Source organism: Balaenoptera ricei, chromosome 3, assembly GCF_028023285.1.
Source record: "Balaenoptera ricei isolate mBalRic1 chromosome 3, mBalRic1.hap2, whole genome shotgun sequence".
NCBI classification, from domain to species: Eukaryota; Metazoa; Chordata; class Mammalia; order Artiodactyla; family Balaenopteridae; genus Balaenoptera; species Balaenoptera ricei.
Window position 1 is genome coordinate 43,711,066 of NC_082641.1, and position 138,874 is coordinate 43,849,939.

General features: G+C 39.8%; 1 protein-coding gene and 1 long non-coding RNA gene across 2 annotated transcripts; one reads left to right on the forward strand and one right to left on the reverse strand.

The window, feature by feature from the left end:
- Positions 1-26,598: 26,598 nt before the first annotated feature.
- On the reverse strand, positions 26,599-75,930 carry IL6ST (interleukin 6 cytokine family signal transducer). The gene is made up of 16 exons (XM_059916392.1): positions 75,693-75,930; positions 61,179-61,257; positions 55,246-55,551; positions 54,221-54,341; positions 50,152-50,318; positions 49,449-49,603; positions 47,484-47,643; positions 45,440-45,522; positions 44,225-44,435; positions 43,458-43,640; positions 41,568-41,669; positions 41,234-41,380; positions 40,822-40,962; positions 36,196-36,292; positions 32,421-32,502; positions 26,599-31,569 (listed from the first exon to the last, which is right to left on the reverse strand). Exons 2-16 carry the CDS (start codon positions 61,240-61,242, stop codon positions 30,832-30,834), a joined length of 2,757 nt encoding a protein of 918 aa, XP_059772375.1. The 5' UTR covers positions 61,243-61,257; positions 75,693-75,930; the 3' UTR covers positions 26,599-30,831.
- A 242-nt stretch (positions 75,931-76,172) lies between these two features.
- On the forward strand, positions 76,173-92,602 carry LOC132363619 (uncharacterized). Its single transcript, XR_009502622.1, has 4 exons — positions 76,173-76,302; positions 77,731-77,802; positions 78,843-78,941; positions 92,504-92,602. It is a non-coding gene; the product is annotated as an uncharacterized LOC132363619 (long non-coding RNA).
- The last annotated feature ends 46,272 nt before the right edge of the window (positions 92,603-138,874 follow it).

Sequence of the window (138,874 nt, forward strand, 5' to 3'; positions counted from 1 at the left end):
AGTATGTGGCCTTACTGTGTCTTGCGTTCTTGCTGGGTGGGAGGTCTGGAGCGGAGTGACAAGGGTCATTAGCAGGCCTTGTTCCCTCTGCAGCTTTCACTGGACACTGGGGTCAGCAGGGGGAGAGTTTGCTCAGAAGCACAAACAGCCGCAGTCCACGTTTGCAAGAGCCTGGAGGCCGCCCCTGCCCTCCGTGCTGAGCTCCTGCTGGGCCATCCTGCCCAGATGCCTGTCCCCTTGCTGCTGAGAAAGGTGTGGGAGAGGCGGGGGTGGGGTGGGGTGGGAGGTGACCCCTCCAGGAGAGCACACAGCCAGCCGGCCCTGAGCCGCAGGGGGCTGTTCAAGGGAATCGAGGTGCTGATTCCCTTTGTAGGAATGGAATTCTCTGTCCTGCCCAGCTTCACTATATGTGTACGGCGAAATGCCAGGAAGGTGTCTCGAGGCCTGGACTCAGAGACAGAAATCAAGATGTGCAAACCAGATTGATGATGGCAACGAGGAAGGCTGACCACGTGTACCAGGAGAGACGCCTCTCTGTGGGCTGTGCATGTTGTCTTTTCCACGTGTTGTTCGTATGTCGATGCAACACGTAATGCATGTGCAAGAAAGTTCTCTGTCTTAAGGAGCGTATGAAAACATGTTATTGTAATGAGAATAGCCTTTCAAATGCTTTATTGTAAGTGCATTTACATTTTGATCTTTCAAATAATAAAGCTGTAATACCGTTTTTATGTAATGCTATATTTCCATTTTAAAGCTTTACCCACTCAGATGTTTAAAATGAGACTTGAAAAAATGTAAAAAGCTAGCTTTGTTAGACATGAGGGGTCTTGTGGCTGTGGGAAGCACCAGAGCTCCAGGTGACCAGGGATCAGACGCCGGCAGTTACCTCTGTGCGCCTCCCACCAAGGAGCCAGCCGGGCCTCACGCCCGAGCTGTGGTTGTGCTCCTGCTTGATTCCTCGTGGCAGCATTTCAAACTCCTTCCAGCTCCTCGAGCTCCCTCGGGGTCTCCCCTCACTGCTCTCAGCAGGTGACGTGGCCCTCACTCACGGAGGATGCGCTGCCGGCCCGTCTCTCTTCTGGGAGGGTCTCAGAGGCTGAGGTGGCCCTGCTCTCGTCCATCCCTTCCTCGGCCTCTCCTGTACCTTCAACTTCTCCCTCTCCAACAGTTCCTTCCTCTCGGCCTCTAAACTTGCTCTGGTTGCTTCCAACTTAAAAGAGGACAAAGGATGCTCCTCGATCTTCACCTGCCTGTGCTACCTGTGACCCCGCAGCCCGGTCTGTGCTTCAGGGTAGAAAGGGCCACATCTAGTGTAGCAGCTTCTCCAGGTGGCTGAACTCCTTTTCTTTTTCTTTTTTTGGTAGTGAGAAGATCACACTGCTAAAATATTCTAGAGGAATAGAAAGCAAGTGCTTCAGGAGCAGACAATTTTGGAACAGGGTACAAGGGCACCAGACTGGCCTCTTAAGTACCCAAATATGAGGCACATGTGTGCCCACTCTTGTTGGAGAAACGCTGGAGTGGGGCGGTTACCAGATTTTGTTCTGTTCATCACTAAGGTCGCCCACAGCTAATGTTTACCGGCACTTGCTGTACCAGGCATGTGCTAAGGGCTTTCTGTGCATTATCCAGCAATTCTCACAGCGCTGTGAGGTACTATTACCCAACTTGCAGAAGGGTGGGGACCACAGACAGGGTAATACCATTATCCAATTTACAGACGAGGAAACTGAGCTCAGAGAGGCTTAAGTGACTTAGCCAAGGTTCTGCAACCAGGGAGTGGTGGGTTGGAGCCCAGGCTCCCAACTCCTCTTGTGCTACTCTGCCTCTGGTCAATAACAAGTTGGTTCCTGGGGTCAGAGAGAGTTAAAGGGGAGTGGAGACTCCAAGGTGTGGAGGGCCCTTGAGAATCTCTTCTTGGCTGGGCCTGGAGACCCTTCCTCTCTCTCATTGCCTGCCAGGACCCCTGAGATTGGTTTCAGATCCAGGAGTGGGTAGGGTTGGGGGCAGGCACCATGTCCATGTTCTCAGCACAGGGAATGAGAGGAAGGGAGAAGACCCAGGGAGCCTGAGCTTCAGGATGGGCTTGGGAGGCTGCAGAAGCCAGACGAGGTGCCACGACAGAGTGATAGACTCTGGGAGCACCCTGGGACCTCGGGCAGGGCAAAGGGAGGTCTGGTGGAAGAGGGGACTTCCCATGACAGTTGGAACAGAGCTCTGCACGTGACTTTCCCCTCCCACTAATCCCTTCTTTCCACTCCTCCCTAATCACTCTTCTGTTCTTTGTTTCTCAGACTCCTCTTGGCTGACTTGCCCCTTGAAACTCGGAGCTCCCTGGGGTTGAGTCCCTGGTGGACAGATCGCTTCACAAGCTCTCCGTCATCTACACCCAGGCTTCAGCTGCATCTGTGTCATCCCCAAATCTCCATCTGCATCGAGCCCAGGATCCACACTTCCAACTGCTCACTGGACATCTCCACTTGGAATGAACACGTCCAAGACGAAGAATGTGTATCCACAACCTATTTACTTCTCTTTCAGACCTTGTTTCTCCATTCTCATACTTGGACACTTGGAGTCATTGAAGCTCCTTCCTCGTCACCAGCATCCAGTGGGTCACCAAATCCTTATACTCCTCTCTGCAAAACTTCTCTCCCCATCAGCCCTCTCTACTCCATTCCCTCTAATCCCGTGCCAACCCTGGCTTGGTCAGCTTTGATCTGGACCTTTGAGCAGACGCCTCACTGGTCTTCCTTCCTGCAGCCCTACTTTCTACCCACAAACCCATCCTCCACATTACCTCCAGAATGATTTTATACACAGATCTGGTTCCATCTCTTGCCTGCTTCCTGATTCCTGATGGAATGATCCACAGGTAACATCCAAACTCCTTAGCATAGTAATGGGCGAGGTTTCTTTTAAATTATTTGCTCATGTGCTACACTTTTAAAGAGTGCTACACTTTTAAAGAGTGCTACACTTTTAAAGAGTTAACAGGTATTGGTTGTCTATGGCTGCTGTAACAAATTACCACAAACTTAGTGCCTTGAATGACATGAATTATTATTTTCCAGTTCTGTAGGTTAGAAGTTCAATGTCATCTCACAGGGCTAAAATCAAGGCATCAGCTGGGCTGCGTTCCTTCTGGAGGCTCTAGGGGAGAATCTGTTTCCGTGCCTTTTCTAGAGGCAGCCTTTATTCCTTGGCTTGTGACCCTCTCTTCCATCTACACAGCCAGCACTGTTGCATCTCTCTGATGGTTCTTCTGGAGGCCTATCTCCCTTTGCTCGCTGGGGCTGAGCTCTGCCTGAGGCCTGAAGCACATCATTAAGGCTCCAACCAAAGCCTCACTCCGCATCTGTTAACTTTGTCTACTTTTTAGCGTTCCTGACCTGTGGAGCAGCCTTGTCTGAGACCAGAGCCCAGTGGGAGCTGGATGTGGACCACTCCCAGACAGAGATCCATACCATCTCATTGCCAGCAAAGCTGCCTAGGGTGCCTGGCCCTAGATCTGTGACCCAGAGGGCTTGCTAATGGTCACCCCAGCATTAGACACACCGGGTCTCAAGCCCAGCTGGACTCCACAGGCTTCACTGTGCAGGCACAGGCCCCACTCCTGTGGGGCAGAGGACTGACCAGGGCGCATTGTCCTCCAGATGGGCTGGCTCCCAGAGGGAGCGGCCAAGAGAGCAGACCTAGGGCTGCCCTCAGCTGATGGGACCCTTGGGGGTCTTGGCTTATAAGAACCACAAGGGCCAGGCCCTGGGAGAGGACAAGGGGAGGGAATGCCGCGCCAAACAAACTTCTGTTCAGAATTCCAAGTATTAACTTGACGCCCAGGACATGGCAGGGCTTGGCATTCCATATGGCAGCACACCCCAACTGCTGGACAACCCCCAGTGCCGGGGAGCCAAAACCATGCCGTGATATGTACACATCTCAGAGCTTCTTTATTCCAGATCTTCCTTCACAGGGATGAGCCCAAAGGACGAAAAATCTTCCCTTTGCCCTTCCAAATAAATAGCAAATATTTACTTAGAAGCTAAGTTGAACATTTTCTCTGGAGGAGTCGGCATGTATCTGTAACTCAAGCCCCTCCCAAGATGTGTTTTATTCAGCCAGCCTTTGTTGTCTTCCAGGAAAAAAATATGAGTTCTGGGAAAAAAAGCCTCTAGGGCTGTTGGATGCTGATTTCCTAATGGTAAGATAACAGCCTCCTAAACTGACAATTCCATGACATCTCAGGGCTGGTTCTAGAGAACACATGATACTTTAACCAAAGGGAAAATGCTCCACCCAAAGGCAGCATCTCTTGGACCCAAAGCAATTTTTTCCATCTCCCCCTACCAAAACAAAACAAACAAAACAAAAAACAAAACCAAAAAAATACCCCAAACACAGACACACAAAAACCAGAAACAAAAAACCCCCAAACATGGGCTTCCCTGGTGGCACAGTGGTCAAGAATCCACCTGCCAATGCAGGGGACACGGGTTTGAGCCCTGGTCTGGGAAGATCCCACATGCCGTGGAGCAACTAAGCCCGTGCACCACAACTACTGAGCCTGCACTCTAGAGCCCACGAGCCACAACTACTGAGCCCGCGAGCCACAGCTACTGAGCCTGTGTGCCACAACTACTGAAGCCCGCGCACCTAAAGCCCGTGCTCCGCAACAAGAGAAGCCACTGCAGTGAGAAGCCCGCGCACTGCAATGAAGAGTAGCCCCTGCTCACCGCAACTAAAAAGAAAGCCTGCACACAGCAATGAAGACCCAATGCAGCCATAAATAAATTTATTTATTTATTTATTAAAAAAACCCCACAAAACCCCAAAACAGAAACTTCTGAAATAAACAAACCCAAAAGAAAAACAACAGAACGAAACCCAGGGTTCCTACTGTCTGAATATCATCCTTTGTGTTCCCCCTGCCCTCCTTGGCTGGGAGAGTCCCAAGCAAATGAGCTTGTGGCGGGGGGTCCCTCCGAGGTCTGCGGTCTCAGGTGAGGACAGGGTGGCATTGGGGGCCCGTGGGTATGCTGCCCGCAGCACAGCAGATATGCAGGCCCACAGATGGACACATTCCTGACTTCTTAGACCGGGAAAGCAGCCAGGCCCCACGAGAGCCTGGGGACAGCACACGGTGGTGTCTGGGATCAGAGCCACTACACGTGAGTTGGGACCACACCTGGGGGGGTGGCGGCAGAGCCATCCTCAGGGCTCATGAATGGTCACCCCAGCTTCCTCCCACTCCTTTCTGGCTTTGGTGCCTGGCCGCCTTTGCCGGTGAGGGGCAGCAGGGAGGAAGTGACCGGTGAAGTCTACAGGTGTTTGAACTCTGGTACTGATGCCGAAAACTCAGCCTCTGTGCACCAGTGCCGAATCGAATCTCGGAGACAGAGTTTTGGGTGAAGCAGAAAAGAACAGCTTTATTGCTTTGCCAGGCAAAGGGGGACACAGCAGGCCCCTGCCCTCGAAAGCAGGGTGTCCCAACCTGGAAGGATAGGTGAGGAGTTTTACAGCAGTAGTTCAAGGGTGGGGTTGCTGACAGGATCAGGGTGTGTACAAGGCCTGCACTCCTTTGATCTGGTCTCAGGTGGTCTCTTGATGAGCATCTCTGTTTCCTTTAATTTGGCCTCAGGTGGTCTTCTCTGGTATGAAGAATGCTAACAGCTTCCATTTGTTGGGTTTTAGTTCTATAAAGAGCTCAAAGATACTGTTAATGTGTATCCCCTGAGGTGGAACAAAGACCCCAAGGCTGCGCTATAGTTTCTTGTTGGCTTCTCCCTTGTCTCTGCACTCCCTCCCTTCCCTGATTAGTAATTGTTCAAATCTGCCCTGTGGAACTCCGGGAAGGTCACGGAGGCTGGAGTCTCTTCCCTACAAACAAGAAACGAGGGACTCAGGAGCCCCATGGGGTCCTGCTTGGTTTCAGTACCCTAGCTTCCACAGGCCACACCCTTGGCGGGATTAGGACACAGACCCAATAACAAACCAGGAATTCTCTGGCTTATTCTCACTAGCAAGACTACAGAACGCTGGCAACAAAGCCCTGTTTTCTAGGGTTACATGCCTACCTGCTTCTCCCTCCCGCTGTCTGCTGTGCCCCCAGCTCCTGAGGGCCTGTAATGCGGCCCTGGCTGTGGGTAGGGTACTCAGCTGTGCGGGACTGATGGGTATCCCAGGATGTGGGCCCTGCGGCGCTAAAACTCGAAAGTCCCAGGCAAACCAGGATGGGGTAACCCTAGGCTGCAGGCCCTGGGCCTGTCCCCTCTTTTAAGGTTATGTCCTCGGGCTGGCATTATCTTGAGTGTGATGGTCCAGCTGTCCCCAGACCGTCAGCCAGCTTGTGCCCTGCAACAATGCCCTCAGGGAGCCCGTCCCCTGACTGGAGAAGCTGGAGTGTAAGGGTGGCCCTTGCTCCCCACTCCTTGGAGGTCCATCAACCTCCAGTCAGGCTCCAGGGTCCCTCCCAGTTCCCATGATGCTCCTCATGACCCCAGCTGGCCCCTCAGTACACCTGGTCACGTCACAGAGGACCGCCCATGAACGCTCATTCCTTTTCTTACAACAGCAACAAACTGGACTGTCTCCTGGCTTCACCCCTGCGGCCCATGTCCATCTTTTAACCATTTAATCATTAAGTGATTTTGCCATCAAGCCAGGTGGGTGTGGGACTGCAGACCTCAGGGTTTGCTCTGTCCCATCTCCTAGGATGACCTGGGCTTTATACACAGGCCATCCCATCCTCCCCGAGGGACACTGGTGTCACAGAAGTATCCGCTCCTCCCGGTGGACCAGAGCCCTGCCAGGCTCTTGGCAAAGACTGTTGTGTGTCCATCCTCGTCCTCACTTTGAGGCTCCGACCAGCCCCCTCAGATTAGATTGGCCAAATGTCCCAGCCCCTTGTAACACAATGGAAGAATAGGGTGATTTCTGGCTGGTCTGCCAGAGTTGTGGCTGATGAGTTGGGGCATGTTGGTTGGTGAAAGTAGGTGGGGATGGTACAGTGTATGCTGAAAGCTGGGCACCCTGAAAGCTTTCGTGGGCCCCAGGAAGCCCACATACTGTCAAATATATTGAAATTTCCACATTTCACATTAACTATAAATTTTTTTTGACGTAAAAATTTTGGAAAGGTTTTTATGTTTTTTTTTTGAAATTATTTGACTGTATGTAATTTTGTTTTGTGATTTCTCAGCAGTCATCCTGCATCTATAGGGATTCTTGTGAACTGAGAAAATCCATCTATTCTAGTGTAATTTGCAACTTGTTTACAAACATAATAACATTTTTTCTGAATTCCAAAATAATGAAGTTTATTTCATATTATGTTTGATATCAGCTTACTTACAAAACCTTGCAATTTTCTTTTCTTGGTTTTTAGCCAATAATTGTTTTTCTCAGGTCACATATATTTTCTTAGGTCCCTCACCCACCCCTCGTGCCAGAGCATAGAATAACTCTGGCTGAGTGTTTTGTAACTCAAAACGCCAAACTGGCTGCTAATCAGAAGCTGTTGTGAGGCCAGCACCTTCCAAATGGGACATGGAGCAGAAGGGGGAAAGGCTGTTTCCTCAGAGGCAGGTGGGTCCACATGGAGGGCCGGCTCAGGGCTCAGCTTTCCTTGTGGGTGGAGAAGCAGGCCAGCACCCGCCGGGCTGACAGGATCTAGCAGCAAGCTCCCCCAGCCAGTGTCCCAAGTGGCGCCCGGCTGTTAAATGGAATGCATGAAGAGGTCACTCGATGGGCGCTTTCTGAGTTTGGTAGGCTGTGGCCAGGCCAGAGAGTCTGACCCTGTGAGTGAGTCGGCCTCCGACCATCACCTGGGCCCTCCTTGCACACCTGTCCGCTCTCAAGCCAGATCAAGCCTGGGCCCATTATGGTCAGAGCAGTGACAGCTGCATCTGTGCAGGGTGCTGGGAGGGAGGGTGCCTTAGGTTAATTCCCCCAAAGCAAACCCTGAGACACCAAGTGTAGCAAATTTATCACCAGTGCGTTCCCAGGAGGCACTGGGAAAGGAGTGAGGGAAGCTTGATGGGAAAGGGGAAGAAGCCAAGGAGAGTGGGATTTCAGACGTGGTCCCGAGGAGGGCAGCCCCCGCCTGACCCCTAGAAGATGCTGGAGGTAATTGACTGGGTCCCCAGAGTGTGTCCCCGGCCAAGGCAAGGGGCCTGGGCTTTTATGCTCTTAAACCCCTCGGTCATTGCTACGGGCTTCCCCACTGGATGTGTAACTTTCCAGGCACTTTTGACTGTGTGTGGAGGCCGAGGACACCAGCTGCCCAGCAAAGAGGAGCCACAGGGACAGGGGCAGGAAGCAACGCTTGGGCAATTGGCTGGATGGGGAGGTACCGTGGCACCCTGGCAGGGCGGCCACATTAAGCAGCTAAATATACAGAGCACATGTTTATTTAACATATACCAAGTACTGTGCTATGTGTGTTCGTCAAAGATTGTCATTTAATGTTCCCCTGTGGCCTCCGCCTGTGGGTGGGTGACCCCCAATATTTAGGCTAGAGCTTGGTGCTTGGAGCAAGAGCATTGCCGGCAGACCTGTTTTGACCCCAAGCTTTGCTGCCTGCTCACTTGTGGCCTTGCATGAGTTCCTTAGCTTCCCTAAGCCTCAGTTTCTTTATCTATAAAATGGGGGTGGGGGGAATAGTATCATGGAATTCAATTAAGGGGAGATAAATGAAGTGATGATTGTTCTGAGCTGAATACAGTGCTTGGCACATAGTAAATGCCCAGTGAATAAGAGATATGCTTATTGTTGTGTGTTTAAAAAAATTTTTTTAAATAGTGTTTTGAATGTGAGGCAAGCTTATCTCACAGGAGAGTAAATGGTGATGGAAGTTTTGAGCAGTGAAGGAAAGGTAAGAAATAGTTCTTGCAGTGGTGAAAGAATAACTTTACATTTGTGATTGGTTGGTCATGGTGCTGGTGTGCCCAAAAATATTTTGCATGGAGGAGAGACAGGTAAGTAGGTTTATCCTGGGTGTGGACCTCTGGATGAATGTGATGGAGGGAGAGACACCTGCAGGGTCCTGATGAGGGTGAAGGCGGGCAAAGCTGATAGAGAAAGGAGGGGCGTGTTAGTTGTTGAAATGGAGGTTTTCCTGTGGGCGTGTTGCAGCGAGTTGGGAGGGGAGGGGAGGCTGTGTGGCTGAGGGGAGGGAGAGGAGCGGAAGTGCTCTGGAGATTTTGAGGTTGGGGAACCCGGAAGCCAGGTGGGTTGTCTGCTTCAGACCTGGGGGTCCCGCCTCAACACTTTGTGTCTTCTTTTCACTCAGTATTCATCAGATCTTGGAAGGCAATTACTGATATCTTTTTTTTTTTTTTTTGTAAAAAAAATTGTAAAAGCTATACCACCTGTCAACTGAAAAAAAATGCACAACTTAAAAGCTGAGAATGATGTTTTATTCGGTGGTCTTACTGAGGACTATAGCCTGGGAGACAGCCTATCAGAAAGCTCTGAGGAACTGTTCCAAAGAGATAAGGGAGGGGCCAGGATATATAGGATGGAAAACAAAAAACAAAAACCAAAAAACACCTACGTAGTCGAACATCAAAAGATTACTGTGAATCACAAAAACCAGACCTCTCAAGTTAATGAATTTAATGCTTTTTTATGTATGGGAAGACACAAGACTCTGGGCTTATTGTAATCATTCCTTTGGTATACATCTTAACTACCTAGGGCCAGTATCCTGTTTTCTCCACCCTGAATTTCCCTCTGGTAGGGGGCAGCTGCAGTGGCTGAGGGCTTGATGGCCACAACATCCTTTGTTTACTGAAATGGCAGGTGACATTCTTAGTCCACACACCTTTGCTCAGGATTCTCAAGCCTTTGCCTCTAGCCCAGGTATCTTTTCTGCTCCAGTCTCCGCTTTTCACCGGCTGCATATGCATTTCCGAAGCCAACTTGACTCTCCCCAATGCATTCTCTTCCCACTTGACTGCTTCTCCTCTCACATTTGGTAAAGCAGCTAGAGTGCCTGCTCCCTTACCTACCATATCTAATCAGTTGATCACATACTAATGATCCTACCCCCTTAATACCCTCAACTATCCATTCCTTCCTCTTTGTCTTCCTGACCCTGTCACTGTTCAAGTCTCTCCCAGAATTAGAGCAACAGCCTCTCCACTGCTCTCCTTGCCTCTGATTTTCACCCCACATTATACCCAAGCATTTCTCCCCCTTGAAGACAAAGTGGTCTTTTAACTCATTGAGTTATATTCCTACCAAATAAGCTTAGATTATGTTTGGGACAACAGTGGTGGAACATTTACTAATCTGATAAATTAAAACTCCCATCCATTGTGTCCTTTAATTGATGCCTAGTCTTCCTGAGGTATATTTGGAAGGAAAAGAAAACTTAGAAATTCAGGTTTTGTGTTCTTTCTTCGTACTTTCCATATCATTTTACTAATGCTAAATGCCATTTATTGAGTCCTTACTATGGACCAGTGACTATGCAAAAGTTTTATGGGTCTTATTTTATTTAAGCCTCAAAACAACTCTGTGAGGTAGGCTCAATTATTATTCTCATTTTTTAAAAAATAGAGCTAATGAGATGACATTGCCCAAGGTCATATCACTAGAAATCGATGGAACTAGGATTCAATAAAATTCAGGTCTGTTTGAGAAAGTTGTGTTCTTAATACACTTAATGCCTCTATTGTCACAATAAATTTCATTGTTTTGCAGGGTGGATTAGGAGCTTAATGTGAATTTAGTTCAGGAGTTTTATGGTTTCAGGTCTTACATTTAAGTCTTTAATTCATTTTGGGTTAATTTTTGTGTATGGTTTAAGGTAGTGGTCTAGTTTAATTTTTTGCATGTGGCTGTCCAGTTTTTTTCAGAACTATTTATTGAAGAGACTGTCCTTTCCCCACTATATATTCTTGGTTCCTTTATCATAAATTAATGGACCATAAATTCATATTTTTTTTCCTGGGCTCTCTATTCAGTTCCATTGATCTATGTGTCTATTTTTATACCAGCACCATATGGTTTTGACTACTATAACTTTGTAATGTAGTTTGAAATCAGGGAGCGTGATGTCTCTAGCTTTGTTGTACTTTCTCAAGATTGCTTTAGCTACTTGGGGTCTTTTGTGATTCCACACACATTTTAGGATTTTAGGTTTGTTCTATTTCTGTGAAAAATTCCATTGGAATTTTGATAGGGGTTGCATTGAATCTTAGGTAGCTTTGGATAGTGTGGACATTTAAACAGTATTCTGCCAATCCACAAGTACAGAATATCTTTCCATTTATTTGTGTCTTTTATCAATGTCTTATAGCTTTCAGTGTATAGCTCTTTCACCTCCTTGGTTAAATTTATTTCTAGGTATTTTATTCCTTTTTTGAATATTAACTTTTTTAAGTTAATTTTTATTTTATATTGGAGTATAGTTGATTTACAATATTGTGTTAGTTTCAGGTGTACAACAAAGTGATTCAGTTATACATATATACATATATCTGTTCTTTTTCAGATTCTTTTTCCATATAGGTTATCACAGAATATTGAGTAGAGTTCCTTGTGCTATATAGTAGGTCCTTGTTGATTATCTATTTTGTATATAATATAAAATATTATATATTATATCTGTTTTTGTGCCAATACCATACATTTTGATGACTGTAGTTTTGTAGTATAGTCTGAACTCAGGAAACCTGCTTCCTCTAGCACCATTTTTCTTTCTCAGGATTGCTTTGGCTATTCAGGGTCTTTTGTGTTTCCATACAAATTAAAAATTTTTTTGTTCTAGTTCTGTGAAAAATGCCATTGGTAATTTGATAGGGATTACATTGAATCTGTAGATTGCCTTGGGTAGTATAGTCATTTTGACAATATTGATTCTTCCAATCCAAGAACATGCTATATCTTTCCATCTGTTTGTGTTATCTTCCATTTCTTTCATCAGTGTAGTATAGTTTTCAGAGTACAGGCCTTTTGCCTCCTTAGGTAAGTTTATTCCTAGGTATTTAATACTTTTTGATGTGATGGTAAATGGGATTGTTTCCTTCATTTCTCTTTCTGATCTTTCTTTGTTAGTGTATAGAAATGGAAGAGATTTCTGTGCGTTAATTTTGTATCCTGCAACTTTACTAAATTCATTTATGAGCTCTAGTAGTTTTCTGGTTGCATCTTTAGGATTTTCTATGTATAGCACCATGTCATATGCAAACAGTGACACTTTTACTTCTTTCCTTCCAATTTGTATTCCTTTTATTTCTTTTTCTTCTCTGATCGCCGTGGCTAGGACTTCCAAAACTATGTTGAATAAAAGTGGCAAGAGTGGGTATCCTTGTCTTGTTCCTGATCTTAGAGGAAATGCTTTCAGTTTTTCACCATTGAGTATGATGTTAGCTGTGGGTTTGTTGTATATGGCCTTTATTATGTTGAGGTAAGTTCCCACTATGCCCACTTTCTGGAAAGTTTTTATCATAAATGGGTGTTGAATTTTGTCAAAAGCTTTTCTGCATCTATTGAGATGATCATATAGTTTTTCTTCTTCAATTTGTTGATGTGCTGTATCACACTGATTGATTTGTGTATATTGAAAAATCTTTGCATCCCTGGGTTAAGTCCCACTTGATCATGGTGTATGATCCTTTTAATGTGTTGTTGGATTCTGTTTGCTAGTATTTTGTTGAGGATTTTTGCATCTGTATTCATCAGTGATATTGGCCTGTAATTTTCTTTTTTGTGATATCTTTGTCTGGCTTTGGTATCAGGTTGATGGTGGCCTCATAGAATGAGTTTGGGAGTTTTCCTTCCTCTGCAATTTTTTGGAAGACTTTCAGAAAGATAGGTGTTTCTTCTCTAAGCGTTTGATATAGCCAGATTCACCTGTGAAGCCATCTGGTCGTGGACTTTTGTTTGTTGGAAGTTTTAAAATCAGTTTCGATTTCAGTATTTGTGATTTGTCTGTTCATATTTTCTACTTCTTCCTGGTTCAGTCGTGGAAGATTGTACCTTTCTAAGAATTTGTCGATTTCTTTTAAAAATTTTTTTGTTTGTTTTTGGCTGTGTTGAGTCTTCATTGCTGTGCGTGGGCTTTCTCTAGTTGCGGTGAGCGGGGGCTACTCTTCATTGTGGTGTGCAGGCTTCTCATTGTCGTGGCTTCTCTTGTTGCAGAGCACAAGCTCTGGGCGAGAGGGCTTCAGTAGTTGTGGCATGTGGGCTCAGTAGTTGTGGCTTGCGGGCTCTAGAGCGCAGGCTCAGTAGTTGTGGCGCACAGGCTTAGTTGATCCGCGGCATGTGGGATCTTCCCAGGCCAGGGCTCGAACCAGTGTCCCCTGCATTGACAGGCAGATTCTTAACCACTGTGCCACCAGGGAAGCCCTGTCCATTTCTTTTAGGTTGTCCATTTTATTGACATATAGTTGCTTGTAGTAGTCTCTTATGATCCTTTGTATTTCTGCAGTGTCTGTTGTAACTTCTCCTTTTTCATTCCTAATTTTATTGATTTGAGCCCTCTCCCTTTATTTTCTCAATGAGTCTGGCTAGAGGTTTATCAATTTTGTTTATTTTTTCAAAGAACCAGCTTTTAGTTTCATTGATCTTTGCTATTGTTTTCTTCATTTCTATTTCATTTATTTCTGCTCTGATCTTTCTGATTTCTTTCATTCTACTAACTTTGGGTTTTGTTCGTTCTTCTTTCTCTAATTGCCTTAGGTGTAGGGTTAGGTTGTTTATTTCAGATTTTTCTTGTTTCCTGAGGTAAAATTGTATTGCTATAAACTTCCCTCTTAGAACTTCTTTTGCCACATCCCATAGGTTTTGGGTCATTGTGTTTTCATTTTCATTTGTCTCTAGGTATTTTTTTTTTTGGATTTCCTCTTTGATTTCTGCAGTGATCCATTGGTTGTTTAGTAACATATTGTTTAGCCTCCACGTGTTTGTGTTTTTTACAGTTTTTTTTCTTGTAGTTGATTTTTAATCTCATAGCATTGTGGTCAGAAAAGATGCTTGATATGATTTCAATTTTCTTAAATTTACTGAGGCTTGATTTGTGACCCAAGATGTGATCTATCCTGGAGAATGTTCCATGTGCACTTGAGGAGAAAGTGTATTCTGCTGCTTTCGGATGGAATGTCCTATAAATATCAATAATGTCTATCTGGTCTATTGTGTCATTTAAAGCTTGTGTTTCCTTATTGATTTTCTGTCTGGATGATCTGTCCATTGGTGTAAGTCGGCTGTTAAAATTCCCCACTATTATTGTGTTACTGTTGATTTCTCCTTTTATGATTCTTAGCATTTGCCTTATATATTGAGGTGCTCCTATGTTGGGTGCATATATATTTGCAATTGTTATATTTTCTACTTGGATTGATCCCTTGATCATTATGTAGTGTCCTTCTTTGTCTCTTGTAACAGTCTTTATTTTAAAGTCTATTTTGTCTGATATGAGTATTGCTACTCCAGCTTTCTTTTAATTTCCATTTGCATGGAATATCTTTTTCCACCCCCTCACTTTCAGCCTGTATGTGTCCCTAGATCTGAAGTGGGTCTCTTGTAGACAGCATATATACGGGTCTTGTTTTTGTATCCATTCAGCCAGTCTGTGTCTTTTGGTTGCAGCATTTAATCCGTTTACATTTAAGGTAATTATTGATGTGTATGTTCATATTGCCATTTTGTTAATTATTTTGGATTTGTTTTTGTAGGTCTTTTTTCTTCCTTCCTCTTTTTTTTTTTAATAGTAATCTTTTATTTATTTATTTTTATATTTATTTTTGGCTGTGTTGGGTCTTCGTTTCTGTGCGAGGGCTTTCTATAGTTGCGGCAAGCGGGGGCCACTCTTCATTGCAGTGCGCGGGCCTCTTCACCATCGTGGCCTCTCTTGTTGCGGAGCACAGGCTCCAGACGCGCAGGCTCAGTAGTTGTGGCTCATGGGCCCAGTTGCTCCGCGGCATGTGGGATCCTCCCAGACCAGGACTCGAACCCATGTCACCTGCATTAGCAGGCAGACTCTCAACCACTGCGCCACCAGGGAAGCCCCTTCCTTCCTCTTTTGTTCTCTTCTCCTGTGATTTGGTGACTATCGTTAGCATTGTTTTGGATTTCTTTTTCTTTTTTGTGTATGTATCTATTGTAGATTTTTGGTTTGTGGTTACCATGAGGTTTTGATATAGCAGTCTATATGTGTACAAGATTGTTTTAAAGTTTCTGGTCTCTTAATTTCAAAGGGATTTCCAATGTCCTGCATTTGTCCTCTCCTCTTCTCACTATTGCTGGCTTTGATATCGTACTTGCGTGTGGATGATTTCCTACCTTTACTGTATGTTTGCTTTTACCGGTGAGCTTTCCCATTTGTAATTTTCTTGTTTCTAGTTGTGGCCTTTTCTGCCTAGAGAAGTTCCTTTAGCATTTGTTGTAAAGCTGGTTTGGTGGCACTGAATTCTTTTACATTTTGCTTGTATGTAAAGTTTTCGATTTCTCTGTCAAGTCTGAATGAGAGCCTTGGTGGGTAGAGTATTCTTGGTTGTAGGTTTTTCCCTTTCATCACTTTAAATATATTGTGCCACTCCCTTCTGGCCAGCAGAGTTTCTGCTGAAAAATCAGCTGATAACCTTATGGGGGTTTCCTTGTATGTTATTTGTTGCTTTTTCCTTGTTGCTTTTAATATTTCTCTTTGTCTTTAATTTTTGTCAGTTTGATTAATATGTGTATAGGCGTGCTCCTCCTTGGGTTTATCCTGTATGGGACTCTCTGTTTCCTGGACTTGAGTGATTCCTTTCCCGTGTTAGGGAAGTTTTCTGCTATTATCTCTTCAAATATTTTTTCCATCTCTTTCTCTCTCTCTTCTCCTTCGGCACCCCTATAATGTGAATGTTGATGCATTTAATGTTGTCCCAGAGGTCTCTGAGATTGTCCTCATTTCTATTCATTCTTTTCTCTTTATTCTGTTCCTTGGCAATGATTTCCACCAGTCTGCCTTCCAGCTCACTTATTCATTCTTCTGCCTCATTAATTCTGTTACTGATACATTCTAGTGTGTTTTTCATTTCAGTTATTTTATTATTCATCCCTCTTTGTTCTTTAAATCTTGTAGCTCTTTCTTAAACATTTCTTGTATCTTCATGGTCTGTGCCTCCATTCTTTTTCTGAGATCTTGGATCATCTTTACTATCATTACTCTGAATTTTCTTTCTGGTAGATTGCATATCACCCCTTCATTTAGTTGTTCTTCTGGGGTTTTATCTTGTTTCTTCATCTGGATCATATTTCTCTGCTGTCTCATTTTGTCTAACTTTCTGTGTTTGTGGTCTCCATTCTGCAGGCTGCAGGATCATAGTTCCTCTTGCTTCTGGTGTCTGCCCCCTGGTGGGTGAGGTTGGTCCTGGAGCTTGTTCAGCTTCCTGGTGGGAGGGACTGGTGCCCATCCACTGGTGGATGGAGCTGGGTCTTGTCCCTGTAGTGTGTTTGGAGGTGTCTGTGAGCTCAGGATGACTTTAGGCAGCCTGTCTTTTGATGGGCGTGGCTGTGTTCCCACCCTGTTGATTGTTTGGCCTGAAGTGTCCCTGCACTGGAACCTGCAGGCTGTTGAGTGGGGCCAGGTCTCTGTTCCAAAGTGCGACCTCTGGTAGAGCTCACATCAATGACTATTCCCTGGGGCCTCTGCCACCACTGTCCTTGTCCCCACAGTGAACCACAGCTGACCCCCACCTCCCCAGGAGACCCTCCAAGATCTGCGGGTAGGTCTGGTCCAGGCTTCTATAGAGTCATTGCTTTGCTCTGGGTCTCAGTGCACAGAACAACTTGTGTGTCCTCCAAGAGTGGAATCTCTGTTTCCCCCAGTCCTGCACTCAAGCCCCATTGGCCTTCAAAGCCAAATGCTCTGGGGGCTCCTCCTTCTGATGGCAGACCTTCAGGCTGGGGAGTCTGATGTGGGGTTCAGAACTCTCACTCCTGTGGGAGAACCTCTGCAATGTAATTATTTTCCAGTTTGTGGGTTGCCCACCTGGTGGGTATGAGATTTGATTATATCGCAATAGCTCCTCTCCTTCCATCTCATCGTGACTTCTTCTTTGTCTTTGGATGTAGAATATCTTTTTTGGTAGGTTCCAGTCTTTTTGTCGATGGTTGTTCAGCAGTTAGTTGTGATTTTGGTGTTTTTGTTAGAGGAGGGCAAATGTTAACTGTTTTGATTTTTATACACTATACTAATATACTACTGCTAAGGCTGCCTAGGAGGGTCCAGGTCTGGGTTCTTGTCCTTGCTCCTCTCTTTACCTTGAACTTTTATTCAAATTTAACTCTCTTCTATTTTATTTCATTAATATATGTTTTAAAAAATTGGGGGGAGATCTGAGTTGGAAATTTTCTCTTTCTGATTAGTTTTGTGTGACCTTGGGCAGGCTGCTCACTCTCTTCTGATATTCTTTTTTCCCATCTTTTTCTTTTTTTCCTTCATGCTTTGTCTAGTTTCAGTTGCTCACAGGGGACTGCATGCAGAGGCCTTGCACTAGCCCTTCAGACCAGAGTTCCTAGTGCCAAAAGGCTGCCCTGACACTGCAGCTGGGGAGCAATGTTCTAGGTTTTTTATTCTTTTTGATGTAATTGTAAATGCAATTGTGTTCTTAATTTCTCTTTCTGATAGTGTTATTACTGCATAGAAACACATCTGATTTTTTGTATATTGATTTTGTATCCTGCAACTTTACAGAATTTGTTGATTAGTTCTAACAGTTTTTCTGTGTGTGGAGTCTTTAGGGCTTTCTCTATGTAATATCATGTCATCTGCAAATAGTGACAGTTTTACTTCTTTTCCAACTTGGATGCCTTTTTTTTCTTTTTCTTGCCTAATTGCTCTGGCTAATACTTCCAATACTATGTTGAGTAAAAGCTTCAAGAGTGGGCATCCTTGTCTTGTCCCTGATCTTGTAGAAAAAGCTTTCAGCTTTTCACTGTTGGATATAATGTTAGCAGTGGACTTGCAATGTATGGCATTTATTATGTTGAGGTACCTTCCCTCTATACCTACTTTGTTGAGAGTTTTTAATCATAAATGGATGTTGAATTTTGTCAAATGCTTTTTCTACCACTATTGAAATAATCATATGATTTTTTATCCTTCATTTCGTTAATGTGTATCACATTGATTTATGTATGTTGAACTGTCTTTGCATTCTGGAATGAATCCAACTTGATCATGGTGTATGATCCTTTTTATGTGTTATTGGATTTGGTTTGCTAATATTTTTTTGAGGATTTTTGCATCTATGTTTATCAGGGATATTGGCCTGTAATATTCTTTTCTTGTGTCCTTGTCTTATTTTTGTGTCAGGGTAATACTGGCCTTGTAAAATGAGTCTGGAAATATTCCCTTCTCTTCTATTTTCTTGGAAGAGTTTCAGAAGAATTGGTATTAATTCTTTTAATGTTTAATAAAATTTACCAGTGCAGCCATCTGGTCCTGGGCTTTTGTTTGTTGGGTGGCTTTTGTTTACTGAGTCAATAACCTTACTAGTAATCAGTTTGTTCAGATTTTCTGTTTCTTCATGATTTAGTCTTGGTAGGTTGTGTGTTTCCAGGAATTTATCAGTTTCTTGTAGGTTGTCCAATTTGTTGGTGTTATGCTTATTGTTGTTATTGTTACAGATGAGGTAAACGAGGGTCACAGAAATTGTGCCAGTTGTTTCTGCCCCCAAAGCCCATGCTTTTTCTAATGGGTAACCTTGCATTGTTCGTTCATTTCTGTGTGGGTCTATCTGTGTAATTGGGAAGAGTTGAACTTGGGTGGGTTATAAACCTGGCTTTACTGAGAACCTGGAGAGGGTCTGGGGCAGAAGTCCCACATTTTCCTACCCCCTATCAGTGCCATCGTGCTCGATGCTCTTCACAGACAGAACCTCAGGTGAGGCCTGAAGTCACAGGGCAGCGTCCTGGGGAGTTTAGGTAGTTGGTGCTGGAATATAGGAAGGAGGGATAAAGGAAGATATTAATTGGGCAGTGGTATTGACTACAATTGTCTTGAAAGTGGAATTGAGGTATTTCTCAGCTCTTTGCCATTAACAGTTGCCTGGAGACACCCTTGTGAAGTTCCCTGTCTAGTCATACCCTGGAAGTCCTCCCTTGCTGTCGGCCCAACCCTCCCCAGCTCAAAGGTACAGCCAGAGACATGGCATGAACATGAGCCCCTGAAACCAACAAATTGGCCTCCCCAGGACAGAAGTCTGCCAGTCCTAAAGAGGGAGGATGGAACCTGGTGTCATATGACAGGCACCTGGGACCTCAGGCTTCCCTAATTGTCTTCAGGATGTCTCTCTTTGGAGACAGCATCAAAAGTAGAGTAGATTTTCCTTTGCCTCTCTGGCTCATTTATCCAGATATATCTCCTTTCTCTCTTTCCTGACTGGCTATGTGGCATCTTAAATGTCTTGTGAGCTGCTTTTGCCTTCCTGTTTTCCTCCTAGTCTAAGCCCCCTTTAGTTTTCACCAGCATCAGAGAAACTCTCCTTAACAGTTTCTCATTCCAGGCTTTACCCTCTCTTGTCCATTCCTCACTCAAGTGCTAGAATAATCCTCTCAGTCATCCCACTTGCCCAGTTGGAGAACCTGGACAACTTGCAACCTCATATGACAACAGGAAACCTGGCTCCCAGCTGGATACATGGTCACCAAGCAGGGTGGGGTTCACCCCCAGGGTTGAGCATGTGCACTGAATGCTGTGCTGTGTGCCCTGGGCACCTCGCTGGCCTCAAGCTCCTGTCTGTCCCACTCACTTTATTTCTTACTATTCCCTCTGTGCTATGGGAGGCCCTGCGGAGGTCTCTGACATCATGGAGTCATGACACTTCATTTTTCATGGGATCAGGAGAGAATCTGACACCTGCAGGATTGTTTGCACAAGCCCTCCTTGTTTGGAAATGGGAATGGCTTGCTTTCCATGATTCTATTGGAGAAGAGAGAAACCTGCCCCATGCTGCCTCAAATTCAGTAAAAATGTGGTGATTGGATGTCTCTATTGAACTTTCCTTAATTTAGGTCAGAGATTTTTTTTTAATTAATTAATTTATTTTTGGCTGTGTTGGGTCTTTGTTGCTGGGTGCGGGCTTTCTCTAGTTGCTGTGAGCGGGGGCTACTCTTCATTGCGGTGCGTGGGCTTCTCATTGCAGTGGCTTCTCTTGTTGCAGAGCACGGGCTCTAGGCACACGGGCTTCAGTAGTTGTGGCTCGCGGGCTCTAGAGTGCAGGCTCAGTAGTTGTGGCACACTGTCTTAGTTGTTCCACGGCATGTGGGATCTTCCCAGACCAGGGCTTGAACCCATGTCCCCTGCATTGGCAGGTGGATTCTTAACCACTGCGCCACCAGGGGAGCCCCAAGGTCAGAGATTTTTGATTAGATGTCATCTTGGGCATTTCTGTTTCTGTCCTGGGATTCCCTCCCCGTAGCACTTGACTGCAGGTTGCAGATCAACCTGACTGTGGCCATGCTGAGAAACATGGAGATGTGACAACTGGGCATCCTTGATTACTTTTGGCCAAGGGCTGGAAGCAGGGCAGGTAATATCTGGATGTTACTCAGAGAGGTTAACAAAAATTCTTTTGCCCAATTCTGCAATTTAAATCATACATCACAAAAAGAATTATAGTTCAATCTGACCCCAAAAACCAAGGCAACATTAATATGAGAACAGTTTGCACACACTAGTCCCTCTCCTTTTCACCAATTCATGCCCATTACTTGTTCAAAATTCCACAGAAAATTATTTTCTTCCAGGAAGGCATGCCTGATGAATACAGCTTTTTGCCTGAATAGAAAATGAGTGTTTCCCTTAAAATCATTTCCTAGAAAAGGAAGAATCCCCCAGTAGTAAATTTCTTATAAGGTTTCTCATTTTATAGGTTCTCTCTCAATTACTTTGAAAATAAGTTCTGTTTAGGAAAAACCCATTCATCAAAATTCACACTAGTTTGGAAAGCATGTGGAGATCACCAGGAGAATTTCCATAAAAGGAACCAAAGGCAAAACCCAAAGATTTAGCAATAAATAACTCCTGCAGTAAGATCTCAATTTTTAATGTGTTAGATTTCATTGTAAACAAGTTTTTAAAAGACTCCTTTAAAAAACAAAATGATAAGAGGTTACATTAGAGATGATACATAGGCATTTCTAAGATAATTGGGGGGAACTGTGTTAATATTACACAAGTGGTACTTAGGGCTTGGAATGCTGTTTCCGTTGACAGCTTCATCATGCTGTGTCTCAAACAACTAGATGGGCTGAGCTCTGGAAAAATGTGCTGATGATTCAAAAAGGGGAGCTTGTGATGACAGGCAAAGGTCTTGCTGTCCAAGAGCATACAAAGATTTGGATAGAATTATTTCATAAGGTATGAGTGAAAAAAATCAATAGTCTATATTCTTATATTCTATATAGTCTGACTTAAAATATGGACTGTAGTTAGACATCTGACTATTTAATCAACATCTCTGAAATTTAAACATTCAAGGTGTCCACATTTTTTTCTTTAGGATCTTCTCATTGAGAAATTGGGGTATCACTCTTCATTTGGGGCTGTCTCATCGTTTAGCCTGGAGATAACTCAGAGCCTGGTGTGTGGCTTGGATTTATTTGACTTTTCTGATGTGTTCTTTTTTAAGGATAAGCCTGATTCTAAGCCTGTTTATTTCATCTTCCTTTCCAGACAATGACCTCTGAGGGCAGGGCTGTCCTCTTTCTATTAGAACCCTCCTGATCGAGTTTTTTACTCTTGAGGTGCTGGAAAGTTCACTCATTCATCTTCTCATTTTCCTTGTCTGCAGGATGATAAGATTGAATAAGCTAGTTTGTAAGGATCCATACTGGCTTTAATTTTTTTCTTGAAATTTAAAAAAAATTATTTATTTATTTATTTATTTTTGGCTGCATTGGGTCTTCGTTGCTGCACGCAGGCTTTCTCTAGTTGTGGCGAGCGGGGGCTACTCTTCGTTGCAGTGCGCGGGCTTCTCACTGCAGTGGCTTCTCTCGTTGCGGAGCACGAGCTCTAGGCGCGTGGGCTTCAGTAGTTGCATGACACGGGCTCAGTAGTTGTGGCTCGCAGGCTCTAGAGCGCAGGCTCAGTAGTTGCAGCGCACGGGCTTAGTTGCTCCGCGGCATGTGGGATCTTCCCGGACCAGGGCTTAAACCTGTGTCCCCTGCATTGGCAGGCGGATTCTTAACCACTGCGCCACCAGGGAGGTCCTTGAATTTTTGTTCTTTGACTCACCAAGTATATGTGTTGCTTTAAAAAAGCTTTTGCCCTTGGTGGGGGTGGAAGTGTGGTGGGGATGGGAATCAGGAGATGCTTTCATGTTGGAGGTGAAGAAGAGGGCAGATTCCTAACTTCCCATGGCACTATGCAACTCTGGGTAAAATGAGATCTGAGACACATGCTAAAAATTAAAAAAAGAAAAGTTTCACTAACAAATTAAAAAGTCTGTTCTGTCTCTTCATCCATCCAGCTCTTTCTATAAACAAGATTTATCAAGCACCTATAAATACCAAACACTATGCTAGGTGCCAGGGAGTCAGAGATAAATAAGACGGGGACCCTGCCTCCAGGGGGTTCAGCTCCTAAGTCAGAGAGAGACAAACACTGGCCATCGGTCTGGTCTCAGGACACAGAAGGCCCTTAACTCTGCAGGGAAGGAGAGAGGAGGAGAATGGAAGGTCTCACCCAGGAGGATCTGTTTGAGGCTCTTACTGGTGAGTAGGTAAGAATTTTCCAGCTGAGCTATGGATTGGGGGCAGGAGAACATTTTAGGAGAGGAAATCATATGCACGGGCTGGGAGGTAGAAACACAGTATATTCCGCAAAAGAGGGAGTGTGTACCTGGAGAGGGGGCTATATGAGGCTGGAAAGAGAGGCACAGCAGGACCAGGAAAGAAGATGGAGCCTGAAAAGCAAATGTTGGCAGTTTGGTCAGAGTAGCAGGACCTCAGCAGGCCCTTCACGCTGCCAATGCTGCCCCCTAGTGGAGTAGCAGGAGATGGGCAGGAGCAGCTGGAAACCATGTTAAAGGGAAGGCCCCAGAGGTGGACAGGCTGGGAGTGGGTCCCTGCGCTCGGCAGCAGTCCCGGGAAGCCTGTGGCAGAACCACCTGGGACAGATGATCTGAGCACTCAGGAAAGATGCCCTGCCCCCAGATCCTTTCGTCACTGGCTGCAGTCGCCAGATTCCACCGTTAGAGGTTCCCCCCCTACCCCCACCCCCAACTAATGAGACTGTAGGAGTTGTGTCAACATGCATTCTGCTCAGGAAAGTGTGACATCTTTACCTTTCTTTTAGGTGTTCCTATAAATGCATGTGCTGTGGGGAGGGAAGGCAGGCTTCAGAGCTAACTCAGATGAGGGCATAAGGGGACAGATCCTGATTAAGGAACTGTACTCTGGGCTCAAGGCCCATTTAGGACGCTTTGAAGTAGTCCGTCGGGGAAGGGGGGAGCGTGAGGTGCTGGGGTAGGGAGGAAAGGACGAGGAGGGGGAGAGAAACTCAGAAAGACGTTAGCAAGGTCTGGGAAACAGAAGTGCATTCCTGTACAAGCTGGCCTTCCAGCATGCCCACCATCCAGGGTTTTGCTAAGAGCGGTTGGGTACAGTTGGTATACGTGGCAGAGAATATAGGCTTTGCAGTCAGGCCGGAGTTGGAGCCCCTTCTCCTCTCTGTCAACCATAAGACCCTGAGTGAGTTGTTCTTTTCTGAGCCTATGAGTCTAAATGGTTCTGGTATTTACCTCGAGTTTTTCAAGGATTTAATGACCCAAAGTGAACATTCTATAGATGGTGTGCATTTGTTAACCTGTATACACCCTGCACCAGCATGGCCCCCAGTAGGTGATCAGAAATGTCTTGGGCAGGGAAGGGCCCCTCGCCACAGCAACATGAGCAGCCAACAATTTCTAGTCACAATTCTAAACGTGGAACTTAGATGTTCTCAGAGCTCCTTTCCTGGGCTCTGATGCCTGCTGGTAGCTCAGGTGTTTGTAAGTCTAGATTGAACATTGAGCAAAATCCACACTGACTTTGACCTATAGGGAAGAGTGGTTGCCTTTTCATTCCTTTTTGGGGGGGGGGGAGGTTCTTTCTTTTTAATTAATTAATTAATTTGGTTGCACCAGGTCTTAGTTGCGGCAGGCGGGCTCCTGAGTTGCAGCACGTGGGCTCCTTTGTTGCGGCAGGCGGGCTCCTTTGTTGCGGGTCACAGGCTCCTTAGTTGCAGCTTGCCAGCTCCTTAGTTGCAGCACTTGGGCTCCTTAGTTGTGGCATGCAAACTCTTAGTTGCGGCATGCATGTGGGATCTACTTCCCTGACCAGGGAGCGTGGAGTCTTATCCACTGAGCCACCAGGGAAGTCCCTGCCTTTTCATTCTTTAAATGCTCCTGCAGAGTTCTTTCTGTTGTCAGAATCTCAGTGCCTTTGAGTACCTTTTTACTTAAATATTCTCTTTCAGGCCATTCATTTAAAACCATGATCCCCTTTCTGGAAGCGTACAGAACCAGTTCCAGAGAAGTTGATATTCATTTAAAAGCTATCACTAGTCAACAGGTTTTTTCTGACTTTAGCCAAAACTGTAGGGAAAACAATTTCCTATAAGGACAGGATCCAGGTGTGTACTTATGAGTTTCATCTTTAACCTTTAAGATTCTTCTAGCAGAGAGAGTGGCACTGACATATACACACTACCAAATGTAAAACAGATAGCTAGTGGGAAGCAGCCGCATAGCACAGGGAGATCAGCTCGGTGCTTTGTGACCACCTAGAGGGGTGGGATAGGGAGGGTGGGAAGGAGACACAAGAGGGAGGGGATATGGGGATATATGTATGTATATAGCTGATTCACTTTGTTATAAAGCAGAAACTAACACACCATTGTAAAGCAATTATACGCCAATAAAGATGTTAAAAAAAAAAAAGATTCTTCTAGCAAAGGAAGCCTGGACTGAGTCAAGGGGTGGCATCTCATTCAGTGTTTGAACCAGTGCTCTGGGGAATAAATCACTTTTGACCGCTTGGTTAATCTGGCCACTCTGTATCAAAAGGACCGTCCACAGCCCTCGCTGATGAGGTAGCCGGAGCGAGAAATGCTTGATCTGAGTTGTCTTCTTTTTCCCCTTCTATTTTTGTGTGTGAGGATTCCCACTATGTATCTCACCACATTATCCTGGAAGGATTCTAATTTCAACAAATGCATAAATGTATAAATAAAAGCCATTTAATGTTTTTAAACAAATGTTCAAGAATGAGGAAAGACAATTCTAGTTAAACTTTTCTGACACGTAAAATGACAAAACCAGAGTCACAAGGGACAAATGTAAAAGAATTGGGTTTTGAATGTCCACAGATTTCTAAAACTAAGCTATGCCTTCCCATCTGTTTGAAACCTTTTTAGCAATTGGGAAAAAATAACTATAATCTAAAAAATTTTGAACTTTGAATTTAAAGGTAGGTTTTTCTCCTTCAGTGTAGATAGAACTGCTTTAAGCTGTTGAGGAACCAAGTAGCCTTTCGAAGGTCTAAGTCGGCCAGCAGCCAACCTAAATGAGCAGCAATGGGGGCATGAGCTGTTGACCTGGGGTCACTACCTGCTTCCCTCTGCTTCTCCACACTTCCTTCTCTTTCCACCTCAGGTCTCTTTTTCTCCTTCTCTTCTGTACTCTATGAAGTAACCAGAGCATGTTTAACTAGACTTAAACATCTCTGTAAGAGCACAGTTTGTTGTACTCTTGTTTATATTTTGAAAGCATGGAAGGAATGTTTTATATTAATTTAAAAAGAAAAAAGTTTAAACCAGAAGTTAAAATTGCTTCTCTGTCTCTGGGCTAGGGAAACTGAATGCTGAGGGAACTCTGTAATCTTTTTGGCAGTAGGATGGATTGGGTCCATAATATAAATTAGGGTTAGACAAGAGGTACCACAAAAGAAGTCAGGCTGAGCCCGTAAGAGCCACAGCCAAAGATTTTAAACAAACACATAGCCCAAACCCAAGACGCTATTTCTACAACCTTTAGTATATATGTGAAGGGATGAAGTTAACTTGTGTGTTTGTGGGTTTTTCATTTACTGCATATTTAAGATAAAATCACAATGTGAAGACACAAATCTAGTAGTTCAGATTTCCTCCCAGGTGGAACGGTTACTTTCAGACACTACCACTCAGCAACCTCAGGGGGTAGCAGTGGGCTGCTGTGGATCAGTGGGCTTCGTGCCTCGCTGTGACAAGACTCTGGTAGTGTGGGCACAGACAGGCCACAGGATGGCACAGCGCCTCTGTACTTGGTCGGTCCCCTGGCAACCCAGTTAAAAAATATCCAGTGGGAGGTAAGATGCTGGGATTCCAGAAATCATCTTAGTAAATCCAGAAAAATGGTAAGTGAATTTGCCACCTCCGAATCTGTATTTATTAAGGCCGAGATAGGGTATTGATTTTCTTCTAAACCCTATCCATTATGCTAAATGAGCATTTAAAAAGCCACAGAACCGTTAAAAACCACCTAGTTTACACAAAGGCCCAACACCAGTAATGATAAATACTGTTACCTTAAACATTGTGTTTAATGACATCTGGTAGTGACCACACCCAGAAAAAAACTGAGTTAAGAATTTATTAAATTTACTTAAAGGATGCGAGCTGATATATAAGAGAACATTTAAGAGTTATGTCAACATAAAAACAATAGCTGTGGTTACAAGTTGCACATGCAATTCACTGTGCAGAAGTGAAAATACATACAATACTCTTTCTAGACAAGCCTTCTATATGAAGTTAGATTAGGTCGGGGTAAGAGAGCAAGTGAACTTAAAAGGATTGCACTTACAATTAAATGGGACATAGGGTATAAATAGGAGACATACCTAATGCTACTCACTGTACTGTAGTACTAGTAAATTGCACACTTATTTTTAGAGTATACTATTCTATATATATATATATATATACTAAGACTAAAGAATTTTCAAATATCCACCTTTAAACTATCCCTTTATTTCTGACACATCACATTTTGATATTCATGTAACAGCATCTGAAGCATGTAGTTATCATTCTCAAAGCTTATGTTTAAGGGATAAAAGGTCTGTAACATCTATCACCATTGGCCTTAAATTCATTTTCATCATGATCTATCAACTTTAAAGAACTGTGTAATGAAGTTTAACCCGTTTTAAGGAACTACTGACTACAAAAAGCCTTATTAAAAAATTTAGAAATAGGTAACAAAAGAGCTCATCCAGAGCTGCCTTTTTATTTTTAATGCAATGCATATTAGAATATCGTGGGAATACACATACAAGTAGCATATACAATGAAAAAAAAAATAGATTAACCCAAAAGATATTACATTTAGCTTTGGAAAGTTTTGTTTTGACGTACATCTAAATTCTGTTTATAAATAGCCTGAAAAGGAACGGCTACCAAGGACCGGTTTATAGAATTAGGCTGTAAGTTTGCTAGTTTAAAATTTCTTAAGCCTAAATATCTTGCCATTTTATGGCTTCATATTCTTTTAATTTACAAAAAAGTGCAAAAAAAATTTTAAAGTAATCTTACCTGGGCAATAGAATCTAACACACCCTACAACAGAAAGCTATCCCAATATTTTTAAACAATTGAACTTTAAGTTTTATGTAGCTTATTATTTTGACATTTTACCCATTTCAACAAAGAACTACTGAAACAGAAATGTATGGTATAGAAATTTGTTCCTAACACCAAACAGAGGAGGAGATTGGTGTGGAATATAATGGAATAGACTAGGAAGAGTTCTCCTACTTAATTTATAGTTGGTCAGTACATGCCAGTTAACAGAAATATTTTAGGGAATTCTACTATATAATTATTTTATTTCTAAATTTATGTCATGATTTTAACTAAACTATGTGAGTAGAAAAAAGATGTCTTTTAAAATCTGATTTCTATCTATAGTGCTATTTTAGATGTTCCACTTTAAATTTGACTTTTCATAAATATATGTTTTAAAAGTATATTTCAACTTCATTAACCCTTAACTTCAAAATAAACTAGGGTCTTGGATGACTTTGTGTGTTAAAAAAAAATCTCTTATCAAAGAAAAAGGTTGAAATTAAACAAACAACTAGGCACAGAACAGATGTGAACACAAAACACGTGAATGATTCTGCTTTTTCCTTTGCTTCTGCTCACATGTTGGGTATGTTCCCTAGTGCTGAATGATCCATGTTAAAAAAGAATTAAACTTTTAGATTTTAGTGGGTTTGAAGTCTTGACAGTTTTCCAACAGTTATTTAGCCTCATGCCTTTATGAAGGATGAGGGTAGGATACCAAAGACACCAGTAACAATCAAATTACAATAACAACACATGTAACATATGCTTATTATTTTTTTAATCTTACAAGAGGGCAACTGCATCAAATTTTTGGATACTAGATATTTAATGAGTAGTTTATCCACTATCTTAAACATAGTCTAATTTTCACATAAATTAACTGGATTTGTTTCTGGGCCTACCTAAAATATAATTTACATATATCAAGACAGATTATTCTAAGACATGCCTTATGAAAGTAATTCTGTACTTAAGTTTCATGATTCCTTTTCTCTTTTGGGGCAAAGATGTATATTACATAAATATATTTATTTCCTGAATGAAGTTTTGCACAGTAACTATGTCCATTTAATATGCCTAAAGTGCTTTTGTGGCTGGGGGGCATTCACTCACTGCACCATGTTCTATACAAGTTTCAACATACAAATTTGCTTATATGATGTCCTTTCTTAAATAACTATTTGTTCTGATTCCCATAGATCATGAGTTCACATTTTATAGCTGCCCACCTCCCACATACAATTTCCACACTAAAATGTTCTTCGCAACACTGCTATTTGTTAGGAGGAAGGTTAGAGCTAAACATGGTTGTAACAACATGACTACTTATTTTGAGGAAATGAAAAATGTAATAGATATAAATCTGTTGACATTTAGCAAGATAAATCTTGTCCTGATTTGGACCAGCCTTTGACGACCAACTTAAATGGTGGTAATGCTTATTACCTTGTAGTGTGTAGTGTGTGTGAGTTCGGGGTCTCTCTGTTCCAACCTGACCTGTCTGTGCCTAATTTTCCTCATCTACTACTAATTCTGACATTCTACCAACCTCATGTTGGTTTTGCCTAAAGTAGAACTGGATATATCAGAATAAAGCATCTGCTCTGTCTCGCAAAGACTGTATATGAGAAAGAACTCTGAAAAGTATCAGGCAAGAATACAAGGGATAAAGCATAACAGCAAGTCTAATGTGAACAATATTGAGAGTAACGAGTTGAATTACATCTCAACTGTAAATGTGTACTAATTTTTCTCAGCCTCTTATTCTTCAATAACCTCTACAAACTATTTTAAGTTGGCTTGGTTTCTGTAACTTAAATATGACAGAAAAACAACACAAACTTACTTGGCAGCAGTAGTCAACCACATGACAATTTCTTCTTACTTACTCAGCTCCTAGCTTTAGCCCCTGCTTCCTTGTCAAACGTGGTGGGTAGGGAATAACATAAATGTGAAAGTGAGTTTAGTGCTAAACTCTGGAAGCCCGACTCACTTTTCCCCTGAAGAACAGAACATGTGGGAAGAGGTTTAAAATATTCCTAAATCATCATGTAGAACTAAGTTTCACCTACCTCAGAACTGGCAGACATTAAAATACTATCTCTTCATTAAGTGCCTCTACAATAAGGATATTTGCTAACTGTGATATTTCCTAAGATCAATATGTACATTTTTGGGGCGGTGCTTTGTTTGTTTTGGTGAGTATTGCCCAAGTCCTCTAACTTATTAGTCTGCTTCAAACACCTACTAGAAAGAAAGAAAAAACTCAATCTTGGCCTACTTAAAAACAAAGCATATTAAATCAAAACACATTTTAAGGTGAAGACATACTGTATAAAGTGCTTCATCAACCAAATTCTCTGATGTCTTAACAAGAAGGGTCAATAATGTTCATATACATGTATAGAAAAGTGTTAACAATTTAAGCCTTTATAAATGGCAAAGAATTTTTTAAATGTTTAAGATAGTTCGTCGCATTCATTCCTAGCTCTTATCTGGACCCTCTGCTGAGTGTGTGAAATGGATCTTCAGAGGTTGTCAACAGTGATAGAAAGCAAATGTTTGAAAATTTACTTACTGTCTAATATTGAAAAATTAATATTTTTAGTTTGCCAAGTTAAAACTCCAGAATTCCTTTTCTCCAGTAACTGGCAGCATCACTACCAATGGACGAGAACTAATATTTTATATGTTGGTATGATTATAAATGAGCCCAATTTTTTTCTTTTTTTTTTGTCAGACAACAAAAGCTAGGCTCATATTAGTTGTACCATCTGGACTCTTTAAATTATGTTGTCACTTGAAGTAGAGGGTCTAGACCTTGCTCCTCTAATTTTTATGCTAATTCTCCCCAAGATTTGATATTTGATGACTATTCTCATTAAAATCAGTATAGCTGTGCTAAGTTTACCACTGCTTTTAATTTAAATACCCTCTGTTTTCTAGATAGCAAAACAAAAAGTTTCACTTTATAAATTTCAGACAAGCTTTGTTTTTCTTCAGTGCAAACATCCTGAAACAGCACAGTCATTCAGCTATTTGGAGGATGAAGTCAGTTTATGTAGTGCTTAAAGTCAAATCCCAGATATTCTGGAATGGAAACAGCCCACATGGGAGGACAGTACCTTCTTGTCCTTAAGGGCAAATGATCATCTTCAGTGAGTGAAGATCTGAAATCACAGATAAAATATTTTTAGCTTTACTTTACAGGTATTTCCAAAGTTGTAACAGGAGTTAGTCCTTCACTGAGGCATGTAGCCACCTCGTCTCACAGTCTGTGGTAAGTAACTTTTAGGCATTCCTTCATCAATTGCAGCCTCCATCCCAACTGTTTCAAATCTCTCTACTTGTCCCTCAGTGCCTGGACCAAAAGCATCTGCTGCAGGAACCTCCTGAAACATTTTCATTTGCCCAGATCCATAGGGCTGTGAAATATGATCTGAAATCTGTTGCTGTATAAGTCTAACAAAATCTTCTTCATTGACTGATGAAACTTGCTTTGACCTTTCAAAATGCGAAGTATCTGGACTGGTTTCATGTTGACTGCAGTTTTGTTTGAAATACTGTTGCCTGGGCAAAATGCCGTCACTGCCATCCACATTCTCTACCAGCTGTAGATCTTCTGGCCGTTCTTCAGAATCTAACAAGGGCTGGGTGGACTCGGATCTTGAGAAGACTTGGACCGATGGCACCTGGTGTCTGTAGCCACTATGTACCACAGTGGAATACTGGACAGTGCTCGAAGTATTCTGTGCAGATTCATTTTCATCACTGCTAGAAATGCTTGGCCTAGAAGATGACATGCATGAAGACCCTCCAATACCACTGCTGTGTCCTTCAGTATTAATTTTTTCCTTCTTGAATAGGTCCAATGATTTTAGATCTTCTGGGAAAGGCTTTTTGTCATTTGCTTCTATTTCCACAACACTTACATCAGTGAAATTGCCATCTGGATACATTTGATCTTTTGAATTAAAATGCTAAGAAAAAGAGAAAATGAATTATTACCTATGGTGCATGTTCATTTAGAAACTCTGAAATAATTACATACGACATATTAGTTAAAAAGTCACAGAGTAATGAAGCTCTGAAACTTCTCAGTAACTTTTAATGGTGCAGAGATAATCCATATCACTAACTAAATCACGTGAATCACGGACATTGTGAGATGATTCTAAAAAGTATGAATTAGGCTGTATTTCCTCAGAATTCTAAATCAATATTGTTGGTATTACACTTTGATAAACTTAAAGGTCTAGAAATAAAATTTCATATTTCATGCCTAGTCTGGGCAGCCTAGGATTAATTGGATAGAAAAATGAGGAAAACATTAAATCAAACTCAAATGACTGAAGTTTCATAGGATATACATTTCAATCTGTTAATCTAAAATTAACGGACTGTCAGAAGATAATAAGTACAAATCATTTCCCCTTTAGGGAAGTTCAAGGAATTTACTGTAGGTTTCCAGAAGCCATTTAATCATGTTAAAATGGTAGATTTAAAATTTTATTTTAATACACAATCTAAAATGCTTGCCTTACAACAGAATTATCACATAGCAGCATTAAAACATAGTAGGTTTTCAACTTACAAGTTCAATCAAATATTTTTAATGTATACTAAATAGAATTAGGAATATAAGGACAAACATGCTATGGTGATAATAAACTCCTAGAATACATAAGTATTATTTTAAATTTTGACTAAAATTCTCATTTATGTACTATTTTCATCTACTTTTCGATTCAGTATTATCTTTTGCTTGAACTCTATAACATATCCTAATATGCTTGTGTATTACAATTAAGTCAGAAATATTTCATCTTACCCTTGGAGGTGTGTGAGGTGACCACTGGGCAATATGACTCTTTGAAGGATCTGGAACATTAGGCCAGATGTGTTTTTTAATTCTGGAGAGAAAAGAAATATCTCATATGTAGACCCACATGTAATAAACAATGAATAGTCCCTATTTCTAAACATTATCATCCAAGAATCTTAAGAATCAAACCAATCCAATTAAATAAACAAAAAATACCTGCTGTATCCCAAAGCTAACAAAAACGTTATTTTTCTTGTAACCAATAGAAATACTGTTAAAAATGCATAAGGATCTTAATCTTTATCCTTAAAGAAAAAGTGTTTGTTTGTTTATAAGACTAAAGCTGGTAATCAGTATTCAATTTTTAAAAATCTCTGAAATTAAATTCTGCAATAAAAACCACTTAAAGGGCTTCCCTGGTGGCACAGCGGTTATGAATCTGCCTGCCAATGCAGGGGACATGGGTTCGAGCCCTGGTCTGAGAAGATCCCACATGCCACGGAGCAACTAAGCCGGTGTGCCACAACTACAGAGCCTGTGCTCTAGAGCCCATGAGCCACAACTACTGAGCCCACGTGCCACAACTAGTGAAGTCCGTGCGCCTAGAGCCCGTGCTCCACAACAAGAGAAGCCACCGCAATGAGAAGCCCATGCATTGCAATGAAGAGTAGCCCCTGCTCGCAACTAGAGAAAGCCTGCGCGCAGCAACGAAGACCCAACGCAGCCAAAAATAAATAAAATAAATTAACAACAACAACAACACTTAAAAACTTTAGCCAGGGTCACAAAAAATTGTGGTATACCTTCTCTCCCCAAAACAAAAACCCAAAAATGTTCAATTTTCACATTGGTACAAGATAAAATAAATTTGATTTTTCACAAGGAAGAAAAGGCTAACAATGAATTCAGGATATCCCCCATCATCAAAAACCTATTTAAATATCTTTACCTTAATACAGTCCCTAGCCCAACATTAGAGGTCCATAGTGTACACAGGTACACAGGAAATGAGTCATCTTGAGAATAAGTTCAAATAAAGATGAGTAATAAGATCCTAACAGACTGTCCTGCAGGAACAACTATGAAATCTGGACATAATATAAAAAGCAATAAAGTTAACAACCTAAATGAACTGACCAACCAAAAAAAAAAAAAAATGGATGAATCCCTTGAAAGACACCAATTACCAAAACAGATTGAAAAAGAAAACTTCAATAGCCCTATACCTGTAAGAAATTCAATTTTTAATTAAAAACCTCCCCACAAAGAAAATAGCAGGCCCAGATGGCTTCATTTGTGAATTCTATCAAACATTTAAAGAGGAAATAATACCAACCCTACACACTCTCCCAGAAAATAAGAGGTAATATGTCCTGAGGCCATTCATTTTATGAGATAATTAGTATTACCCCGAATCCAAAACTACACAATGACACCACAAAAAGGACAAACCAATATCACTCATGAACATAAAAATGCAAAAATTATTAACACACCGAATCTAGCAAAATCCAAGGAATGCAAGGTGTAACACCTGAAAATCAATGAATAAAATTCACCATATTTATGAAAGGAGAAAAATCATAAGCTCATCTCAACAGATACAGAAAAAGCATTTGACAAAATTCAATACCCATTCATGACAAAAACTCAGCAAAACAAATATAAGAACTTCCTCAACTTACACCTAACATAACATGCAATGGTGTAAGACTGAACGCTTTTTCGCCTAAGATCAGGAATGATGGAAAGATGTTGGCTCTTACCACTTCTATTCAACATAGTACTGAAGGTCTTAGCCAGTACAATAATGAAAAGAACTAAAAGTATAAAGAATGGAATCTTTACTTGCAGGCAGCATGACTGTGCATGTAGAAAATCCAAAAAGTGACTAAATTAATTTATGAAGATCTCAGTATACAAGACCAATACATTTACAAGATCAACTGTACTTTTCAATATACTAGCAATGAACAATTAGAAAATAAAAAATTTTAAATTCTATTTATAATAGCACACACAAAAAAAACAGGAAGGCATAAATTTAACATGAGATGTGCAAGGCCTGAAAACTACAAAACATTGCAAAAGGAACCAAGATAAGTATAGAGATATACCACGTTCACGTACTGAAAGATTTATTTGACTCATGAACATGTGAACTCATGTTCAGATTGCATTTTACCCTAAACTGATGGACAGATTCAATAAAATTCCAATAAAAATTCTAACAGATTTTTAAAGGAAATTTATAAGCTGATATTAAAATTTATATGAAAAGGCAAAGAACCTAGCAAAAATAATTTTGAAAAAAAATATTGGAGGAATTCTACCACCTGGTCTCAAAACTTACTATAGAGCTATAATAAATCAAGACCACGTATTATCAGGATGAACAGACATATAGAACAATGGAACAGGATTGAGAGTCCACAAATAGATCCAGACTTATATGGATAATTGATTTTGGCAAAGGTTCAAGATAATTCAATAGGAAAAGACAGCCTTATCAATAAATGATGCTGGGAATGACTAGATATCTATGGGAAAAAACTTTGACCCTGACTTCACAACATGCACAAAAATTTATTCTAAATAGATCACAGCACAGAGCTAAAATGATTAAACTTCTAGAGGAAAATATAGGAGAACATATTTGTGACATTAGGTTAGGCAAAGATTTCTTAAACAGGACATAAAAAGCAAGAACCATTAAAAAAAAAAACCCTGATAAAATGGACTTGATCAAAATTAAACTTTTGCTTTTCTAAAGTCACAGTTAAGAGAATAAAAAGGCAAGCCACAGTTCAGAATTTGCAAAACATATATTTGACAAAAAGTTTGTAACCAGATATATAAAGAACTCTTAAACCTCAATATTAACAAGACAAATCACCCAATTTAAAAATGGGCAAAAGATTTCAAAGACATACCACAAAAGAAGATGTATAGGTAGCACATGAAAAGATCTATTACTAGTTATCAGGGAAACAGAAATTACAACCACAATGAGATAGCACTACAAACCCATGAGAAAGAATAGCTAAAATTAAAAACCTTGTCAGTACCAAGAATTGGGGATGATATGGAACAAATGGAACTCTCACATTGCTCGTGGGAATACAAGATGGTACAAACACTTTAGAAAACAGTTTGACAGCTTCTTATAAAGTTAAATATGCACTTACCATATGACCCAGCAATCCCACTACTAAGTATTTACTCAAGATAAATGATAATATATCGTCACGCAAAGATCTGTATGTGAATGTTCATAGCAACACATACATATTATAGCTATTCGTAATAGCCACAAATCAAAGAAACAACATAAACTTTCATCATAGATGTACGGGTAAACAAATTTCAATATCTCTATACTATAGAATACTATTAAGCAATAACAAGAAAAATATTAGTATATGCAACAACATGGATGAATCTCAAAAATATGTCAAGTGAAAGACATCAAACACAAAAATTACATGTTTGATTCCATATATGTGAAATCCTAGAAAAGGTAAAACTGCAACCAGAGAAAGCAGATCAGTGATTGCTGGGGCCAGGGGCTGAGGGAGAGGACAGAGTACAAAACAGAATGAAGAAACTTTTTAGAGTGATGGAAATGTTCTCTATCTTGAGTGTGGTGGTAGTTATACATCTATATACAGTTACAAAAATTCATTAAACTGTATACTTAAGATGGATGAATTTCATTGCATGTAAATTATAGATCAATAAAGGTGGGGGAAAATGCAAAAATATGAATACAGGTACTTACAGGTCTCGCTTATTAAAGCAGAATAATACTCCCAAAAGGGTTGTCAATAGGAATGCTAAGCAAACAGGTACAACAATAGCTTCAATTTCTCCTTGAGCTAAAAAAACAGAAAGGGGAAAGAAAGAAAATAACTGTTGACACATATGCGAAAGAGAAATAATGCAACTTCCCAAACAGATTACTGTTGAAAAGATGAAATACCATCCTAATATTTCTTGACAACCTTTTCAAACTTAAAGGTGTTTCTCTCCCCCCTCCCTTCCCCCTTGGTAAATCATATCCTAGCTACTTACACCTTACACAGTAACCTGACCACATAGTATGCATAAAATATATGTTGGCTGGTGGAATAAACTGATTAGTTCAGTTTACTGGATAGATAATCTATCTACCTGGTAAGAGCTTTCAAACCTATTTATTACATTTATGGTCTGCACTCAGCAGAATCTCAGCAAAAGCTTATCTTTGAGTTCTAGAACTACTGGGTAGAATTGGAAAAGCCTTTTCTTTTTTAAAATTAATTAATTAATTAATTTTTGGCCGCGATGGGTCTTTGTTGCTGCGTGCTGGCTTTCTCTAGTTGCGGTGAGCAGGGGCTGCTCTTTGTTGCAGTGCGCAGGCTTCTCACTGTGGTGGCTTCTCCTGTTGCAGAGCACGGGCTCTAGGCACGCGGGCTCTAGAGCGCAGGCTCAGTAGTTGTGGCGCACGGGCTTTGTTGCTCCGCGGCATGTGGGATCTTCCTGGACCAGGGATCGAACCCGTGTCCCCTGCATTGGCAGGCGGATTCTTAACCACTGCGCCACCAGGGAAGTCCCTGGGAAAGCTTTAAACAATCTCAATAATTGAACTATAAATGTAATCTTCTATAAGAAATAAAAATATACAATTCAGGCAAAATTTTTAATAGTTATTTACTATTTTCAAAAAGATGATAAATCTGACATAGGGCTAAGAATTTTAGGAGAATCTTAACAGGCACAAGGAGTGGCAGAAGTAGGCATAATATCATCTAAAAAGCAGCAAGCCTGAGATCCCTAAATACCACATGAATCCCTATCTGCAATCAAAACTGCAATGAGGTATCACCTCATGCCGGTCAGAATGGCCATTATCAAAAATCTAGAAACAGTAAATGCTGGAAAGGGTGTGGTGAAAAGGGAACCCTCCTGAACTGTTGGTGGGAATGTAAATTGATACAACCACTATGGAAAACAGTATGGAGGTTCCTTAAAAAACTAAAAATAGAACTACCATATGACCCAGCAATCCCACTACTGGGCATATACCCTGAGAAAACTGTAATTCAAAAAGAGACATGTACCACAATGTTCACTGCAGCACTATTTACAATAGCCAGGACATGGAACCAAACTAAATGTCCACTGACAGATGAATGGATAAAGAAGATGTGGCACGTATATACAATGGAGTATTACTCAGCCATAAAAGAAATGAAACTGAGTTATTTGTAGTGAGGTGGATGGACCTAGAGTCTGTCATACAGAGTGAAGTAAGTCAGAAAAGAAAACAAATACTGTATGCCAATGCATATATATGGGATCTTTAAAAAAAAATTAAAAGGTACTGGTGAACCTAGTTGCAGGGCAGGAATAAAGAGGTAGACATAGAAAATGGACTTGAGGACATGGGGTGGGAGGGCGAAGCTGGGGCGAAGTGAGAGTAGCATCGACATATATACACTACCAAATGTAAAATAGTTGGCTGGTGGGAAGCAGCCGCATAGCACAGGGAGATCAGCTCAGTGCTTTGCGATGACCTAGAGGGGTGGGATAGGGAGGATGGGAGGGAGGCTCAAGAGGGAGGGGATATGGGGACATGTATATGCATGTGGCTGATTCGCTTTGTTGTGCAACAGAAACTAACACAGTATTGTGAAGCAATTATACTGCAATAAAGATCTATAAAAAAATAAAATAAAAGAGGACTTATTAATCAAATGAATCACTAATTGGGACAATTTATATTAGATATTTTTTTAATGATTTACCTATGGTTGTTTCTGGTTAACTCCTCCAGCCCCCTGTAACTAGTCTTTTACAGGAAAAATGTATGAAAGTAGTACTACAGTCATACAGTATTCACTTAGTCTTATCTTTCCACCACACGTATCCCTTTGTAAGTAACTTTACCTCCTACAAAGCATGATAGGAACCAAGAAATCAGATAAAGGCTCAGGTATAAACTATAGGTTGGAAAATATTAATTCCTGAATGCTAAGGTTCTCATACATATGCCAAATCAAATTCAGGCAGATCCTCTCCTTTATTGGTGCTGAACTTCTGCTTACTATGTTTTCATGCCTTGGGCCTTTGCTCATGCTGAACTAAGATTTTATGCCTTGGGCCTTTGCTCATGCTGAACTAAGATTTCATGCCTTGGGCCTTTGCTCATGCTGAACTAAGATGCCTTCTTCTTCCTATCTGTCCACATCTCAACTTCAAGGCTCAAGTACTGTCTTCCCACAAAATCTTTGAGGGTAAAACTCCCCACTACAGATATCTTTAAATTCCTGCTCTATTTACTATCTACATGGCTCAAATGTCTCTCTGTTTTGTTTACTTGTACCATATTTCTTCAACTAAGCTATATGGTCCTTGGGAGCAAATTCCATGCCATGTGAAGGTAGCCATAATGAATCCATAAAACAATAGATAGCTCAGAGGAAAAAGCAGATGATGAAGTAATACTAATAAGTATGATTTTGTTTTTGGAAAAAAATGTATGCATAGAAAAGACTAGAAGGATATATAAATATGTTGAGATTATTTTGGATGAGGGATCAGGAGTGATTTTTCTTCCTCTTTGTATTTTACTGTATAGTCTAAATTCCTTATAATGAACACTACTTTTATAATCAGGATAATATTTTTAAAGTTTATTACTATTTTTTAAAGATCATGGCACAAAGTTTTATTTCAAATATTACAGGTATCCCCCACTTTTGGAAAGTTCACATTATGTCACTTCACTTTCAGGAAAGACCTACATCAGTATACTAACAAGCTTTTTTCATAAATTACATTAATGTCTGTTTTTGCTAACAGAAATAAATTTATGAAAAAAGCTTGTTAGTGTACTAACATAGGTCTTTCGTGAAAGTGAAGTGGCAATAATGTGAACTTTCCAAAAGTGGGGAATACTCTTTGCTCTACACCACTTTGGCTTATGAAAGGTTTCATAGGAATGCTCTACTTTTGGATGGCGGGGGAAACCTGTATTTGTTACATGTATATTCTACAAACATGTCACCACAAATCTTATCCCATAGACTATATTCATTATTGGCCATCACAGCAAAGCTCAGGATCTTTTAATATCTATCTTATGTAGTCACTTATCTACTTATTTGCTCACTCAGCAATCATTCAACCAATGAGGAATATGGTTGAATGATTTATTTATTTATATGATAAATAGCTTATTATTTATCATTCACTGTCTTGGTGCTTGGGTGTGGGTGTTACAAATACAATTACAATAAAATAAGGTAATTTCTATAATGATTCAAAATGTAGTAGATACAGGAAAGAATGCAGTTTAAGTCTGCTTTAGGGAGGCTACAGGAATAGCCAAAACAAGAAAAGGTATAGGGCCACGTACTGGGAAAAGACAAAAAGGTGGGGAAAATGATGAGAAGTTTAGGGTCAAAGAAAGAGATTATGAAAGCACATGCACAAGCAGTCATTAGAAGGCACGATCTACTGGACTTGATACTTGGTTTATGTAAGTGAAAAAGATATGAAGAAACTTACTACAATTGCACCTAAATTTCTGGCTTTGGCAAAGAGTTGTGGCATGGAACAAAGAAAGAAAAATGTATTTGGGAAGGGAAGAGAGGATGGCTGAAGTCATAGGCAGGGAATCTGAATAGGCAAATAAGAAAACAGTGCCAAGAACAGAGCTCTGGAGAATATAAAACATTTAAAAGAGCAGAAAAGGAGACCAAGAAGAAAGTACCAGACAGGGAGGAGACTCAGGAGAGTGCTATTAGAAAAACAAACAAAGGGAAGGGACAGTTTCAAGGATGAACAGGCCAACAGGGTCATATGCTGGGAAGCGCAGGAAAAAAAAGATGACTACAAAGCATGCATTGGATAGGACAACTAAGGGGTCTTCTATGAGTGACACTAGAGAGGTTTCAGTGGAGTGGTGGGTTGGAAGCCTGGTTTCAGCAGGTTAAATAAAGACTGAGCTGGAGGTATGGAAATGAGACCGCAAGGGTGGACTAGTCTTTATAGCAACCTGCCCATAAGAGGAAGAACAAGAGAAGAAAGACCACATCCAACTTTTGCCAGTGAAAAAGTGACCCCATTTAGAAAGATATACAAATTCTTTTGGGATTTACAGAGTACAAGTGAAATCAGTCAGAGACAATTAAAGAAACAACAAAAAAGTAAGGAAAAAATTTTCTGTAGTTTAAAGACATAACCAAAACCAGATAAACAACAATATAAAAATCATAATTTATGAACACTTCATTTATATGAATCCAAAGATGCACTTTAAACAAAATTTTAGCATATAAATTAAGCCCATTTTTAGTCTGATTAAATTTTAAAAAGAAAAAAGAGAAAAAAAGAAAGATCAAACATCACTATTTCTTACCAAACTTTGGTGTAGTAAAAGTGAATTCTGGACCATCCTTTCCACCTTCGTCTGTATATGCTGCCATTCGTACCATATACAAAGTGTCACTAGTCAAAGAGGACAGTGTATATTCTGTGTGGGAAGAATCCACATTCACAGCTGGAAGAAATCAGTAAGTGTGCTTTATTCAACTACTCCTGCTTGGTTTGGCCTATATTTGACATTGTGAATGTATTAAAACATATTTTACTAGAAAACAATGTTTCTTTAATAGGACCATGAAAGCAACCCTAAAGCATATTCTCAGGTATCTCTTTTCTGAAGATAATATGCTATACTAAGATGTATAACACAATAAGGTGAGACAAATTAGTATTTAAAAGCTTAAGAAAAAACACCTGATTCTTAATAGCTGATATAGTTTTATTACCAGTTTCATTTCCAATGATGGTTCTATAAAATATAGTATAATTTCTGATAAATCCGTTCTGCACATCAACAGGAAGTTGGTCCCACTCTAAGACAGCTTCATTTTTCCCCACTTTTTTTGTCCGGACAGTAGGTCCTTTGGAAGGTGCTGAAACAGAATAGGGTATTTACCAACTGAAAATCATTAGAATTTAGTAAATCATTAAGACTTCGTAAAATTTCATTATCATGAAATTATTTGAACATAATAAGACATATCCTTATTTAAAAGGGATAAAATGTCTTTGTTAGTTAAAAAACTCAACATTTTTCAAAGAAAGTAGGTCTGGACTTACGAGCTTGTTTAAGGTATGCCTTTATAGACTCGGGGGTTCCTGGTCCATCAGCATACACTGGAGTGACTGTTATCAAATAACATTTGCTCTCTGCTAGGTTTCCTGAAGTAAGAATAGTGGATTAAGCATTTTTTTCGTATAGTGAAAAAAACCTAATTAATTCCATTACTTACTTTTACATTATAATTTCACGACCACTGAACTTTCTTTTATTTTCATTCATTTTTTAAAATTGAAATACTGTTGATGTACAACATATTTCAGGTATACTAAATAATAATTTGACGTCTGCATACATTATGAAATTATTACCACTGAACTTTCCTTTTTTTAAAGTAAGCATTGCCTTTTGTGTACTGGATTCAAGCTTAACAGAATAAAACTGTTTGAAAATAAAAGGTTACTTTTATTGCCAATACAGTGAATAAAAAATATTTATACTGTCAATAAAAGTAATGATTGCATTTATATTCAGGATTTATAAAACACTGATCTCAAATTATCCTGGGTCTTCCTTAGAGTTTGGCAGTTTTTGTACATTTTACCTACTTCTCTGAGAACTGCCTAAGTGCAAGATGTCACTAATCAGAGCTAGGGAAAGCGCTAATGGCTGTGGTTTGTCAGGTGACTGGGAAAACAAGAATTAGTGTTATTTCTCCCAGAAAGTAACATCATTTTAAAAGAAAAAATTATCTTAAATGTTTCCTTTATTTATACTCTCTCCAAATTAACAAAGCAATCTATCTATCCCTTCAGCATGCAATAGCAAAAAATTTCTTTTTGTTATACTGAAGTTTATACTTTCAACAAGAATTACATTTCCTTAACTATTATGCATGAAGTGACATATGCTTTTTTGATTTCTTAAAGAGAGTAATTTTCTTGATGATTCAATATTATCAAGAAGATAATCTTTGTATATTCTGCTGTAATACAGTGATGTTTTATCAGGCCTACTGAGCTATGTGGGGATACCTGCATAACGTGAAGGTCTCCAGAGCCTACGGTATGCTATAGTAAAAGTTCCTGTTGTCCAGTTATTATCAATCTATCTCCTCTCTAGCTCCACCTTGCTTTTATTTGGATAAGGTTGATAAACTAGACAACCAGGATTAGTAAAACTATATATTAAATAATAGGTTAATGAGGGCCAAACAGCCTATGTTATGAATAAAGCTCATTAACCTTATGGCTATATATAAAGATATATGGTATATCTTTGTTAACATGTTTTCTCTGATTAATCATATTATTTGTAGCTGAATTCTAATGGTTATCCTTCTTTACACACATACAAACTGAATGCTCTGTTTTCTCTTTAAAGTTGTTGTATCACTTGATAAGTAGTATCTTACAATGAAAGCAACCCATTTTGGAGCTCTATAATACATTACTTTCTGTCCTTCATTAGTACTTGCAGTTTAAAAGACAAGGAAATCTAAGTTCTAGTTCTGCTTCGCTTCTTCAACAGCTATAAGAAGTTAACAAGCCATCTAGATGCTCAGGGAAAATATTTTCTCATTAAAGAATGAGGGAATTGAATCAGGTACAGAGATACTATTAGCAACAGAGGTTGGATTATCTTGTATTTCTCTTACTTTACAGTTTTGTGAACATTCCTTTGATGATCAAAACAATAGTGGAATTATTACAAGAAGATAGTATTAACCCCACTTAGTCCATAAACAGACCCTGCAGTTTAGAGAGGTTAAGTGTGACTTGCTGAGAGTCACAAATCTAGTACACAAGACGTAACTAGTAACTATGATAAACTGGATATCTTTTCAATGGACCACAAAGCCTACAAAGCAGAAAAGAATATGTAAAAGAAAAATCTGTCTAAAGAGCTAGAAAAAGGACAGCAACTTAAATGTTTGTAGCCAGGTATACCTCTTAAATAGGTGCGATGTACAGTACCGTCTTCTTGTTGCCAGTCTGGGACACAGGGCGATTTATCTGATAACACACACCACTCAAGTACATATCTGTTTACAGATTCATTTGGAGCAGTCCATTCTACCCAAAGCACATTATCTTTGGGAAATGCTTTAAGATCCGTTATGGGGTGAGTAGCTTTAAAACAAAGTTTGAATACTGATATGACAAATGAACATTAAAAATTTGATATTCCAGTATTTTACATTCATTTCCATAACCATGTGATCTATCTTGCTATCACATTTTTGTAGCATATAATATTAACATGTATTTACATGAATAAAAGCACTTTATTATAATTTACACATAAAGAGTCAACTTATTTTGGAACTTAAATTCTTCCTTTCCCAAAGTTCTTCAAGTGTTTTGTGTACGTAAGTTGCAATGTTTTTCTTCTTTGAAAGCTACAGATAAAGCTATAGAAAAACAGTATATTTAAGTCATATACATATAAAGTTCCTAAAACCTTAAAAATATATTTAAAAAAAGATAGATAAATAATCAGAAAATGCTTAAATGAATTAAGTAGCTTACTGCAAAGTTTAAGTAAGCCACAAAATGATGGACCAGGTTTGGCTGCTGACCGACTTCTAAAAATATGATCACCGTTGATACTGAGGAGACAGTCTTAGAATACTTACATTTTTTTACAGGAGCCCTGTCCATACCTAACTACCCTTTCCCATTCATAAGTCAGCCTCCATCTCAGGGACACAAACCTTGAAAGTCCCAGGCAGGGATAGTTAAAACAGATGCATCTGATTTGCCAACCAGATTTCTTGCTGTCAGAGTTGCTATGTAGCGATCATTTGTGAGGTTTACTGTCAGTTTTGTGTCGTTAACTGTGTAATTTTGTAAACGTGATTTCCATCTTGTGAGAGTCACTTCATAATCCAAGATTTTTCCATTGGCTTCAAAATGAGGCAATGTCTATAATAAAATAATTTATTTTAAAAATGTATTTCATAAATCTTGAATAAAGTTAATCAGTTTTTCTTCATGTTCACAAATTCTGCTATTATGTCAAATCTCTAAATATTTAATTGGAAGGGACTGGCAACCTTACTTTGAACTCACTACTGAAGTAAAACTACTACACACTGAATGAAGACTGACTTCAAAAAGCATGACGTCAACTACGAGGGAAAGCACCACTCTGTTAGCCTTTCGTTCTCTACACAATTCTGCACTGTGGCTATGCTGGCCTAAATTATTTTATGTCTTGAGTATTTTTCTTTCTACCTTATTTTAGTATGATCCACTTATGAACATTTATGGAGTGCACAACAACTTTATTTCCTATTACCAGCATATACTTTGATTACCCAAAACATTGATTAATTATTTTCTGTGAGGCACTGAGGAAAGTTTGGTAAAAAACAAGGCTGCTAGGACTTCCCTGGTGGTGCAGTGGTTAAGAATCCGCCTGCCAATGCAGGGGACACGGGTTTGAGCCCTTGTCCGGGAAAGATCCCACATGTTGTGGAGCAACTAAGCCCATGCGCCACAACTACTGAGCCCACCTGCCACAATTACTGAAGCCCGTGCACCTGGAGCCTGTGTTCTGCAACAAAAGAAGCCACCGCAATGAAAAGCCCACGCACCACAACAAAGAGTAGCTCCCGCTCACTGCAACTAGAGAAAAGCCTGTGCACAGCAACGAAGACCCAATGCAGCCAAAAATAAATAAATTTATAAAAAAAAAAACACAAGGCCCCTCTTCTCATAGAACTTTCACGGAACTATGCTGAAATATCTATGAGGTATCACCTGTAGTTTAGGAACCTGACTTTTTTATAGTATATATAAAGCTTTGTGTTTCTATTTATTAAAAATAGTTATCAAATAGATATCAAAAATTAAGCTCCACTCATAACACCATATAAAATATATTTATATGAGATAAAAGAATATAAATAGGCAATTTTTTTTACCTTCCATATGAGTTGTACAGATCTACAGCCATGAGTATGAGATGGCTCTATCTTATACCAGAAGCTTGGTGCCTTGGATGGTCCTAAAGAGATGACATAAACTTTTTATTATAACAATAAAATAAAATCCTAGAAGTTATTCTCTTACTTTGTTCTTAATATTCTTGCCCTCCAATCATATGGTGTCTCTAACTCTTTCTTTATACCAGCCTTTTCCCATCCCAGCATGATATGCCTGGGTCTTCCTTTAGTCAGGGTGATAGCTTGATGATTTAGATTACATTGAAACTCTTTTGTAATCTTAAAATTTTAAAGGTACAAATATATCCTAAGCAATAACCAAAGATGTATCACTATTTCTTATTGCTAAAAATCAAACTGAAAAATCATATTTAAATACATGCTTAAAACCCCTAAATGCATACATTTAAGAATAGAAGACAAAATTAATGGAGTTAAATGTAGTATAAGTTTACTACTTTATGTTGGATGAGTCAATGTAATGGGATATTATAAAAATGAATTCACAGGATTGTTGTAATAATCACCAACCATGTGAAAAAGCACTTTACAAAACATCAAATGCTGATAATTAGGTTTTAAAAATTCAAAATTTTTATCAATATAATTGCAAAATATGGTATTCAACAGAATAAAAAAGGATCTGAATAAAATCTAAGCAGTGATGTGCTGATCATGAAGAGGTAATTACAGGTGACAAAACAGAGAAAAGAGGAAAGGCAGACCAGGAAGGCTGGGGAAAAAGCTGCTGGTACAGGAGTTCAAATAGATATATACATGAGTACAGTGCAGCACCCCGAAAGAATAAAGAACATGAAGTTATAAAGGAAATTTTATGGGCTGGAAATGGTTCCTAATATAAAGAGGACCTAGAAACTTCTTTCACTAATTTGAAGAAAAGCATAATCCAATGGTTCATAACTTTTTGGACACCAGATATCTCTTTGATTTGACAAGGTTATGTACCATCGCTCCAGAAAATTCACACAAGTACTAACCACAATATTTTGTCAACATTTTGAAGTAGTTCAAGAACTCCCCCAAACTGACCCAAGTACTTTTAAAGGCCCTAAGAATATCAGTTTAAGAATTCCTGACCAAGACAAAGGGATCTGATCGAGGATTCCCAAACCAGCAATAGTAGGATTACTTTATTTCCTGGCATTTATTTAAATGAGAGAAAATTCTTGGTGGAGAAAGGTACTTTACTTTTCTGACTTTGACATTCTCAATTCATGTAACTCTCATGAAACCTCTGGAAGAGCTCCATGGAAGTGAAGGGATACAGGTGGTAGGGAAGGTTTTAAAGCCATGGATGCTGCCACTGACACCTAAAGAGGGTGATCATGATAGGAAAATGTTCCGGAAAAAAAATTAAAAAACAACAAAAAAACTATATGCCATCGGATTATTTCTTGATGGCTACAGAAGAAATTAACATTAGCTGCTTTGGGGAAGGAATTTTATTTTACATTGTGTATCCTTTTATGCCTTTTGGATTCTACACTATATACACTGTATTATCATGAGAAAGAAAGGGAAAATGAAAATAAATCAACCAACCAAAATGCCAGGATGCTTTTCCAGGGGCTTATTAAGTACTGATAAAAAAAAAAAAAAGAATAAAAACTATAGTACAAATATCTTTTTGATAGTGAGGGTCTAAAGCACATTTTGCTAGATAGTGTGATTTTTAACGATTCAGGATATGATTCTAGTTAGAGATATTTCTGGACTCCTCTCCTTTAATAAAATGTTCTGCATTTACAAACCGTTAAGTTAATGGTTTTCTCATGGTATCTAAGACACTATTCCATAATTTTCTTTAATTAGGTATCAAAAAGATTTGTACTATCAATAATTTATATTAGATTTTATACTTGATATCCTTTAAAAAGTGTAAAATATCAGTTTGAATAAAATGATCACAAAATAAGAAGCAATGAGATCTATATTATTAAAACCAGACATAATTTATAGTCAGAATTCCAATGCTTTTTTCTTCACATACTTATTTACTTACTATCTTCATATGTGATCCCACTCGCTTCTTCACTCCAGTCACTCCAAAATCCTTTACCATCTTCCTTCATACAACGAATCCTAAACACATATTCTGTAAAAGGTTTAAGGTCCTGGACAGTGAATGAAGATCGGGTAGATGCTGTATCTTCAGGAGGAATCTGAAAACAAAGCAAATTGACCAAAAAAAAACCCCAAAGGTATTTATTATAGGTCTTCTAAACTGCCTAAGATTTTAAAAGCTAATTAATGAAATAAGACTAATAACTAATGAAAGAAGACTAATTTGACTCAAGCTCTGGAGAGAAATAAATGCAAGTGAATAAGCAGTCAAAATCAGTAAAGAAGTTAATAGGTTTGGGAAATACAGAAACATCTATTACTAAACCTTTCATCCTCTCTTTTCTTTATTTCTTTCTTCTATGCTCTTATAACACTCAGGGTTTCAGCAGGAAAAAGATGGAAATTCCAATTAGAATTTAATTCAAGGAGGGTTTACTATAGGAAGTATGGGCAGAGTGTCGGGAAACCTTAGATAGTATAGGCAGTACTCTGGGGATTCTAGGTGCTACCACCTTTAGACCCAAAGGGATGAGGGGCGGTACCAGAAACTGGAAGAACAGGGACACAAAGGGTTAACTTGAGAGGAGCAGTGACCTCAGGTTGAGACAGGAAAGCTCCAGGGAGGAAGCAGGGAAAATAAATATGCTCATCTCACTTTTCTCTCTCCTCTCTCTTGTCAGGACCCCTCCTCCCATTAGCTAGGAACTCACTAGGAAACTAGAGAGAACCAATAGATAAAATCCATACAGGTCAGCATCTCAAGACAAAGAGTAGGGTGGAGAAGGGTAGAGTGTAGATCTAGATAGGCAAAAGGAAGATATCCAGTCCAATTAAGAAAAACAAAAGCTATCTTTGTAGATAAACTTGGTTTTCAGGAAATAAAGACACAGATAAATAACAGGTTTTTTTCTACCACTCTGAGATTTCAACATTGAATACCAAATAGGTGTCGAGTCTTTTTTGTACCAATGAATTAAGATTCTATGATATTAAAAAATATTTTGAAGGACTTCTGGTATGTATCCTCTCTGTACAATCCTCATGTACAACATGAAGCATTAATCCATTTTGGTTTGTTGCTTTTTCTGATTGTATTCTGAGCCCTTTAGATAAGTGGAATGCAGGACAGCAGTAGGAAGGTCATGGGCTCAATTCCCTTCTAAGCTCATTATTGCAACCAGAGAAACAAAGCAAAAGCATTCTGTTAGTGATAAATGGAGTTACAACAAAGAATAGTATGGGGAGCTCAATGCTATGATGATAGCCTTTTGAAAAGCTCCAAGTACTTCTTTTGCTGATAGCATCATCTTTGGGTACACTGTCCTTTTCCTTTTTGGTTTTACAATCCCTTCCTCATGGGTTAGCCAACTTTCTATAAAGGGCTAGATTGTAGCCCTTAGGCTGTGGGCCAGATGGTCTCTGTTGCAACTACTCAACTCTTTCTATGTAGCACAAAAACCGTCAGAGACCATATGTAAACAAATGTGTGTGGCTGTGTTCCAAGAAAACTTTATTTACAAAAACAGATGACAGGCTGAATTTGGCCAGCAGATGTCGTTTGCTAACTCCTGCTCTACCTTATCTGCATAATCTCTTCATTTTTACTCCTCTACTTAATCTACTTCCTGTTATTTGTGGTCCTTTCACCTCTTGTCAAAAATGCTATTCCCTATCATCCTGCATCACTTCCATATTTCACTTAAAAGCTACTGTATTGAGCAAAACTGTATTTTCTATCTGGATGTCTTCCTGTTGGTCCTTGCTTGAGATACAGGTCTAGAAGAGGTGTCAAGCAAAATACTTCACATAACCAGAAACTTAAGACATTCAGAAAATGATTGGGATTTTTAGGTTAGTGGGTTGCAAGAAAGACTATTTGAATAAACAGTAACTTTCAATTTACCTGGTTCCAAGTTGAGGCATCTCTGGTCCTATATTGAATGTTATATTTCAGTCTTATAAAACTTTTAATACTTGAGTTGATCCATGTCAATTTTAAAATACTAGACAGTTCCTCTGAGTTGCTGACTGATAAATTATGTGGTGGATTGGGCTTCACTGAAGAATAAAATAGATCCAATAGATTATAACTTCTTATACAAAGTCAAATATACTCCTTATATTTTATTTCACAGTATTCTTTTATTCTCACCAAATGAAATAATTTCTCTAAAAGCAATGCTATGCCATACTATTATAATGGAAAGGAAAGGCTCCTAAAGAAACTCTAGTTTTTTTCCTTGTCAGCTTATTACGTTTGTTAATCTTTTCAGGTTCCGATATTAAAAGATAGTTAAGTATTTATGATATATGAAATTAAAAAAAAAATAAAAATGGAACATGTATATTATGATTACAATGCTATAAAATGTTTGATATTTGGACAAATACCAGAAGATAATAGTCAAAGTGAAAACAGCTGTGAGTGTGTTGGATTATGGATATTCTTCTTTTTCCAAATTATTTTTAATGTTGTTGATAAAGTGAATTTGTAAAAGTCACTAAGATAATAAAATAAATGCTTATTTCTACGTTAATTAAACTTAAAACTAATTTATAAACCACTGTGTATTCTAATAAATTCTCAAATTTAGGTTTACAACTACCTTTATCTACAGGATCAAAATTGATATGATCTGAGGTAACCTTCCCAAGAGCATTCTCTGCTTCTACCCAGACTTCAATGTTGACAAAATACACAGGAGAATAATCAACAGTGCATGAGGTGCGGGTGTCACGTTTTGCTTTACAATCATCAAACTTCTCTGTTGCCCTAAATACAAAAATGGTAGAATCAGTCATTAAAAATAGATTTGAAAAAATTAGAGTGAAAAAGGTTACTTGAAAAGAGTTTGATGAGACCCAGATTATTATAGCTTAGAATAAAAAAGTTAATTCCAATAAGTTTAGAATAAACTGTTGAACACTAAAAACAAAATTTGTTAAAAGTTCACTTGTTTTTCTTTAAAACTGAGTTTGATCTATATCTTAAAACACAAAATTATTTTCAAAATTTTACTCCGAAAATATCACATTTAGAACGTTATGCTCTATCCCCATTGACCTTTCTCTAAAAATTATTCACTTCCTGTGATATTAGTACTGTTTCTTTCCTCTCCTGAAACAGAATCTTTACTGTACCAGCAATGTCTTTCTTTAAGCACAGTATGCTTTTTCAAAGCACAGTATGCTAGGAGGTGATAGGGTAGGGATAAGAATTTCTATCACCCCAGAAAATTCCTTCAATCCCTTTCCAGTCAAACCCTGGCAACCACTTTCTGATTTCTATCACCACAGAAAATTTCAAGTGATGTGACTATATTTACTCACATATGTTTAAATTATTATCAATTAAGAATATTTATATATATACTTGATATTTTTTAAAATAGAAGGATAAATCAAAACCAAACCAAAACAGGTAACTTCTAGAGCAGCGGTCCCCAACCTTTCTGGCACCAGGGACCAGTTTCGTGGAAGACAATTTTTCCACAAACCGGGGGTGGGGGGGTGGTGGTTTCAGGATGACTCAAGCACATTACATTTATTGTGCACTTTATTTCTATTATTATTACATTTATAATGAAATAATTATACAACTGGAGCCCTGAGCTTATTTTCACTTGCCACTCACTGACAGGGTTTTGATATGAGTCTGCAAGCAACTGATTTCTTATGGTCTCTGGGCAGGCAAACCTCTCTGCTAATGATAATCTGTATTTGCAGCCACTCCCCAGTGCTAGCATCACCGCCTCAGCTCCACCTCAGATCATCAGGCATTAGAGTCTCATAAGGAGCTCGCAACCTAGATCCCTCACATGTGCAGTTCACAGTAGGATTTGCGCAACCTAGATCCCTCACATGTGCAGTTCACAGTAGGATTTGCGCTCCTATGAGAATCTAATTCTGCCGCTCATCTGACAGGAGGCGGAGCTCAGGCAGTAATGCGAGTGAAGGGGAGCAGCTGTAAATACAGATGAAGCTTCGCTCGCTTGCCTGCTGCTCACCTCCTGCTGTGCGGCCCGGCTCCTAACAGGCCACAGACCCCGGGGTTGGGGACCCCTGCTCTAGAGGGAGGGAGGGAGGACATAAGGTAAAGGACACAGGGAACAGAGACCTCTGTGAACACATCTTGTCTTAGAAATTTGTGTGGGTTAATTTATTATTTTACACAATGAAGAAAATTCTTAAAAACCGAAAGCAAAATGAAACATGAATTCTTGTATTGAGTTGGTGGTGTAACATACAGAAAGGAACTATTTCAAGTAACTCTAAAAGAGTAACTTAATTATGTCCTTAGTGAGAGAAAAAACAATCTTAAAATTCTTTTTAGTAATCACATTGTTGGTGCTAATATTGGAATTGTTACTCTGTAGCTGTTTTGTTTACTGTGGAATAAAGCAAATGAATAATTATGTTGGTGTTGCTGGGAACTAAGGTTTTCAGCATAGAAGAAAGGTGATGTAGATGTTAGATAGATGAATTAAGTAAAAACCTATAGTCTGGATTTTAAATTGGAAACACCAGTATGAGTTCATGATGTATTTTATCTGAAAAACATTCTTAGCTCTTTCCACTGAAAAAGCCTAGAAACAACAACCCAGTAGCAATGAGATTCCCAACACCCAGACTGTAGTCTCTAAATAGTACTTCACACTAACTGGAACCATGACTACTTAGGAAATGGTTGATATTAAGATGAACCTGGAACATCATGTCACTTCAGAAATCAGGAAGCTATCAAAGACTAATGAAGCTGTGTCAAAAGGATGAGCCAATTTGAAAAGTTCCCACTAACCAAAGATGGGACGATTTAAGTTTAAGAAGAATAATAACTGTAATGGATTAAAACACATCAAATATGTTTAAATATGAATCCATAATGAGGAGAAAAACCCCTTTGGAGGATGGTACGGAACCAACTTATAAAACTGGTTAATAAAGGGAAAATATTAACACCATTTTGCTTCTCTCATATGAACTGTACCTCAGGGTAACTAATAGTTGATGGAGAAAAGCTTTCTTTAAGTATTTCGGGTGAAAAAAAAAAAGAAGAAAAGGATAGAATACCATTATTTTGTACCTCATATATAAATAATGATCACTGATGAATGCTCAAACCTTTAAGTGAAAAACTAATGGGAAACAACATGGTTAAATTTCAAAACCATTCTGCTGAGTCATTAATTCTTTCACAAAAAGAGCACATACTTTATGATTCCATTTATATGACATTCTGGAACAGGCAAAAGTCTATAGGGAAGAAATGAGACAAGTAGTCGCCTTGTGGAATGTGGTGAAATAGGGTGGTGGTTGGGATTGACTGGGAAGGGGCATGAGGGTGTAATAGTAATGTTCTATATCTTGATAGGGGTTTAAGTTACACAGATGTATATGCACTAGTCAAAACTCACTGAATAATAAACTTAAGATATGTAAGTATATCTTGAGAGAAAAACAAATTTTCTTTTTTCTTTTTTGGCCACACCATGCAGCTTGCAGGATCTTAGTTCCCCGACCAGGGATCGAACCTGCGCCCCCTGCAGTGGAAGCGCGGAGTCTAACCGCTGGACTGCCAGGGAAATCCCAAGAGATACTGATACATAAATTTTACCTAAAAACAAAAACGTTCCTGTTTTTGTAAACATCTAGTTAATTAATCTAATTAATGGTGTAAATGCTGACATGATTAAGGGTGAAGTATATAAATGTCTGTAACTCACTTTGAAATGCATTAAAAAAAGAGATTGGTAGATGGAGACAAGGATGCACAGATAAACAGGTATGTAATAAAGCAAATACGGTAAAATGTTAATTGTAGAATCTAGGTAATGAGTATGTATAAACGTTCACTGTAAAATTCTTTCAACTTTTCTTTATGTTTGAAAAAAAACTAACAGGGAATTTTATAATACCCGAAACCATTGCTTAAACTTAGCATAAGAAAAACAAATATTACGTGGTTGTTCCTAATGGAAGTACACATCACTCCTATGAATTATTTTTGAAATAAAAAAGAAAAAGAAATTAAACCCAAATCTGATTAAGAGTCTAGATCTAATGGCAAGTTTTAGGAAATAAAGGGACAGAGGAATGTATTAAATAATGTGTAACCATTATTTTAACAACTGAATTGCAAAGAGAAAGAAGAGAGAGAGAGGTGGAAACTATGGCTAAGAGAGACAAGCCATATGAATTGGCAATATATGGTGATTATTTACATCTTGAACAAATGTAAAAATACATACATATATCTATGAGACAACCAGGCAAATCTGAACACTGATTAAAAATGTGACAATATGAAAGTATTTTCAATTTCATTTGGGTATGTCGTCATGTTTTTAAAAAAAGTGTCCTTATCTTTTAGATAGATGTACTAAAATATTTATGGATATGACGATATGATGTCTAGATTCTCTTTAGAACGATCTGGGGCGGGGTATATATAAAATAAGACTGGTCATGAGCGGATCATTATTGAAGCTGGACGATGAGCACATGAGGATTTCTTATACAATTCTTTCTACTTTCATGTTTCAGATGTTCTAAAATAAAAAGTTAAATAAAATGTTTAAAACTTTGCATTTAGTATTACTACTTGACAAAATAAAAATTCTAGCACCAAAGGCTAACTTAATAAATTCAATGCATAACAAATTTAAAATAACTTGCCATTCAGATTTTAAAGTGTAGTTTGTTTCCAGGTGCGTTTCCCTTCCAGGATCCCACTGACACATCATTTTCTTTCCTTCATTCACAATGCAACTCAAATTTTTAGGTTTTTCTGGAGGCACTAAAAGGGAGAAATTAGCAATTTTCAAAAAGCTTTATATTCACAAATAACATACAATTTATATACTACTCTAGACATTTAAAACAACCTAAATTAGATAGAGAAAAACAAACCCAAGAAAAAAGGACATAATGAAAGACTGGTGACTAAAAAATTAATTTCTTTTCTATTTAAATTCAAATCTTTTAGATAGTAACATACATTTTCTATCATAATTATCATTAATAGGTATGTTTCAAATTAATTTTCTACACAGAATCAACTTTCATTTATAGCTGGATAGCATTATCAACTGACTTCTCCATTAAATGTATTTTAAAATAATATTTGAATGTTAGGAAGAGGCAATTAAATAGAAGCAAAAATGATTCATTTATATTTCTCTCCCTATTGCCTTCCCAAACTCTGCTGGAGGAAAAGCAAATGCCAAAATTACAGTTTTAGGTGATCCACAAATTTGGTATCCATTCTTGGATCATACTAAGTTTACTTATTTGCCTCAACACGGAAGAAGGACTCTCTCCAGTATTTATTCACCTTCTTCAGGTAGTTGATTTACACTGCATTTTCTCAGCAACTAAGGGAAATTGAAACTTACTATGAATACAGTCACAGATTTCAATTCAACATTTTTTGGGAGTGTCTAATGTCAAAATAATTTTCCAGAAAACTGACAGATACTTGGCTTTCAGGAAAAATATAAAACTTGTGTTACTCTTTAGGTTTTTTGTACATTTGTAATGCAAATGCAGTTCTACTTCTAAGCTCATTGAAAAAAAAAATGTCCAAAACTCACAGAGCTGACAGTTTCTGCATTTCATAAAGACCAATAGACAACAGACATTAAAGTTGTAATTCAACAGTAATGACAAAGTCTGAAATAAGAAAAAAGTAAAACACTTACGGCCTGAAATTATTCTGATTCCATAAACATTCTGATCAATCTGTCCAAATGTACGAATGTTGCAAGTGAGTTGAATATTTAATAAAGATATATCTGTAAACGTGACACTAGATGCTGTTCTGTTTATGACAGTATATTGTTCAAAAGGAACAATAACATGGTTTGTTTTCCAGAAAATGTAATTAGCATTCACATGAAAATAATCCATACATTTTTCCTTTAGCACACAAACTGCTGTGAAATTAGAACCAAGTTGTACAACTGAAGATTCAGGGTGGATATGACCACATGGATCTAGAAGTTCTCCTGAAAAGGAACAATAACAGAAAATATAAAAATGGACTGAATTTTTCTGGTACAAAATGATATTCTGTATCAATGCAGTTCCTCAATCTTCATTAAAATATCTCTAAAGACACAAAAAAAGAAGAAACTGTGAAAACTGTGAAACTTAATATGATCAGAATTTAATGTCTAAATTTGTAAAGAAATATATAAATTTTATATGGCAGATGGAGCTGGATTTAAAAAAAAAAAACCTATGCAAGCTTCAGCCCTTTTTATAATATTTTAACTTTGTTTAGGAAACAGTTTGCCTGCAGCATGATTCATATTTGCTCTGCCCCCAATCCTGTTCCTTGATTCAGACCCAGCGTCTAAATTAGACTCTCCAGAAGACAGGCAGTGGTCTCTGCTCTTCGCCAGTCCTGAATTCCTTTGGAGGCGCGAACGGGGGCATGGAAAGATAGTCTACATTGTTCATATATCAAAATCAGACAAAAAGGAAAGAGCAAGGGAGCAGTAAAAAACAGAAAGACTAGAATAAGATGGCCAAATACATTGGTTTTCACAGTAAGTATATGGGATAAAATCTCATATTAAAAAACAAAAAATCAAATTGTATAAAAAAATAAAATACAACCATATGCTTCACCTATCACCTACTCCATGTTGATGACATCTAAACCCCTGTCTCTCTGGCTCTAACTTCCTAAGTTTTCAATGGCTTATAAGACATCCACCTGAGATATTCTGTAAGTACTTTAAAATGAATATGTCTAAAGCTATATGCTTCATAGTCCCTTCCAAATTTATTCTCTCTTATTCTTATTCTCTACCTCTGCTAACAACACCACTCCCATCCAGCCATCTAGGCAGGATAACCTTGTAGTCCCCTCTCTCTAATTAGCCTCCTCCCCTGAGTCTTCTGTATTCTTAGTATGTATATCAACCTCTTCTCATCAACCCTATTTTGGCTGCTGGTGCTTAGGCCATCATATTATACCACAGTCTGACCTCCTTCTAGTTTATCTTACATACAGCTGCCTGAGTTACTGTTCAAAACTGAATATGCCATTTCCCTATTTTAAATTATTTAATGGCTATCTATTACGATCAAAATAAAATTCTCAAATATTTGGCATGATTCTATTCTCTTTCTCTATTCTCCCTGTCTAGAAACTTAAGGCAGCTTTCTCTGGTGAATCCCATTTACCAATGGGATTTGAAGTTCTGAGCTTCAATTTCTTCACTTGGAAAATGAAGTTAATAATGGCTATCTTTTTTTTTTAAATTTATTTTTATTTATTTATTTATTTTTAACATCTTTATTGGAGTATAATTGCTTTACAATGGTGTGTTAGTTTCTGCTTTATAACAAAGTGAATCAGTTATACATATACATATGTTCTCATATCTCTTCCCTCTTGCGTCTCCCTCCCTCCCACCCTCCCTAATAATGGCTATCTTGAAAAGATTTTTGAGATTAGAAATTAGTTATGTAAAGAACCTACTACAATGCCTGGTATTCAACAGGCCTCCAATAAATGGTAGCCTATCATCATTACTACTACTCTCCAGAGACAAGTAATCTAGTCACATTGATGGGGTCTGGAAGGGTCTCTTAGAGGTGACTGGTTCTAGCAGTTAAGGTAAAAGACATACAGAATCAGAGAAGTACGAAACTGAGAAAAACCTTGGAGATCATTTACTTCAACCCTTTATTTTATAGAGAACACTGAGATACTTTTACCGAGTCAACCTCAAGTATCAGGCAGATTCTTCCAATTCCCAACTTGGTCCCAAGTTAGACTGCACAAAGGATAAAACTACTTTAAAAGCTAAACAATTATCTTCTTATCCATATCTCTCATAAAACCCATAAGGCCCAGAGTCAGAATGTTTATTTCTTTGTTTCAAAACCTATGATGTGGCCTATTTACATGACCTTGCCATTATTTATACATGTCTATGGCAAGTCCCAGTGCACAAACTACTCTAAATTTCTATCTTGTGGCATACTAAAAAGTTACCTTGTGATACTGAGCCAGTCCTTAAAACTCCCTTGACCTTACTTTATTCCTTAGTAAAATCCCTCCTGTTTTGCTTTCTCTATAATATTTAGAGGGAACAGTACCTATGAAATATACTTCAGAGTACTAAAGAATGTTAAGACATAACCAGAGACTAAATAACAATGTTTAATCACATAGAATAAGAGAAATACTAGAAATGGGCAAATGTTCCAGTTTTCAAAGTGAAACACAGGCTCACTGAAACCACCCCATACCAAACTAAACCCATTTTTATAGGACTACTAGGCTATTTGAGATCAAATTTTAAAAAGAGAGTATTTTAATTTAAATAAAGGTATTTAATAAAGTTAGTTGGGATATTCATGTAGACAAGATGAAGAACTGTGGATTAGAATATACTATAACAGATATTAGGGGCTTTCCTTGTGGTGCAGTGGTTAAGAATCCGCCTGCCACTGCAGGGGACAAGGGTTCGAGCCCTAGTCCAGGAAGATCCCACGTCGAGAAGCAACTAAGCCCATGCACCACAACTACTGAGCCTGCGCTCTAAAGCCCATGCGCCACAACTACTGAAGCCCGTGCACCTTAGAGCCCGTGCTCCACAACAAGAGAAGCCACCACAATGAGAAGCCCATGCACCGCAATGAAGAGTAGCCCCTGCTTGCTGCATCTAGAGAAAGCCCGTACGCAACGAAGACCCAACGAGGTCAAAAATAAAATAAATAAATTTATTTTAAAAAACAAAACAAAAACAAAACAGATATTAGAATGAACATTATGAAACTGCTGATATTTAGCTATTCTTGGTCTACAAAAACAGAAATTTCATAGCTTCAAACGAATAGATTTTTAATTGGTCGATTACTCATACATAAAAAAATCACTGACTAAAAATGTCAATGAGAGAGAGACTTAAGTAGTATGCTGAAGTGCCTGCCCTCAGTCCTTGGGGCAGACTGTATTTTCCAAAGAAGGTCATACCTATATATGTATCCCATTGCACATGCTCATCTTACAAAGTGACTGATACTCCTTCTACAAAGAAATGGGGTCTGTATTCCCCTCCTGTCCTCAGATCTGTAAGGGTGCTTATGCCTGCTCCAGCCAACAGAGTGTGCTAAGTGACTTCCAAGGCTAGATCATCAAAAAAATACAACTTCTGACTAGCTCTCTTTTTCTCTTGGGACATTTGCCCTTGGAACCCAGCCACATGCAAGGAAGCCAAGGGCACGTGGAGAGACCATGTGTGGTGTTCTGGCCAAGAGCCCCAGCAAAGCCCTCAGTCTACAGCCAGCATCAACACCAGACATATAAGTAAATGAGCCTTCAGATGATTCCAGCCCCCAATCTTTGAATATTTTAGCTGAGGACCCAGACATCAGAGCAAAGAAGAATCAGTCTGACTGTGCCTGTCTGTATTCCTGACCCACATAAACCATGAGAAATAATAAGTAATGTCATTTTAAGGCATGAAGTTTTAGAGTAATCTGTGTGGCAGCAATAGATAATGTAGTCCTGTTATTTTCAACATTTTTATCAACAACTTGGGGGAAAACAGAGAGAGAGACAGAGAGACAGACACACACACACATTTATCAAATCAGCAAAGGACAAGACTATAATGGATTGCCAACAATTTGGATGATAACATTAGGATTCAAAATTATGTTGAAAGATTAGACTGATAGGCTAATGGATTTTGCAAGAGAGAAAATTATCTATTTAGGTTGATAAGAAATAAATATAGAGTGAGGGAGAAATGGCTTAAAAGGTAACTCATGTGAAAATGATCTGAGAGGGCTTCCCTGGTGGCACCGTGGTTAAGAATCCGCCTGCCAATGCAGGGGACACAGGTTCGAGCCCTGGTCTGAGAAGATCCCACATGCCGCAGAGCAACTAAGCCCGTGCGCCACAACTACTGAGCCTGCGCTCTAGAGCCCACGAGCCGCAACTACTGAGCCTGTGTGCCACAGCTACTGAAGCCTGTGTGCCTAGAGCCCATGCTCTGCAACAAGAGAAGCCACCGCAATGAGAAGCCCACACACTGCAACAAAGAGTAGTCCCCGCTTGCTGCAACTAGAGAAAGCCCACGTGCAGCAACAAACACCCAACGTAGCCCAAAATAAATCAAATTAAAAAAAAAAAGATGTGAGAATTTTCACTGACTGGTAGGTAGCTTAACATGAAACTATGGTGTATCTTAGCGGGCAAAAAACTATGTTGCTTTAATAAAAATGATGTTCAGATCAAAGTAAGTAATAAAATCACTATACTCAGACCATGTCTAGTTCTGATACATTTATTTTTTTCTTAAGTGCATTTTATTCAATAATAATAATAAAATAATAAATATATAAAATAATAAATATATTATTACTATCCTTTTTATAATTCTTACTATGGGCCAGGCACTGCCCAAATGCCTTCTGTGTATTAACTCATTTAATTCTCACAATAACCCTAGGAGTTAGGGACCGTTATTATCCCCATCTTACAGATCAGGAAACAGACATAGATTAAGTGACTGGCTAAAGTTTCATAGTCGGTAAGTAGGAGAGGTGGGATGGTATTATATTTTAAATATGATATGGGAAACTAAGAGAAGAGTCAGGAGGGTAATCAGCACATATAGATTGGAAGCCAAGTCCTATAAAAGAATAATTAGGATAATTAGGTAAATTTAGTTTGGGGAAGAGAGGGGTTATAGACACAGGAAAGCAGTCCTTCAATACTTGAAGAGTTGAACATGGGAAAGGAAAGTGGGCCTACTACAGAAGGATTTCTAGGATTAATGAGAAAAAGTTACAAGGAAGAAAATTTGGGTTCAAGACTAAGGAAAGACTTAAATAAGGAAAAATTTCAACATAAGGTTTATATCATTTCAACTGTTTAAAAAGAGGCTGCATTCTTGAACTTGAAGAGGGTTTGACTTAGAGCAGTGTTTCTCAAACTATCTGTGGTGAAGGATCAGTTTAGGTTTTCTTCTCCCAATCTTTCACAAACTTATACTTTTGTTTTATATTAATGTTCAATGGGACAAGTCCACTGATCACATGCTTGGATGTCATGGCTATGTCAAATTGTTAAAAGAGTTTCTAAACATTTACTCTTAATTTCTGTACTCATCTCGCTGTGGACCAATAACCACCAGTTCTCAGACAGGCTGTGGCCTAGTATGAGCAGTACTGCTCTAGGCGACCTCTTCATTCTGTTATCACAATCACACTGCTGCTCAGTGACACCTTTGGAGTGAAGGTTAAGGAGGGAAGTGCTAAAAGTTAACAAATTTCCTATTTCTTTATTTATAAAAACAAACAAAAAAACCCCTTTTTTCCTTCTCTACGTTAAAGTTACTGTTAGTATAGCTAAACAGGATTTAGGATTACTGAGTAATTGAGTGTTTCAACTCAAATTATACAAATTATAATTTATCAAGAGTATTTTTACTTCTTAAATTCATTTTTAAGACAACATCATTCTCTCAATAATGATCCTAGAAAGAATAAATATATAAGCATAATTATTTAATTATTCAACATAAGCTTAATTATGTAATTATACAAAAATACACAAACCTAATTTGTGGGGTTGGGAGGTAGGATATTTCATGAACCTTACCTACAGATTCAGTGGTGAGGGAAATAAACAAGGCTTGCACTATCCAAGTTTGCAACGTCAACATCTTGCATAGATATTTCTGTAAAAGACACATGTAATATTATTTTAAATATTTTTACTCTTACTACACATAATAAATTCAGACACAATTTCTAAAGCTCTTTTGTTTCCACTGTATAGCTGTTTTCTAAAAGGTGGTAAAATTCTTATAAGAACGCAGAAAACAAGTTTAGGTCTTCAGAATATTTTTATTTATTCCCACTAAAGTTATGGCTACATAAAATATTACTGGGAAACATAATTTATACTTTAAGGTTAATTAAAAGAGCAATTCTGTTTCTGTATTATGAAGTCTTGCACTATTAGTAAATACTCTGAGACTGAGAGCTTCACAGAGACAAAATTCTACATGGCAAAACCCAGCATTAGCAACTTCAAAAGATAATCGACAAAATGGGGGAAAGAGTTTGTAATTCATAGCCTGACCAAAAATATCTCCTGACATATGAAGAATGCCTACAAAACACTAAAAAAATTCCAACACCTCATCTTGCCTGTTTAGAAGAAAACAGGCAAGATGAGTTGAACAGGCAGTTTACAGAGAGGGAAATACAAGTAACTCAAACATATGAAATGATACTTTCAACCTCACTCATAGTAAGATGCAAATTAAAACAACCCAGATAGGAATGCAAGGTGATACAGACACTTTGGAAAACAATTTGGCAGTTCTTTACTAAGTTAAAAGCACATGATAAGCCTCAGCATTGACACCGACAATTATATCAAGTTCAAAAACAGGCTAACTTAATCTATGGGGATAGGTCAGAATAGTGGTTCTCTTTTGGAGGGAAGGTGGTGGGAGGACAGAAGGGAGCATTCTGGGATACTGAACATGAGCTGTACACTTATGATTTGTGAACTTTATTGTATATAAGTTGTAGTTAGTAAAAATAATAAAACAAACAAAACTATTGCAATATCATTCTCACCTTGAATACTGGCAAAAACATAAAAATTAAAGTTATCAGCAGTGTTATGAGAATATGACATAAAGGCATTCTCATACACTGCCAGTTATAGTGTAAACTGGCATAACCTTCCCATCAAATTGTACACCTAAAACTATGAATTTTATTGTTTGTAAATAAGACCTCAATTAAAAACAAAAACCCTACCCAGACAAGGTGTATGGCCAATTTTGCGCTATCAGTCAAAATTAAAGTACGTGTACATTTGAATCTAATGATTCTACTTCTAGTATGTTATCCTATGAATATGAGCAAAACAACACATGTACAAGGTTATTCACTACAGCATTCTTTTTAATAGTAAAAGGCTGAAGCAACCTAAATGTTCACGAATAGGGGACTAGGTAAATTATGGCATATCCAAACACAGTATACATGTAGTCATTAAAAAAATGTACAGATATAGAATCATATCTAAAATACATTGCTAAGGTACAGAACAGTATATTTGTTATTTATGGGCAAAAACACAACAAAAAAGGCAAAACATATACTCATTTCCTTATATGTGCATAAAACATCTCTAGAAGGATAAAAATTCAAATACTGGCTGCCACTGGCTGTTTGAGACACTAGAGTGGGAGGGAGACTCTACAGTGTGCTCTTTGTACCTTTTCCAATGTTGTACCCTGTGGCTTCAGTATTTAGAAAATAGAAAATAAATATAATTTAAATAAAAAATACTTAATGTGTATCTCTCCAAGATAAAACTACTAACTTCTTGATGAGGGCTTCATAGTACTACGCTTGAAACATAGTATCATTTTACTACTAACTTCTTGATGAGGGCTTCATAGTACTACACTTGAAACATAGTATCATTTTACAGAATATAAATACTTTTATACTCCCTAACCAGGTAACAGTCACTCTATAACAAAATAATTTGATAATGAATTGTTTAGACTGTCTCAGGTAGAGCTATAAAAGAACTAAGTTGCAGGATCCATTTTCCTCCACCTGTTTTATTCCTTACTTCCCAACTTTAAATAGTCCCAGAGTAGAAAAATCTACCACATCATTCAACTGTTCATCAAAACAACAGAACAGAAAAATATCTGAGCATGTTGGTAGAGTGGTATGTGGTCATGTCATCCTGACCACCTACCCTACCAAGTACCTTGTTCACACTGTAGAGAGGTTTCTTCATAGTTCTGAAAACTGGCAATCTTTCTATTTATGTACTATAGTCTTATAACAAAACTCTGAAACAAGAAGTCCCATGAAAGTATTTACGATTACTTCAAAGCAATTTGATTTATATGAGCAGTGCCATGAAACACAAGTAAAAGGAAAACAGGCAAAGGTAGGTTTCGCATTTTAACAGTTAGAAAGTAATGTTTCCTAATTTTTAAAGGATTGTCATTGAAATGTGATAAAGGAACATCTATTAAGGAACTTGATGTCATAGTCCAAACCTAAGAGATGGAGACACAGTAGTACTGATACTATCTAAAATATTATATGCAATATAGTCCGCTTCATTTGGAGGCTTATCTTGTTTTAAAATTGATTGAATTGATAGTACTCTGCTTATTTTTCCCCTTTCATTCTGTTGACAACAGATAATCAATTTAAAATTCTATTATTAGCACTATCCTTTCTCCTCATCTCTTGCAGAATATTCTATGCATATATTATAAGCACATATTGTATATACTGATTTTCCTCGAAATTTGCATGTTATTTTGGAAGGTTCTATGAAGCCAAAACATGACCACTAACCACAAATACAGGAAAGGATTTTTCCAAGAACTGAGCGGTTGTTCTACAGCAGCAATTCCTCAACTATGGTGGTTTCAATATGGTAATGTGTTGAAAGGAGGCATAAGATGCATCATAGGGGCTTCCCTGGTGGCGCAGTGGTTAGGAATCCGCCTGCCAATGCAGGGGACACGGGTTCGTGCCCCGGTCCGGGAAGATCCCACATGCCGCGGAGCGGCTAGGCCTGTGAGCCACAACTACTGAGCCTGCGCATCTGGAGCCTGTGCTCCGCAACGGGAGAGGCCGCAACAATGAGAGGCCCGCGCACCGCGATGAAGAGTGGCCCCCGCTCGCCGCAACTGGAGAAAGCCCTCGCACAGAAACGAAGACCCAACACAGCCAAAAATAAATAAATAAATAAATAAATAAATTTATAAAAAAAAAAAAAGAAAGATGCATCATAAATAATTCACTACTATTAATGTTAAAGTAACAAAGTTTATGGATGATTTAGTTAAAAAATTAGAACAAATCCAAAGCTATCCTTATAGCTGTTTGTTCTTACTTTAATTTCCATGGATTTTTTAAGTGGGAGAAAAAGTAGTGGAGTTTAATTGATAAATATTTAATAGTTTAACCCTTTATAAATTATTTTTATTCCTATGGATTGTGATTTTTGAGTTTTTTCCCTTTTAATTTGATAAAAAATTAGGATAGAATGAAAAAGAATGAATAATAAATTTAGATTTACATGTGAGGAAGACTGTCAGTATAAACTTTATTACTACAGAAACAGTACTACCATAACTGTAGAACAGTAGATGAATTACGACTGCCAAATAGAAGGCAAAGTAATATTTGTTGAATAAATAAGTTGAGCAGGGATCAGGATGGGGAAATTTCAATATGGTACCTTTTACATCATGTCATACACAGTAGTGTGATTATGGATAAATTCGCAAAAAGTCAGTCATGCCTACATTAACTGATTATCAAATTAATTATTTAAAACGTTATCCAACTCTGTGCTATTCCATTAGTACTAATTATGAATTCATAATAACTAATACTTGTATACTATTTCACATTACACAAACTGCTTTCATGTAAATTATTTCACTTGATTCTCCTAATATCTTAGAGAAGCAGGTGGATAGGGCAGGGATCATTATTTTATTATTTTTTTTAAGTTTTTATTTTTTTTTACAGTAGTTTTAAGTTTACAACAAAACTGAAAGGAAGGTAAGGAGATTTCCCACAGACCCTCTGTCCCCACACACGTATAGCCTCTTGCATTATTAACATCACTACTCACCAGAATGGTACATTTTACCAAGGATGAACCTACATTGACACACTATAGTCACCTAAAATCTCTAACTTACTTTAGGGTTCACTCTTGGAATTGTACATTCTTGGGTTTGGAAAGGCAGGGATTAATTATTGGAACTTTACAAAAGAAAAAACAAAAATTCAGACAGGGTAAGGTACTTATTACCCAAATCACAAAATTCGTAAGTGAAAGAGCAGGGATCTGAAACTAAGTCTTCTGCTTCTAAATGTCATGCTCTTTTCGTTGGGTCTCACTGTAGAGAGAGGCGAGTCTTGTTTAGAAAGATGGTTTTGACAATATTTTTTGTATGTGTACTTAAATTCCTGCCACCTACTGGTCTTTCAGGTTTTGAGAAAGCATTCTCATTTTAGATATCTTCTGAGTTTCAGTATAAAGCACTCCCATAAACACTTGTACAAGAGTATTCAAGTATCCTAGGGTAGTTTTGCTACGTGCTTGGAAACATTATTGGCTCCCCCACGCTTAACCTAAACCTCCTTGATATCCATGTATGTCATAGACATGTGAAAGGAACATTTTGTTGAATCTGACAAAAGCAGTTAAAGCAAATCTTACACAAAATCATACCTTTTGTCTTCCACTAGCAGTAAGTTAAGGCTACTGACTCCTCAACTGCCAAATTATTATATGCACACAGACGTAAAAATTCATTTTAAAATCTGCTCAGTATTAGGTTAAATTCTAGCATAAGGAGCAGTCGTTCCTCTTTGAAATGTAACAAGATAACTTCAAACTCAGATAAGGAGTTGAATCCCCCACTATTGTTTCACACACATTAAACCTTTGATATAATTTAATAACATATAAGAAATTTAATCTATAACAATGATATTTTTAAATGCAAAGAAAACACATAAGTATTTTAAAACTTTCAAATGAATAGGAATTGATAATATGTCACGTGAAAATCCCCTATAATCCCATCAAGATAACTGTGAACAATTTGGTGTATAATCTTACAAAAGTTTCTATGTGTATAACTTTATATTGTATAAATATATACTTTATCAGTCTACAAAAATGGGATCACAATAATGTTCTGTAACTTTTTTTTCCCTTAACACTACGTATTGGACATCTTTCTAAGTCAGTACATAAAGATTAATTCCTTGTAGCCTTTGCTCAAATTCACCTTCTCATACAAGTCTTTTCTGACTAGCCTATATTGCATATCCTCCCTTTTCTGTTTTTTCTCACTAGCACTTAACCTTCTAAAATAGGCTGGCAAACATTTCTTGTAAAGGGCAAGATAATAAATATTTTAGGCTTTGTGGGCCTTCAGGTCTCTGTGACCACTAACTAGTAAACTCTGTTTTTGGAGTGCAAAAACAGTCAGGGACAGTATGTAAACAAACTGGCACGGCTGAGTTCCAATAAAACTTTATTTATAAAAAGAGAATGCATGCTGGATTTGGTCTGCAGACCACAGTTTGCCAACCCCTGTTCTAAAATACTATTTAATTAACTTATTTTGCTTATAGTCTGTTATGGGTTGAGTTGTGTCCCCCCAAAAGATATGTTGAAGTTCTAACCCCCAGGACCTCAAAATGTGACCCTGTTTGGAAATAAAGCTGTTACAGATGTAATTAGATGTTAAGATGTCATACTGGGGGGCTTCCCTGGTGGCACAGTGGTTAAGAATCTGCCTGCCAATGCAGGGGACAAGGGTTTGAGCCCTGGTCTGGGAAGATCCCACATGCCGTGGAGCAACTAAGGCCGTGTGCCACAACTGCTGAGCCTGGGTGCCACAACTACTGAGCCAACGAGCCACAACTACTGAAGCCTGCGCATAGAGCCCGTGCTCCACAAGAGAAGCCACCCCAGTGAGAAGCCTGTGCACGGCAACGAAGAGTACCCCTGCTCACAACAACTAGAGAAAGCCCGCGCACAGCAACAGAGACCCAATGCAGCCAAAAATAAATAAATTTATTTAAAAAAAAAAAAAAAAAAGATGTCATACTGGAGTAGGGTGGGGCCCTACTACAATATGACTGGTGTCTGCTATGAGACAGAAATACACAGGAAGAATGCCATGTGACTACAGAGGCAGAGATTAGAGTGATGCAGCTGTAAGCCAAGGTATGTCAAGGACTATCAGCTACTATCAGAAGTTATGAAGAGGCAAAGGATTCTATCCAGAGTCTCAGAAGTACTTTTGGTCTCCAGAACCTTAAAAGAATAAATTTGTTTTAAGTTTGTGGTATTCTGTTATAGCAGCCCTAGGAAACTAATACACTGTTAGTGTCCCCAAAATAGAATGTGAGCAAATGAGGTAGGAAATTTTGTATGTTTTGCTCCTTGCTATATTCCTAGTATCTAAAATCATACCTAGCATAGTTTAATTTGGGTCTTTTTCATATCTTCCATGACTCTACTTTTTGAACATATAGAACACAGTTATGGCAACTGCTTTAGTGTCTTTGATAATTATAACATGTGTCAGTTTTCGGTTAGTTTTGATTAACTGAATTTTCTCTAATATATATATTTTCATGCTTCTTTGCATACCTGGTAATTTTTGATTAAATGTCAGACATTGTGAATTTTACCTTGTTGAGTGTCGGATACTTTTGTATTCCTATTAAAGATTCTTGAACACAGAATCCTGTCCTGTTCCAGGACACAGTTAACTTACTTGAAAACAATCTGATCCTTTCAGGTCTTGCTTTTAAAGATAAGTCGGGTGGGATTGGAGCAGTGCTTATTCTGGGACTAATTATTCCCTACTACTGACACAAGACCCTTCTGTGTACTCTATCCAGTGTCTCATGAATCAAGATGGTTTCCAATCTGGCTGGTGAGGACAGGCACAACTCCTAACCCTGTGGAATCATTAAGCACTGTTACCTCTAATCCTTTCATGAACTTCTTTCTCAGTAGTTTCTTTTTTGTTGTTGTTTTTTTGTTTGCTTTGTCTTGGCTGCGCCTAATGGCATGTGGGATCTTAGTTCCCTGAACAGGGATCGACCCCACACCTGATGCAGTGGAAGTGTGGAGTCTCAATCACTAGACTGCCAGGGAAGTCCCGGCAGTTTCTTTATATGCATGCACTCAGCTAAACAGCTTAAGGGGACTCTGAAGTTTTCAAGAATTCTCTTGTTTCAAGAGTTTCAAGGTTCTCCAGTATTCTGTTCTATGAACTCCAGCCATCTTCTTCAATTCAAAGAGTATCCACTGAGCTTAGCCTAGATTTCCCCAACCTATGACATGGTTTGGAAACTCTCTCAAGGTAGTACGCTAGTTCAATCATAGGATCTACCTCATTTGTTTCCCATCTCACAAGATCATTGCCTTTCATCATCCAGTGTCCAGTGTCTTATCACTGTTCTATGTATATTTTGTTTTATGGTTGTTTCAGACATGAGGGTAAACCTTATCCTTGTTCCCCGTTTTGGCCAGAAGTTGCAGAGTCATTTGGATACCAAATCAAACAAGGATTACACAAGAAAACTATTGTCAAACTATTATGAATTGGTGTGAAAAAACCTAAATAAAGCATTTGCAAATTTGTTCTAGCAATGTATTTAAAAGAAAAAAAACCCCATAAATACCAACAAGTATTTTGCCTAAAAATACAAGTATGTTTCAACATGAGAAAAGATACCAATGTTATCCACTATATTTTCTAATAGATTAAAGACAAAAATAACACAATCATTCCACTAGATGCTTGAAAAGCATCTGATAATATTCAACAACTGTTCAGCTATAATTTTAAAATAACAACAAAGTATTAGAAAACTAGACTGAAAGAGACCATCTTTATATTCATGAAGTAGATAAGAGGATGGACTCTGTAATCAGACTGCCTGTATTCAAATCCCAGCTCCTCTATTTTTTGTAAAACATCTTAGGCAAGTTATTTAATATCCCTAATTTTCATTTTCCTAATCTGTAAAATAAGGATAACCCCACCACCTTCTTTCGTAGGACTTTTGTCAAGATTAAATAAGTCAGGGGAGGGGGAAGGGTAAGCTGGGACGAAGTGAGAGAGTGGCATGGACATATATACACTACCAAATGTAAAATAGATAGCTAGTGGGAAGCAGCCACACAGCACAGGGAGATCAGCTCGGTGCTTTGTGACCACCTAGAGGGGTGGGATAGGGAGGGTGGGAGGGAGACACAAGAGGGAGGAGATATGGGGATATATGTACATGTATAGCTGATTCACTTTGTTATAAAGCAGAAACTAACACACCATTGTAAAGCAATTATACTCCAACAAAGATGTTAAAAAAAAAAGATTAAATAAGTCAGTACACACCGAGTGCAGTGTAGTATACATCTGCCGCATACTACATACTCAATAAATGCTAACAGCTGTTATCAGTGCAGCTCTTGGTGTTGCTGCCACAGTACTTTATCAGAAACCTATAGTAAACATCATATTTAAAGATAAAAATTAGAGGCATTCCTATTAAGTTCAGGATTCAAACAAGATGCTTGATGTCATCACTTATTAAACACTGTTCTAGAAGGCTTAAACAAAAATATAATAAACAAAAAACAAGATATAAAAATGGAAAAAGAAAAAACTTGTAGATGATATGAAAACAAAGAGAATCAAATAACAAACTATTAGAACCACTGAGAGTTTAACATAACAGCTGAACAAATGATCACCAAAAAACCCCTCTCTCAGCAATAACCAGTTAGAAAATGTAATAGGAAAAAATCCTATTGACAATAGCATCAAAAACTAAACTATATCTAGGAAAAACAATTAAATCAGAACAATGCAAATAGTTTATGGAGAAAACTATAAAACTTTACTAAAAAGTTCATTAGTAAGACTTAAATATCATGGAACAAATATATATATATATATATATATATATAGAGAGAGAGAGAGAGAGAGAGAGGGAGAGGGAGAGAGGGAGGGAGAGAGAGAGAGAAGGAGAGGGAGGGGGAGAGAGAGATATCAGTTCTTCACAAATTAATATATCAATGAAATACAATTTTAATCCAAATTGCAAAGTGGTTTACTTTACAAACCAATTTAAAATTTCACATAAAATATTAGAAAATGGCCAAAAGCCAATTTTCAAAGAGAATAAACAGAATACTTGATATACCATCTATTAAGATACACTATCAAGTTATAGTAATTAAAACATGGCATTGGCATAGGAATAGAAAATTAAATCAAGTACAAAACAAAAGGTCCAGAAACAGACCCAAGTATATATAAGAATTTAATATCTTATGGAAAAAAAAGCTACTGGTATCACTGGGGAAATAAAGAACTATTTAATAAATAGTATTGCGACAACTGGCTCCACAAGCAAAAAAATAAAGAGCCCTACTTCATCACAGATACATACACTCCAGACTGATTAAGGACATAAATGCAAAAGTAAAATTGTAGGACTACTAGAAGAAAATACAGAGTATGCTTATGACCTTAGAGTTAGAGAAGGTCTTTTACAAATTATCTTTGACTGTTTGAGATCTATGAAAAGGTTTATAGAGTACTTTGATGACGATCCATGTTCTCACCATAGCTTAAGAAATAAAACATTACAAATATAGTTTAAGCCAAATAAACAGTTGTTGCCCTTAAGAAGTTCAGTTTAGAGAGGTGGAATATGCAGAAGGTGCTACAGGAGCATAGAGAATACCCAGTTCAGACAGGGTCCAGGACAGCCCATCATGAAATAAGAGTAAAGGTTTTCTGGACAGATACAGTAGCATACACATGAACTATACACCATCTTTGACTCTATAACTGTAGATTACCAATGGCAAAATCCCAGAGCACGTCAGTCTACAAACCAGAGCTGTGCTATCTGAAACATTTTGTGTTAGGGGGAGTGCATAGGGGAACACATACAACAGAACATCCAAACAAAAACAGATTGTGCAGAAGACCAGTATGAAATGCATTATTCAGAAGTAATGATAAAACTAATCTACCTTAGAGCAAAGGATGAAACTGATTAATTTGGATCGAGAGCAAATGAAAATTTGGAGGCTGAATATTCAAATTTTAACAGGGCAACAGATTTATTGTGCTGAAAGGAAGGAAGCTCTTGCTATGGATATGTATACATTCAGCTTTAAAACAATAATCTGGCTTCCCTGGTGGCGCAGTGGTTGAGAATCTGCCTGCTAATGCAGGGGATACGGGTTCGAGCCCTGGTCTGGGAAGATCCCACATGCCACGGAGCAGCTGGGCCCGTGAGCCACAACTACTGAGCCTGCGCGTCTGGAGCCTGTGCCCCGCGACGGGAGGGGCCGCGATAGTGAAAGGCCCGCGCACCGCGATAAAGAGCGGTCCCCGCACCGCGATGAAGAGTGGCCCCCACTTGCCTCAACTAGAGAAAGCCCTTGCATGAACCGAAGACCCAACACAGCCAAAAATAAAATAAAATAAATAAATAAAGTAGCTATAAAAAAAAAAAAAAAAAAAAAACCAATAATCTATACTATAGCCACATTTCAAGAGATGTAGCTTTCTTACTCATGTCAATTGGCTAACACTTCTCATTAAATCTCACTAAGATATACTAGACAGAATAAAAAAGAGATTGTAGCCATTGTGACAATATCACAAGCATTTCTGAAGCATTTCACATTGTTGACCACCTCTGCTTTCTGAATTTCTCATATCTCTTGGTTTCTATGTAACCATATCATGTGGTTATATTCTTTCCTTTATTTACTTTACTGTCTCCTTCACTGAATTCTCTGCTAGGTTTTATCTGCTGGCTATGAATGTACCCGAAAGTATTTGGCATCTACTATTCTTTTAAAATACCAACTTCTTCAAAAATGTATGACTTCAACTACTACCTTCACACAAAATAATTTCAAATATTCTGATTGAGATGTTTCTTCCAATTTCAGTTATGTATCATCATCTTGGATATTCTGCCTCTGACTCAAATAAGTTTAACAGGTCTAAAAACAACATACACATATATACATACTCATGCCCACATAAATACATAAATGCATGCACTTAAAAAAAAAAAAATCACAGTACTTTTTTTCCCCCTCATCTAAAAACACTCACCCTTCTTGAATTTCCTACGACGATGGGGTCCATCATTGTCTCTTGCCTATCCATTACATTCTAGCTTTTCTCAGTTACAAATCTTATTCAGTCTTCCTTCATGATCCTTCCCACTTGTTTTTTCTTTTCTACCCTCCACCATGACCAACCTAATTTAGGCACTGCTCACCTCAATACTTATAACTGCCTTCCTGCTTCTAGTCTCTTTCTTCCCTCCAAATCATTCTGAACATTATTACTGATGGATGAAATCTCTCTAAGCATACTTTAAACTTGTCACTCTTTTCCTCAAAAGCTTTTTAAAGGGTGAATAATAATGCCAAATATTTCAGCTATTTAAGAACCTAAAAATTTGGTTTCAGTGTGCCTGCCCAATCTATCTTCTTCAATATTTAAATCTATTCTAAAAAAACCAAACCCCTCTACTCAGATTTTGCCCTCAAGCTCTAGAGAAAACAGTGAGCAATCTGGTTTCTACTCTGCTCATGCTGAAATTATTTTTGTAGTTTCCCAAATGCAAAGCAAATATTTAAGCTCTTCATTTTACTTGACTTCACCACGCCATACACAATTTGGTCTTACCTTTTATCATGCCCTACCAGCTACCCCTACAGACTTTAAGCTCAAGTCACAGCGAACTACTAGACTTTCTCTAACACATTTTACTATTTCAGAGTTTGGGCTTCTACAAATGCTATTCCTTGGCTCTAGAATGTCTTTCTCCAAACTGTTCTGCACTGTTTATATCTCAGATGAAACATCATCTCTTCTGTGGAATTCCCCCCCACTCCCACAAACATCTTTGCTCCCAATGCACTTGTATACAGTTCCCTAACAGGATTCATAACACTGTATTGTAATTTTTGTTTATATGTCTTGATATCCTGAGAATCTAACATACTCTGAAGCACATAGCGGACAATTAAGAGTGGGTTTTAAAAGACTTTCCGGAATGGCCATATTATTCTAGTTAACTGTCACTCAAGTATACTATATGAAGAGGTAGTATATTTACCATCCTTAGGAGCTCAGATCCTGAAGCCAGGCTGTCTAGGTATAAATTCTGGATCTACCACTTAATAGCCGTGTGGCACTGGGAGAGTTAATTAAGCTCTCTATGCCTGGGTTTCCTTCTTTATAAAAGGAGAATAGTAAGATCTACTTCATAAGGTTATGAAGATTAAATGAATTAATATAAGCAGAGTGTTCAAAACAGTGACTGACAGAAAATAAGAATTACACATATATTGACTATTATAATTACTATACCTTGATTATTTCTGACCCTTCCCACAGACACCTCTATTGGAATGGGCTCCTTTCATTTTTCCCTTTATCCAAATCCTACCCAGGTTTCAAGGCTGACCTCTGTTAAATCCTTTGATCCTTTCAACTCTTAAATGGTTACTCCCTAATTTAAATACCTATAGCATCTTCTGTATCACTCTGCATATAATTAAAACTGCCTTGCATGCTTGTCATTTTTCACAAAATGTCTACCCAATTTCTGTAAACTCTTTGAAGGTCCTAAGGACGACTCATGCATCTTTGTCCGTTCCTACAGCAAGTACTAAGTGCTTAGTATTTGTTATGTAAAACAATAAAGCTCAGTAGAAACTTCAACTCTGATCAAAATGTCTTTGCAAAGAAATGGAGAAGACTGTGAGAACATTCCATGCTTCTCTAAGAGCCAAGCTGCAAATGTATTAGCGCCAGGGAATTCTGACTCCCATTAAAATAAGCTGCTCTGAAATAGCTTCTGGAAGAAAAAAACCCTCCCTACAGAAGAGTTTTGGGGAGTTCTTAAGTTCCCAAACCAAATTGTAGCAGTGGATCCTCTATGAGAAATGTGTTAACATGACACAGTGACTGATTGAGAGTACAGGATTTGCAATTACATAGATCTAGGTGTCAAAGGGACCCTGAGCTTCAGTTTCCTTCTCTATAAAGTGGGTATTGTAACACCTACTTCACAGGTACATGATAATCGACATCCACCCTAACGTTTAACTGAAATGCAAATTTCCTTGGAAAAATTTTAAATAAACTGAAAACACGGCAATTCGTAAATAACTGAACACATTTTTCATTACCTAAGAAAATGTATTAAATTAGCTGTGTGTTTATAATATTCTAAATTACCTATAAGAAAATTACACAAGTGTTGTCAATAATATGGAATTGGGATGAAAGAAAAATTGTACTACAAAATTTATCCTCCTTTTCTGACACTTTCTCCATCCTGCAATTTTTTTCTTCCACTTGTGATTAAAAACAAGTGTTCAAGATCGTCCTCAAAGAGAAATATTTGGAAAGCACAATTTAACTTAACAGCAAGTTGGTTCTAACATTGTAGTATTCCAGCTTACAGTTAAAAAATACTTCCAAATAGGAATTAACATGAATTTAAGAAATTATGATAATGGCGAATAGCTCATATGATGATCTGAGTAATTTCAAATTAAGAGTTGTTCCAACTTGAAGCTGGCAGTCACACAGTCTAAAGGGTTTGTTTACAGCACTGACTAAACCAAACACTCCAATCTTTTAGAATATTCATCCTGGCATTCTAACAAGTAATTATTTTAAAGCAGTATAATCGCTGAAATGCCCAATACTACACAAATTAAACCGAAATGGGTTTCCTTCTGAAGAAAAAAAGAAAAGAACAAAAGTGGCAGGTCTTATTTTTAAGCTGTGATATTTTTTTCAGTTTGAAAAACTACTGAAAAACAGAACCTTGCTACTTGGAATAATCTTTAAACTTGGGGGAGGGGGTGAGAGAATTTAAAAAGACAGAATTCGGCGCCTTTACGATACAGTGGTATGCGGGGTTCATTAGGGCCAGGCCATGTAAGCGATCAAAAGAAGAAAAGAGACATTAGCTTGGAAATTGTATAAGTATGGTGTAACTTTCAGCAACGTTGAAACGTTACCATTTAAGTATGAAAAGATGGCTTTGGGGAAAGAAAATTCACCTCCGAGTTGAAAATGAAGGGTCAAGTGCGGGACTACTGGAATTTAAGGGGAGATGGAAAGAGGACTGGGGAAAAAGTGTGGATTTGGTAACCAAAAAGGGGTATGGTCCAGAAGGGCGTGTGTGTGTGTGTGTGTGTGTGTGTGTGTGTGTGTGTGTGTATGTGTGTGGTGTTGGAAGTGAGGCTTGTACTTAAATCTAGGTGATAAAGTTGTGGAGATCAAATTCGGAGGTGTGGGAACACGGAGAGGAAGGAATGTGGGGATTTCCAGGCTGGGATAACAAGAAGTTTGGGGCGCGCGCTGTCGGGGCGCCCCTCTCCCGGAGAAGGGTGGCCCCCTCGAGTGCCAGGTCCCCTGGCCCGCCCCGACGCAGCCCTCCCCCTCCGGCTACACGGCCCTTCAACTCGACCACGGCCCCTCCTCACCTAAAGGCCGCGGTGACTCGCTCCTCCGCGTGTCCACAGTGCACGTCCCCCTCGGCGCCAGGCTGGGCCGGGCCCGTCGGCCGGCAGCCGCGACCCCCAGCTCAGCTGCGTCCGTGCGTTCCCCACGGGGCTCCGCGGGCCTGTAGGCTCCTCGCCCGGGCCTCGGGTCACTCCCGGTTCCTTCCCGCAGACGCGGCACGCGGCCCTCCTCCCGCGGCGGGGCGACGCGCCCCCTGACCCCGCCCCGCGGCGCCCTGTAACGCCCCGCCCCCGGACTTGGGATCTGTAAGCTGATTGGCGCCCGCGAGACCCGACGCGCGCCGGCATTGGCTCAGCGGCTGCCCGGAGGCGACGGGGAGGCTCTCCGAGCGGCTACGATTCCCGTAATGCGGTTCCCGGCGTCCCGGATTCGGGTCGCTGCGTCCGCGTCGCCGCTCCCAGACGAGATCGAAGGGTTCTCCCCACCTCCCCTCTGCGGGCGGAAGGAGCGGAATGTTCCATTTTTCCGTGGAATAACGGGGTCGTGAACTGAAGTCTGGGTGCTGCCCGCGCCTGCCGTCCTCCCTTCTTGCCGCGGCCTCTTCGGCCTCCCTTCGAGGCCTTCCCCAGGGTACTCAGAGCCGCTAGGGACAGCCGGGTGTCCTTGGGGACCGGGGAGGCGTGGGAGCTCCTGAGGGAAAGTGAAGGGATCGGTGGCCATGACTCCACACGAGATTACCGCAGATTGTGGCGGCTTCGGTCCAAGTCTTATGTAAACGAACCTTGCCACGATATATATTTTTAAGTTAGTAAATGAGTTTGGGTGTGATTGATCAATGAACCCCAGAGTTGGTGACACGCCAAGAAACTAGTTTTTCTTGCGGTTTGTACCTCCCAATCTGTGACAAAAATACCGAGTAAAAACCAATTTCGTTAAAACCCCTTCTTCCCCGCTCGTGGTCCGGAAAATGAACCTTCAGGCTCACTTTGATACAGTTTTTTTTCCAAAGCAAGATGAGAAGCTTAAAAGATAAGCGTGTGTGTGTGTGTGTGTGTGTGTGTGTGTGTGTAAAGAAACACACCCAAGGCCAGGACCTTTTGTGGAAGAATGGCAGACTATAGGAGGGCAATAATGGTTTAATGGACCTGAACAAATTATACCAATAAGTTAACAGACAATTATAAGGTTCTTCATTATATTGGGGATTCAGATAGAGTAAAGCACAGACCAAATTACCATCTCTTAGTTGATCAGATAATTTTTAAATGACACGGAAAAGTGGGCCTGCTACGTGTCTAGTGCTAAGGGAGTCCCAGGCAAGCTTGGGGTTGGTGCTGCAGGAGAGACAAAGCTCCACTGTGTTCGACTCTTGCTGCTGCCTGTCATCGTGTTATCTAACCTGTAGAGAGTGACTGGATTGTATTGTAGCTCTGCCATTTATGGAGGTTTTTAAAACAAACTTATAAAATGTTAAATTGGGGAGGAGATAAATTAGGAGTTTGGGATTAACATATACACACTACTACCTGTATATACAATAGATAACCCACAAGGACCTACTGTATAGCACAGGGAACTATACTCAATATTTTGTAATAACCTATACAGGAAAATATCTGAAAAAGAATACATATAGCTGAATCACTTTGCTGTACACCTGAAACTAACACAACATTGTAAATCAACTATACTTTGAAAAATTAAAATTAAAAAAGTTGTTAAAAGTTTTATTTAGATCTATTGGACATTTATTTAGGGACAATGTATAGAGGTTAAATGTACCTTCTGTTTCCAAATTGCCTGAGTTTGAATCCTGGTGCTGCCACTTCCCATGTCTATGATCTTGGGCAGGTCTTCTCAGATTTCTCATAAACCAAATGAGAATAATGGTAGCAACCTAACAGGATTGCTACGAGGGTTAAATGAATTAAAATACATGAAGTGCTTGGCACATAGTAGGTGCTCAATAAATGTCAGCTGTTATCATTATTGAATGTGCTTTCTCGACCTTTTTGTATTGCAGTGTATATTGAAAATGGTGATTCTTCTCTGGCATAGGGAGAAGATAGAGGGGAACAATATCTCACAGCACACTAGCCTGCCTTGTGCACTGGTCAGGAAAGCAAAGGAGTGAGTTAGTTCTTTTGTGGATATCTTTGCATTGGCTAACACTAACCCGTAAGAAACTCACATTTTGTGGAGAATGGTTAAAGTCTAGGTTAAAACAAAGAAACAAGGGCTTCCCTGGTGGTGCAGTGGTTAAGAATCTGCCTGCCAGTGCAGGGGACATGGGTTCGAGCCCTGGTCCGGGAAGATCCCACATGCCGCGGAACAACAAAGCCTGTGCGCCACAACTACTGAGCCTGTGCTCTAGAGCCTACAAGCCACAACTACTGAGCATATCTGCCACAACTACTGAAGCCTGTGCACCTAGAGCCTGTGCTCTGCAACAAGAGAAGCCACCCAATGAGAAGTCCGCACACCACGATGAAGAGTAGCCCCTGCTCCCTGCAAGCAGAGAAAGCCCGCGCACAGCAATGAAGACCCAACGCAGCCAAAAATAAATAAATAAATAAATAAATAAACAAATAAATTTATTAAAAAACCAATGAATCAATATTGGAGAAAGATTTTTTCAGGACAGCAAGATCCCATCTCTCCTTGGCTGGAATTAGATGACTCTGCAGATACCTCTGTAGGGTACTGGTCCTGAAACAACCACTTTCAGGATAAGGATTTGTCATTAGCACGCCCTGTCAAAATGCAGAGATAAGTGGGGAAAAGTGACATATCAATTGAGAACTTTCCATTTGTGCTTTGGGACTTATTCGGGATTTTAGATGTGTCAGCAGCAGAGGGGGAACCTGTACAGTGAGAGGGCAACAAGAGGACACTGACGTTACTCAAGAGAAAATGAACAAAGTTAGGGGAAAATGCTACAGAACAAAGGTGATAAATGTCGAAGATAAACTCTGCCTGCCTTGCTATTTGCATAAATCTGGCCCTGACCAGGATGGCCATTTACTTCCTTGCCTGTGCCCAGCTGTGTTTCTGAAACTCTGTGTCAGCCTTGAATTATCCTCCTGTCCTGCATCAACCTAATGATTTCAGCATCAATGATAATGACTCAGCACGCTGACCTCACAATTTCTCATCCTTCTCTTTTTCAGTCATCTTCAGCTTCACTCTGATATCAGGAACCCACAGATGTAGCCACACCTTGAAGCCAGTCATCAGATGAAATTACTCCATCTGCAAAACTTTGGCTTGTGAGTTTCCCTCTCTACCCACAGCCACCTACCCTCTACCTCTCTTACTTACTCCCACTGAGTCTGTAGTTTGTCCTCAGTGTGACCTCCGATTTTTGTTCTCCTAGTTTATCAGTTTTTTCCCACCTTCTTTTATCTTCCTAAACTCTGAGAACCCTTTTATCAACCATTTTAGCTGCACTCTCACTAGTGTCTTTAATTCCCTTGACCTTCAGCTATGTTTACCTTGTCAATGTTATTTCCTAACTATTTCCCTTTTTCTTGAACTAGCAACTCTATCCCAACATTTATTCTTAGTGCAGAACCTTGTTTCATTATTCCCTGGAAAAACCAAGACCATCATTTGTGAGTATCCTCTTTTCCTCTAAGAGGAAGAACAACCTTATTCTTTTAAAAGATTTCCTCCTAAGTTCTTGGTCCTGCCTTTACCAGGTTCAGTCCCCTAGTTTTATATTTTTCATTATTAGCATAAAATACCTTAGAAAATTTAAAAAATTAAATATTAACTCAAAGAGTTGGGGACAGCTTTTCTGTATGTGTTAAAATCTTTGTAACCTAATAATGTCTAATTCACTGAACAGAATTAAAAGTAATTAATTCAATATATGTTTCAAAAAAATGAAGCAGCTTAAGGCACATTATAATCCACTTAATAAAATAAGTTTGGAATGAAATATGAACTTAAATCAAGTTGTAACTAAATTCCAAGCTAGAAAACAGGAAAAATGCATTTCATAGCAACAAAACTTAGCAACATTATGACACTGTTTCGAAAATACTACTGAATACAAAACTACAGTAATCAAAAACATTGTGGTATTGGCACAAAAACAGACATATGGATCACTGGAACAGAATAGCCCAGAAATAGATCCACACACCTATGGTCAATTAATCTTCCACAAAGGAAGCAAAAATATACAATGGAGTAAAGTTTCTGCTAACTTCTCAATTTTAAAATGATAGTCATAAAACTGTGGTCTTATAAGTCTGAATAATGGTCACCAGTAACTATAAGTGGCCTTCCAGTAACTAGAAGGGAGGAGGAGGGGCTTTTTGAGGTTCTGGTCATGTTCTGGTTCTTGATCTAGATGCAAGTTATGTGGCTGTGTTCAGCTTGTGAAAAATTTTCAAGTTGTACTCTTTTAGCATACTCATTTTTCTGAATATATATTATTCTTCAGTAATATTTTTATTTAAGTCTTTAAGGCATTTTGAGTTTATTTTTGTGTATGGTGTGAGGCTGTGTTCTGACTTCATTGCTTTACATGCGGCTGTCCAACTTTCCCAACACCACTTGTGGAAGAGACTGTCTTTACTCCAAAGCAGGGAATCCAGTCAAGCTGTGCTCAGAATCCTGACCCACAGAAACTGAGATAAATGTGTGTTGTTTTAAGATGCTGAGTTCTGCAGCATAGAAGACTAATACAGCAGGCAAAAGTTGAAAGCTATCCATGTAAATGTTCATAATGAATGTTATTTTTACACATTCAAATCAAGCAGTTCTTAAGTCAATAAGAAGATCTGTATCTGGTGAAGGAAATTATATCAAACAGGAGGCTGCTCTGGTGTCCTGAAGACCCAGGAATTAAGGGGATCTCAACCATTCCCATTTATTCATTTTTTTTCCATAAACATTTATTGAGTATCAGCTATGTGCCAGACACTGAGATTTGGATCTAAACAAGACTCACGTGTTGTTCTTCCCTCAAAGTCTAATGAGAGAAAGAGAGAGATAAATAAACCAGCAATTATAGTAAAGTCATAGAGCATTCCATGTAAGAGCATTCTGGGAGTGCTCCTGCATGAATACTTCAGGAACTGGGGATAGTAAGAACTCTGTGCTTATCTCTACCTCCAATCTTACGTCCTCGGACCTTGTGGTGGATTAAAGATGGCCACAAATTCTTTAATACTCCTCTGTGGAAGATGAGGTCTATTTCCCCTCCTCTTTAACTTGGGTAGGCTTGAGTGCTGCACTGATTATTAAATAGAGTACAGAAAAAGTGACACTATGCCAGTTGGGGGGACTAGCCCTTAAGAGGAGCTTTTGCCTTGGTCTCTAGAAGTCCTGAGCTATCGTGTAAGAAGTCCCACTACCTTGTTAGACCATGTGAGAGGGCTGAGGCGACATGGAGAGGGACAGTGGCCCCGCTGTCCCGGCACCAGGCGTGTAAATAAAGCCATCTTAAAACTTCCAGACTGTATCAGCTGCCAGGTGAATACTACTGTGATGCCAATCAGGGCTACAGAGAGCAGAAGAATTGCCTCGCTGAGCCCTGCTCAAATTCCTGACCCACGAAATTGTGAGATATAGTAAAATGTTTGTTGTTTTAAGTCACTACGTTTTGTTAAGGAGCAATAAATAACCAGAATGAAACCCTCAAATCCATCATGCACAATGCTGAAAATCTGACCATCTTATTCTTTGAAGGTCTGTCAGTGCCTTCCTATCACCTTAGCCCCTTTTGTATGTCATAAAAATCCTCCTTCACCTGACCTCTACTCACTTCTCCAGCCTTATCTCTAATATAACCTCTAACTCCTGGCTGTCACATTACCAATTTGCTAATGGTTCCTGGGCCAGCCTCCAGTATACTGTTTCCTGCTTCCATGCCAAAGAAAGAGCTTATGCTGTTCCCTTGGCCTATCATCACCTTCTTCATTTTCTTCATTTAACTTGATCACCTTTCTTTAGTGTCTTAGGGGTTATGTCCTCCTTCCAGAAGTCTTTTCTGACTTCTCCCTGCTCTAGGCCCTGAGAAACTCACAGCAAAAGAATGCAAATGAGGGACTTTCCTGGCAGCACAGTGGTTAAGAATCCACCTGCCAATGCAGGGGACACGGGTTCGAGCCCTGGCCTGGGAAGATCCCACATGCCACGGAGCAACTAAGCCCGTGCGCCACAACTACTGAGCCTGCGTGCTGCAACTACTGAAGCCCGCGCGCCTAGAGCCCATGCTCCGCAACAGGAGAAGCCACCACGATGAAAAGCCCGGGGAACCTCAACGAAGAGTAGCCCCCGCTCGCTGCAAGTAGAGAAAGCCCATGTGCAGCAATGAAGACCCAATGCAGCCAAAAATAAATTAATTAATTAATTTTTAAAAAATGAATGCAAATGATTCCAGGTGATCTCCTCTACTTCCTTTTTTCCAGAGTGAGCTAACTTCTGGGTCATTAGGAGAGGGCTTCTGTCCTCAGTCTTGACATGCCCTGGCATCTGTTGAGATGAACAATAGCCTTATGTGGCTCTTAGGTGTCATCACTGCCACATTAGGCACCTATGGAGATGTCTTTGGCCCACCTGGACTCTGGATATACATTCCATGCCACTTCCCACTTTCGCAACTCATTGTCTTGACTATGTAGCCTCTTGCTCTTCTCTTTGCCTATGCCTCTCTGGGGCTGCTAGAGATTCAGAGGGGCTGCCTCAGGCTTTCCTTACCTATGGCACTCTATGTGGCCATCTTTAACTTACTTACTACTGTCACGATATTGTGGGCTAAGAAACATCTGCCTGCCAGGATTTCACACGGTAACAGATCCCCAACATCATCATGAGCCTTCATCATCTTTCCCCACCTTAGATCTAACCTCAAGGTAAGGGGCATGGTGGAGGACCTTTTCTTACAGCTTCAGTACCTCAAGTTCTCTTGCTTACCCTCATTTATCCCCTTTTGTGCTCCTCAACTTGGAAAGTCTCTATCTAGTCTGGAGGTGGGGGTGGGTGGGAGGTTGATGTTAGCAGAAGGGACAATTAAAACTGGTCAGCAAACACTCTTCCCAAATCTCTGTCGTATACCTGGACCAAGGCTTCTGAACTTGGAAGAGTTTGACACCTTTATTCTCTGCTAATGCTGTGCTAATTTTTCTAAAGCAATAGGGGAAAGTTAGTAAATAGGGGAATGCAGAGAGAAAAAGCATAATTTGGAGTGAATACTAAAATATCTCGATATACCAGAATAAAGTTTTTCGCTTCCAAATCTATGCTCCCTTTTCTCAGATTGGCCAAGACAGTCATAGGTAAGAAACCCCAAATCGGAATGAAGAGTGTCTACTTCTTTAGTCGGATTTCTGCCATGTGGGTAGTCAGAAGGGAGAGATCAACTAGATGAAAACTTGCTTTCAAGTACCTGGGGCCAGAGCTTAGAACTGGATATTTTCCCAGGGGTTGATTGACTTGGGAGCTGAGCCTCATAGGTCATGTAGAAAATTTCCCAGTGACATTCAAGGTAGCCCACACTCTCTACTGTGGTAAATAAAGGGAAAAACTAAAAAAGCTACCTGGCACTGAACTTCTTTTGGTGGCTAGCTCAGTTCTGCGTTGTGTAGCTGTGGGAGGGAAGGTCACCGCTACATGTCTCTCCCACTTTGGCTCTTTCTTCATGCCTTCCTTTCTCCTACACCCTCTTACCTCTTAACATCATTATCGTGGATGTTTTTCCATATACAGCCTTTTTCTGCATGCATGAAGGCAGAACAAGAAATGAAAGAATGAGCAATAGCTCCCGTGTGTTTACCTGTAATGGTAGGAGGTGGGAAGGAAGCTGAGTATGTCTTTAAATCTCTCTAGCATCTCACTGCAGATGGGCTAAAGAACCCAACCTCAAATGCAGAAAACTATTCAAAACCATTTAGTCTGTGCTTTTGATTTAAAAAAAAAAAAGATAAAATGATTTTTTTTCTAGGTAGGAATACATTGTGCTGCTTTCTCTAACTGCTCAGAGACAAATTTTCGATGCCCGAATAACAAGGGTAGTCATAACAGCAACCATTTTCTTGAGTGTAGCTTTGTGACAGGAACTCACTGTATTAGGTATTTTATATCCCAATTAATCTTTGCAATGTGGAAAGTGTTGTCATTCCCATTTTATATACGGGGAAGCAAAAGCTCTGAGGGTTTAAGCAACTGGCTGAGGTCACACAGCTAGAAATCTGTTTATGGGGACTGAAACCTAAGTCTTCATTGCTGAAAGTCATATTCTTTAATGATGCTACATTGTCACCTCACCACATGTCTCACAAATGTCTTCTAATGATTTTCATTATTTTGTGCTTATCAAAATGTAATGAAAGAGGCTTTGGAGAAAAGTCTTTTCTACCCACAAAGCTTTGTCATGTTGTACCCTCCAAATCAGGGATGTCATGGCGGTAATTTCTATGAGTAAGGATTATTATGTGTGAAAAATTTGTGACTTGAATCCCAAGACTCTTAAACACTCTGAAAACAGCTATTTATAAATTATAGTGTATAAAGTATTTTTATAATTTAAAATATGTACAGTCAGTCTCAATTTCTGTATCAGCTAGGGCTCCTTATGCTAAGTGACAGAATAACCCAATACTACTTCTGAGAAGTCCAGAGGCTCCAGGAAAACTTTGATCCAATAACTCAAATGATGCCACCAAGGATGTGTCTTCTCTCTATCTCTCTACTCTGTTCCCACAGTATGGCTGGAGCCTTGGGCTCTACTCAGTGGTCACCTGAGTCATTACCATGTTTCCATTCTGTGGTGACAAAATACCTGCAGAAGTTTGAAACTTAACATTACCACACCATTTTAATAGGGGAAAAGTGAAAGCTTGCCTTTCCCCAAAGCTCTAGCAAACATTTCTTCATGTCTCATTGGCTCTAAATAGGTTACATGTCCACACACAAACCATGGCAAAGGGAATGAGCTAAGCTGATTAGCTTCAGTTCATTGGGTGCCACCTCTGTGGTTCACACCAGACACATGTCTGAGAATGAGAGGGTGGTTCCCTAAAGCAAATACAGGGAATTATTTCATGGAGGGAGAATGTACACTGGGCAGGAAATGGCAGGTTTCCATGGCACCCATGCTCCTACGGTCTAGAAGTATTCATATTTTCTAAGAATATTTTTTACTTGCATATACTTTTTGTTTTGTTTCTTCATCTACCATTATGGCGTAAGCAATTTCCCATGTTGTTAAAAGCTCATTTTACTAACTACACTCATCATGCTTTTATTAGCTCAATGAAATCTTCAAATAGAGTCCATCGATATAGATACTGACAGTAGATGTAGCTGGAGGGTATGGTAACTTCAAGTTAGCCAGGGTATTGTCTCAGAAGGAGGCAGCTGCCTGACTGCTCCCAACTACTGTTGCTTCTTCTACAGCTAAGCCTCAGGCCCCTCTCTGCGTGGCTTTAGGGGTTTGGTTTGTGAGGGGAGAGGGTGAGGAGAGTGTAGGCTCAACCAGTATTTGGCCTACTTTACCCTATCACCACCATCCCCCGACAGAAAAACTGTAGACACCAACACATACTCCTTCATGACCTGAGAAACTTTCTAGCTTGGGTAAAAAGACCAAACAGTGGGAAGAAATTAATTAGAATTATGGCACATTATGGGTGGAAGGAGCTGCCACTGTATGACTTTGAAAACCTTCAGCATGGCCCTGGCATCAATCTCTGAAGATATACAATATCGCCTCTGTGCGAGGTGTTTTTCATTTTTGGTTGGAATTTTCACTTGTAAGAGGGCCAATTTCGCTAGGATTTGGCCAGAATATTTTAGATCCTGAATTTGTGGGTCCAAACTCATTTGTGCTTTTTCTAAATAGAATAGTTAGGTTGAATCTGTGGATTAACAGTCAACATTGTGCCAAGCAAAATATTTTCTTCTTTGAGGCAAGTAATGAGTTCCGGTTTTCTTCCTGAGCCTTTCACACATAAGGAAACAGGTCACATCATTAAAACTGCCTGGGGGGAAATTATATGATAGCATTTGTAAAGCTAACATTCTAGAAGAGAGGGAACCATACAAATACAGAGAATTATTAATTGCTATTTTGTGCCCTCAGATGACTTGACGTTTTGTGTGTTAGTCTCTAAGTGAAATTCACAGTGATCACATTATGTGATGGTGCAAGGCACTGGCCAAGGGGTAGGTAGCTGTTGGCTCTGATTTCTGTTCTGCTGGGCCTTGATGGAAGTAACCAGTTAGGTGAATAGAGGCAGGCAAACACCTTTTACATGATGTGCAATTGGTAATGATTTGGTGTTTATGATTATGGGTCTGGGAAGAGTCACTGGAGAGGAGACAGAAGACCAGATAACTCTACCACTTCTCAGCTCTAGTAACTTTAGGCAGGTTACTTGTCTCACCTGAACCTCCATTTCCTCATCTGTAAAATGGGAATATAATCTTTTTCAACAAGTTATTAGGTGAACTTCCCTGGTGGTCCAGTGGCTAAGAATCCATGCTCCCAATGCAGGGGGCCCGGGTTCAATCCCTGGTCAGGGAACTAGATCCCACATGCCGCAACTAAGAGTTTGCATGCCGCAACTAAAAGATCCCGCACGCGGCAACGAAGATCCCGCATGCCGCAACTAAGACCCGGCGCAGCCAAATAAATAAATAAATATTAAAAACGAAAACAAAACCAAGTTATTATGACCATTATGAAGAACAGTATAGAGGTTCCTTAAAAAACAAAAAATAGAACTACCATATGGTCCAGCAATCCCACTCCTGGGCATATATCCTGAGAAAACCATAATTCAAAAAGATACAGGCACCCCAGTGTTCACTGCAGCACTATTTACAATAACCAAGACATGGAAGCAACCTAAATGTCCATCAACAGATGAATGGATAAAGAAGTTGTGGTACATATATACAATGGAATTTTACTCAGCCATAAAAAAGAATGAAATAATGCCATTTGCAGCAACATGGATGGACCTAGAGATTATCATACTAAGTGAAGTAAGTCAGACAGAGAAAGACAAATATCATATGGTATCACTTATATGTGGAATCTAATAAAAAATGATACAAATGGACTTATTTACAAAACAGAAACTGACTCACAGATCTCGAAATCAAACTTATGGTTACCAAAGGGGAAACGTGGGGGAAGTGATAAATTAGGAGATTGGGATTAACATATACACACTACTGTATGTAAAATAAATAACTAATAAGGACCCACTGTATAGCAGAGGGAACTCAATATTCTGTAATAACCTATATGGGAAAAGAATCTGAAAAAGAATGGAGGGATATATATATATATCTCTGATTCACTTTGTTGTACACCTGAAACTAGCACATTGTAAGTCAACTATACTCCAATAAAAATTATTTAAAATAAACCAAGTTATTATGAAATCTAAATAAGATAGTATATGTAAAGTTGATTTATGTGGAAAAATACTTTATAAATGTTAAGGTATGTTATTATTGTCATTATGATTATTATTACTATTAAGTTTAATCATGCAAAGACTTACAGATTGACGAGTAAACTGTCATAGCTTAATAGAGATCTGTGGCTTGGGGTCTCAAAATAACAACAAAAACATAAATGTTGGTACTAGTCTCCATTTTACAAAAACAAACATAAATATCTACCCCTATTTTACACACAGACACACACACAGCAATTTATTTAATTGGTGCCCTTGGTAATGATGGGGTAGATTTTTTTGACCTTTCTAGTTCTAGCTCCCCACTTGTCAAGTAGTCAAGGCAGGATTCTTTCCAGATTCCAGAATAACTGCTGAGAATTGGTAGATACCCCAGAAATTTGTACATCCAACCTTCATATTTTACAGATGAGAAAATTGGGACCTGCTCTGCCTCTAATTGTCCCTGGTTCAAATAAATAATTAATGGCAGAATTGGGATGACAAAGCACAGTCCCAGGCTCTTACCACTGTCCCAAGTAAGTGTGACATAGGACCGAACGATGTGGAGCAGCCTGGGTCTGACATTAAACCCTCAAGTGATCCCATTACATGGAGATACAGTCTTTTGTTTGTAAATAACTGAGGTTTTTGAGTAACTGGCTGAGCCTGATAGAGGTCAGAGAGAGATTGTTCTGATATCATAAATTGTATTATCTGTAAGGATATTGTTTAGAAAACATTGCCATGGTATAATTCTTGTTAATTGCTTAGGATGAGAAATTATACCCACCATTTATTAATCACGCATTATGTGCCAGGTATTCTACTTAAGATAACTTAATCTTTCCACCAGTCTGGAGAGTTGGTATTAGTCTCCCATTTTACAGATGAAATCAAAGCTCAGAGAGGCTAGGGAACTTACTCAAGGGCACAGAGCTGGTAAATGTCCGAGCCAGGACTGTAAGCCAGGTCTGTAAGGCACTGAAGCCCAGACTCTTTCCACCACTTAGCGTGTATGGATGACTCAGAGACAAAGACTGATTGTCTCATTGATGGCCACATCTTTTGTTGCTAGTCAATTTGAAAACAAAACTTCTGCACAAGAATTAGTTGTCCTAACCCAGAGTTGCTAGCTTAACGCAATTCACACCGTTAAGATTCTCTACTTCTAACAAGTGCTTGGAATCTTCCTTGTTACAGTGAATTCACAGTGTTGTGACCCCAGCTCTCCAAATCTTTCCAAACACGTCAGGTTCCTTCCTTGAATGTGAAGGGAAGGAAAAGAATCACTGTACATAGTCAAATATGGAAACTTTGGTTTGAATAAACGTAAGAGATACAGATTTGGGCAAACACTCAAGTTAAATAGGATTTGGTTACTGCTCAGGGTTAAGGCATAACAATAAATACTTTTCGGATAACTAACTGAAAGACAGATGTGTCCCCTCTTTTTCTTGGGAACCGTACGCGGCAACAAAGAACATTCAGCAAAGGATCCTGGAGAGGAAGGTGAGAAGATTTTTACTATTCTACAATTGGGCTAAAATAATCTTACATGTAGAAATACACATTATGCTTTCCTTTGGAAAACCTCATTCTACGCACAGGGCGTATGGACTGTGAAGAGGGTGGGCAGATGAGTAAGTTGGGGTCAGAACATCTGAGTCCTGGCTCTGTAACTTCCTGACTAGGCAGCCTTTGGCAAGGCGCATAATCACTCCAAATTTCACTTTCCTAATGGGCAATGTGGGACTAACAAAGGCTGCCCCTGGGTACTGCACAGGGATGGTACGAGGGCCAAATGAAAGAAAGACCATAAAGCACTAGGGAGATGTAGGGAGTTACTATTAGCTGCAGAACTTCCTTGCTTTGTGTGTGACTTGCTGTGATAGGCTGGTGGGTGGGGAGGTGGTGGTGGGAAGTGTGGTGCAGAGGAGGATATTGGTAGTTTTTGCATTCAGATGCTAAACCACAGCTGCCAGCAGAAAGCCGGGGCCAAGCCTGCTCTCGCTAGCCTAGCCGCACTTGAGACTCCAGTTTTCCGTCTTCACGCTCATTCACTGCCTTGCCTGTGAACAGGGAAGTATTAGGCCCTTCACCTCCTACAGCCACAGGGAGGAGGGAAGCCAGCACTGAGCGACAGAGAGGTTGGGCACCTAACAGTAACTGCTACCTACTGTGTGCTTACTGTGTGTCAGGCATGATGCCAAGTATTTGACATATATGATCTTATTTATTTCTCATGTCAGAAAATGAGATAGGTATGATTATTATCCGCATTTTACAAATGAAGAAACTGAGAGACAGAGAAGACAAATAACTTGCCCAAGATTATAAGTAGACAGCGGTCTTCACCAAGAGTCAAATCCAGGTAGTCTGATTCTGAAACCCACATCCTCAAACACTAAGCTATACTGTCTCAGAAGCCCGAGTGGTCTCTGTCTCACGTGCCTCCTCACACCCTTAGCTTCCTGCCGTCAAACACAACCCCACTGGTGGGATCCTGTTTCTGAAGAAAGCAAATGCAGAGAAGGGGATTGGGTGCTAATGATGATCTAGAAACTCCATTTCCTACTCACCACATAGACCTGCCTCAGTGCGGTAATGGCCCGTCCTGTGAGGGTGACCAAGCATTTATCTGGTAGCCTGTGTCTTTTTGCTCTTGGAGATTCCAGCTAATAAACGTCATAAAGTTGTCTAACTCTAGTTTTAGGCCACAGCAGGATTAGAGTTGTAATTAAGGCAGGGTTTGGTGTGGTGGTCATAGCCAAGGAACGTCTGTGAGCTGGGGATGGGGAACAGTTGCTAACAGTGGCAGCAACTGGTAGCACACCAACTCCTATCTCCATGGACCAAGGGAATCACCATCTATAGGAAATATTTCCTGAGCATTGCTGGGATGCCACCCACAAAGCCAGGTGCCAGGTATTTACACATGATAAGGTACTTAGACATAAGAGAAAGCAGTAGAAGGTAGTATATGGTGAAAACAGATCAGTAGCTCAGAAAGTAAGTGAATTCTAAAGAGGAGGAGACAATTTGGAGTAGAGCAGTCAGGATGACCTTTATGAAGGAGGGAGTGAATTGGACTTTGAAGGAGGGATGGAATTTGACTACGTGAAAAGGAGTGGGGATTGAAGGGAGAAATGTAAGAAAGGATAGCATTGTAGGAGAAGGTATAGTGCCAAGGTAGGTTCAAGAAAAGTGGGAATGAGCACTCGTGTGTAAGGATGCTTTCAGCTAGTTGAAACAGAAATGGCTTCCGCACACATAGTCCAGAGGTTGGATGAGCTTCTGGATGGCTTGATCCAGCAGCTAAACAGTGCCAGGTTTTCATGTCTCTGCTTTACAGTTCCTAGAGTCACCTCCAACAGTCAGGCAATATATTCCCTGCTCACATCCAACAAAAGAGAGATTGATTTATCTTTCCCAGAAATCTCCAGCTAACCTCTCTTTGTATTCATTGGCTCAAACTGGCTCTAGACCTGTCTGTTTGCAAACCTGTCATTGAAGGAAATGGAATATTATGATTGGCTTACACCAGTTGGTCTCAAACTTTAGTCTGCATTGAAATCACCTGGAGGGCTTGTACAAACACATATTGCCACCTTGTTCTACCTAAGAGTTTCTGATTCAGTAGGTCTCGGGTTGGAATTTACATTTCTAACAAGTTACCATGTGATGCTAGTACTGCTGGTCTGGGACCACACTTCGAGGACCACTATCTTAGAATAATCATTTGGGGGTGGAATGGAGGTTGGGGCCTCAATCACAATGTCTCCTATGGATATGGCCACCAAATGTCCTGGTTTGCCTGGCACAGTTCCTCTTTATGTCTGTTAAGCCAGTGTAATTATGTCCCCTGTACTCTCAAAAGTGCCCTGGTCACTTTCACATATAAATTACACGATTACCTGACTATAAGGTGCTTTAGTTGAAGACAGAGACCCTTCTCTACAAGTGAGCACAGGCTAGGATTCATCAATAAAATATGTCTTCCAGTTGGGAGATCTCTTCTTTGTCCTGTGTCCAAGGATCTAAAAGAGAGAAAAAATGGCCATCAGTATCAACCATATTTTACAGTGTTGGATCCTGACTGATGTGTGTTAGGAGCATTGCTCTTAATTTATATGGAAAGTGTTCTTTACTCATCGTAAATACAGCTTTTGATATCCTTTTTGCTTACCGTTCTTAACAGTATAATTCATTTTACTGAACAGTAAGGCATCAATTGCAAATAACTCATTTTATGTCTTATGGTCATCGACTTAACAATTTTTATGAAAATATGAAACATATTTTATATCAAGCTAAAATATCATATTTTAACAACTTTGGCCATAACGCAGCTCACAGTAAAAGAGAATTCAGAATTAATAAACAGTGTTGGTTGCCAAGTATTTCTGCTTCATCCAGAACTAAAAGTTTTTGTTGAAAATTTACTACATCTGGCATAGTAGGAGGCCATGTAATTTCTGGAAGAAGAGCAGTGAAAGAATATTCCTGTTTCTCTTTCTTAATCTAGTAGCTTTTTCTTAGCTTTTTCTACCTAAAGGTTGCCAAAGACTAGATTTGAAATGATCTTACATATTAGATACCTCCAACCTTATTCATATAATCTGGTTTAACCTCTTGAGTTTCTTAAGAAACTGATAACAAGCAGTGTTGGGGATGCAGATTAAGTGTTTACTTAAACCACTTCCTCCCATCCCCACACAAAATCATAAACTCAAGCAAAATCCAGATGATAGTCACAGACATCTCATTGCTCTTGGCAAAACCAAGAATTGTGAAATTTCACTTAATCCAAAATTGTTTGAATTTTGTTGTTCTAAGCCTTTTCCTAGTTTCTTCTTATGTCAAAATAGCCACATATGGTTTCAGTCCTTTGAGAGGAGGACAATTTGGGCTGAACCTAGTAGAATAGCAACGTTTTAAAAGTTTAAATATGGTAGAATTTTTGAGTTGGAGAGAGCCTAGCAGTCTTCTGCTCTAAACTGCCGTTCATTGTAGGAATCTCCCCTCCAACATCAGTGAGAAAAGTGCTCTTTAAACTGAGTTACTGCTGCCAGTGATAGGAAGGCCACAGCCTCTAAGGGTGAGCAATTGGTTTCATTGTTGAACAGTTTTCACTAGAAATGTTTCTTACGGTGAGTTATGACGTGTCTCCCAAAATGTTTACTTTAGAGGACTATAGACTATGCTATGGACTAAATTGTATCTTCCCCAAGTTTGCATGTTCAACCCCTAACCCCCAATGTGACTGTACTTGGAGATAGAGATTTTAGGAAGTAATTAAGATTAAATGAGATGATAAGGGTGGCATCGTAATCTGATAGGATTGTTGGTATCATAAGAGAAGGAGAAAAAGATCTTTCTCTCTCTCCATTGCATGCACCAAGGAAAGGCCATGTGGGGACTCAGTGAGAAGACAGCCATCTGCAAGCCAGGAAGAGAGCTCTCACCGGAAGCTGAGTAGACCGGCACCTTGATCTTGAACTTCTAGCCTCCAGAACTGTGAGAAATAAATTTCTGCATTTAAGCCACTCAGTCTACAGTATTTTGTTATAGCAACCTGAGCTGACGAAGACAGACTGTATGGACTGCCTTTTCAATACCAGAGGTCTCAGCTATCATGCCCATCCTAACACAGTCTTTAAAATGAAAATTCACAGGGACTTCCAGTTTCTTTATCTGATTGCTGTCCAGACTGCCCATTTTGAGATCACTCCAGCTTGGATCTGTCTCATCAAAATAATGTTGTCTAGAATTGAAAATATAATATTCTAAATTCATTCTGACCAATGCAGAATACATTAAAACATTTTCTATAAGCTAGATTCCATGTCTTCTTGCAGGCCATACAATATAACATTGGTTTGGGGTTTTCAGGAACACATTATATACAGGTTAAATTTGTGGTCACCTAAAATCTGCATATTTTAAATAATGAGCTTCTTTCCGGGCCCTGTAATCCAGTAGCCTCTTGGATTACCAAGTATTAGACCATATGAAAAAAAAGGTAGAAGTTTAAAGAAAACTGATACAGTTGACCCTTGAACAACATAGGTTGAAACGTATACACTTTTTTCCCCCAATAAATAGCACTACATGATCTGCAGTTGATTGAATCTGCAGATGTGGAAACTTGGATGTGGAAGGCTAACTGTAAAGTTAAACTCAGACATTCAAGTGCATGGTGGGTCGGCATCCCTAACCCCCTCATTTTTCAAGGGTCAAATGTATTTCACCATATAGCTGTGAACTCCAAGAGCCAGGTGGTTTACATAATATATGTCAGTTATATACTATGTTGGAAGGGGTTAAATGCTATGGAAAACAAGAAAAAGTAAAGCAGAATAGGAGGTTTGGGGATTACATTCTTCTGGTCAGAGCATAGCAAGAAGCACTAGATCTCATTAACATGATTGTCACTTTTTCTGTTTCTGTTGCCTCAAACTCAGCCATGAGTAAACTGATTAATTTGGAAATTTATTACGTATTTCACGTATTTAATATCTCTAACGCAGGGTTGTTGTAGACTATGCTAATTAATTCAGCTTAGGAAATAGTCACTGAGTTATTCATTTAGAATAACACATTGTGATTTTATTAGTGGGATATCTGATTTTGAAAGTGCCTTCATTTAATCAATTGATTCATCACCCATCATTCAGTCAACAAATATTTGTGGACTGCTTGTTAGGCAGAAGGTTGAATTATAGGTACATGTATTAAAGTTATAGTTACAGAATTACAAACACTAGAATTCCTGGGTGTTTATAAAGGTGGATAGGTGTCTAGAAATACGAAGTTAAAAATGGCAGTATATATATATATATTTGGCTACATTGGGTCTTCGTTGCTGTGCACGGGCTTTTTCTAGTTGCGACGAGCAGGAGCTACTCTTTGTTGCAGTGCATGGGCTTCTCATTGCGGTGGCTTCTCTTGTTGGGGAGCATGGGCTCTAGGCGTGCAGCCTTCAGTAGGTGCAGCACATGGGCCCTAGAGCGCAGGCTCAGTAGTTGTGGCGCATGGGCTTAGTTGCTCCACGGCATGCGGGATCTTCCCAGACCAGGCATCAAACCTCCCCTGCATTGGCGGGCAGATTCTTAACCACTGAGAAAATGGCAGTATATTCTAATCCAAAGAATATAGCTGAGGTATGAGCATTTTTCTTTTTTTGCTTTTACCAATATGTAAGAACATGTTAGTTGGTCTCTCAATACCTCCCTGGTAGATAGATTAGCATGTTTTCCTCATTGTATGTGTGGGGAAACTTGAAACTCCAGGAAGATAGGTGTCTTACCCTTAGTCACTCAGGGAGTGTTAATATTGCAGTGGAAACGGTAGATTTCAGGGTCATCGTCTAGCAACATCTGATCTTCAGCCGATTAGTATAAGAGTTCACGCAGCTTTGGCTCCAAGTCTCTATGGGAGCCAGGGGACCTTCACTGTAACATCACCCAAACCTCCCCTGTTTCTGGAGTCCACATCTTCAGTGTCAAAAGGCCTCAGGTATCAGAAGTTCTCAGGGTGCTCCAGGCTGTCTGTCTTTGCCAGTGGGGTTCAGCCCTCCATCGGGTCCAGGTATCAGTAGGTGAAAGTGGGGGCAGGAGAAAAGGCCAAAGAAGGAACCAATCATATTTATTCCAGCTCCTTTATCTTACTGCTGCTCCCAACTTGCTACTTATCCTTCTCCTAATCAATTACAGAAAAAAAAGGAAAATGATAATCACAAAAGAATCTAGATAAGTGACCCTGACCACTTAGCTTTTGGGAATGTCATGTTGTTGGGCTACACCCGCAGACCTGAAAGCCTTGTAGTTGCCCAGCCCTGAGACAGAAGAAAAAGGCCGGAGACAGCAACAGAGACAGCAATGATTTATTGGACAGGGTCTTACATGTCCGCAGCAAAAGGTCCTGCTGTCTGCCGTCCACTGTGTACGACAGACAGCAGCAGGACATGGCAGCAACCTTTGCTACTCGGGGAGAAGGAGGCTACCATTTATAGGGGAAATTGACCTCAGGTTGACTCATCAGTTACCAGGGAAACAAGCAGTTGGGCCACGTCCTTCCCAGCCCCTCAGGTTAATGACCATCATGAGGGCAGATGTTTCCCTTTAATAAACTAACAGGTAGAGCCATTCTGGCCTAAGGATTAGAACAGTCACTAGCTAAGGCAGGGGGCAAGCACATTCACGTGAGGAGGGTGTAGGTGAAGCAGGGACTGGTTGAGCAGGGGATGTACAAACAGCAAGAGAACTTCTTGAGTGGCCTGGCCATACGCATGTTCACCCCTTACCTTTTGCACATTATTATCTGGTGATTTTCAACCTGGATACAAAATGGGCAGAAGGCATATTACCCCATTGAGATGTATTAAAAACACCTAGGGGAAGGGTGTTAAAACGTGAACCTCTGCCTCCGACCCTCCCAAGAGGATCTCATACTAGCAAAGGTTCTCAACCCTGGCTGCACATTAAAATTACCTGGGGAATTAAAAACAAAATTCCCAGGCCTGGGGCCCACCTCCAGGTGTTCTGAGTTCTTTGGTCTGAGGTACAATCCTGACCAATATTTTTTGAAAGCTCCAATGGGCTTTTAATGTGCAGCCAGGATCACTGCTCTGGTAATCCCCTGTGGCTGACAGGAGAGTGTCCTATCCTCAGTGTCCTACTTCCAGGTGTGTGAGTGCTGACGACAAAAGCTTGAGAACCATCAGTCCAGTGATTCTTTTTTTAATAAACTTATTTATTTTATATATTTATTTTTGGCTGCGTTGGGTCTTCGTTGCTGCACGCAGTTTTTCTCTAGTTGGGGAGAGCGGGGCTACTTTTTGTTGCGGTGAGCGGGCTTCTCATTGCAGTGGCTTCTCTCATTGTGGAGCACGGGCTCTAGGCGTGCGGGCTTCAGTAGCTGTGGCACGCGGGCTCCGTAGTTGTGGCTCATGGGCTCTAGAGCGCAGGCTCAGTAGTTGTGGCTCACGGGCCCAGGTGCTCCGCGGCATGTGGGATCTTCCCAGACCAGGGCTCGAACCCGTGTCGCCTGCATTGGCAGGCGGATTCTCAACCACTGCGCCACCAGGGAAGCCCTAGTCCAGTGATTCTTAAACTATGGTTCACACACCAGCAGCATTGGGATCAGCTGGGAACTTATTGGAAATGCGCATTTTTGGGCCTAACTCCAGACCTACTAAATTGGAAACCCTCTGGGTGAGGTCCAGAAATCTATGTTTTAAAAAACCCTCCAGGTGATTCTGTTGCATAATAAAATTTGAGATCCACTGTCCTAACCTAATCTATGGTATTCTGAATTTATAATTTGAATATTATTGAGTTAGGTACCTGTCCTTTCTGATAGAGAAAAGATTCTAGTTATAAATGTGAATATAGATAAGGCTTTGTTTGGATAAAGAAATTAAAGTGTGGCTATAGACATCTTAGACACTAACTCTGAAGGACTCTGGGGTAAGGACAGAGGATGCATATGTTTTTTGTTTTGAGACACTGGCTCTTTCCCAAGAAATCACACTGTGTAGGCAGACATCTCCTCCCCTTGAGCTAAATCTCTTTTTGTATTGACTATGAGTTTATATTTTAACCCACACAAGGTAGGCCCTTCCCTGTAATCAAACAATACTTTCAAAGACAATGAAGATCAGCAAACAAAGCCCTGCACTAGACAAAAGGACTGAAAACACTCAAAGCTACCCTCAGCCAAGACGTGTCCCTGGGAATCCATTGGGTCCTTGACTACAACAATAATATTGATTTGGTAACACCAGAGTGCTGTGGTCATCACAGTTGCGCTGAAGAGTGATATTTTCTGATCCCTTTTGTCCCTCAGTGATCCCATTAGCTCTGAGAGAACCTTTAGATATGAATCTTTGGAGGTGAGAAGTTGTGTGTGTTCATGCATGCTTCATATTATCATGTTCCCAGCTTTCGATCATATCAGTGAGGACTTGAGCAATGCCCTAAAGCAGGACAACTGTGCTGTCATTAGAAAAGCCTTCCAGTTGACAAACTTTCATGCAGAATCAGATTTCTTTCTCATGGAGGAAGTTATTTTATTTTCAAAGACCTCAGATCACGTTGGATTAGACTGAAACAGGTCTAAGGGTTAGGCTGCTTTAGAGCTCAGCTGCTTCAAATACTTCATAAATTCCTGAAGAATAGATCACTCTTACTGGGACTGAAGACACATTTAAAGTCAGAATGTAATGATTCACTCTGAGATTTCATATCAAGCCACAGGAACTAAAAATGCAAGTATATTTCCCAATGGGGAACATGGCCTGTAATCTTAATCCATTTAACTTCCTCAAATTACTGTATTACTAAAAACAGCCTAGTTCTTCATTAAGCATAGATGAATTTCCTCTGTGGTAACTGTCACAATCTGACCCAATGGTATAGCCAGGCTTCCCCGGCCACCTGTGTGCCCTCCTCCAAGGAAGGACATCAAGCAAGCAGAATTGGGCTAGCTAAGACCATGTGCTTGGAATCAGGTTACCCAAGTTCAAATCTACCAACGTGGCTTGTTAGAGGTGGACCTTTGGGTGGCTTCTTAGTCTTTCTAAAGTACAGTTTCCCCACCTGTAAAATGGGGAAATAACAGTACCAACCTCCTAGTATTAGCAATAGCACAGTGTCTGGTACACAGGGAGTGCTCAGTAAATATTATCTCTTATTTGAGTGGTTTACAGCATAACGGTTAAGAGCAGGATTTGAAGGCCAAACTGTTTAGTTCAAATCCTAGATCTGCCACTTACTAGCTGGATGACCTTGGATATGTTTCTGTTTCCTTATTTATAAAATAGGAATAGAAGTAATGCTATTTCACAGGTTGCTGGAAGGATCAAATGAATTAATAAATGTAAAAGGTTTACAACAGTAATTGGCATATAGCAAACCTGGATTAAGTATTAGTCCTGTGATACAGGAATCATGACATAGAATTCTTTTCAGGATATAGTAGGGATGGGTCAAGATCAGGTAGAATCAGACTAATATTTCTCTCAACTTCCTTACCTAAGACTGGCTTATTTATCAGAGACAGAGGTGAAAGGGAGTCCAGAGGAAACTGGGACAACCTGCCAACACATTTGCTCCTCACATTTGTGGGGCATCAGACAGAGTGTTAATGAGGCCCACCTACCATATTTTAAATGCTTAAAAGTTATAGATCAAATCGATTATACCTCAGTAATAAATAAACAAGTAAGTAAGTAAGTAAGTAAGTTCTGGGGATGTAATGTATAGCATGGTGACTATAGTTAACAATACTGTATTATATTTTTGGAAGTTGTCAAGAGAGTCGATAGTAGAGTTCTTATCACAAGAAAAAAAATTTGTAAGTATATGAGGTGATGGATATTAGCTAAACTTATTATGTTAATCATTTCACAATATATACATATATCAAATCATTAGGTTGTATACCTTAAACTTATACAATGTTATGTGTCAATTATATCACAGTAAAAATGGAAAAAAGTTATAGATCAAGCTAAAAAGCTGTTAAATAAAACATTTTAAAAATCCTCCTGTCTTGACAAATATTTCTTCATAACCACCTGGAAGTTCAGGTTGGAATGTAGACTTCTCAGAGTTCCATGCCAGAAGTCGGAGGTCAAGATCAAGTCAGGGTCCAGCCCCTGGCCTTGAGCTTCTTCCTGCAGCCAGTCTCAATGCTCAAGGTGTACCCCCACCCCCCCACCCCGGCCTCCACCCCATACACCATTCAGTGGTAGAAGTGTGGTACCTGGCAATCTCTAGGGAAGTCCCAGGTGGATATTCTCCAGAGAGCCTGGGTTCTTTGGGCAGAAAATTCCAGAGTCTTGGGTACTAGGAACTCATTCTAGAGGGAGATGTTGTACACTAAATGTTTGTGTCCCCTCAGAATTTATATATTGAAGTCCTGACTCCTGGTATGGCTATATTTGGAGATAAGGCCTCTGAGGAAGTAATCAAGGTTAAATGTCATCATAAGGGTGGGGCCCTGATCCAATAGGATTAGTGTTCTTATGAGAAGGTACACCAGTGAGCTTGCTTTCTCCCCCTCTCTCTTTGTGTGCACAAACCGAGGAAATGCCACATGGAGAAGGTGGCCATACAAGCCAGAAAGAGAGTCCTCACCAGAAATCATCCTTGCTGGTTGACTGATCTCAGACTTCTAGCCCCCATACTGTGAGAAAATAAATTTCTATTATTTAAGTCCCCAGTCTGTGGTATTTTGTTATGACAGTTGGAGCTGACTAATACAGGGAGTGTGAGGCCGGCTCCTGTTGGCACACCCCTTGGCCCTGCAGAGTCCTTGATCTGTGTGGAAGAAAGGCAACAAGAGAAGAGCCCTCTAAAGAGTCCCTCTAAAGAGCGGGTCTCAGGGCAGGAACCTCTTTGAGCCCTAAGCATGGTCCTTCTCCCCAAAGGTACTCAGGGAGAAGTGGAGAAACTATGACTTTCATTTGTACTTGGTCTAGGGAGAGAGACTCAGCATGGGAATTTAGGCCAAGAACTAAATGGACCTTGACAATTATGGTCATGGACTCTTCAGCTAGAAATTACCTCAGGAGTCATTTGGCCTTAGTTTTACAGTTGGAGAAACTGAGATCTACAGACTTTCCACAGTTTGCATAGAACCTTGCAGAGACTTTGACTCTAAAATCTTAGGCATATACTCTTTTAATTATTAGCTTAAGTTTCCCAATTTTTGGATTAACTTTCAGAAGCCCACTGAATTTGCTAGGAGAAGAACTTTGGAGAATGCTTTAAGAATTCTTGCTTTGTTGTGGGCCAGAGCTACTCATGTCTGCTTGACCCAGGGTTAATGAGACAAAAGCATTTGGTTAAAAAAACATACATAGCCTCCATGTAATTATTTGCATTTTTCTTTATACTAAGTAACTTCAGGAAAAGTGCTTAATAATGTTTTTAGGGCAAGACTTTGGATATTTACAGACTGTTATTCACCCCATTAAGACAAACATATGACTAACAGCAAATATGGTCCTATGAGGTTCAAAGGAAATGTCTGTTTACATTAAAAGTCTATTGAGGTCACATGAAGGAAGCACTTTTGAAACTGGGCAGAGGTGGCCAAGCTGTAGCTTAGTAATGGAGCTCATATTCTCTCACATTCCTGAGGGCCTGAGGGGTTGAGAGGGGGCCAGTTGGGACTTCAGAATATCGAGGTCTAAAGAAATAGGGTCAGCATTCAGCACCCGTGGAGTTCAATGCAGCTTCTGTCCTTTCTTTGACGATAGGTAACCTGTTCCACCGATGACAATGAGAGCCTTTCCAGGCAGGGAGAAAAGTCTAATTATAATAATAATCTTCATTTATCTAGGGTATTTTCATTTCCAAATGACTCCTACACATTTGAAGGCATTTGAGCTGACGGGTCCTACACTTTTATTATTCCTTTTTGGGAAACGACAATATTAAGATTCAGAGAGACTAATAAAATGATTGGCCCATAGTCATGCAGCTGAGAAATTTAGAGCTGAGTTCATGTCTTCTGGCATCAACCTTGGTAGGGTGCTGTAAAAATAAAACAGCCAGAGAGTATGGACATTTCTTATCCAGACCTTGGCTGTGCTTATCAAAGGAAATTGTTTTAAGAAGGTAAGCTGATGTATTTTGTTTCCTCCTACTAATGCTATAAATTTGTGAGCATCCTTTGCCAACAGCTTGGGCAGTCCAGGTGGTTCCCAGGCCTCTCTCTTCTGTCTCCAGGAGGACAGAGTTGTGGCCCTTTTCTCTCTGCAGCTCTGCTTTTGACACAAATGATCAATGGCCTCTGCTACTGCTCTTAGGTTTGAGTGGATAAGATTGGGGGATATCTCAGGATATGCAGTTTATCTCCTGAAAGGAGTAAGAGTCTTTCACAATGTTCCAAACAATTCTGTTAAAACATAATCTAATGTTCATTGGCTTTTCCCTGATTACAAAAGAAAAAAAAAATCTTACAGATTTCTTTGTAGAAAATTTAGAAGGCACAGAAAAGTATTAAGAGGAAATCAAGTTCACCTGTAATTCTACCTCTCTGAGATAATCACTGTGAACACCTTGATGTGTTTGCTCAAGTCTTTCTGTTCTGTATTAAAATACTTAGACCACTCTATATACACATTATGTTATATCTTGCTTTTTTTCATATGGTAGTATGTATTATTGTATTTCCTCATGTCATTAAATATATTTTAAAATGCGTATTTTAGTAAATGCTTTCCTGTTGTTGAACACTTAGGTTTGTATCTAAATTTTTCAGTTTTATAAATAATTCTATAATAAATATTCTTCATGTGATTCTCTATTTTTATCTCTAACATCCTCAGAATTGAATCTTGGACGTGAAGTTATTGGATCAAGGACTACAAATCCTTTTAAGATCCTTGATACTTAGATCAAATTGTTTTTCAAAGAGGCATTTCCAATTTATTCCACCACCAGCAGCACAGAAGAATGTTTGTTTCACCACTTCCTCTCAACACTAACTCTTGCCTCATAGCTTATTAGCACTGCGATCAGGCTCCTGAATCAAACTGTGTAAAATTGAATCTCGACTCGACCACATCCTAGCTCTGTGGACTGGGAAGAGTTGCTTAGCTGCTCTGTGTCTTGGTTTCTCTTCTATTAAGTGGGCATAGCAATATTGCCTACTTTGTAGATTAATTATGAAGTTTAAATGATGTATTGCAAGTAAATACTCAGAAGAGTGCCTAACACACAGTAAATACTCAATAAATGCTTGTCTATTATCATTAATAAAGTTCTCTTCCAATTTGATATGTGAAAAACTATCTTGTTGCATTAAATTTCATTCTTTGATTACTAGTGATGATAAACTTTTTTTATGCTTATTGGCCAATGTGTGTGTTTGTGAGTTACTATTCATGTCCACTGACTACTCTCAATTGGGGTTGACGTTTTCTTGTTATAGATTTGTTGGAGACTTTTCCATAGTAAGGATATTTACCTCGTGCATGTCACTTATACAGCAAATATTTTTCACAGTTTGTGATTGGCTTTTAATCTTTGTTTATGATTATTTTTGTTATATAAATGCTTAAAGTTCTATGTGGTCAAATTTGATGTTGTCTTTGACATCTTTTTCTATTGCTTTTATGCTTAGAAATCCAACCCCTTGCCCATATTAGTTTGTAATACATAATTTATCATTTATAAATTGAATTTTTTATATTCTAAGGTCTGTTTTGAGTTTCACTAAAAGATTCCATTTTTGCATCAATAAAACAGTGTTTTAATTATTCCAGCTTCATAACATGTTTCAATACCTGATAGCTTTTGTCTTTCAAAAATTTCTTAGAAATTCTTGAATTCGTATTCTTTCGGTTTATGATTATTTTAATATCATGTTGTAAAGTTCCCATGAATGAAAAATCTTTTTAATTAGACCCAGATTTAACTTATAAATTAAACCTGTTTTAGGAACATGGATTATTTCTTCATTTATAACAATTTTATTTTTAAAGTTTCACAGGTCTACAGTTTTTGTGGTTGTTTTCATATAGGCCTATACATTTCTTGCTAGGATTATTTCTACAGTTTTTAAAAATATTTTTGTATTATAAGTGGGCTGGTTTTTCCCACTATATTACCTGACTTATTGCTGGTATGGGACATTTACAGATTTCTGGATGTTTTGTATTTGACCACTCTGAGGAACTTTCTTAGGAATTCCAAAGACTTACGGTTGAGTCAGTTGGATTTTCTTAGTATATAATCAGACCATCTGGAAATAATGTTAATCTTTTTGAAATCATTGTATCTTTTTTCTGTTTCATGGATATTGTCAATTGCTGAAAATGTGTGGAAAATGCAATGTCTAAAGCAAAATTTTCTTCCCTGTTCTCTCCACGCCTATGACAAATTTGCTGAGAATGAGTTGGGGGTGGGGGAGAGGAGCAGGGATGGTGCTTGTCTGCTAATCTGAGAATAGGCAGAGAATGCCTTGGGGCTTCAGGTAGCACAATTTCCGTAGCCTGAGGGCTGGCTCCTGATCTACTGTTGTCAGGGATCTGCCACCTTCCTTGTTTCCCTTCCTTCTGCCTGAAGGTGAGGTGAGGATATGGCAGTGGCTGCACCCTCTGCACCCAGGAGAGAAGTTGCTGACATGCTTCTTGCTCTACTAGGAGCCTGTTCATCTTTGGCCAGAGATGGGACCTTGGATCAGCTGTAAGAGCCCTTAGTGCACCTGCCCTGATGCAATTCCTCCCTTCTCTCCATCTTCCCTGCTCCCACCTTCCTCTGAGCCACCAACAACTCTCACACTGACTCCTGAAATAGCTTTCTAAATGGCTCCCCTCCAATCCATTCTCCTCTCAGGATCATATTTTTAAAAACCAACATCAGAATGCACTCCCTTGTTAAAAACCTTTCAGTCCCCATAGGACTTAGAATGAAATACAAACTCCTTAACATGGTCCCGTGTGATTAATCCCTTTCTATCTCCCATAGCATCTAGTACCACCTCTCTTTTCCTTGTTCTCTGGGTTCCTATCACTCTGCCTTCTTTCTGTCTCTAGAACACACCAAAGGCATTTTCACCTCAGGTCCTTTGGACTTGCTACACCTTCCGCCTGGAACATTTTTTTTCTCCAGCCCTTGGCATATGTTCACCTTCTTATGATTCAGGCCTCATATCCAATACCCAGGTCCCCACCCTTCCTGCTCTCAGAGCAACTTGTTTGTGTTCTTCAAGGCACTTATCACAATCTGTAATGATCTTGTTTATTTGTTCACTAATTTATCATGTGTTTGCCACCTGGATTGTAAACTTTATGGTGGCAGGAAATTTTGTTCTGATTACGTCTGAATCCCTGGAATCCAGAACCATGGCGTAGAAGGCACTTGAAAAACATTGCTTTAGCCTGAGTTATTCCTAGAAAATGGTGTCTGCTACCAGGGCTTGCGTGCATTTGGGGAAGTAATCTCGTGTAAGATTGGGGGTTGGGGGACTTCCCTGGTGGGGCAGTGGTTAAGAATCCGCCTGCCAATGCAGGGGACATGGGTTCGAGCCCTGGTCCGGGAAGATCCCACATGCCGCGGAGCAACTAAGCCCGTGCGCCACAACTACTGAAGCCCACACGCCTAGAGCCCGTGCTCTGCAACAAGAGAAGCCACTGCAATGAGAAGCCCACGCACCACAACGAAGAGTAGCCCCTGCTCACCGCAACTAGAGAAAGCCCGCGCGCAGCAAGGAAGACCCAACGCAGCCAAAAATAAATAAATAAATAAAATATTAAATTATTTTTTAAAAAAACTTATAAAAGAAAAAAGATTGGGGGTTGGGGAAGTGGTCACTCAAAGATGGGGGATCATGGCGACAGGCACCTTCTGTGCGGCCATCTAGAATGTGTCTCAGAACTGTCCATTCAAGGGACAGAGGAAGGGGGTATCTACCTACCAGATTCTGTTGCAGTTCTGGTCAAGGGCTCTCATTTCCATGGGTGCATGCAGGACCAGCTATAAAATTCATGAGGCCCGGTACAAAATGAATTTATAGATCCTTGTTCAAAAAGTAGTAAAAAATTCAAGACAAGGATAGCAGAGCCTTAAACCAAGCCTGGGGCCCTTCTGAGCACAGAGCCTGTGACACTGTACAAGTCTCATGGCCAAGCCCTCAGGTCCTAGGTGTACACCTGGGCGCTAAGCAGGTTCTGGGAAGGCATCCTCCTGGATGTCAGAGTATCAGAGATGCCCCAGGGCAGAAGAGCTAGAGGGATGAGGGGCAGCTGAAGGAAGGTGCTGGCAGGTTACACCTGCAAGAAGCAGGTTTCCCAGCAGTGGCTGGAGGAAAGGGTGGGCTGAGAGGATGTCAGGCCAGGCCACTAGAGGTATCAGACACCCAAAAGAATAAATGAGTTTTGTGTTACTATTGCTCATTGAAATATACCTAAAATTCCAGAAAACCTAAATGATAAGTTTGAGAGTAATCATTCTTGTATTTTTGATGTTAATGAATACATCGCTTTTGCTTCACCATTAAGTATGATCTTGGTATTGGTTTAAGTGAGATTATATTTATTATGTGAGAAAACACCCTATTCCTGGTATTCTGTACAATTAATTATTAAGGTATTAAATAATAAAATAGTTTTGTTTTCTTCTGTTCTGGTTATCTACTGCTATGTCACAAAGGACCCCAAACTTTAGTGGCTGAAAACAACTACCTTTTTTTATAGTTTATGACTGAGTGGGTCAGAAATTTGGGCAGGGCTAGGTGTTTCTTCCCTCCACATAGTGTCAACTGAGTCACTGAGCATTCAGCTGTAGGGTAGGCTGGTCTGGAGGGCCCAGGATGGCGCTTACATGTCTGCTATCTCAGCAGTGTTGACTAGAAGGCTGGGCTCAGGGACTGTCAACCAGGGCTCCTACATGTGTTCTCTCAAGCATGGTGGTCTTAGGGTAGTCAGATTTCTTACTACCCTTCTCAGGGCTTCTAGAGGGTCCAAAGGGACCTGGGTGGCAGCTGCAAGGCTTCTTGTGTCTTAGCCTCAGAAATCACAGAATGTCACTTTTGCTACATTCTATTTGTCAAGAACGTCCCTAAGGCCAGCCAGGATTCAAAAGAAGGGGAATAAACTGATCTTCTCAGTTGGAGGAGTGGCAAAGAATTCGTGGCCATCTTTAATTTACCACACTCCTGTTAAAGTTTCTTGTAAATCACATGGTAGGACAACTGATCTCTTTGGTATGGAACCAGTGGTATCTTCAATTAGGGTTGCCAGATAAAACACAAATATCGAATGAGACATATTTATCCTAAAATCTATTTGTTGTTTATCTAGGCATCTTTTTTTCCCTCCTAAATCTGGCCACTCTATCTTCATTACTCTGAAGTATACTGCATATGTACTAAAGTATACGGTAGATATGCCAGCGTATCCTCAGAATAGCCAAGGGAGATGCGCTGAAGATCAAAGTGAGAGTGGATCTGTAACATAAAGCGAAGCCAAGGAGCAAACTTCATGGGAGGAAGGGCTGGTTTACTTTTCTGATCAACTGAGAATTAGCTAGAAGCCTTTTTGTTCTTTGACCTAGTTTCTGCAAATTGTCTAAAGTGTAGGAAAGACAATATGCAACAGTAGTAAAAGGTCTAGGCTCTGGAGTTAAACATATCTGGACTCAAGTGCCAGCTCTCCCCTGACTAGCAGTGATCTTGGGAAGAAAGTTGACTCTCCTGAATGCCATTGCCTTATTTATAAAAAGAAGGGTAGTAGTACCTTACAGGGTTGTTGTCAGGGTTAAGTGAGTGCCTGTAAAGTCCCTAGCACAAAATGAGCGCTCGCCAAAGTTACTTGTTACTATCATTATTTTAAATCTTAATAAGTAGAATAGGCTGAACATAATTGTTTTTTAATTACTGAAATTTGGATGAAAGCCTACTCTCGCAAGACATATAGTTACAGTTTTTTTAAAAAATTCTTGGTATTTTCATACAGCTGGGCACATAGAAAGAGCTCAGCAAATATTTTCTTATCAGCCTCATTCACTTGTACACACATTATAAAAGAAAGAGAGGTTAAATGGTTCCAGCTAGCTCACTTTGAGGTAAAGGAGAGACTACCCACTCTTTAGAAAACTCCCTCTAAAGTATGATTATCTGATTGTGAGACATTTGGGGTGATTTGCTTAAAGTGGTGTCATTCCTCGATAGTCATGTTGCTTATGTGCCAGTGACTAGCCTTCAAACCCCAACACCTACTCAGCCTCAAAAACCCTAACTAAAATGACTACTTTTTATCACTTGCAAGAAGATAAAAGATTTAATCTTTTGATTTTATCCTTCTGTGCTCTATTCACCCACCAAGTGAAACCAGCTATAGTATTATCAACCATTGAGCCCACTTTGAATCTCAACTGGCCAGTGGGGACAGCTCAGCCCATTATTCCTCAAGGACTAAAAAAGTGTGCACACTCGGGAATTCCCTGGCAGTCCAGTGGTTAGGACTTGGCCCTTTCACTGGGGGGTGGGGGGAGCCCGGTTCGATCCCTGGTAGGGGAACTAAGATCCCATAAGCCGCCTGGCATGGCCCAAAAAAATAAGTGTGCACACTAACCAAGCAAATGTGTTACAAAATATTGGTACTGTGGGCTACATCTAAGTTTATTTACTCTAAGCATTGACACAATTTTCTAAGGCATCCTAGAGAGCGGCTCTGTCCAACAGAGCTCTCTGAGATGATGAAGATGCTGTAGGCCTGCTGTCAGGTATGGTAGCCAGTAGGCACATGCGGCTACTGAGTACTTGAAATGTGAGGAACTGTATTTTAAATTTCATTTAATTTTAATTAATTTACATTTACATTTAAATCGCCACATGTGGCTGGTGGCTCCTGTATTGCACAGTGCAGCTACTGACAATGACATTTGGTCACTCTACCAAATTTTTTTTTTTTAATTGTATTTTTAAAAAAATATTTATTTATTTTGGCTGCGCCGGGTCTTAGCTGCGGCATGCATGCGGATCTAGTTCCTTGGCCAGGGATCAAACCCGGGCCCCCTGCATAGGGAGCACGGAGTCTTACCCACTGGACCACCAGGGAAGTCCCTCTACCAACGTTAATAAAATTCACCAAAAGTTCACTTCTGTTCAGTCTGTGAGCCTCACGAATTCAGAAAGTTAGTCCAAGCTTGCTTAAGTCTAAGGCAATATATTCTAGATCCAGGACAAGGAGTTCCATTTCCCTATCTCATACCCAAGGTGAAACAGCTAATTGATCGTGGCACTTTTTTCCCTTCTGAGCATAGAAGCTTTATAATCTTTCCCACAGCTAGACTCTATAAAGCCACTACTCATTGGGAGGAGTTAATAAGCTGATACTTACTGAGGGCTAACGATGTGCTGAGCATTTTATAAAGCATCACCTCATAATCACGTCCTAGTCATTCCAGCCACACAGATCTGCATCTTCTTTGTGTTAGAAACCAACAAGATATTCTTCCAAATGTGATTGGACATCAGCCTGCTCTGAGACAGCCCAGTCATTCAAAGGACAAAGGAGCTCATTTCCCTCCTCACAATATTTGACAAAACTTTAAATATTGATCTTCCAATTTTCATTCCACTACATTAATTGCATGTACATAATGGAGGCTGGACATGGTGGAAGAAAAGCAAAAGAACATTTACTAAGTGTCTGTGTCAGCACTGTGGAGGATGCTACAGATATTTGATGTCATTTAGCAGCTAGAAGAACCACACTGACAGAATATAAAAAGCATCTTTAATTTTCCTTCTCTGCTGTACCTCCCAAGAAGTGAATAATTTTTGGCAGAGGACATTTAATTCAATTTGCTTATTAATTCATTCACTTACTCCTTCAGTGATATTAATTATCTATTAAGCGTAAAAGCCAGTGCTGGGTGCTGGGAGAGGCATATAGACAAGGTCCTGGTTTCAAGGTGTTCAGCTTCTTGGAGTATAAACTTAGAATAAAGAGCCAAGGCAATACAGAGAAGAGAGTGTTTGAAGAGCCAAGAAAGGCTACAAAGAGAGGTGACCTTTGAATTGGGTGTTGATGGATGAAAAGGGTTCATCAGGCAGGAAAGGAGAATCCAGACTGCAGTAAAATCGTTTATAGTAGCATGGAGGCTTAACAAAATCATGTGACATATTTGAGAAATTGCAAGAGGTTTACTATTACTAAAAGTTCTGCTCTGGGACTGATGTGTTGCCATTTACTATGGTATGTTGTAAATTACTTTGCAGTTTCACAATGAACTCAAAGTAATCATTTGGTATGTAAGTGAGGTTGTGCTTGTGAAGATGTTGTCATGTGAAATATCAACATGTTACAATATTGAAGTAAAATCAGAGGGAAAGTGATCTGCTGCTAACTAGCTATCTGATGTCAGGCAAGTTTAAGCATAATTATGAGTCTAAGCTGTACTGTTTGAGGAAGAATTGCCAGACTTGTACAAAGCAATCAGAAAAAAAAGGTACTGCTCTATCAGTATCTTGTTCTTAAAAAACAGAAGTTATTATTCCTGAAACTCTGATAAGAAAGGTTCCAGTAGGCAGGTCAGCTGAGGTTCAGCCAGGAAGGCTATTTACTGAATATTGTTGCTGCCTGGATTGAAGGGAAAGAGACACTCTTAGTTTCAAACTCAGCCTAGACTATAACACATGGAAAAAGGATTTGTGTGTTTTCTAGGAAGAAGCAGATGTTATCAGTAATAATAATAATAACTCGACATAGCTGCTGCTATTGTAAAATTCATGTATGAGAACTCATGTCACATTCATGTGTGATAAATGCCATTTGTTCTTTACATAAAGGAAGATAGTAATGCATTTTCAAATGATCAGATAGTTTAAAAACTATTTGATTTGTTAAAACTAAATTAGGGGCTTCCCTGGTGGCACAGTGGTTAAGAATCCACCTGCCAGTGCAGGGGACATGGGTTCAAGCCCTGGTCCGGGAAGATCTCACATGCTGTGGAGCAACTAAGCCCGTGCACCACAACTACTGAGCCTGTGCTCTAGGGCCCGTGAGCCACAACTACTGAGCCTGTGTGCCGCAACTACTGAAGCCTGTGTGCCTAGAGCCCATGCTCCACAACAAGAGAAGCCACCGCAATGAGGAGCTCACGCACCTCAACGAAGGGTATCCCCCGCTTGCCGCAACTAGAGAAAGCCCACGCGCAGCAACAAAGACCCAACACAGCCAAAAATAAAAATAAATAAAATAAATTAAAAAAAAAAAAAAAAACTAAATTAGGAGATGAATTCTCTAAGACCAACTGGTGGCAGATCTGAGGCTCCCACACCTACAGATTTCATTTCATTCCAACAAATATTCATGAAGTATGTGCCAGGCACTGTGCTAGGGGTAGGTATACATTGAGGGATGAAACAGACACAGACTTGGTCCTCATAGAGCTTAGAGTCTAATGGAGGAAACACATGTACAAATAAATACAATAATAAATATCTCATTAAAGCCTTAAAGGAAAACAGCAGCATGCTACGAGAGACAAAAATGAGGAGAATGTAATTTAGGTTGAGGAGCCAGGGAAGTAGATCCTGGCTGCTCTTTTCACTGCTTGTTAAACAGACCCCATTCAGCTGTCTATTAGGGATTTCTCAGAGTAAAATAATTCTGTAAGCATCCAAGTGATTTAAGTATTAATTCAGGATTTTGTGGCCATAAGAGTTTTAAAATCTCCATCCTTGACACACTAGTCAAAAACTATTTTCACTCATAGCATCTTGACCCACATTAAAAATAGCAACATAATCCACGTCATCCCCTTCAGATCTAGATAAAATTTCATAAAACCTCCCTCATTCCATGCTCTGTAGAAGTCAAAGTCCATTCCAATACTTCTATAAATTCCTTAAGATTTTATGATCTCACGGTCATGGCTGGCCCTGAACTCCTGCTTTTGTAGATGGGTTTAGATTATGGAACATATTGCTTTCCTGTAAACGCGGTTTCTGTTCCATGCCATGTTAACCCAGATGTGAAACTCAGCCTCCTTTATGAGCACCACAGAGCCCTCACTCTCATAGGACATTCATATGTATAGTAGACTTTTTTTTAAAGATTTGAAAGGGGATGAGATGAAGAAGAACTTCGCGTTCATCAGGACAAGTCCGCTTAACCACTGTAACAAACCAGTCCCAAATGCAATAAGTTCACAACAAGAGCAAAAGAGGAAGAGGATGATTCCTTACTCACATCACCGTCCAAAGGAGATTGGAAGGGGCCTCATCCAGCCAGTCCTTCACAGACTGAGGCTCTACTCATCTAGTGGCTCCAGCATCTTCTGGGGTCCTTGGGGTCCTCCACCTGATCCTCTGTAGCCGGCCTGCAGGAGAGGGCAGGGTGTGGAGGATAAGGCAGGAGTTATATTAGCCAGGCCTGGAGGAGGCCCACATCCCTTCTGCCCACATTCCATTGACTAGAACTAGTGCTATTGCTACACCTAACTGCCACGGGGGCTGGGAAATGGAGTCTAGTTTTGAATCAAGGAAGAAAAGAAAATGGGTTTGTAGAACACTGAATCTGTCTTGGTCAGAGGATTTACACCACAGCAACACAAACAACTTCAAATTTAATGTTACATCTCCTAACTTTTAGATTCCTTGCCTTCTCACTACTAGGGATTTTTAATGCAATGCTCAGGTTCATGTCAACTCGTTCTTCTCTCTCACTTTATTCCTTCTATCCTTTTCTTTCTTTCAATTAACCCAACATTCCTGTTAATCTTTTCTGAAAAGGATTTTTAACTCTCTCATTGTCGTCTCGCACAAGTTCCTGAGGCTCTCAGCGTCCATCTAAATGTCTTATCAGAGAACAGACAGTTCTTCAGTAGACAATTCTTCACAGGACTTGAATTTGAGGCCCTCTAAAATACTGTATGACATGTGTCTGTGCTTCTCAAAATGTATTCTTGGGAATATGAGGCTTTATGCCTGGAAATACATGAAGCCTCAAGATAAAAATAATCTGTTCCTGGCTCAGAACAATTCCCCCAGGGGCCATGTCTGTGCTCTCCCCTTCCTTTTGAAGAATTGTTCCCTTGCACCCCACTGCTCTAATATGCAGTCTGAATCTTCTGGATGTGACTGATGTGTGTGTTTGTGTGTGCACACCCATGCAGGTTGCATTCTTTCTTCCCTCTTTTATGATAAAACTGAAATACGTGTCCCCCAAATCCTGCCATATTCTCCACTTGCAGAGAAAAGCAGAAGCAAGAGGCAGAGGGGAAAACTGTATTGGTGGTGTCAAGCCCTTGAATTATTCTTTCCCTTATCTTTTCTGGTTATATGAGCCAATAGATGCCCTTCTCTCTCTAAGCTGGTTCAAATGTGGTCTGTCACTTACAATGAAAACAATTCTGATTTATATAATGAACATGGTAATTTTCCCAAAAAGTCATTTTTTACTATCAAATTTGTGCAACTCCCCAACATTATTTTTATTTTAAACCACTACTTGGAGGAAGACTCACTATTCACAGTTTGGGGAGAGATCCAATTACCTCCTCCACGGAGAAGGAACTTTTGCCTGGGGACCTGTGAAATAATGAGCTTTTTATGCACTTTCTTTTTGGATGTACTTTGGGGTGTGGGGTAATAGCGGCAGGGATGTGCAATAGAATAGCAACATCAGAAAAGTCTACCGAGCCATCTGGCATCAGGAGAATTTGCCCAGCTTGCTTCCTGGAGGGTGTGATAAAATTGATAAATAATTTATAACACAAGGACTTCTAGAGAGGCTTATAGGAAAACTCAGTGCTGTCTCAAACTGCTAGGAGTAAGCTGTACGTCCTCAGCTTCCTCCCCCACTACAAAAAAGTGCTAGTTTTGAATGGAAAGGAAACACTTGTAGCTCCGTTTCCTCTCAGGCACAAGCAGCTCTAAAAAAAGAAGCAACGTGAACAGAATGCATCGTTTGCAAAGTGATGAGGAAGCAAAGCAATAGTGGTAACAGAAATAGTTTGAGGGTAGGGCAAGCAAAAAGAATTGTAAATTAGAAAATATACTCTAGTGGGATGGAAGCATCATATAAATCTACCTCACTGCACAGGGAGATGTTTTGTTTTGGTTTTTTTCCTTTGTCCCGCAATTGAAATGAGCATTATCTTCCAATCTGAACGTTGCCTACTTCTTTCTTTTCTTATACCTGGAAGCTTCTATTTGAATTTTATCCACCTTGTTTAAGTAGATGGTTAACTACAGCAGGATATGGCTTTTTTCTTAAAGTGAGATTGGGCACAGGTTAGATCCACAATGAATGAGGTTGGTTACTCCACATAAACATCTGTCCACAATTTTCATTTGTTTTCCATAGTTGTAAATTTTCACAAATAAAGGGATCTATGAAGAGTTTATTGTCAAATATGCCACTGACTCACTTTGCATCTTGGTTAAATAAACCTCTTGTTTTCCCTTCTGTAAAATAGGTGTCTAATTTTATAAAAATGGAACGTGAATGGATTAAATGCTCCAACCAAAAGACACAGGCTTGCTGAATGGATACAAAAACAAGACCCATATATATGCTGTCTACAAGAGACCCACTTCAGACCTAGGGACACAGACAGACTCAAAGTGAGGGGATGGAAAAAGATATTCCATGCAAATGGAAATCAAAAGAAAGCTGGAGTAGCTATACTCATATCAGATAAAATAGACTTTAAAATAAAGAATGTTACAAGAGACAAGGAAGGACACTACATAATGATCAAGGGATCAATCCAAGAAGAAGATATAACAATTATAAATATATATGCACCCAACATAGGGGCACCTCAATACATAAGGCAACTGCTAACAGCTATAAAAGAGGAAATTGACAGTAACACAATAATAGTAGGGGACTTTAACACCTCACTTACACCAGTGGACAGATCATCCAAAATGAAAATAAATAAGGAAACAGAAGCTTTAAATGACACAATACACCAGATAGAATTAATTGATATTTATAGGACATTCCATCCCAAAACAGCAGATTACACTTTCTTCTCAAGTGCACATGGAACATTCTCCAGGATAGATCACATCTTGGGTCACAAATCAAGCCTCAGTAAATTTAAGAAAATTGAAATCATATCAAGCATCTTTTCTGACCACAGCACTATGAGATTAGAAATGAATTACAGGGAAAAAAACATAAAAAACAAAAACACATGGAGGCTAAACAATACGTTACTAAATAACCAAGAGATCACTGAAGAAATCAAAGAGGAAATCAAAAAATACCTAGAGACAAATGACAATGAAAACATGATGATCCGAAACCTATGGGATGCAGCAAAAGCAGTTCTAAGAGGGAAGCTGATAGCCCTACAAGCCTACCTAAAGAAACAAGAAAAATCTCAAATAAACAATCTAACCTTACACCTAAAGGAACTAGAGAAAGAAGAACAAACAAAACCCAAAGTTAGCAGAAGGAAAGAAATCATAAAGATCAGAGCGGAAATAAATGAAATAGAAACAAAGAAAACAATAGCAAAGATCAACAAAACTAAAAGCTGGTTCTTTGAGAAGATAAACAAAATTGATAAGCCATTAGCCAGACTCATCAAGAAAAAGAGGGAGAGGACTCAAATCAATAAAATTAGAAATGAAAAAGGAGAAGTTACAACAGACACCGCAGAAATACAAAGCATCCTAAGAGACTACTACAAGCAACTCTATGCCAATAAAATGGACAACCTGGAAGAAATGGACAAATTCTTAGAAAGGTATAACCTTCCAAGACTGAACCAGGAAGAAATAGAAAACGTGAACAGACCAATCACCAGTAATGAAATTGAAACTGTGATTAAAAATCTTCCAACAAACAAAAGTCCAGGACCAGATGGCTTCACAGGGGAATTCTATCAAACATTTAGAGAAGAGCTAACACCCATCCTTCTCAAACTCTTCCAAAAATTTGCGGAGGAAGGAACACTCCCAAACTCATTCTATGAGGCCACCATCACCCTGATACCAAAACCAGACAAAGATACTACAAAAAAAGAAAATTACAGACCAATATCACTGATGAATATAGATGCAAAAATCCTCAACAAAATACTAGCAAACAGAATCCAACAACACATTAAAAGGATCATACACCACGATCAAGTGGGATTTATCCCAGGGATGCAAGGATTCTTCAATATACGCAAATCAATCAATGTGATACACCATATTAACAAATTGAAGAATAAAAACCATATGATCATCTCAATAGATGCAGAAAAAGCTTTTGACAAAATTCAACACCCATTTATGATAAAAACTCTCCAGAAAGTGGGCATAGGGGGAACCTACCTCAACATAATAAAGGCCATATGCGACAAACCCACAGCAAACGTCATTCTCAATGGTGAAAAACTGGAAGCATTTCCTCTAAGATCAGGAACGAGACAAGGATATCCACTCTCACCACTATTATTCAACATAGTTTTGGAAGTCCTAGCCACGGCAATCAGAGAAGAAAAAGAAATAAAAGGAATACAAATTGGAAAATAAGAAGTAAAACTGTCACTGTTTGCAGATGACATGATACTATACATAGGGGATCCTAAAAATGCCTCCAGAAAACTACTAGAGCTAATCAATGAATTTGGTAAAGTTGCAGGATACAAAATTAATGCACAGAAATCTCTTGCATTCCTATACACTAATGATGAAAAATTTGAAAGAGAAAGTATGGAAACACTCCCATTTACCATTGCAACAAAAAGAATAAAATACCTAGGAATAAACCTACCTAGGGAGACAAAAGACCTGTATGCAGAAAACTATAAGACACTAATGAAAGAAATTAAAGATGATATCAACAGATGGAGAGATATACCATGTTCTTGGATTGGAATAATCAATATTGTGAAAATGACTATACTACCCAAAGCAATCTACATATTCAATGCAATCCCTATCAAATTACCAATGGCATTTTTTATGGAACTAGAACAAATCATCTTAAAATTTGTATGGAGACACAAAAGACCCCGAATAGCCAAAGCAGTCTTGAGGGAAAAAAACGGAGCTGGAGGAATCCGACTCCCTGACTTCAGACTATACTACAAAGCTACAGTAATCAAGACAATATGGTACTGGCACAAAAACAGAAACATAGATCAATGGAACAAGATAGAAAGCCCAGAGCTAAACCCAAGCACCTATGATCAACTAATCTATGACAAAGGAGGCAAAGATATACAATGGAGAAAAGACAGTCTCTTCAATAAGTGGTGCTGGGAAAACTGGACAGCTACATGTTAAAGAATGAAATTAGAACACTCCCTAACACCATACACAAAAATAAACTCAAAATGGATTTGAGACCTAAATGTAAGACTGGACACTATAAAACTCTTAGAGGAAAACATAGGAAGAACACTCTTTGACATAAATCACAGCAAGATCTTTTTGATCCACCTCCTAGAGTAATGGAAATAAAAACAAAAATAAACAAATGGGAACTAATGAAACTTTTGCACAGCAAAGGAAACCATAAACAAGACGAAAAGACAACCCTCAGAATGGGAGGAAATATTTGCAAATGAATCAACGGACAAAGGGTTAATCTCCAAAATATATAAACAGCTCATTCAGCTCAATATTAAAGAAACAAACAACCCAATCCAAAAATGGGCAGAAGACCTAAATAGACATTTCTCCAAAGAAGACATACAGATGACCAAGAAGCACATAAAAAGACGTTCAACATCACTAATTATTAGAGAAATGCAAATCAAAACTACAACGAGGTATCACCTCACACCAGTTAGAATGGGCATCATCAGAAAATCTACAAACAACAAATGCTGGAGAGGGTGTGGCGAAAAGGGAACCCTCTTGCACTGTTGGTGGGAATGTAAATTGATACAGCCACTATGGAAAACAGTATGGAGGTTCCTTAAAAAACTAAAAATAGATTTACCATATGATCCAGCAATCCCACTACTGGGCATATACCCAGAGAAAACCATAATTCAAAAAGACACATGCACCCCAATGTTCATTGCAGCACTATTTACAATAGCCAGGTCATGGAAGCAACCTAAATGTCCATCAACAGATGAATGGATAAAGAAGATGTGGTACATATATACAATGGAATATTACTCAGCCATAAAAAGGAACGAAATTGAGTCATTTGTTGAGATGTGGATGGATCTAGAGACTGTCATACAGAGTGAAGTAAGTCAGAAAGAGAAAAACAAATATCGTATATTAACGCATGTATGTGGAACCTAGAAAAATGGTACAGATGAGCCGGTTTGCAGGGCAGAAGTTGAGACACAGATGTAGAGAACAGACATATGGACATCAAGGGGGGAAAACTGCGGTGGGGTGGGGATGGTGGTGTGCTGAATTGGGCGATTGGGATTGACATGTATACACTGATGTGTATAAAATTGATGACTAATATGAACCTGCAGTATAAAAAAACAAACAAACAAAACATCTAATACTAAACTTTCACTGGGTTATTTGTATGGAAATATGTTAATGTAAATGTTTCAGACATTTAAAAAACTATATTAATAAAAAATAAAATAAAATAAGTTTTAATGATGAAAAAAAAATAATCAAAATGACCTGCACTGAAGTTGATTAGGATCATTGGATTTATCACATGAAAACTTCTGGGGTTTGGTTTTGATTTGGGGTGGATCTTAAAAATAAATTGTTAAACGTGATGTTAAATATATGTTTTGATAAGTTCATAGGTTGCCTTCTGATCTCCACCAGTGGAAATGATTTCTCTATGAATCTGATGAAGATTAATCTGATAAAGAGGCAAAGCATAATTCATATTTTTTAAAAAGGTTCTAAAGTCACTGCATTTGTTGTAGCGATATCAGTTTGACAAACACTGGAACAAAACCACTGCATAGCCCATGTCTGTGATCTGCCACACCTGACAGCTTACCTTCATGCTTCTTATCTGTGGAAATGTCCAAATGTCATGATGATAAACAGAGAGATAGTAACTGTAACTTGGCAGGCCCCAGGTGTCCAAAGTGTAACTTGACTGGGTTATAGAATAACCAAGTTGTCCAGCATTATCTACGCACTTGTTCCCCAAACAGGATGCACATCATAAACATCCAGAGAACTTTAAAATGTTTTCCAATTCATTTTAAAATTTAAACATAGTAAAATTCACCTTTTGGTGTTAAGTTCTATGAGCTTTGACAAATGCTTGTTACCACCACCATGATCAAGAAGCAGAACCATTTTACCGCCCCTCCAAAAATTCCCCTGTGTTATGTTTCTGTACTCAAAACCCACCCCCACCCTTAAACTCTGGAACACACTAATCTCTTCTCTGTCACTACAGTTTCACATTTTACAGAAGGTCATATCAGTGGAATACAGTATGGAAAGGGGATTCCTTCACTTTGTATGATGTACTGGAGATTCAGCCTTGTTGTTGCTTGTATCAAAAGTTTGTTCCTCTTAATTGCTGAGCACTATTCTATTATATGGATGTATCATGGTTTGTTTATATATCCCCAACTGAGAGACTTTTAGGTTATTCCCAAATTTGGATGATTATGAATAAAGCTGCTATAACCATTCATATATAGCTCATTGTGTGGACGTACATTTTCATTTCTCTTCGGTAAATACGTAGGAGTGAGATACCTAGAAAGTTTTGAAAAATAATCCCATGTCCACTGAATTTCAATCTCTTGGGTATGGGGCCTTGGCATATATACTTTTAAAGTGCTCCTCAGGTGTCACTTCTTAATGGGTATGGAGTGTCCTTTTGGGGTGATGAAATGTCTTAAAAACAAATATAAATGTCTTACAAAGAAATATGTGTGATTATTGCACAACATCGTGAATGTACTAAATGTCATTGAATTGTACACTTAAAAATGGTTGATGGTTAATTTTATGTTATATGAATTTTGATTCAATTAAAAAGAAACTAAAAAAAAATGCTTTCCAGGTGATTCTGATTTTTGGAAGCTCTGAACTTGGGAAGCTGTGTGTGGATAGGTTTCATGTTTAAGATGTCTGTACTTGTTAGAGGCGGATCTCAGGAGAATGAACTGGATCTTGGGTCCAACCTTCAACTTGTAAATCTGTAACAAACTGAATTTTCTTCAGAAAGTTCAGGGAGTCTTTAACAACTTTTGGTGGTTAGAAGGTAGGCCTGTAGGTTATGTGCCCTCTTGGAGGTTGCCCCTGGTTTGGATGGATCCAGAATTCTGAGGTCATCAGAATTCTGTTCTGGTCAAACCAGAGCTCCAAGGAATTAGCATGGACCCTGGGTCCAGCCTGTCCTGGAGTGGAGCAGTGTAGCTGAGATCCTTCTCCCCAGAGGATAATCAAGGGGCGGGATCACAGGGATGTTACACTTTAGACCTGAACTGTTGAATTAGATTCAGTGATTGAACTTCCCTTCATCCACGTAGGTTGCATCTGACCATGAACATGAAGAGGAAATTACTGCCCCACCACGTACATGTTGCCTTTCCCACCTTCCCTTGCTTCCTCAGGCTGACTCAGGGCTAGGAGCATCTACTACATATTTGGTCATGGGGATGAGGGACAACCAGGCAAACTTGTAGTGAAGATAATTTGTTTGGACTGGCTGCTTCTTTATCTCCCTTTCTGGACTTCTTCCCCCAGACTTGATGCCTTTCTAGACAGACTCTGTGGCCTTCCACTCCAGTAGGACTTTATGTACTAGACCATTTCTGACCACTTCTCTTTCCTCAACCTTACTATTCCTGTATCCTATCCTGCCTTTAGGGCTAGTGTGCAATTGGACTTAAGGTGTGGTGAATGGCAGGGTCTTAACATATTTGCCCTCTCTCTGCTTCTAGGCGATGTTTTATTCCCTCCTCATTATCACCTGAAGAAATGAGATGGGCAGGAGTGTGAGGACACATGGTAGGGCTGTTGGTGAAGATATTTTTTTGGTCAGGGGAACATTTAGATGCATATTACATAGGAAATTGACTTGAATGTATTCAGCTGTTTATATAAAAGCTCAAAATTCCAGAGTATTCTATGGAAGCATAGAGTTAACATGCTTATCCACCCATCCATTCATCTGTCTGTCCATCTACCCAATAAACAATTATGGACCCCTGCTATGTACATGCTACTCTGCTATATAATATACTGTAATATATGTTGGGAAGGAGAGGGAGAGAGACAAAGATAAGATACACAACTGCTTAAGGCAGTTATTGTCAGGGGTTTATCATCTGAGAGAGAATTTGAAAATCTTGGCTGGTACACACAATGAGGATCCCTAAGGAAAGCAATACAACTGCTTCACAGACTGTAAGGGAGACCAAAAAAGCACATAATGCCATCTTAGCAAATCGTACCCCAAGGCACATTTCCCACAGGGCTGTGGTTCCCCGGGTCCGCACCCCTCCTTGGTTATACTAGTGGCTAGCAGGCCATGTTCTGTCATTAGTAATAGCTCTCTTTGTGGGAATAGTGGTGTAATTGTGGACAGAAGTTCAAGCTGAGTTCTATTTATAGCCTCTGATTACTCATTAATATGTTACCTTAGCAAAGGCTAGCTCCAGAGCTAGCCTTCTACTACCTTTAGTTACAAACATTCTCACTGGAGTATTCTGATGAAATAAAAAGCAAATTGTCTGTAAAACACTCCCAGCAATTTGCACATCAGCCTTTTAATTGGTGTAATATTAGCCACACTTCCATTTAGTATTGTAAACTACAATTGTCAAAAGTACCGGCATCTCCTGGTGCTTACCAACATGTAGATTTTGTGTTAAGGAAAAAAGAAAAAGAATTCACTGGTAGTTTTCTAAAGAGTTTAACCAGCAGTTGATCTGGAAATATGTTAACCAACCTTCAAAAGTGTTTCCGTTCCCGGAAGTCTTTGTGCCCTCTGTGACTAGGCCCTTTGTGACATTTCCACACACGTGACTTCGCACTCATCACTTTGATTCCAACAGCAAAGTCGCGGTCAGGGATAACTCTGAGTTTTGTAGAGATGTTAAGGTAAGACTTTGAATATACAGTGCTTTTATCAATTCAGTCTGAAAAACAATCTCTGTGGTTCAGCATATTAAATCCTCCTGTGCTTTCATAGCAGCTTGGCTAAAGGGTATTACTGTGAACACCGGAGGGTGAGTGGGAGATAACTGAGACCAGAGTGCTGTCACTAAGATGAGTTCAAAGGAGTTACTCATCTTCCATGCATTTTGGCGAAATCTCATCATCAGATATTATTCTACGCTTTGTTAAAAATACAGCATACAACAAAGACTACCAAAGCCAAGTGCTAGCAAAGATTAAAGCAACTGGAGCTTTCATACGTTGCTGATGGAAATGCAAATGGTACAGCCACCTTGGAAAACAATTTGGCAGTTTCTTATAAAGTGAAACATACGCTTAGCCCTTATAACAGTCTCAAACGCCTAGGTATTTACTCAAGAGAAATGAAAACATATATCCCTGGCAGGGAGTGCTGCTGTGGTAGAAACAGAGCATTCAGGCAGAGGAAAGAGCATTTCCAAGAGCGTGACAAGGTGGAGGAACTGAGGATGTGGAGAATGGAGGGTTGGGAGAGGCAACAGGATGAGGCTGGAGACGGCCAATGTTGGGCTTGGTGGGCCATGGCAGACTTTGGTCTTTATCCTGAGGTTGATGAGAGACTATTAAAATGTGTAAAGCAAGAGGATGGTATAATCAGATATGCCTTTATAAAAGATCAGTCTGGCTGCAGTGTGGAAAATAGATGGAGGGAGGCACAGATGACTGTGGGGAGGCTGTTGAATCATCTGGGATAATTCACAGTGGCCTTGGGTTGGGGCTGTGGCCTTGGGGATGTTCTCTTTAACCTCCCAAACCCCTGAGATGGCTTGCACTGATGCCTTTCATGTAACAGTATTTCTAGTAGAAACAAGAATGATGAATTGCTTACTATAAAATTTGTTTATTATAAAATACTCAATATATAAAAAAGAACTTATGTAACATTAAGGTAAATTAAAGAACATAAGGAAAACTATGCAAAGATATCTTCATGTTTCAAAACTAGAACATTATTGTTATGAAAACCTTCTTTAACCCAGACTCTGTGCTTAATTTTAAAAAGGGATTGAAAACTCTCCTTGGAATGCGGTGATATCAGGACTTCCTAACAATTAGAGCTTTCAGGCAATTAGAAGAAGCTGTCTCAGGAGGCCTTGGGAGGCCAAGCTGCAGTCTGTGTAAGAATGCGGAGGAAGGGTTCCCAGGAGGGGAGGAAGGTTGGGTGGATGAGTGCAAAGGTGCCTGTCCTAAAATCCTCTGCCACAAATGCAACAAAGGGAATAAATATATGGTAAGAGCAAAGCTTTCGAGAGGCATTTAAAATCCTGGAATGTTGGTTTCTTAAAGTTAAATGTGGAATTGTAGCTATTTTGTGGAGAAGTCCTTTGATTTTGGGAATACATAAAATAGAACCCAGGACTTCTCTGTTGGCGCAGTGGTTAAGAATCCACCTGCCAATGCAGGGGACACGGGTTTGAGCCCTGGTCCGGGAAGATCCCACATGCCGCGGAGCAACTAAGCCCGTGCATCACAACTACTGAGCCTGCACTCTAGAGCCCATGAGCCACAACTACTGAGCCCGTGAGCCACAACTACTGAAGCCCGCGCGCCTAGAGCCCGTACTCTGAAACAACAGAAGCCACTGTGATGAGAAGCCTGCGCACCGCACAAAGAGTAGCCCCCGCTTGCTGCAACTAGAGAAAGCCCACGTGCAGCAACGAAGACCCAATGCAGCCAAAAAAATAATAATAAATTTATTAAAAAAAAGAACCATGTTTATACACATATCCAGAAATATACAGAAATATGTGTGGCTGCAGTATTTTAAGTTCTTAAGCCCCAGAAGTAGTGGATTAGGAGCAGGATGAGGGACTGGATAGAGTTTTTGAATACAAGGAAAGAGTTGCAACTCCATTTTCTATCTGTAGCAGAGGGTGGCAGACTATGGATTTGGGGCCAAATGCTGCTTGTTTTTGTATGACCCACAACCTAAGAATGGTTTTTACATTTTAAATTTGAGATAATTGTAGATTCACATGCAGTTATAATATGTGCATGTATTACTATACAGAAAAAAATTAGATATACTGGATTCATCAAAATTAAAACTTCTGTGCATCAGTGAAAAGGCAACCCACAGAACTGGTGAAAATATTTGCAAATCATATATCTGATAAGTGATTAATATCCAGAAGATATAAAGAATTCTTACAACTTAAAAACAAAAAACCAAACAACCTATCAAAAAATGGGCAAAAGACTTAAATAGACCTTTCTCCAGAGAAGATAAAAAAATGGCCAATAAGCACTTGGAAAGATGCTCAATATCAATAATCAATAGAGAAACGCAAATCAAAACCACAATGAGATACCACTTCACACCCATTAGGATGGCTATTAAAAACTAGGAAAATCAATAGGGAATTCCCTGGCAGTCCAGTGGTTAGGACTCAGCTTTCATTGCTGTGGCTCCGAGTTCAGTCCCTGTTCAGGGAACTAAGATCCTGCAAGCCACACAGCGGGGCCAAAAAAAAAAAAAAAAATTAGGAAAACCAAAATAACAAGTGTTGTCAAGGATGTGGAGAAATTGGAACCCTTGTTGCACTACTGGTGGGAATGTAGAATAGTGTAGCTGCTATGGAAAACATTATGGTGGCTCTTCAAAAAGTTAAGAATAGAGTTAAAAATTATCATGTGAGCTAGCCATTCTACTTCTAGGTCTACATCCAAAAGAATTGAAAGCAGGGACTTGAATATATGTTTGTACACTCACATTCATAACAGCATTATTCACAGTATCCAAAAGGTGGAAACAGCTCAAATGTCCATAAATGTGTGATAAGATAAACAAAATGTGGTATACACATACAATGAAATATTATTCAGCCTTAGAAAGAAATGGAATTCTGACGCAAACTACAGTATGGATGAACCTTGAAAACATTATGCTAAGTGAAATTAACCAGACACAAAAACTATATGATTCCACTTATGATGTACCTAGAGTAGTCAAATTCATAGAGACTGAAAGGGGACAGCAGGAAGGGAGGAATGGGGAGAGTTTCATTTTGGAACAATGTAGAAGTTCTGGAGGTAGATAGTGGTGATGGTTGCACAACATTGTAATGTACTTAATACCACTAAATTGTAAACTTAAAATGATTAAAATAATACATTTTATGTTATGTATATTTTACCATGATAAAAAAATCAGAGAGATCCTGTATACTCTCTAGTTTCCCTCAGTGGTAACATCTCACAAAACTATACAGTACAATATACAATCAGGACACTGACATTGATATAATCCATTGATCTTGTCTAGAGTTTCCCAGTTTTACATGTACTCATTTGTGTGATTTTAAAATTCTTAAATGATAGAAAACAATCAAAAAGTAAAATTGTGTGACACATGAAAATTATATGAAATTCAAATTTCAGCACTCATAAATAAAGTTTGGAATACAGCCGTGCTCATTCATTTATATAATATCTATGTCTACTTTTTTTAAAATAAATTTATTTATTTTTGGCTATGTTGGGTCTTTGTTGCTGCGTGCGGGCTTTCTCTGGTTGCGGCGAGCGGGGGCTAATCTTCATTGCAGTATGTGGGCTTCTCATTGCGGTGGCTTCTCTCGTTGTGGAGCATGGGCTCTAGGTGCCTGGGCTTCAGCAGTTGTGGCTTGCGAGCTCAGTAGTTGTGGCTCACAGGCGCTAGAGCACAGGCTCAGTAGTTGTGGCACATGGACTTAGTTGCTCTGTGGCATGTGGGAATCTTCCTGGACCAGGGCTTGAACACACGTCTCCTGCATTGGCAGGTGGATTCTTTTTTATTTTTATTTTATAAATTTATTTGATTTATTTATTTTTATTTTTGGTTGCGTTGGGTCTTCATTGCTGCATGCAGGCTTCTCATTGCGGTGGCTTTTCTTGTTGCAGAGTACGGGCTCTAGATCGCGGGCTCAGTAGTTGTGATGCACGGGCTTAGTTGCTGCGTGGCATGTGGGATCTTCCCGGCCCAGGGCTCGAACTCATGTCTCCTGCATTGGCAGGCAGATTCTTAACCACTGAGCCACCAGGGAAGTCCCTCTATGTCTACTTTTGAGTTATAGTGGTAGAGTTAAGAAGTTGTGAGAGAGACATATGGCCTACAAAACATAAAATATTTCCTATCTGGTCTTTATCTGGTCAAGTTTACTGAACCCTGTTCTAGAGTACAACCAGCTGCTCTCTCTAACCCTCCCTGCCCTCCCCCAAAAAGGTAGTGAGTGTAAAATAACTTAGGGGAAACTACTGGATATATGCATAAGTTTAGGCAAAAGAATCATAATGAAAATGGTAAATTGTCAAGAGTGGTATTTACATAACTTAAGTTGGTGCTACTTGGCCTTGCTGGGAATCTTAATTGTCCCCAGTGGGCATACTCACTTCTGGAGAGTGTTGAATATTGTTTTTTTGGTTCTTATACTTTTGGTCATTATATCAATGGATATGTTTCTGATGCAAGTAACAGAAAACAAAACTGAATTTAATTTAAATAATAAAAAAAATGTTTCTTACCTCTCATTAAAATTCTAGAAGCAAGGGGATTCCAGAGGTGATTAATTCAATGGCTCAAAGATGTAACCAAGGACCCAGGTTCTCTCCACTTTTCTGCTCTGCCATCTTCAGCTTGTTCTCAGGCTCATCCCGTCACGTTCTCAATGTGGCTGTTGTAGTTCATCATGTCCTAAGATTGGAAGAGGGGAAAAGCCATGACCCTTCGTCATGTTCCATTGTAAGGATGATGAAAACTCTTCCAGAAGTCCCCTAGCAGCCCTGCTTCCTGCATTGCTTTATAAGCCTAAATATTGATAGAATACCATGATCAGCCTAGACTAATCAGGATCCATCCCTGGAAGGGGGAAGAGCCCAGTGTTTCTGAGACACATGGTCATCTAATACTTGAATACAACTGGCATTTTGTTAGCAAAGAAAAATGTGGGGGAATGAACGCTGGGAAGCAACAAATAGTGTCTGCCATAGTCACAGTTTAGATGTCTGCAACCTCAGTTGCGGAGTCTGCGAACCAGGATGTGGCTTTTACCAGACACCAACTCTGCTGGCACCTTGATCTTGGACTTCCCAACCTGTAGAACTGTGAGAAACAAATTTACATTGTTTATATGCCACCCGGTTTACGGTACTTTGTTATAGCACCCCAAACTGACTAAGACACCATTCAATATCTCCTTCCATCTGGTCTTAAAGTATTTTTGAAAGTTGACTTTCCTTTCTTAGGTGACATAACTCAGTAGTAGTCATCTCAATTTGTGGGTAGAAATAAAATACTTAGATTAGTCTGGTTCATGCAGAATCTCAAATTTACCCACAGCTAACCCACCCCCTCTTTTTAGGAATAAGGAGAAAAAGTCTGAGAAATGTACCTCTGACTGAAATAGAGAAAAGAGATCAATGGTATCAATGAGAGGGCTTCTAGGATAGTGAAGTTAGACAGGTGGGAGATGTTACGGAGGGACAGCCTGGGGACTGAATACTTACATAAGAGGGGCATTTGGGGCAAAAGGACATTAGAACTAAATTTGGGGGTTAATGGTGAGTGCCTTCTTTAGACTCTGTTCTCACACTGAGCTGAATCTGAATTTTGAGTGATTAGAAGTTTGGATGGGGGCTATTAAATTCAGACTAGTCCGGAGGAAGACTGTCCTGACAAGAGTTAAACCCCTGTCCCCGCTAATCATCAGCTTTCCCCACCTTCAGGCCTCTCCGTACATCAATCCTTGCTTGCTTCTTCTAGCAGGTCTAGTGTCTCTACAAAGATAGCTCAAGTCTTTCGGAGGGTCCAGGGAGGTTGGGCCTCCCCCTCCCATGATCAGATCTCTTTCCTGTGTGAATTATTTGTAATGCCATTCCTAGGCCAGAGTGCCTTCACTCTCTTTTTCAGACTCTTAAGAATCTTCTCAAACTTCATTTGTATCCATCTGCCCTGAGTACATTTTATTGATAAGCTGAGTACAATTTGAATCTTGGTAAGCATTCTCAGAGCATTCCTTATAATGAATGGGGATGGGGAGAGATAGACGGTGGGATAAATTCTGAGTGTGGCAAAGATGGAATAGGAACAAATTCCACCATTAATGTTCCCCAAGATTAAGTGACAGAATGCTGGGATGATGTAAGAGGCACACTTGACACCCTTGGTGAGCAAGCAGGAGTATGAGTGTGGAGAGGGTAAGTGGGAAGCATCAAGAAGGATGCTTCACAGCTAAATATTCCACCTTCAAAATCTTTTTAGTTTTTGGTGTGGTAAGTAGAGAATTTTTGCTACAAATCCTTATGGCTATGATACAACTATAAACAGAATGTTTTAGAAATAATGTTTTATTAATTCATATCCCTACTGTCTTGAGAAGGGATGCATAAAATGAACAGTATAGCATGAAAAATAATTAGAAGTAAAAGAAGAAAGACAACATAAAACAGAGCCAGGAATGTGACTACAAAAGCACACCATAATTATTAGTCATGAACCGAGTGCAAATTTAACTTCAGGCTTACCAGCAACCAACTGAAAGTGGGAAGTATGACTGGTTATACAGTTCACATAGTTGATAAGATAAAAAAAAGGCCAGTGACCCCGAATAAGTAAATCATTCTTGGTACTAAGACCAGACAAATTCTTTGGAGAGTCTCCTGGAGTAGGATAGTGTGAAATGCTGAACAACGTGCTCAACTGTACTCTTTTTTTTTTTTTTTTTAAATCTTCATTACCTACTCTTACAATGACTCATTATTTATTTATTTATTTATTTATTAATAAATTTATTTATTTTTGGCTGCATTGAGTCTTCGTTGCTGCGTGCGGGCTTTCTCTATTTGCAACGAGTGGGGGCTACTCTTCGTTGCGGTACACGGGCTTCTTGTTGCGGTGGCTTCTCTTTGTTGTGGAGCATGGGCTCTAGGCACGCGGGCTTCAGTAGTTGTGGCTCGTGGGCTTCAGTAGTTGTGGCACGCAGGCTCAGTAGTTGTGGCTCGCAGGCTCTAGAGCGCAGGCTCAGTAGTTGTGGCACACGGGCTTGGTTGCTCCACGGCATGTGGGATCTTCCCGGACCAGGGCTCGAACCCGGGTCCTCTGCGTTGGCAGGCGGATTCTTAACCATTGTGCCACCAGGGAAGTCCCTCAACCGTATTCTTATAGGAGATCCAATGATAAGCTCTTTCAGTCCAGCAAATTGTACTCAGGGGAAGGGTGGGTGGTGGTGATGGTGGGTTCTTTGATATATCAGTATGTGTTCATAACTGTGAAAAGCCACAAACATATTGCCAGTTTAGAACATTTCAATGTCTCAGTGAGGAAAAAATCATTAATAGTCCACTTTCTAGCAGAAGGAGAAAGTCCTTCCTTCAGAGCCCTAATATCACTATTCTCTCTTCAACCTATGGCATGAAGCATACACACACACACGCACATGCACATGCACACACACCTCTAAATTCTCATTCCATGCCTTGGCTGAATGAGGGAAACATTATACTATAATTATTTTTATTTATTTATTTTTTAATTTAGTTATTTATTTTTGGCTGCGTTGGGTCTTCATTGCTGTGCGTGGGCTTTCTCTAGTTGCGGCAAGCGGGGGCTAATCTTCTTTGTGGTGTGAGGGTTTCTCATTGTGGTGGCTTCTCTTGTTGTGGAGCACAGGCTCTAGGCGCACGGGCTTCAGTAGTTGCAGCACGTGGGCTCGGTAGTTGTGGCTTGCGGGCTTCAGTAGTTGTGGCTTGTGGGCTCTAGAGTGCAGGCTCAGTAGTCGTGGTGCACGGGATTAGTTGCTCCGCGGCATGTGGGATCTTCCCAGACCAGGGTTCGAACCCGTGTTCCCCTGTATTGGCAGGAGGATTCTTAATCACTGCGCCACCAGGGAAGTCCCTATAATTGTTTGTAAAATTAAAAAGGAGCCACTAATTAAGATTACTAGGAACTGACACTAGGCAATAAATTATAATTAAATATTATCCATTCTTTTACAACAGTAGAGCCAGATTTTGTGCGTCCTGAAGCTTATACAACTTTGGGCACTCTCTTTAAGGAAAATAAGATAAAATTATGAAAAAATGGGTATGAAAATAAACATACAGAAAGAGGAAAATAAATCACAACAAATTACTAGAGCTGTGGAGATTTGAGTTCTTTCCTTCTGAGATTAGGCAATTTACCAGAAATGCTTACATGGAAATGCTTCTTCCCTTTCCCACCAGCAGCTAACCCCCAGCACTCACAGGGGCCTCTGCAAGTAAGGGGCCCTGCAGCTTAACCTTCATTAATTCATGGCTTTATAGAAAATCTTGTCCTCAGTTCCCATCACTAAGTCCATCATCTTTTCCTGGAAGATTCAGCTTCTCCCTTCCTCTGATAATGCAAACTTTGAACTGTCACTGACAAGACCCCAAAGAAATCAATGCCTTTATTTGAAAATGACTTCATATGCATCTGGAAAAAATAATAGCTCCCAGACGTGTTCTTTTAAAAGTGATCCTTTGCCCTCACTTACAGGTCATGCTCTAAATATGGGTATCTTTGGCTGTCATGCAAGAGAATTTCCAGAGAAGTGTTTTGGGGCCAAAGAGAAGGAATGTGAGATCTGCTCTGCTCTGTGGCAAACAGCAGGAGGCTGGGAAAGTCTGATATCTCTGAACGTATTTTCTGTACATCTTGTCCTCTCTTCAAATCAATTTTACTTTCATTTCTTGGATGAAGAGCTAAAATCAAGTTGCCACTGACAAGCTGTGAGAATTCTGACTTCAGTTTTGTAACAAATGAATTTGAAAGTAGAAAAGCCAGATGGAAAAACAATCTCTAATCTGAAAAGTAAAAAGTAAAATTTACTTGTAGAAAAATACTGCCTATGACTTGGAGAAAAAATAGAATTACTTATAAAATGATGTTGGTTTTGCTGAGAGTGTTTCCTCTCACTTCTTGTAATTTTACTCTGGGATTTAAGCAGTGTTAGCATATTTGCTACACAATAGATTTCCTGTAGTAAGAGGAAAGAGTCATAGGCTGAGTTTATCTGAAGGAAGGCAAGGCTCTCCGATGATTAATACAAAACGTAAAGTGGTCAGAATTTTTTCAGAAGTCAGCAATCAGTTTAACACAGGAAGATTCCCCCTACATGGCCATGGCGCCTTGCCATAACTGAGCTCCTGGCGGCTGCTTCATGGCAGTGATCCCCTCCAGGTCCCTGGAAGGTTGTGTGTGATGGGAAACTAGGTGAGTCTGAGTACACAGGCGAGGCAGGGCTCCGAGCCAAGGCTGGAAAGCAAAGCCTGGGATTCTCAGGGCTGATATTTAACCTTCTGGCCCATGGGTCTCTGCAGAAATTGGGGAACACTTTTATAGAATTGACATCTTTGCTTAGAAGGCCACAGGGCTGCCAATGTGAACATACCAAGCTGATCCACCAATGTGTTTTATAGGAGACTCTGAGAGGAACAGAATGGGAAACAATGCACAGGAAGGCAAAAAAAAAAAAAAAGAAAAGAAAAAGAAAAAGAAAAAAGAAAAAAAGAAGAGAAAGAAAGCAGAGATAAATTCAAGCTCAAAGTATGGAGAAGAAACACAGACTGTTTTGAAGCATAAAACTACAATGAGCTCTCAGTAACTCAGAATAGTGTTGAAGAGGTCTGATTTGGATAAAAACAGAAATAATACATTCATTTTTAAAGTAAACATAAATTTATTATTTTCAGGCCTATTCCTTAACAGTTAAATAGCTGAGAAAACAAGTAGAAATCCTCCTGGGATTGCTTAAATGCCTAAATGAAAAAAAATTATGATGAGATTAATTAATTGTTCTTATCTAAATATATGCTGCCAAAATACTTTAAGTACTTGAAAACTGTTTCCTTCAGAGGGCTAAACATGATTTTGACATTTGTTCTGCAAATCTTATTTTTCAAAATATTGAGGTTTTGACTATATCTTGAAATTCTTTTGTACTCTTTCTTTTTAGCAGGATGAGAAAGAATGTGGTCTTATTCCATGTGGAATACATGTAGCAATAATAACAATTATTGTAGCAATAATAATAATGGTTCCCTTTTTTTTTGTATTTACTATGTACCAGGCTCTGTACTGATCTCTCTTTTTTTTTTTTAATTAATTAATTTATTTACTTTTTTATTTTTGGCTGTGTTGGGTCTTCGTTGCTGTGCGTGGGCTTTCTTTAGTTGTGGTGAGCGGGGGCTATTCTTCGTTGTGGTGTGCAGGCTTCTCATTGTCGTGGCTTCTCTTGTTGCGGAGCACGGGCTCTAGGCGTATAGACTTCAGTAGTTGTGGCACGTGGGCTCAGTAGTTGTGGCTTGTGGGCTCTAGAGCTCAGGCTCAGTAGTTGTGGCGCACGGGCTTAGTTACTCCGCGGCATGTGGGATCTTCCTGGGCCAGGGCTCGAACCCGTGTCCCTTGCATTGGCAGGCAGACTCTTAACCACTGTGCCACCAGGGAAGCCCTGTACTGATCTCTTTTTGCATATGTTTTTTGAGATTACATTTTTTTAAAATTGGTAATCTCCACCCACTAAAAAATTTAAAAGAAATTGAAGAGCATAGACTAAGTAAGTCTGAGGTAAGTCTTCCTTCCATTCTTGTTCCCTAATCTTTCCCCCAGAGTCCACCGGCCTCACCAGTCTCTTTTGTTTGCCTTCCAAGTTATTGTGCTGAGCATTTAAAATATATTATTTCGTTTAATCCTCACTACAACCCTATGTGGTAACTACGATTATCATCATTATTAATAGATGAGGAAACTGAAGCACAGTGTAATCGCCCCAAATCACAAGAAAACAGGAGAACCAGGATCAGAACTCACATCAGTTTCATCACTGCTTCCCGTTGCCTTCACTCCAGAGGGCCTCAAAGCCTGGACTCTACTCTCTCTTTCCTTCACCTGCCTGTCTAAATCCTACCCATCCTTCAGGGCCCTGCTCATAATAATAATTATAATAGCAGTATTTACTGAATGCTTTCCGTATGCTAGACACTTACACGATCTTATTTAATCCTCATAGAGCCCTATGAGGCATGTGCTATTATTATCCTCATTTAACAGAAGTGAAACTGAGACTTACTTAGAAAGTCACACAGCTAACAAGTGGCAGAGGTCAGATTCAGTCACGACGGTCTGATTGAGGCCCTTGCCTCCCAGCTCAGGAAAGCCTCTCAACACTTCTCATCACAAACCAAGATGATATCAGCTAGCAAATCATCCTGTATTATTCTCTGGCAATTCAGCCTTCTATTGATTCTTCTCTTTCAACTTTGCTGTCCACTCCTGGAGAGCAAAGACTCTATTTTTTTTTTTTTTTTAAACATCTTTATTGAAGTATAATTGCCTTACAATGGTGTGTTAGCTTCTGCTTTATAACAAAGTGAATCAGTTATACATATACAATATGTTCCCATATCTCTTCCCTCTTGCATCTCCCTCCCTCCCACCCTCCCCATCCCACCCCTCTAGGTGGTCACAAAGCACCGAGCTGATCTCCCTGTGCTATGCGGCTGCTTCCCACTAGCTATCTATTTTACATTTGGTAGTGTATATATGTCCATGACATTCTCTCACCCTGTCACATCTCATCCCACCCCCTCCCCATATTCTCAAGTCCATTCTCTAGTAGGTCTGTGTCTTTATTCCCGTCTTGCCGCTAGGTTCTTCATGGCCTTTTTTTTTTTTTTTTTTTTTTCCCTTAGATTCCGTATATATGTGTTAGCATACTGTATTTGTTTTTCTCTTTCTGACTTACTTCACTCTGTATGACAGACTCTAATTCCATCCACCTCATTACAAATACCTCCATTTCATTTCTTTTTATGGCTGAGTAATATTCCATTGTATATATGTGCCACATCTTCTTTATCCATTCATCTGTCGATGGACATTTAGGTTGCTTCCATGTCCTGGCTATTGTAAATAGAGCTGCAATGAACATTTTGGTACATGACTCTTTTTGAACTATGGTTTTCTCAGGGTATATGCCCAGTAGTGGGGTTGCTGGATCGTATGGTAGTTCTATTTGTAGTTTTTTAAGGAACCTCCATACTGTTCTCCATAGTGGCTGTATCAATTTACATTCCCACCAACAGTGCAAGAGAGTTCCCTTTCCTCCACACCCTCTCCAGCATTTATTGTTTCTAGATTTTTTGATGATGGCCATTCTGACCGGTGTGAGATGATATCTCATTGTAGTTTTGATTTGCATTTCTCTAATGATTAATGATGTTGAGCATTCTTTCATGTGTCTGTAGGCCATCTGTATATCTTCTTTGGAGATATTTTTAATGCTTGGTCATAATGCTTAGCAAGTGCCTGATGAATGGTAACTTTTTTTATTATAAAGAAAAATTTTAGCTCCATGTGAGCAGTTGTAGAAATCCTAGTGAGATCTTACAAAATATAACAAGAAGATGGACTAATGAAAATTGAACTCTTTGAACTTCTCTCTGGAATTACGTCATCAGCATATTTAACTTCTGAAAAATCATATCACTGCGCACTAGAAAAAGTGAGAGGAAAAAGTCAACTTAGAGAGGGCAGTGATTTAGAGAGGCCATATGCACCAGGGGGCTGCGGCCTGCCTTCCCTGGATGGGTCTCCATTCCAAGGGCTTCTCAGAGTGTGATGTACGTTTTTTCTGAATGTGGTTCTATTGCTTCTACTGTGTCTTGCTGGGTTTTGTTGTTTATTTTTTGTTTTTAAATACAACACAGCCTCTACAAGTTGACTATTTTATCTGGTGTTCAACTGAGGACACTGAACTGGGTTCAAATGTTAGAAGATAATCCAACAATATACCCTACTTTTAGGGAAATTAAAGAGTTTTAATCTGAGCTTACACATTTTCTACTTTTGGAATCTAACTGCAGTTTAAGATGCTACAACACCATACCTTGTATCTAAGGACAAAGTTGGTCCCTAGCCAGAAAAACTTCAGATCCCATTAGTTCACATGCTAGTAGTGGGCAAATAAATTTGAAAACTACTTTCCACAGTGAAAAAAGATCTGTGTGTGAAATGAGGTTGTTTTTGTTTTGTATTGGTTTGCCTTTTCTCTTTCCAGTGACATGGCCTCAACTTGCAAATTAACCCTAATCACAGGTGAGGCCTTTGCTTTAGAAACTGACAGCAACACACTCTGGTAGGTCAACTTAGCCTAAACTTCGAAGTAAAAGGGATCCCTGCTGGGTGGAACATCAGGTTAGACATTCTCCAAGTTTCCTCCCAAACCTCTCACTCTGTACTAATATTCCAACAGCCCTAAGTCTATTAGAAAAAAAGGTCTTCTGAATAATTTCTGGCCTCTTTCCTTTACCAAGCACAGTAGCTGCTCTCCAGACCCTTCTATTCCTTTGGAAGCAATTGGATGCTGGATCATCAGCCACTTTGGGCCACTTTGCTGAGCTGTGGGGACCACTGCTCAGGCCTTCAGGGACATATTTAACCTGCTGATTTTGGGGTGCCCCCAGTTACTTACTGCTCTTGTCTGCCTCCTGTTAGGTCAGGGTACCATAATGAGTGGATTAGTTAAATTTAAGGAGGATTAAGTGTTATTTGAGAATATTTGTCCCCTGGAACCCAAGGTAGGGGTAGAAGTCTACTTTGGGGCTTCCCTGGTGGCGCAGTGGTTGAGAATCTGCCTGCCAATGCAGGGGACACGGGTTCAAGCCCTGGTCTGGGAAGATCCCACATGCCGCGGAGCACCTGGGCCCGTGAGCCACAATTACTGAGCCTGCGCGTCTGGAGCCTGTGCTCCGCAACAAGAAAGGCCGCGATAATGAGAGGCCCGCGCACCGCGATGAAGAGCGGCCCCCACTTGCCGCAACTAGAGAAAGCCCTCGCACAGAAACGAAGACCCAACACAGCCATAAATAAATTAAAAAAAAAAAAAAAATTTAAAAGAAGTCTACTTTGGAGCACTCTGAAAGCAGAACAGACTTCTGGAGCTTGAGCACAGGGCCTCTAGGTCAGAAAAGCAGGACACCAGGATGGGTGATGAAAATTTGCTGGGGAAGGCTACCAGCCCTTGCCTCAACCTTTGGGGCTGCCTGAGAGTTTCTATGTCTCCTTAAAGCTGTCTTGCCTTGTTGTGACCCATCTCTGGCTTTTCTAAGAAATGGCTTTCTCGACCCCCTACCCCGAGACCCTCAGTTAAACTTTCTTTCCCCTTCTCAGGGGCATATTGCCAGAATGGGCTTAAAAAGCCATGTCCTCTGACAATTCCCTTCCCCATACCCCCCTTTCCACCCAGTCTCACGATCCCTGCCTCCCCAAATCTGAAAGTGCTTTCTTGCTAGAGCAGGAAGGCCAGTCCTGTAACTTCTCTGCCCGATAAGCCTTCCTATTTATCAAGCCTCAGCCCAAGTGTCATTCCCTTTAGGAGGCTCCCGACCCCTCAAATACAAATTCCCAGTTCCCACCCCACCTGAGACCACACTCCTCCCTCGCTGCCACGGCACCTGACACATTGATCTGTCTGGTCTGTCTACTTGTCTGCCTTTCACCCTGAGCTGTTACCGTAACACTGGGTTTCATTCATCCTTACCCACAGTCCCTGCAAACAGTGTTTTGGGGAATAATTGACCTGCATAGGGAGTTTTTCCTCTTCTTATCTTCCTAAGCTCGTTCACATTTTTACACTTTCATACGTCTTCATATGAACAGAAAAATGGTACGGTACATAGTGAATACTCATTTAGCCAGATTTACCTAGTTTTACTAATTGCTTACACCCTGCCATATTTACTTCACCTGCTCTTTTTTGCTGAACTATTTCAAAGTAAATTTCAGATTTAATAACATTTTACCCCTAAATACTCATGTATACACTTCTAAAAATAAAGACTTTATTTTTTTGGCTGTGCTGCATGGCTTGTGGGATCTTAGTTCCCCAACCAGGGATTGAACCCAAGTCCTCGGCAGTGAAAGTGCAGAGTCCTAACCACTGGACCGCCAGGGAATTCCCAGGACATTTCCGGACAGAACTATGATACCATTATCACACATATTCATATTATCACACCTAATAAAATAAACAATAGTTCCCAAATATCACCATTGTCCCCAGAATTTTTTTTACAACTCGTTTATTCAAACTAGAATCCACTCAGGGACTATACGTTGTTAGGTCCCTAACCAACCAATTGGAGACAGTCAATTGTTATGTCCCTGAACTTCTTTTAACTTTCAACAGTCCCTTCCCCTCTTTCCCATGTTTATTGACTTGTTGAAGAAATCCAGCCAATTCTGTTGGAAGTCCCACTTTCATGGTGCTGTTTAACTTTCCCAGACTTCCGAGGCGAGCTGACCTAAGGAAGAATCACAGCCACCGCTGCAGGAGTCTCCACGTCCAGGACCTGCCAGTCCCGTTGTCTTCTTTGTTCTCATCACCTAAGCACAAATCCTTAGGGCAGTAAGACTCAAGACTTACCTGTGCTCTCGCATCTTCTGCTTGGATGTCCCTCTCCTGTCCTTGCTGTCAGCTGGTGTGAGCCTTCCAGTGAAGCAGGGACCTGCACAGCGCTCCCTTCAGCTGCCAGCAACCACTTGGAAGCCTGGCTCCCATTAAACATGCTGGGGAGAAAGCCTTTGACCTTGGGACTCCGCGTCTTCACTATTAGTAGTAGCAACCGGCAGCCACCATTTTGGAGTGAAGTTAAACTCTATCCTCCAACTTCCGCAAAGCCAATAAACCTCTTAAATTCATCCCAGAAAAAGAACCTGTTTTCTAAGTGATGTAAGGTCCAGCAGTGCCACCCCTACTCTCTTGCCCCAGACAGATGGTCTGTCTCCAGGCAGAAAATCTTTCACACTGGCTGCTCCCGCTGGCAACAGAGAAAGACGTTTCCACTGATTTGACGGAGAAATGTGAGGGATTTAGTCTCTGCCATAAAGCCATTAGAGAGTTTTCTTGGCTGAGACACTACAGCAAATCACCCAGGAAGAGCAGGATCTATCTTCCATTTCAGAGGGCGGGGTGGAGGTGGGAGGTGGTGGGCGGCGTGGGCAGGGAGAGAATGGAGTCGGTGGGAGGCTGGGAACAGCTGTGTGTTTCAATTGGAGGCCCTAGGCCATGGGCACTCAGAGAGCATGAAAATTCAGGCACACAGAGGATTCCTGAAAGTGTTGATCCCTCTTTAGGTGAAGAGAGAAATGGAGGAGGAGAGTCATGGCAGCAGAGGGTGTGGGCTGGAAACCCCAAAGGGACAATTCCTGCCAGCCTGATATGAATATCTAGCTGTTTACTTTGGCTCATGGTATTTCTAGTTGTGTTTATTTTTTTAATGAGGAAAAAACTCTCCAACAACTACATTTCTAGTGGTGGAGTAGGTCCCATTTTATTCTTCCTGAACGTGGTAAAATACTTGATAGGTAACAAAGGGGAGGAAAGAGAGGACTTTATAATTTTACACAAAATTCTCAATTTGGAGGTCAGTTAAACCTTTTCGTTTTCTGGCTCTTCCTCTTCATAATTCTGTTTCCTGGTTTCCCTTTCTGCTGTGATGCTCCCTTCCTTGCCCCACACCCCCCAACACACACACACAGCCACACACACACACACACTCTCCACCCTCTGGCAAAATCAGAACATTAAGTTTTGAAATAGTCGTTGCGGAAGTTTATGAAATCTTTTTCTCTAGTGGTTTTACTAAAGCAGGTCTGAGCCTCCCTTTTTTGCAACAGCTTAGGGAGAGAGTGGGTTCGGGGGAGGGTGTTGGTGAGAGATCAGGTAACCTCTCAAGGACTCCCCTCTTTGTGGTACACAGAAACCCGATCCCCAGAGTAGGGACAGAGAGCAGGAGAGGGAGAAACTTCTGTGCTCCCTCCTCAAGATCCAGTGGGAGGCCTGGCTTTTTTGGCAAATAACTTGCCCTCCACTTTGTTATGTGGTTGATTTGGAAAGCAGATTCCGAAGAACAGCAAGGAAAGCTGGAACCTTGAAAATTGCTTTTATGTGAGGGCCCTCCTCATGCACAATCGGGGATGGATCTGGATCACCTGTGTGTGCAGAGGGGGCCCTACAGCCTTCTGGTGTCAGCTGTGTGGGGTGGAAATTCCCCTTCCTGTGTGAAGCCGCAGTGGGAAGTGAGGTCTGGGAGTCTGAAACAGCTTCAGCTTTCTGGGAGTATATTATGAAGCCAACTAAGTAACAGGAAGTCATCACTTGGGCTTTAAAGCAGATTAATGCTTTATATGAAGCCAATGAATACAGAAAATGGTCTAAAGATTTGTTAAACAAACAGGGGGCTGGGGGGAGAGGGAGGGAGAGAGATGGGCGTTAGCATCTTCAAGTTCCCGATAACCTGCTGTGTGAGGGTCAGGAAGTTGATCTGGTTGTCTAAGTGAATTGCACTGGCCCTTTCTGGACCTCTAGGGGTTTTTTTTCCTTCTCTTTAGTCTTTGCTTCTCTGAGGTCAGCCCCCACTTCTTCAGTAATCATTTCCTGGGGCACCAGTTCTTCTTGGGCTTCAGAAAACCCTCCCTTCTCTGTCCTTCCCCAATGTTCCAGTGATTGAAGGCTCACTGGGCACACAGCAATCATACCTATGAAGGAGGCGGTGCCCAGGAGTTGTCAATAGCTGGGCTGGTCCCCACTCTGCTCACTGGAGCTTGGCTAAGGCATCTCCTGGGCCTACAGCTGAAGGCTGGGAGTTAAGACCCAACTGTTAAAGGAAGAAAAGAGAACCATTTAATGAAAAGTTTTGTTCTGTGTTCATTTTTACTTACAAGTGAAACCACTCTCAGAGAAAATTTTTGACTGTAAGCTTGGCATCTCTCTCACTCTCCATGTATATATATTTTAAATCAGTCTTCTGTTGGGGAATCTTTCTTCTACTTTATAAGAGAAAATAAAAGCCACCAGAGAGAAACTCCCTCAAATTCTTGCCACACACTTACCTGCCTATCTTTTCCTCCTTTCCTTCCATCATAGTTGAAGTGATTGCTCATTGCCAAGGTCAGTTGTAAGGCTCTATATTTCTCTTACAGTCTGATAGACTCTGCTCCATGGCACGTCCCTTCTCTCTCCTGCTGCCTCACTTGCTACCAATTCATTTCATCAGCATTTAAACAAGTCCAAGTATCTCCTATCCTAAAAATAACATTCTCCCCAGCTTCTACATTCTTTTCCAGTGTATTAACAATATTTTCATACTTCTGTATTCTTGATGCTCTGGCACTTGAAGCCTTG

Coding starts and splice junctions, on each gene's coding strand:
- IL6ST (XM_059916392.1), bottom strand. CDS start 61,242: ATGTTGACGTTGCAAACTTGGATAGTGCAAGCCTTGTTTATTTCCCTC. Junction 45,523..47,483: donor TGGGATCACATATGAAGATA/GTAAGTAAATAA, acceptor TCATCTCTTTAG/GACCATCCAAGGCACCAAGC. Junction 44,436..45,439: donor CTGTACAACTCATATGGAAG/GTAAAAAAAATT, acceptor ATTTTATTATAG/ACATTGCCTCATTTTGAAGC.